This window comes from Triticum urartu, chromosome 4 (assembly GCF_003073215.2).
Source record: "Triticum urartu cultivar G1812 chromosome 4, Tu2.1, whole genome shotgun sequence".
NCBI classification, from domain to species: Eukaryota; Viridiplantae; Streptophyta; class Magnoliopsida; order Poales; family Poaceae; genus Triticum; species Triticum urartu.
The window spans coordinates 274,932,780-275,076,958 of NC_053025.1; positions in this window are offsets into that span (position 1 = coordinate 274,932,780).

Genomic DNA, 144,179 nt, shown 5'->3' on the forward strand with positions numbered 1-144,179 from the left:
CCTATTTCAGTGTTTCGAAGAAAAGGAATATCAGACGGAGTCGAAACGGAACGAAATCAACTAGAGAAGTTATTTTTGGAACGAAAGCCACCCGATGGACTTGGACCCCACGTCAAGGAAGAAACGAGGTGCTCATGAGGGTGGCCCCCCCCCTAGGGCGCGTCCCCTGTCTCGTGGGACCCTCATGGCTCCCCTGACGTACCTCCTGCACCCATATATACCTACGTGACCTAAAACTTCCAGAACGAAACATAGATCGGGATTTCCGCCGCCAGAGGCCTCCGTAGCCACCAAAAACCAATCTAGACCCGTTCCGGCACCCTGCCGGAGGGGGAAATCCTTCTCCGGCGGCCATCTTCATCATCCCGGTTCTCTCCATGACGAGGAGGGAGTAGTTCTCCCTCGGGGCTGAGGGTATGTACCAGTAGCTATGTGTTTGATGTCTCTCTCTCTCGTGTTCTTGAGATGATACGATCTTGATGTATCGCGAGCTTTGCTATTATAGTTGGATCTTAGGTTTCTCCTCCCCCTCTTCTCTCTTGTAATGAATTGAGTTTCCCCTTTGAAGTAATCTTATCGGATTGAGTCTTTAAAGACTTGAGAACACTTGATGTATGTCTTGCCGTGGATATCTGTGGTGACAATGGGATACCACATGCCACTTGATGTATGTTTTGGTGACCAACTTGCGGGTTCCACCCATGAACCTATGCATAGGGGTTGGCACACGTTTTCGTCGTGATTCTCCGGTAGAACTTTGGGGCATTCTTTGAGGTTCTATGTGTTGGTTTGAATAGATGAATTGAGATTGTGTGATGCATATCGTACAATCATGACCACGGATACTTGAGGTGATAATGGAGTATCTAGGTGACATTAGGGTTTTGGTTGATTTGTATCTTAAGGTGTTATTCTAGTACGAACTCTAGGGCTGTTTGTGACACTTATAGGAATAGCCCAACGGATTGATTGGAAAGAATAACTTTTAGGTGGTTTCGTACCCTACCATAAGCTCTTCATTCGTTCTCCTCTATTAGTGACTTTGGAGTGACTCTTTGTTGCATGTTGAGGGATAGTTATGTGATCCAATTATGTTATCATTGTTGAGGGGACTTACACTAGCGAAAGTATGAACCCTACGCCTTGTTTACCATCATTGCAATACCGTTTACGCTCACTTTTATCACTTGCTACCTTGCTGTTTTTATTATTTCAGATTACAAAAACTATTATCTACTATCCATATACCACTTGTATCACCATCTCTTCGCCGAACTAGTGCACCTATACAATTTACCATTGTATTGGGTGTGTTGGGGACACAAGAGACTCCTTGTTATTTGGTTGCAGGTTTGCTTGAGAGAGACCATCTTCATCCTACGCCTCCTATAGATTGATAAACCTTAGGTCATCCACTTGAGGGAAATTTGCTACTGTCCTACAAACCTCTGCACTTGGAGGCCCAACAACGTCTACAAGAAGAAGGTTGTGTAGTAGACATCAAGCTCTTTTCTGGCGCCGTTGCCGGAGAGGTTAGCGCTTGAAGGTATATCTTTAGATCTTGCAATCGAGTCTTTTAGTTTCTTGTTTTATCACTAGTTTAGTTTATAAAAGAAAATTACAAAAAAATGGAATTAAGTTTGTCTCATACGCTTCACCTTTTTAATATCTTTCGTGAGTATGATGGAAAGGATAATTGTGCTCAAGTGCTAGAAGAAGAAATCTATAAAATGTTTGGCACTAAATATTTGAATGATGAGCATGATTGCAATGTTTTTAGTATGAATTCCTTGAATATCCATGATGCTAATGATATGCAAAGCCACAAGCTTGGGGAAGCTATGTTTGATGAAGATGATATTTTTTGTCCCCCAAGTTTTGATGAGCAAATTTATTATGATGAAAGCATGCCTCCTATCTATGATGATTATTGTGATGACCCGTATGCTTTAAAGAATAATAATAACAATGAAACTTGTCATCTTGATTTCAATTTTCAATCCCATGATAGTTACTCTGTTGAGGTTGCTCCCACTACTATTAATGAGAAGAATTTTGCTTGTGTGGAGAGTAATAAAATTTCTATGCTTGTAGATCATGAAAAGAATGCTTTAGGTGCTGGTTATATTGTTGAATTCATTCATGATGCTACTGAAAATTATTATGAGGGAGGAATATATGCTTGTAGGAATTGCAATAATATCAAGTTTCCTCTCTATGTGCTTAAAATTTTGAAGTTATGCTTGTTTTACCTTCCTATGCAAGTTGATTCTTGTTTCCATAAGTTGTTTGCTCACAAAATCCCTATGCATAGGAAGTGGGTTAGACTTAAATGTGCTAGTCATATTCTTCATGATGCTCTCTTTATGTTACAATTCTTATCCTTCATGTGAGTATCATTGAAATCATCATGCCTAGCTAGGGGCGTTAAACGATAGCGCTTGTTGGGAGGCAAACCAACTTTATTTTTGTTCCTTGCTTTTTGTTCCTGTTTAGTAATAAATAATTCATCTATCCTCTGTTTAGATGTGGTTTCATGTGTTTAATTAGTGTTTGTGCCAAGTAGAACCGTTGGGAAGACATGGGGAAAGTCTTGTTGATCTTGCTGTAAAAGACAGAAACTTTAGCGCTCACGAGAATTGCTTCCATTTTTATTTGGAGAGTGCTATTTAGTTAATTATTTTTTCAGATGATTAATAGATAAATTCCTCAGTTCCAGAAATTTATTTGAGAATTTTATGAGTTCCAGAAGTATACGTTTGATCCAGATTACTACAGACTGTTCTGTTTTTGACAGATTCTGTTTTCGATGTGTTGTTTGCTTATTTTGATGAATCTATGAGTAGTATCAGAGAGTATGAACCATAGATAAGTTGGAATACAGTAGATATTACACCAATATGAATTTAGAACGAGTTAATTACAGTACCTTATGATGGTGATTTGCTTTCTTATACTAACGGAGCTTACGAGTTTTCTACTTTAAGTTTTGTGTTGTGAAGTTTTCAAGTTTTGGGTAAGGATTTGATGGACTATAGAATAAGGAGTGGAAAGAGCCTAAGCTTGGGTATTCCCAAGGCACCCCAAGGTAATATTCAAGGACAACCAAGAGCCTAAGCTTGGGGATGCCCTGGAAGGCATCCCCTCTTTCGTCTTCGTTCATCGGTAACTTTACTTGGAGCTATATTTTTATTCGCCACATGATATGTGTTTTTCTTGGAGCGTCAATTTATTTTGTTAGGATTTGCTTTATGTTATTTAGAATAATGTTTTGCATCTTTTATTTCAATAAAAGTGGCATTGATAGCCTTTACTATGCCTATTTTAGAAGTCCACATGTTGCTGTTTGAAAACAGAAAGTTTACCGCTGTTGCAATAATTCCCTAGAAAAGTCAGAATGTGATAAAATGTTGAAACCTTTTGCATATTAAGATCTGGTAAATTTAATACAGTGGGAATTTTATTTCATAATTTTTGGAGCTAGGGAAGTATGGATGTTGCAGCATTCGTTACAGACTATCCTGTTTAGGCAGATTGCTGTTATGTTTGCATTGTTTGCATATGTTTGCTTCTTTAATGATTCTATTTGAGGATAGGACTATTAAATATGCAGAGGCATTTAGTATTAAATGTTGAATAATAATTTTAGTAATTTTCTACATAGAGTATGATAAGGTTTTGGCAATGGTTTATACTAACTTATCTCACGAGTCCTTGTTGAGTTTTGTGTGGATGAAGCTGTTGAGATTTAGGGAGACCGTGATATGAGAGGAATTAAGGAGACACAAAAGCTCAAGCTTGGGGATGCCCAAGGCACCCCAAGATAATATTTCAAGAAGTCTCAAGCATCTAAGCTTGGGGATGCCCCGGTTGGCATCCCACCTTTCTTCTTCAACAATTATTGGTTAGTATCGGTTGATCCTAAGTTTTTGCTTCTTCACATGATGTTTGCTATTCTTAGATGTCATATTTTTTTGCTCTGCTTGCTGTTTGAATAGAATACCAAGATCTAAAATTATTAAATGTTAGAGAGTCTTCACATACTTGCATAATTGTTCGACTACTCATTGATCTTCACTTATATCTTTCGGAGTAGTTTGTCATTTGCTCTAGTGCTTCACTTATATCTTTTAGAGCATGGTGGTAGTTTTATTTTATAGAAATAGATGAACTCTCATGATTCACTTAGATTATTTTGTGAGTCTTAAATAGCATGGTAATTTTCTTAAAATCCTAATATGCTAGGTATTCAAGAATAGTAAAATTCTCTTATGAGTGTGTTGAATACTAAGAGAAGTTTGATACTTGATAATTGTTTGGAGATATGGAGATGGTGATATTAGAGTCATGCTAGTTGAGTAGTTGTGAATTTGATAAATACTTGTGTTGAAGTTTTTGATTCCCGTAGCATGCACGTATGGTGAACCGTTATGTGATGAAGTCGAAGCATGATTTATTTATTGATTGTCCTCCTTATGAGTGGCGGTCGGGGACGAGCGATGGTCTTTTCCTACCAATCTATCCCCCTAGGAGCATGCGCGTAATACTTTGCTTTGATAACTTCTATATTTTTGCAATAAGTATATGAGTTCTTTATGACTAATGTTGAGTCCATGGATTATACGCACTCTCACCCTTCCACCTTTGCTAGCCTCTCTAATACCGCGCACCTTTCGCCGGTATCATACACCCACCATATACCTTCCTCAAAACAACCACCTACCTATTATGGCATTTCCATAGCCATTCCGAGATATATTGCCATGCAACTTTCCACCGTTCCGTTATTATGACACACTTCATCATTATCATATTGCTTGCATGATCATGTAGTTGACATTGTATTTGTGGCAAAGCCACCGTTCATAATTCTTTCATACATGTCACTCATGCATCATTGCACATCCCGATACACCACTGGAGGCATTCATATAGAGTCATATCTTGTTCTAAGTATCGAGTTGTAATTCTTGAGTTGTAAGTAAATAAAAGTGTGATGATCATCATTATTAGAGCATTGTCCCAGTGAGGAAAGGATGATGGAGACTATGATTCCCCCATAAGTCGGGATGATACTCCGGACGAAAATAAATTAAAGAGGCCAAAGAAGCCCAAATAAAAAAGAGAAAAGAGGCCATAAAAAGGAGAAAAGGCCCAAATAAAAAAATAAAAATAGAAAAAATGAGAGAAAAAGAGAGAAGGGACAATGTTACTATCCTTTTACCACACTTGTGCTTCAAAGTAGCACCATGATCTTCATGATAGAGAGTTTCCTATGTTGTCACTTTCATATACTAGTGGGAATCTTTCATTATAGAACTTGGCTTGTATATTCCAATGATGGGCTTCCTCAAAATGCCCTAGGTCTTCGTAAGCAAGCGAGTTGGATGCACACCCACTAGTTTCTTTTGTTGAGCTTTCGTACATTTATAGCTCTAGTGCATCCGTTGCATGGCAGTCCCTACTCTCTCACATTGATATCTATTGATGGGCATCTCCATAGCCCATTGATATGCCTAGTTGATGTGAGACTATCTTCTCCCTTTTTGTCTTTTCCACAACCACCATTCTATTCCACCTTTAGTTCTATGTTCATGGCTCACGGTCATGTATTGCGTGAAGATTGAAAAAGTTTGAGAACATCAAAAGTAAGAAACAATTGCTTGGCTTATCATCGGGGTTGTGCATGATTTAAATATTTTGTGTGGTGAATATGGAGCATAGCCAGACTATATGATTTTGTAGGGATAGCTTTCTTTGGCCATGTTATTTTGAGAAGACATAATTGCTTTGTTAGTATGCTTGAAGTATTATTATTTTTATGTCAATATGAACTTTTGTCTTGAATCTTAAGGATCTGAATATTCATGCCACAATTAAGAAGAATTACATTAAAATAATGCCAAGTAGCACTCCGCATCAAAAATTCTTTTTTATCATTTACCTACTCGAGGACGAGCAGGAATTAAGCTTGGGGATGCTTGATACGTCTCCAACGTATCTATAATTTTTGATTGCTCCATGCTATATTATCTACTGTTTTGGGCAATATTTGGCTTTATTATCCACTTTTATATTACTTTTGGGACTAACCTATTAACTGGAGGCCCAGCCCACATTTGTTGTTTTATGCCTATTTCAGTGTTTCGAAGAAAAGGAATATCAGACGGAGTCGAAACGGAACGAAATCAACTAGAGAAGTTATTTTTGGAACGAAAGCCACCCGATGGACTTGGACCCCGCATCAAGGAAGAAACGAGGTGCTCACGAGGGTGGGGGGCGCCCCCCCTAGGGTGCGCCCCCTGTCTCGTGGGACCCTCGTGGCTCCCGTGACGTACCTCCTGCACCCATATATACCTACATGACCTAAAACTTCCAGAACGCAACATAGATCGGGAGTTCCGCCGCCAGAAGCCTCCGTAGCCACCAAAAACCAATCTAGACCTATTCTGGCACCCTGCCGGAGGGGGAAATCCTTCTCCGGCAGCCATCTTCATCATCCCGGTTCTCTCCATGACGAGGAGGGAGTAGTTCTCCCTCGGGGCTGAGGGTATGTACCAGTAGCTATGTGTTTGATCTCTCTCTCTCGTCTTCTTGAGATGATACGATCTTGATGTATCGCGAGCTTAGCTATTATAGTTGGATCTTATGTTTCTCCCCCCCTCTTCTCTCTTGTAATGAATCGAGTTTCCCCTTTGAAGTAATCTTATCGGATTGAGTCTTTAAAGACTTGAGAACACTTGATGTATGTCTTGCCGTGGATATCCGTGGTGACAATGGAATACCACGTGCCACTTGATGTATGTTTTGGTGACCAACTTGTGGTTTCCGCCCATGAACCTATGCACAGGGGTTGGCACACGTTTTCGTCATTATTCTCCGGTAGAACTTTGGGGCACTCTTTGAGGTTCTATGTGTTGGTTTGAATAGATGAATTGAGATTGTGTGATGCATATCGTATAATCATGCCCCCGGATACTTGACGTGACAATGGAGTATCTAGGTGACATTAGGGTTTTGGTTGATTTGTATCTTAAGGTGTTATTCTAGTATGAATTCTAGGGATTTTTGTGACACTTATAGGAATAGCCCAACGGATTGATTGGAAAGAATAACTTTGAGGTGGTTTCGTACCCTACCATAATCTCTGCATTCGTTCTCCGCTATTAGTGACTTTGGAGTGACTCTTTGTGTAACATCCCAAATTTCCAATTTGGAATGTTATACATTAGATCATCATTGCATATCATATTTTATTTTTGCATTTTGGTGGATCCTAGAAATTCTACGCAACTCAATGACCCACGGAGAGAGTTGGGGATTTCGTTATTTTCATCTTTGAGTTTTCTCAAATTTTAAGAATAGGATCATTTGATTTTATTTATTTTATCATCAATTATTTCTATTACAAAAATATGAGAGAGGGAATAAAATGAATTTCCCAAAATAAAGAATATTGAGGTTCAAATAATAAAATAAAATAAGATTTTCTTTCGGAGTTTTTCGGTGTTTTATTTGAATTTAGGAAAAGTGTGCGTTTTTCAAAATTGCAATTAGGTCCCAAATAAATGTTCACCTTGTGCGGCTTGATTTTAGAAGCCCGTGAAAATTTATTTCGGAATTTTTGGAGTCCGTTTAGTATTTCTTTTTATTTTTTTTCTTCTGCACGTAATAAAAAAAACGGGCACCGACCTAACCGGGCCGTGTCCGCCTGGGACTCTGGCCCGGCAGGCTTTATAAGCCGGGGCAGCCCACCCGGGGCAAACCCTAGCCCCCAGCCCCGCCTCAAGCCCCGTGCCCCGCCACCACCCGCGCCGCCGCCGCCACGCCGCCTCGCCGCCCGCAGCCGCCCGAGGTTCGCCGCCGCCTCGAAATCCGCGCTGTTTTATTTATTTATTTTTTCAAAAAACAGTTCGTTTTTTCAGTCGGTTTTTCCGTCATTTTTTTAGATTCGGTTTTTTTAAATAGATCGGTTTTTCCGGTTTATTTAAATAGTGAGCGTTCGTCCGTTCGTTTGTTCTAGCGAACGTTCGTCGTTTTTCTTTTTCTCGGATTAAATCCGCGATTTTTCTGATCGCGATTCCTGATCCGATTTTCGTTTTAGTTTAACTTTTCGCTCATTTATCGGAATCAGGCGATTCAAGCACCTGGAATTTCGTCTCGAAACCCTCTATCCGTTTAACCAACTTAAACAAGATTTTGCTACTGTAAAATCTTCCCTAGATCCAGATTAGTAGAACGAAGTTATTTTCTTTCGCTGTTTGACTTTCGTTGCTTCGTTCGATTTGATTCTTTTTGCCAACCGGAGTTCTTAAGTTGAACCTTCTAGTTAGATCTCTTATTTGCGTTTTACCCGTGCATTAGATGAGTACTTATTGTATGCGTGTTTGTTTGTCTGCGATAGAATACCTGGAGTGCGCCGCTTTTTACTTCGAATCTCTAGGTTTCGCGAATCATCAGCAAGGCAAGTAACACTTTGATCATACCTCCTACTACCTAGTTTTATTGCATTAGATCAATCCTCACACATGGCATGAATAGGATCTAATTAAATTGTGGGATGGGAAGTAGTTGAGGTAGTACCTATTACCTGTTTATTATCAAACCTTTGGGAGTTACTTCTACATTTGCTTATTATGCCATGCTATGCTAGTAGACGTGGATTGGGTGAGTGATATCCATGACAGATGTGATTTTGTTAATTAATGGTTTATCTAAGGTGGCAACTTAAACACACATCTGGGTGGATTGAGGCACCTGGGTATTCCAGGACTTGCCTGTTTACTTTTGGACCGCCACCCAGGCTCAAAGGGATCATGAGACTATTCATACTAGAAACTTCCGTGTGCAGCCACAAGCTATTATGGGCTCTAGCATAGTTGACTAAGTCGTGCAAACTCTTACAGTGGTAGACTAGCAGATGTAGGGGATGTAGGTGGTATGGTCTACCCGATCATAAGGTGCTAGCGCTTCTGAAAGACTATGTCTCGGTCATCCGTCTTCTCAAACACCTTGTAGTGCGAGAAACCAAACGGAGGCGATCGAGTCTTGTGGGGAAAAGTGCGCAAACCTCTACAGAGTGTAATAAACTAATCATGGTTAGCCGTGTCCCCGGTTATGGACATCTTGAGTATCTAGTACCTGGATTATCATGTGAATCTCAACATGTTACTCTAAATTAATTTTGTTGGGTTATGTTTAATGAAGATGTTTAATTGGGATTGAGAATGCTGTCAACCATTATCAATGTTTTACAACTACCATGATAGTTAAATAAATTTATTCCTTTGAAGTAGGGAAAAATTGGCTCTACGCAAAACTGTAACCATAGAGCTTACCACCAGCCAAATATGCATATAGTATAGCTGTTTCATTCCATTACTCTCTATGTGTTACCTTGCCAGCATATTCCATGTGCTAACCCATTTCGGACTGCAACGTTAATGTTGCAGACTTTTCAGACGATGATTAAGGAGTTTTTAGGTCGTGGTTCTATACTCAGTGATGCCGTTGGAGTTGATGGACTCACTTTCTTCCAAGCCTTCCGCTGTTATCGTTGTTAGATGGCCTTAAGCCATATTTATTGTAATATGTTCTCTTATGAGACACTCGATGTAATAAGTGTGTGATTGCTACTCTGCTATAAATCCTCCGAGTACTGTGTGGTGTCAGCATTACTGATCCAGGGATGACACCGGAGCACAGAGATCAGACTATTTGAGGTCTGGTCGCTACACTTTGTTGCATGTTGAGGGATAGGCATGTGATCCAATTATGTTATCATTGTTGAGGGGACTTACACTAGCGAAAGTATGAACCCTAGGCCTTGTTTACCATCATTGCAATACCGTCTATGCTCACTTTTATCACTTGCTACCTTGCTGTTTTTATTATTTCAGATTACAAAAACTATTATCTACTATCCATATACCACTTGTATCACCATCTCTTCGCCGAACTAGTGCACCTATACAATTTACCATTGTATTGGGTGTGTTGGGGACACAAGAGACTCTTTGTTATTTGGTTGCAGGGTTGCTTGAGAGAGACCATCTTCATCCTACGCCTCCTACAGATTAATAAACCTTAGGTCATCCACTTGAGGGAAATTTGCTACTGTCCTACAAACCTCTGCACTTAGAGGCCCAACAACATCTACAAGAAGAAGGTTGTGTAGTAGACATCAATAGACTGCAATAAGGATATTGTTTCTGTTGGTTTAGGGGATATGTCTCATGAGTTTAATTTTGCTAAATTTCATAGACAACCCCATGATAAAGGATTGCCTAGTAAAGATGAAATTATTGGTCTTGCTTCTATTGCCGTGCCTCCTACTGATCCATTAGAACAATATTTTCTAGACCATGAAAATGATATGTTCATGAATGAAAGAAGGGAAATAGATGAAGTATTCTTTAAATAGGGACCTATTCTGAAACACAATTTGCCTATTGAAATCCTAGGGGATCCTCCTCCACCCAAGGGTGATCCCGTGTTTGAGCTTAAACCATTACCTGATACTCTTAAATATGCTTAGCTTGATGAAAAGAAAATATATCCTGTTATTATTACTGCTAACCTTTCAGAGAAGGGGCAAGAGAAATTATTGAAAACTCCTAAGAAGCACTGTCGGTGTCAAAACCGGCGGATCTCGAGTAGGGGGTCCCGAACTGTGCGTCAAGGCCGGATGGTAACAGGAGACAAGGGACACGATGTTTTTTACCCAGGTTCGGGCCCTCTCGATGGAGGTAATACCCTACTCCTGCTATTAATATTGATGATATGGATAGTACAAGAGTAGATCTATCATGAGATCAAGGAGGCTAAACCCTAGAAGCTAGCCTATGGTATGATTGTTGTGTATGGAGTTGATTGCCTACGGACTACAACCCTCCGGTTTATATAGACACCTGATAGGGTTAGGGTTACATAAAGTCGGTTACAATGGTAGGAGATCTTGAATATCCGCATCGCCAAGCTTGCCTTCCACGCCAAGGAAAGTCCCATCCGGACACGGGACGAAGTCTTCAATCTTGTATCTTCATAGTCCAGGAGTCCGGCTGAAGGTATAGTCCGGCTACCCGAACACCCCCTAATCCAGGACTCCCTCAGTAGCCCCCGAACCAGGCTTCAATGACGACGAGTCCGGCGCGCAGATTGTTCGGCATTGCAAGGCGGGTTCTTCTCCAAATCTTGTGTACCTATAGGAATAATGTCCGATTTTTGTAATGTAGTGCTCCTTGGCTTCCACGCCCAATAATGGCCGTCTTTCACGTGTCAAACGAATGCGAAAAGCCGGGGTATTTTTACACCCCTAGCAGTATAAACGAGCCGCCTATTTAACGGGATGGGGATTTAGGTCCAAACCACATCTTCTCCTTTCCGCGAGTTATCATCAGAGCGCTTCCGGCAAAGGTCCTTTCCAACATGACCAGCCGTCGCAGCTCCTCCCCTCGCCCCTCCGGTCCCAAACCCGGGGACTGGGATAGTTGCACCATCCCGCATAGCGAGTTAGCGTCACTTTAGGCCAAGGGATTTCTCCCTCAGGCATACATGGTCCCGGTCCGAGCCGGTCTCGCCACCTATAATGGCGGAAAACAAGCGGAGAGCACCCCCAATCCTTCTAAAGGAGAGCGGGTGTGCCTCGTCCCCTATCTAATAAGGGGACTAGGATTTCCAATTCACCCATTTCTCCGTGAGCTTCTGGAGTTCTACGGCCTCCAGCTGCACAACCTCACGCATGCCTCCGTATTGCATATTGCGGGTTTCGTCGCCCTTTGCGAGCTATTTTTAGGTGTTGAGGCTCATTTCGCACTGTGGAAGAGGTTATTCTGCCTGGTGCCCCGTTCTAAAGAGGGGTCTATATACCAAGTGGGCGGAGCCGAAGTATGGCGCATCGCCGGGACCGGATACCTATCCGGAACCCCAAAGAAGGCATCCGAGGACTGGCCTTTGGAATGGTTTTATATAGATGACGTCCCGCTACCGGACCCTATCCGGGTCGGTCTCCCTGATTTCAACAGTGCTCCATTGAAGAAACGCTTGAGCTGGCGTCCGCGGAGCTCTCAGAGAGAAAGCGACAGAGACGTCCTTTACCTGATGGGCCAGATAAGACTGTTGGCTCATTCCGGACTAACCATGATTGGAGTCATGGCCGCATGCATTATGCGGGGGGTGCAACCGCTTCAATATAGAGGCCACCCCATGTGGGATTTCAACGGGGAGGATGACGCCACCCGTTACGGTCATAAGGGGCCGGCCTCAGCTGCCGCTCTAGTAAAGATCTTGTCCTCTTTGTACAAGGGAGAAAAGGAGGAATTCCTCCGCGTCAACCCGCAGGCCGGATTTACTATGTACGATCCTCCAAGTTGGGTAAGTGAACAACTGCGCTTGCCCGTTTGTTTTATACTCCCATGGTTAGATATGTAGTCTAACGACTTCAATGCAGGAACTGCGATAGGTGGTAAAGGATATAAACAGCCGCCCTCCACAGCCCGAGGACCCAGAACGGTCCCTCGATCCGGACTCCAAAGAGGATCCGGACATATCGGTGGAGCTTATCGACGGGGTGTTCCATCAGCTAAGCAAGGACAATACCTTGGTAGCCATCACGGCTGATTACCCAGGGTTAATTCCGGCCTCCCAGGTGACAGAAACCGGAGTCTCATTCCCTTGAGAGAGATTCCACTCTCACGTATTCCGGTGTTTCTAACGACAACCATGTTTTGCAGGGGAGATTTCCGAGGCAGGAGGCCGAACCTGCGGCGGCTAGCCAATGAGGGGCCGCAGGGCCCCGTGGGGCAAAAAGGAATGTAGTACGGACTAAGACACCGGCGCAAAGGTATAGCGCACCCTCTGTTTCCTTGGTGTTATTCTATCAGGGCATATTAACGTCCGTGCTATCTTCAGAATGAAGAGACCTCGCCGGACTACATCCGGAGAGGTTGCCAATCGCGCCTCCACCAGCCAGGCTCCAATGTCTGGCCAGGAAGCGGAGGCGAGCACAAAGCGCGCACCGGACGCTCCTCTGACAGAGGATGCGGACAGGCTGTCTGCCACAAATTCTGAAGTGGAGAGTGCCATGAACCACAGGCGTCGCCGGACAGTTCTACGCGACGCTTGTTTCTCCCAAGAGGCTTTAGATGCCTTTAATTCAGGAGATGCGTACCTCCGTGCCGCTCAAAATGGTTTAGCCAGAGCCACGGAGCAGTATGTAAAAGACATACGGGTAAGAAAATTTTGGTCAAATATATATATACCAGTAGCCCCCGAGACTTGAAACAGTTAGAGCAACTGATTTAAGGATCATTTAATATGCAGGTTCTTACAGAGAAGAATACTGTACTGTCCCAGGAGCTAGAAAAGTGCAAGGCCTAACTAGAGGCTGCACTAGCCGCAACAGGGGAGCCCAAAGAGACCCCCTCAGGTAAGATACACTTCGAAAGATTAGTATTGTGCGGCGTGGGTGCAAATCTGACAAATCATGTTGCAGATGGTGCAGGACTCGATCCGGAAAAGCAACAACTCTTATGCCGGCTAAAGGCCGGTGAGAGTACGTTGACAAAGGTGAGGCGAGAGAAGAATGATCTTCTGGATGCTAACACCAGGCTGGACGTTGAACTTAAAGATGTTCGTGGCTAGCTGTCAGACTCCACGAAGGAGAATCAGCGGCTTCGACGCGGCATATTTAGTAAGTGCTTGAACGAACTTTGAAAAAAGAGTTCGGCGAGGAAGTTGACTAACAGAGTAATGTCTGTAGGTATGCTCACAGGTCGTCCTGTAGAGGAGATGCCCGGTTCTACGGGTGACCTTCTTCCCGAACTCATGCAACTGCACGAGCGAATTCGGCAGGCGATGCGAGGCGTTGCCCAAGCCTTATGGCCTGCCCACTCCATGCCCAAGGGCCTTGGAGAGCTTGCGGAGAAGCTGAAGGGAGCTCGGCGGCGCTTCCGGTTGTGGAAGATATCGGCCTGCCGACAAGGCGCTAGGGAAGCTTGGGCCATGGTGAAGACCCGTTTTACGAAGTCTGACCCAAACCACATGGCCGAGGTCGGACCAATGGGGCCTGACGGGAAGGAGATCCCTGTGAGCTTAGTATATGGCCAAGTAGAGTTAGCCGCGAAGTATTCCCAGCAGGACTGTAAATTAGACAGCCTGTTAGATGGTATAGAAGAGGAATACAATCAGTCAGAATGACTATGTAATTTTGAATTGACATGTGTAATGCCTTCTAGCTGGATTGTAGATCGTTTGTCGTTGCCGACCTTTTCGCTTCAACCTTGGGACCTGACGGTCCGGAGTGTGTCCGAATACCATAGCGGTTATATAAGAACCGTGGTATGCGTGGAGACCAGCCGTAGGGGTCATTAGTGCTTTATCAGACAAGTGCCCAACTAGTTATGTTATCTTACATGGTTAGTAAGAAACATCTTCCAAAGAGAATAGTTCCGTTAGGGGTTCCTTTCGCTGGGAGGCATGCCCTAAAGTGCATGTCCGGACTGCGTAAAAAGACGTAGAAAAAAGCATCTGGGGGCGCATAAAATGAGTAAAAAGACCATCTTTTATCTCATTGACCGAATATTCCCTTAAGAACGCTAGCTTTCGGCTTCACCCAGTCTGAGGTACACATCCGGCTGACCCGACAGTAACAATCGCAGAGGTGCTCCCTTTACCGCCTAGCCGAACAATCGGGAACGTAGGGGTAAGCATAGGAGCCAGGCAACCCAGCTTGGCCAAAACTTAAGTCATATCGATGCATATAATGGTGAAGAAAAAGGTACATGCGGAAGTTTGACGCATGTGTTCGGCGTGAAGCCCGTATAAATAAGCTTCTATTAAAGAAGCCCCCAGGTTTAATGAGCGCGAGTGGCGCGTCACTAGATGAGCCTTTAAGGGCTATAAAAGAAAAGAGGGGAAGGAGAGAAATGTAAGACAGAAAAATGCAAAAAATGGACGGGGGAAGGAGACGAACACAGATTCCGGCGCTACGCATAGAATCTTCGGAGACGGGTGGCGTTCCATGGGTTCGGCTCGAGTCGGTTATCCGACGCATCTCGCAGGCGGTACGCCCCGCCAGTCAGGAATTGGTCGATTATGAATGGACCTTCCCACTTGGGCTTGAGTTTGTCCTTTTTCTTATCCGGCAGGCGTAGAACTAGTTCGCCAACATTGTAACTTTTGGCCCATACTTCTCTGCTTTGATATCTTCGGGCCTGCTGTTGATAAAATGCGGAACGGGCTTTTGCCACGTCATGCTCCTCCTCCAGGGCGTCCAAGTTGTCCTGCCGATTGAGCTCGGCTTCTCTTTCTTCGTACATGCACACTCTAGGTGAGTCATGAATTATGTCGCAGGGCAGAACTGCCTCTGCGCCGTACACCATAAAAAATGGTGTGTATCCGGTGGTGCGATTTGGCATGGTCCGCAGCCCCCATAGCACAGAGTCGAGCTCCTCTACCCAGTGCGTGTTAGATTCCTTGAGGGACCGCACCAGTCTGGGTTTAATGCCGCTCATGATAAGACCATTTGCACGTTCGACCTGGCCGTTGGTTTGTGGGTGATAGACGGAAGCATAATCGAGCTTGATGCCCATGTTTTTGCACCAGAGTTTTACCTCGTCGGCGGTAAAGTTTGTGCCGTTATCGGTTATGATGTTGTGGGGGACGCCATAACGGTGTACAACCCCGGATATGAAGTCTATCACAGGTCCGGATTCGACCGTTTTAACAGGCTTGGCTTCTATCCATTTGGTGAATTTATCCACCATGACCAGTAAGTATTTTTTCCTATCGGTCCCACCTTTAAGGGGTCCGACCATGTCAAGCCCCCAGACCGCAAAAGGCCAGGTGATGGGTATAGTTTGGAGTGCGGTGGGTGGCATATGGCTTTGGTTGGCAAAAAGTTGGAAACCAGCGCATCGTTGGACTAGGTCCTGAGCGTCTGCCCGGGCCGTCGGCCAATAAAAGCCTGTACGGAAAGCCTTGCTAACAAGGGACCGAGCAGCGGCGTGGTGACCATTATTACGTGGGCTCAAGGTGTAATTTCATTGTCAGAGCCTCCAATTGTGTCAGATTATTCGGCGTCGAGTTGTGCGGCTGGGTCCGGGCTGTTATTTGCGGGTTCCCCCTCCCATGCTACGGATGGCTTGAACAATCTTTCCAAAAAGATGTTGGGGGGGACTGCATCGCGTTTTGCTCCGATGCGTGCCAGGACGTCCGCTGCTTGATTGTTTTCTCGGGCTATATGGTGAAACTCCAGCCCTTCGAACCGAGCTGACATTTTTAGGACGGCGTTGCGGTAAGCTGCCATTTTTGGGTCCTTGGCATCGAAGTCTCCATTTATTTGGGATATCACGAGGTTTGAATCCCCGCGTACCTCTAGGCGCTGGATACCCATGGATACTGCTATCCGGAGACCATGTAGGAGGGCCTCATATTCGGCTGCATTGTTGGAATCCGTGTACATGATCTGGAGCACATATTGGACTGTGTCTCCTGTGGGGGACGTCAGGACGACGCCAGCCCCCAGTCCGGCCAACATTTTGGAGCCGTCGAAATGCATAATCCAGTTTGAATATGTGTCGTACTCTTTAGGGAGCTCGGCCTCCGTCCATTCTACGACGAAGTCGGCCAAAACTTGCGATTTAATAGCTCGCCGTGGCTTATAGGTTATATCGAATGGGAGAAGCTCGATGGCCCATTTTGCAATCCGGCCCGTTGCATCGCGGTTGTTGATAATATCGTTTAGTGGCACTTCCGAGGCTACTGTTATGGAACACTCTTGAAAGTAGTGTCGTAGCTTCCGGGATGCCATGAATACCGCGTATGCAATCTTTTGATAATGCGAGTACCGTGATTTGCATGGAGTGAGGATAGTGGACACGTAGTAGACCGGACTTTGAAGGGGGAATTTGTGTCTGTCCGTTTCCCACTCGACAACGAGCACTGCGCTGACAACTTGGTGTGTTGCTGCAATGTACAATAACATTGGTTCGCCGGTGATTGGCGCGGCCAAGACTGGGTTTGTTGCCAATATGGCTTTTATTTCATCAAGTCCGGCCGTGGCGGCATTCGTCCACTCGAAGTGTTCGGTGCGCCAAAGGAGGCGATAAAGGGGTAGTGCCTTTTCTCCCAAGCGGGAGATGAAGCGGCTTAAAGCCGCCACGCACCCGGTTAATTTTTGTATTTGTTTAAGGTCCTTTGGGACATCCAATTGTGACAAAGCTCGGATCTTGGCTGGGTTTGCTTCAATTTCTCTACTGGATACAATGAAGCCCAAGTGCTTTCCGGCTGGAACACCGAAGACGCATTTTTCTGGGTTGAGCTTGATGTCATATTGTCGGAGGTTATCGAATGTAAGCCTCAAGTCGTTTACTAGGGATTCAACATGTCTTGATTTGACTACCACATCATCCACATACGCCTCCACTGTTTTGCTGATCTGGTTTGCCAGACATGTCTGGATCATGCGCTGATATGTTGCGCCGGTGTTTTTAGCCCGAAGGGCATTGTGTTGAAGCAGAATGGGCTGTATGGTGTGATGAATGCTGTTGCAGCTTGGTCTGATTCTGCCATCTTGATTTGATGGTAACCGGAGTATGCGTCGAGGAAACACAACAAATCGTGTCCTGCGGTGGCATCGATAATTTGATCGATGCGGGGGAGGGGGAGGGGATCCTTTGGGCAAGCCTTGTTAAGGTCTTTAAAATCGACACACAGGCGCCAGGATTTGTCCTTCTTTGGTACCATCACCAGGTTTGCTAGCCAGTCCGGATGTTTTATGTCTCTGATGAATTCGACCTCTAATAGCTTGGCGAGCTCCTCTCCCATAGCCTGTCTCTTGGGTTCGGAAAAGCGCCGAAGGGCTTGTTTGACAGGTTTAAATCCTTTTAGGATATTTAAGCTGTGTTCGACCAGCCTGCGTGGGATCCCTGGCACGTCTGAAGGGTGCCAGGCAAAGATGTCCCAGTTTTCTCGTAGGAACTCTCGCAGTGCAGCGTCTGCATCACGGTTCAGTCATGCCCCGATTGAAGTTGTTTTGTTGGGGTCCGTTGGATGGACCTGGAATTTGACTATTTCGTCGGCTGGCTTGAAGGATGTGGATTTGGATCTCTGATCGAGTATCACATCATCCCTGTTAACCGTGGAGCGCAGTGCAGTCAGTTCCTCGGCCACTAAGGCTTCGGATAGTGCCTCAAGGGCTAATGCGGCCGTCTTGTTTTCGGCGCGGAGTGCTATGTCCGGATCACTAGCTAGAGTGATAATTCCATTCGGCCCGGGCATCTTAAGCTTCATGTACCCGTAATGGGGTATTTCTTGGAAGATTGTGAATGCTTCCCGCCCTAGTAAAGCGTGATGTCTGCTCTTAAACGGGGCCACCTGAAACGTGACTTCTTCGGACCTATAATTATCCGGCATGCCGAACACCACATCTAGCATGATTTTTCCTGTGCAGCGCGCTTCCCGACTGGGGATTATTCCTCTAAAGGTTGTTCTGCTTCGCTCGATGCGGTTCCAGTCTATTTCCATTTTTTGAAGGGTTTCCTCATAAATGAGGTTCAGTCCGCTGCCTCCATCCATGAGCACCTTGGTGAGGCGAAAGCCGTCCACTATGGGACTGAGGACCAATGCGGCTGGTGCTCGGGCTGTTCGGAATCTAGGTTCATCACTTGCGTTGAAGGTAATAGCAGTGTCGCTCCATGGATTTATTGTTGCAACTTGATAGACTTCGGCGAGGCTGCAGAGTGTTCTTTTTCGCATATTGTTTGATGCGAAAGTCTCGAAGACTGTGAGAATGGTACTGGTGTCCTCGGGCTGGCTTTCTGCGGCCTCCAGGATTAAGAGGTCCTCGCCAATTTTGGCCACCTGCCGGAGTATCCAACATGCTCTAAGGCTATGAGTTGGTGTGGCGTCCTCTATACTGTGAATTCTACAGGGTCCATCAAGCCACCTTTCCAGTACGGTTCCATGCCCTGTAGAGGGTTTTGGTTTTTGGTGTTTATCCCGGGTGTCCTATGATGATGCACCCTCTTAGTTCGGACGGGATTACTATTCAAGGCCGGATTATCCCAAAATTTTATTTCGGTTTTCCAGGCGCTTTCCATCGCACAGTATTTTTGTACTATGGACGCCAAGTCAGCAAAGCGTCTAATATCACGACGACTTACGGCGTTAAGGATTCCCTCGTCCGTGCAATTACTGCAGAAAATAGAGATTGCGTCTCCCTCGCGGCAATCCTTTATCCTGTTCATAACCAGGAGGAATCTGGCCCAGTAATGATGTACTGTTTCCTCGGGCCTCTGCCTGATTTGGGAGAGATCGCTTATGTTCGGGTGGGCGGGTGTCGTTGAATCTGAAACCTCACCCAATCCAAGATTCGGAGGCCGAAGGGTTTCCGAACTCTGAAGTTCGGATTCTTGGATGTTGTCCAACGAATCTAGCCCGTTGCCTGATCCTAAGCTCAGGTCTTGAGTTACATCCTCCTCTCCGCGGGTATCCGGCTTGGAGGAGTTGGGAATTCGGACGTAGCTAGTCCTTAAAATAGATGAAGGGTCGCCGCACTGCGCCTCTACCACAGCAACGTGGTGGGTGACTTGGGGAGAGTTAATTTCTCTTAGATCGGGTTTAAGCCCAACCTGGTTGTAATCCGTAGCGACCCCCAGGGCGGCGATGCGATCCAAGAGCTCGTTTACGAAAGAGAGCTCCATTGGATCTAGCTGCTCGACGAGCTCCAAGCTGTCGTGTAGGTTGCTTTTGATGACCCGAGAGGTCACCGTCGGCGCAACAGCCGAACAGGCGGTCATGAGAAAACCACCTAGCCGGAGGGTTTGGCCGACAGCCAAGGCTCCCTTAGCAACGGCGCCGTCTTTAAAGACGGGAGGAGGCATCCTTCCTGATTTTGACGGCACAGAGGAACTCTCAATGAAAGCACCAATGTAGGTGTCAAAACCGGCGGATCTTGGGTAGGGGGTCCCGAACTGTGCGTCAAGGCCGGATGGTAACAGGAGACAAGGGACACGATGTTTTTTACCCAGGTTCGGGCCCTCTCGATGGAGGTAATACCCTACTCCTGCTTGATTAATATTGATGATATGGGTAGTACAAGAGTAGATCTACCACGAGATCAAGGAGGCTAAACCCTAGAAGCTAGCCTATGGTATGATTGTTGTGTATGGAGTTGATTGCCTATGGACTACAACCCTTCGGTTTATATAGACACCGTATAGGGTTAGGGTTACATAAAGTCGGTTACAATGGTAGGAGATCTTGAATATCCGCATCGCCAAGCTTGCCTTCCACACCAAGGAAAGTCCCATCCGGACACGGGACGAAGTCTTCAATCTTGTATCTTCATAGTCCAGGAGTCCGGCTGAAGGTATAGTCCGGCTACCCGAACACCCCCTAATCCAGGACTCCCTCAAGCACCGTGCTGCTATTGGATATACTCTTGATGATCTTAAGGGCAATAGTCCCACTCTATGTCAACACATAATAAATTTGGAAGAAGACGCCAAACCAGTTATTGATCATCAACGACGGCTGAATCCTAAGATGAAAGAAGTGGTAAGAAAATAAATATTAAAGCTCCTTGAGGCATGTACAATTTACCCCGTTGCTGATAGTCAGTGGGTAAGTCATGTTTATTGTTTCCCTAAGAAGGGAGGTATTACTATTGTTCCTAATGATAAAGATGAATTGATTCCGCAAAGAATTATTATGGGTTATAGGATGGTAATTGATTTCGGCAAATTAAATAAGGCTACTAAAAACGATCATTACCCCTTACCTTTGATTGATCAAATGCTAGAAAGATTATCCAAACATACACATTTTTGTTTTCTAGATGGTTACTCTGGCTTCTCTCAAATACCTGTGTCAGCTGATGATCAATCAAAGACCACTTTTACTTGCCCTTTCAGTACTTTTGCTTATAGACGTATGCCTTCTGGTTTATGTAATGCACCTGCTACCTTTCAAAGATGCATGATGGCTATATTTTCCGACTTTTGTGAAAAGATATGTGAGATTTTCATGGACGATTTCTCCGTTTATGGATCCTCTTTTGATGATTGCTTAAGCAACCTTGATCGAGTTTTGCAGAGATGTGAAGAAACTAATCTTGTTCTGAATTGGGAGAAATGCCACTTTATAGTTAATGAAGGTATTGTCTTGGGGCATAAAATTTCTGAAAGAGGCATTGAAGTTGATAAAGCTAAAGTTGATGCTATTGAAAGATGCGATGTCCCAAGGACATTAAAGGTATAAGAAGCTTCCTCGGTCACGCTGGTTTTTATAGGAGGTTCATTAAGGACTTCTCAAAAATTCCTCGGCCTCTGACTAACCTATTACAAAAAGATATTCCTTTTGTCTTTGATTATGATTGCGTAGAAGCATTTGAAATACTTAAGAAAGCATTGATTTCTGCACCTATTGTTCAGCCACCTAATTGGAATTTACCCTTTGAAATTATGTGCGATGCTAGTGGTTATGTTGTAGGTGCTGTTTTAGGGAAAAGAGTTGATAAGAAATTAAATGTTATTCAATATGCTAGTAAAACTCTAGACAATGCCCAGAAAAATGATGCTACTATTGAAAAAGAATTCTTAGCAGTTGTATTTTCTTGTGATAAGTTCAGACCTTATATTGTTGATTCTAAAGTAACTATTCACACTGATCATGGTGCCATTAAATACCTTACGGAAAAGAAAGATGCTAAACCTAGACTTATTAGATGGGTTCTCCTGCTACAAGAATTCGATTTGCATATTACTGATAGAAAGGGAGCTGAGAATTCCGTTGCAGACAACCTGTCTAGGTTAGAAAATGTTATTGATGACACACTACCTATTGATGGTAGCTTTCCTGATGAACAATTAAATGTCATAAATGCTTCCTGTACTGCTCCATGGTATGCTGATTATGCTAATTATATTGTTGCTAAATTTATACCACCTAGTTTCACATACCAGCAAAAGAAAAAGTTCTTTTTATGATTTGAGACAATACTTTTGGGATGACCCTCATATTTACAAAGAAGGAGTAGATGGTATTATTAGATGTTGTGTACCTGAGCATGAACAGGAACAGATCCTACGCAAGTGTCACTCTAAGGCTTATGGAGGACACCATGCTGGAGATAGAACTACACACAAGGTATTGCAATCCAGTTTTTATTGGCCTACTCTCTTCAAGGATGCCCGTAAGTTTGTCTTGTCTTGTGATGAATTTCAAAGAATTGGTAGTATTAGTAGACGTCAAGAAATGCCTATGAATTATTCACTTGTTATTGAACCATTTGATGTTTGGGGCTTTGATTATATGGGACCCTTTCCTCCTCTAATGGGTATACACATATTTTAGTTGTTGTTGATTACGTTACTAAGTGAGTAGAAGCTATTCCAACTAGTAGTGTTGATCATAACACCTCTATTAAGATGCTTAAAGAAGTTACTTTCCTGAGGTTTGGAGTCCCTAGATATTTAATGACTGATGGTGGTTCACATTTTATTCATGGTGCCTTTCGTAAAATGCTTGCTAAGTATGACGTTAATCATAGAATTGCATCTCTTTATCACCCACAGTCTAGTGGTCAAGTAGAATTGAGTAACAGAGAGCTCAAATTAATTTTGCAAAAGACTGTTAATAGATCTAGAAAGAATTGGTCCTAGAAACTTGATGATGCATTATGGGCCTATAGAACTGCATACAAAAATCCTATGGGTATGTCTTCGTATAAAATGGTTTATGGTAAAGCATGTCACTTACCTCTTGAATTAGAACATAAGTCATATTGGGCTATTAAAGAGCTCAACTATGACTTCAAACTTGCCGGTGAGAAGAGGTTATTTGACATTAGCTCACTTGATGAATGGAGAACCCAGGCTTATGAAAATGCCAAGTTGTTTAAAGAAAAACTTAAAAGATGGCATGATAAAAGGATACAAAAGAGTGAGTTTAATGTAGGTGCTTATGTATTTCTATACAACTCTCGTTTAAGATTTTTTGCAGGAAAACTTCTCTCTAAATGGGAAGGTCCTTACGATATCGAGGAGGTCTATCGTTCTGGTGCCATAAAAATCAACAACTTCGAAGGCACAAATCCGAGGGTGGTAAACGGTCAAAGAATCAATCATTATATCTCAGGTAATCCCATAAATGTTGAAACTAATATTATTGAAACCTTAACCCAGGAGGAATACAAAAGGGACACTTTCCGGAACGTTTCAGACTCCGAAAATGAATAGGTATGTGGTACGGTAAGTAAACCAACTCCAAAACAGTTCTAATGGCAATTTTTCTCTGTTTTGGAATATTTAGAAAAATTAGAAAATAAGAAGCAGACCGGAAAGGAGACGAGGCTCCCACGAGGGTGGGAGGCGTGCCCTACCCCCTGGGCGTGCCCCCTGCCTCGTGGGCATCTCGTGCGCTCTCCGGACTCCGTTTTCTTGCACGATACTTCTTTTGGTCGGTAAAAATTCATAATATAATCTCCCGAAGGTTTTGACCACTGTATCACGCAAATATCTCTTGTCCTTGTTTCAAGCTGTTTTTCTGATAGATCCGGGTCGTCATGTCATCTTCAAGTGCCCCCAAGGACCAGTTCTTCGAGAAGGTCATGAACCCCTACCTCGCGGAGGTGCTGCAACACCCTCAAACCATTGAGATACGTGAGGGGTTGTTGCACATCCGCGATGTTGAGGGACCAAGGAGGACCGGAAGCACGGAGGGAAGGCTTGAGGCATTGGAGCAACAAGTTTTCAAGTGTCAGGAGATGGTGGAGCGTGGAATCGACTCCAATCACATCATGATCGCAGAGTTCACCAACAAGCACGAGCTGGACGTCAAGGACATTGCGGAGGCCATCTTCAAGCTTCATGAGAAAATCGAGCACCTCCAAGCCCAGATCTATGACCTCCAAAATCAAAACTGTGAGTATGAATATAGATTCAAGAGGATGAGTTTGGATGCAGATTTGAGGATTTAGGAGACTCAGTCATCCTTCTATGATGGTGAGCCAATGCCTAGGAAGAGGGATGACAAGCCTACATCATCAACAACTCCACCCTCTCCACCAACAAAGAAGAACTGATTACCTGGTATGGGCACTCCCCTTGGCAACTGCCAAGCTTGGGGGAGTGCCCGGTATCGTATCACCATCACTTTTATTTTTACCGTTTTTCTTAGTTTGATCCTTTTGATAATATCTTGATCTAGTAGAATAAAGCTTTAGAATGATATAGTTGTGAGTTTCGCTTTATGATCCTTCTATGTAATCGAGTCCGTGAGCTATATATAATAAAGAATAGTGTTGAGTCAAGGGCTTGATTATTTTGCTATGATCTTGAGGGAATAAAAATAAAAGAGAAATAATAAAATGAAACAAAGAGATCATATGGATCTTATGGAGGGTAATGACTTCACATATAAAGAGTATGATGAATAAAAGTTGTTGAGAGTTGAAAAACATAGTTTTAGTCATCGTTGCAATTAATAGGAAGTAATAAAGAAAGAGAGGATCACATATAAATATACTATCTTGGACGTCTTTTATGATTGTGAGCACTCATTAAAGTATGATATACTAAAGGGTTGACGTTGGACAAGGAAGACAACGTAATGGGTTATGTTTTCTTTCATCCAAGATGAATTATATTGTCATGGATCATCCAACATGTTAAGCTTGCCTTTCCCTCTCACGCTAGCCAATTTCTTTGCACCAAGTAGAGATACTACTTGTGCTTCCAAATATCCCTAAACCCAGTTTTGCCATGAGATTCCACCATATCTACCTATGGATTGAGTAAGATCCTTCAAGTAAGTTGTCATCGGTGCAAGCAATAAAAATTTGCTCTCTAAATATGTATGACTTATTAGTGTGGGAGAAAATAAGATTTATACGATCTTGTGATGTGGAAGAAATAAAAGCGACGGACTGCACAATAAAGGTCCATATCACAAGTGGCAATATAAAGTGATGTTCTTTCGCATTAAGATTTTGTGCATCCAACTATAAAAGCGCATGACAACCTCTGCTTCCCTCTACGAAGGGCATATCTTTCACTTTTATCTTCTACCTTATATAAGAGTCATGGTGATCTTCACCTTTCCTTTTTACATTTTATCCTTTGGCAAGCACAATGTGTTGGAAAGATCCTGATATATATAACTAATTGGATGTGATTCTTCATGAACTATTATTGTTGACATTACCCTTGAGGTAAAACGTTGGGAGGCAAAACGATAAGCCCCTATCTTTCTCTGTGTCCGATTAAAACTTCATACCCATAAATATTGCGTGGGTGTTAGCAATTGTGAAAGACTAAAAGATGGTTGAGTGTGTGGACTTGCTGAAAAGCTCTTATATTGACTCTTTCCTATGTTATGATAAATTGCAATTGCCTCAATGACTAAGAATAGATTTTGTTGGCGCTCAATGAAGTTTACGATTCATACTTGAAATTGTGATTGCATTGTTACTTTAGCATAAGAGATCATATGACAATATATATATATATATATTGCTGTTCTAAGAATGATCATGATGCCCTCATGTCCGTACTTTATTTTTATCGACACCTCTATCTCTAAACATGTGGACATATTTTTTGATTTTAGCTTTCACTTGAGGACAAGCGAGGTCTAAGCTTGGGGGAGTTGATACATCCATTTTGCATCATGCTTTTATATCGATATTTCTTGCATTATGGGCTGTTATTACACATTATGTCACAATACTTATGCCTATTCTCTCTTATTTTACTAGGTTTACATGAAGAGGGAGAATGCCGGCAGCTTGGATTCTGGGCTGGAAAAGGAGCAAATATTAGAGACCTATTCAACATAGCTCCAACAGTCCTGAAACTTCACGGAAGCTATTTCCAAAAAATATAAAAAGTACTGAGCGCGAGAAGTTCCATAGGAGGGGGCCACACCCTGGCCACGAGGGTGGGGGGCGCGGCCCCTGCCTTGTGGGCCCCCTGGTGGCCCTCCGATGCCCATCTTGTGCTATATGGAGTCTTTCATTGAGGAAAAAATCATAAGCAAGCTTTCGGGACGAGACTCCGCCGCCACCAGGCGGAACCTTGGCGGAACCAATCTAGGGCTCCGACGGAGCTGTTCTGCCGGGCAAACTTCCCTCCGGGAGGGGGAAATCATCACCATCATCATCACCAACGATCCTCTCATCGGGAGGGGGTCAATCTCCATCAACATCTTCACCAGCACCATCTCATCTCAAACCCTAGTTCATCTCTTGTATCCAATCTTTGTATCCAAACCTCAGATTGGTACTTGTGGGTTGCTAGTAGTGTTGATTACTCCTTGTAGTTCATGCTAGTTGGTTTACTTGGTGCAAGATCATATGTTCAGATCCATTATGCATATTAATACCCCTCTGATTATGAACATGAATTTGCTTTGTGAGTAGTTACGTTTGTTCCTGAGGACATGGGAGAAGTCTTGCTATTAGTAGTCATGTGAATTTGGTATTCGTTCGATATTTTGATGAGATATATGTTGTTATCCCTCTAGTGATGTCAAGTGAACGTCGACTACATGACACTTCACCATTGTTCGGTCCTAGAGGGAGGCATTGTTAAGTCATAAGTAGATGATGGGTTGCTAGAGTGACAAAATCTTAAACCCTAGTTTATGCGTTGCTTCGTAAGGGGCTGATTTGGATCCATATGTTTCATGCTATGGTTAGGTTTACCTTAATACTTCTGTTGTAGTTGCGGATGCTTGCAACAGGGGTTAATCATAAGTGGGATGTTTGTCCAAGTAAGGACAGCAACCAAGCACCGGTCCACCCACATATCAAATTATCAAAGTACCGAACGCGAATCATATGATCGTGATGAAAACTAGCTTGACTATAATTCCCATGTGTCCTCGGAAGCGCTTTCCTTCATATAAGAGTTTGTCCAGGCTTGTCCTTTGCTAAAAAAAGGATTGGGCCATCTTGCTGCACCTTATTTACTTTTATTACTTGCTACTCGTTACCAATTACCTTATCAAAAAACTATCTGTTACCGATAATTTCAGTGCTTGCAGAGAATACCTTGCTGAAAACCGCTTATCATTTCCTTCTGCTCCTCGTTGGGTTCGACACTCTTACTTATCGAAAGGACTACGATAGATCCCTTATACTTGTGGGTCATAAGTAAGGCTCTGATACCAACTTGTAGCACCCAAGATGCGATTCTATCTCAGTCACATGATGAACTCATGATTGGGGCACAACCACATTTCGAGCGCATAGCATGGTGGATATCATTATAACATACCCTATACTGAATAGATGAGGATACAAGATAAAGGCTTACACTCGCCACAAGTTACAACATTCATAAAACAACACATCAATACATAGCAACTATCATACAGAAGAGCAGGCTTCACTACAGATGAAATCAAAACAAAAAATAAGAACGACATCCACCCTCTAATCTCAGGCTCCCTGACCCGGAACCTATCCCTTGATCCTAAACTAATTACGTTCAAACATAAGAGACAGTCACGGTTACGCACGCGGTTGGTGTATATTAATTGAGTTTACTTCAAGTACACTACAACTGGATATTAGTAAATTCCCATCTGCCACATAACTGCGGACATGGCTCTAGAAAGTTTAATTCCTGTAGGGGTGTCCCAACTTAGCCCTTGACAAGCTCACGATCCGCAGAGACAATCCTCCATCGCGGAACCCTCCGATCATACTCGAAATCCCGGTGCACAAGACATTTCAACAATGGTAAAACAAAACCAGCAAGACCACCCGGTGTGTTGATACCCCGATAGGAGACGTGCCTATCTCGTTCTCAGGACAACACCGTCTATGGAAAGTGGATGATAGCCAAATACCTCGAGTTACCCCGAGGCGGCACCGCTGACTGCTAGGCAGGTGGACCAACACTCATGGGGAGCACTAGCCCGGGGGGTTGATTAAGTCCACAGGGTCCGGAAAGTCCCTATGCAAGTTTTAGTTGTTATTAGGCAAATGGTAAAACCAATGTTGGGCTTTGCTGGAAGAGTTTTATTCAAAGCGAACTATCAAGAGGGGCCTATAAACCCTCACCGTGTTTGGAACGCAAAATCAAGGAACATAACATCGGTATGACGGAAACTAAGGCGACAAGAGTGGAACGAAACACCAGGAAAAAGGCTGAGCCTTCAACTATTTACCAAGTATATAGATGCATTAATTAAATAAGAGGTATTGTGTAGTGCCCAAGATGCGATTCTATCCCAATCACATGATGAATTCATGATTGGGGCACAACCGCATTTCGAGCGCATAGCAAGGTGGATATCATTACAACATACCATGTACTGAATAGATGAGAATACAAGATAAAGGCTGACACTTGCCACAAGCTACATCATGAGTACAAGAATACATCAATACATAGCAATCATCATACAGAAGAGCAGGATCCAGTTACGGATGAACATAAACGAAAAATAAGAACGACATCCACCCTACTAATCCCAGGCTTCCCGACCCGGAACCTGATCCCTTGATCAAAGAAGAAGAAGAACTCCAAAAGCAATCAAGCATCGCTCTCACGTCAAAGCTTTGCATAACCTGCACCTACAACTGTTGTTGTAGTAATCTGTGAGCCACGAGGACTCAGCAATCCCATTACCATGCATATCAGGACTAGCAAAGCTTAATTGGTATGGATTGGATAAATGGTAAGGTTGCAGCAAGCGACTAAGCATTGTATGGTGGCTAACTTACGAATACAAGAGTAAGGTGAGAAACTAGGCAAACGATCGCAAACTAATAATGATCAAGAAGTGATCCTAAACTACTTACGTTCAAACATAACCCCACCGTGTTCTCTTCTCGCACTCCTTCGAAAAGAGACCGTCACAGTTACGCACATGGTTGGTGTATCTTAATTTGAATCTGGTGTCAAGTTCTCTACAAGCAGACATTAAAAATTCCCATCTGCAACATAATCGTCGGCACAGCTCTCGAAAGTTTAAACCCTGCAGGGGTGTCCCAACTTAGCCCATGACAAGCTCATGATCTGCGGAGACAATCCTTAATCTCAGGACCCTCCGATCAGGCTTGGAATCCCGGCGCACAAGACATTTCGACAATGGTAAAACAAGTCCAGCAAGACCTCCCGGCATGCCGACACCCTGATTGTAGCTGTGCATATCTCGTCTCAGGACACGTCCGGATGGGAAAGCCTACGAGTAAAATCAGATCCTCGGGTTGCCCCGTGGTGGCCCCGCAGTCTGCCCGTTTGGGACCAACACCATCAGCACTGGCCCCACCTTTATTATCTTGAAAAGAATCCCCGAGGACGCGACCCCCTATGCTAATTAATTAATTATCAGGTTTAGTTATTATGTTGGGAAAATGGTAAAACCAATGTTGGGCCTTGCTGCAAGATTTTTATTCAAAGCGAACTATCAAGAGGGCCCCATAAACCCTCATCGTGTTAGGGACGCAAAATCAAGGAACATAACATCGGTATGACGGAAACTGAGGCGGCAAGAGTGGAACAAAACACCAGGCAAAAGGCCAAGCCTTCCACCCTTTACCAAGTATATAGATGCATTAATTAAATAAGAGATATTGTGATATCCCATGAAATCCATGTCCCAACATGGAACAACCTGCAACTGCACCTGCAACTAGCAACGCTATAAGAGGTGCTGAGCAAAGCGGTAACATAGGAAAACAACGGTTTGCAAGGATGGTGGAAAAGGTTAGAGGCTGTTTCATGGCATATTGGGAGGATTGAGAAACAATTGGTAGGTAGCACGACATAGCGATAGCATCGAGACAACTAGCATAGCAAAGATAGTAGTGAGATCCAAGGTGACGGTCATCTTGCCTGAAATCCCGCTAGGAAGAAGACCGAATCCATGAAGAAGACGAACGGGCGTAGTTGAATGGATCCTCACAATTGATACGTCTCCAACGTATCTATAATTTTTGATTGCTCCATGCTATATTATTTACTGTTTTGAATGTTTATAGGCTTTATTATACACTATTATATCATTTTTGGGACTAACCTATTAACCCAGAGCCCGGTGCCAGTTTCTGTTTTTACCTTGCTTTAGGGTTTCGAAGAAAAGGAAAATCAAACGGAGTCCAATTGACCTGAAACTTAACGGAACTCATTTTTGGAAGGAAAGAAGCCCAGAAGACTTGGAGTGCACGTCGGGGGATCTGCAAGGAGGTCACGAGGCAGGGGGCGCTCCCACCCCCCTGGGCGCGCCCTCCACCCTCGTGAGCCCCTCGTGGCCCCACTGACGTACTTCTTCCGCCTATATATCTCCATATACCCTAAAACATCCGGGAGCACAATAGATCGGGAGTTCAGCCGCCAGAAGCCTCCGTAGCCACCGAAAGCCAATCTATACCCGTTCTGGCACCCTGCCGGAGGGGGAAATCCTTCTCCGGTGTCCATCTTCATCATCCCGGCGCTCTCCATGACGAGGAGGGAGTAGTTCTCCCTCGGGGCTAAGGGTATGTACCAGTAGCTATGTGTTTGAACTCTCTCTCTATCGTGTTCTTGAGGTGATACAATCTTTATGTATCGCGAGCTTTGCTATTATACTTGGATCCTATGATGTTTCTTCCCCCCTCTACTCTCTTGTAATGAATTAAGTTTTCCCCTTGAAGTAATCTTATCGGATTGAGTCTTTAAAGATTTGAGAACACTTGATGTATGTCCTTCCGTGTGTATCTGTGGTGACAATGGGATACCATGTGATTCACTTGATGTATGTTTTGGTGATCAACTTGCGGGTTCCGCCCATGAACCTATGCATAGGGGTTGGCACACGTTTTCGTCGTGATTCTCCGGTAGAAACTTTGGGGCACTCTTTGAGGTCCTTTGTGTTGGTTGAATAGATGAATCTGAGATTGTGTGATGCATATCGTCTAATCATGCCCACGGATACTTGAGGTGACATTGGAGTATCTAGGTGACATTAGGGTTTTGGTTGATTTGTGTCTTAAGGTGTTATTCTAGTATGAACTCTAGGGCTGTTTGTGACACTTATAGGAATAGCCCAACGGATTGATTGGAAAGAATAACTTTGAGATGGTTTCGTACCCTACCATAATATCTTCGTTCGTTCTCCGCTATTAGTGACTGTGGAGTGACTCTTTGTTGCATGTTGAGGGATAGTTATGTGAGCCAATTATGTTAGTATTTTGAGGGAACTTACACTAGCGAAAGTATGAACCCTAGGCCTTATTTCCTAGCATTGCAATACCGTTTGTGCTCACTTTTATCATTAGTTACCTTGCTGTTTTTATAATTTCAGATTACAAATACCTTTATCTACTATCCATATACCACTTGTATCACCATCTCTTCGCCGAACTAGTGCACCTATACAATTTACCATTGTATTGGGTGTGTTGGGGACACAAGAGACTCTTTGTCATTTGGTTGCAGGGTTGCTTGAGATAGACCATCTTCATCCTACGCCTCCTATGGATTGATAAACCTTAGGTCATCCACTTGAGGGAAATTTTCTACTGTCCTACAAACCTCTGCACTTGAAGGCCCAACAACGTCTACAAGAAGAAGGTTGTGTAGTAGACATCAAGGTCTTTTCTGGCGCCGTTGCCGGGGAGGTTAGCGCTTGAAGGTATATCATTAGATCTTGCGATCGAGTCTTTTAGTTTCTTCTTTTATCACTAGTTTAGTCTATAAAAGAAAATTACAAAAAAATGTAATTAAGTTTGCCTCATACGTTTCATCTTTTTAATATCTTTCGTGAGTATGATGGAAAGGAAAATTGTGCTCAAGTGCTAGAAGAAGAATGCATTAGAATGTTTGGAACTAAATATTTGAATGATGAGCATGATTGCAATGTTGTTCGCACAAATTCTTTGAATATCCATGACACTAATGATGATTGCACTAGTTACGATGAAAATGTCTCCTATAAACATGTCAATTTTTGTGGAGTGCATTGGGTTTGTAAGTAGACACCAAATAGAGAAGATAGATATTGCAAGAAGCATAAGTACTTAGAAACTAAATTGTTGCAAGAAGAGCTAGATGATTGTGCTGAAAATTTAAATTTTCTTGGCCATACTTGTGAGCTTTGTAATGAACGTGGTCATTTAATTATGCGATGAAAATTGTTTCATGACCTAATCGTGTCCAAAAATTGTGATGACTTGATTTCCCTTGCACATTATAATGAACTTAGTGTTCTTATGGGCTACGAAGAAATGAACCGTATAACTAAGGATATTCCAAAATTTGCCCTTGATAAAGTTCTTCATTTTGATCTAGAGAAAATTTATATGTATTGTGCGGTGAATTGTATTGAAAATCCTTATATTGCCAATTATATAAATAAAAGAAAACAAATAGAAGATGAAGAGAATACTAATGAAAGGGAAGAGACTTCCCAATATCCTCCTATTATTTCTTATGATGAATCAGGTAACGAGGAGGAGCCTCCTATTCAACCAATCTCATTAATAAGGGGCTCCAAAAAGAGGATTGAACCCACACATGATGTGGTGAAGAAGAAGAAAAGAAAAAGGAAGAGAGGTAAAAAGATATCTCTCCCAAATAATGGTGCTCCTATTACTATTCTGCCTCATGAAAATATAATTGTGGAAGATAATGATACTTCTTATGATCTTGAAAATCTATTTGGCACTTGCTTGGAAGAATATGATAATTGCTATACTATTGGTGCTATCTATACTATTAATGATGAGAGTGATTATGCTTATGTTTGATGAAGATGGTGTTTTTGAGAATATATTTGCTGCAATTAATGTTTGTCCCAAGCTTGGGGATGCTACCTTTAATGAAGATGATATTTTTAGTCTCCCAAGTTTTAATATGCAAATTTATAATGATGATAGCATGCCTCCTACTTATGATAATTATTGTGATGATACAAATGCTATAAAAAGTATTGATGATTATATTTATAAAACTTGTCATGATCATGATTACCCTTTTTCTGAACATTACTCTTTTAATGTGGAAACAATTTATAGTATTCAAGTCTCTTATGATACTCCCACTATTCCGATTAAGAAGAAATTTGCTTATGTGGAGAGTAATAAAATTTCTATGCTTATAGATCATGAAAAGAATGCTTTAGGTGCTGGTTATATTGTTGAATTCATTCATTATGCTACTGAAAATTATTATGAGGGAGGAACATATGCTTGTAGGAATTGCAATAATATCAAGTTTCCTCTCTATGTGCTTAAAATTTTGAAGTTATGCTTGTTTTGCCCTCCTATGCTAGTTGATTATTGTTCCCATAAGTTGTTTGCTCACAAAATCCCTATGCATAGGAAGTATGTTAGCCTTAAATGTGCTAGTCATATTCTTCATGATGCTCTCTTTATGCTACAATTCTTATCATTTATGTGAGCATCATTGAAATCATCATGCCTAGCTAGGGGCGTTAAACGATAGCGCTTGTTGGGAAGCAACCCAATTTTATTTTTGTTCCTTTATTTTTGTTCCTTTATTTTTTTTACTTTTTAGTAATAAATAATTCATCTAGCCTCTGTTTAGATGTGGTTATATGCTTTTAATTGGTGTTTGTACCAAGTAGAACCTTTGGGAAGACTTGGGGAAAGTCTTTGCGATCATGCTGCAAAAAACAGAAACTTTAGCGCTCACGAGAATTGCTGCCATTTTTATTTGGAGAGTTCTATTTAGTTAATTCTTTTTTAAGATGATTAATAGATAAATTACTCCGGTCCAGAAATTTATTTTAGAATTTTTGGGGTTCCAGAAGTATACGTTTGATCCAGATTACTACAGACTGTTCTGTTTTTGACAGATTCTGTTTTCGATGTGTTGTTTGCTTATTTTGATGAATCTATGTGTAGTATCGGAGGGTATGAACCATAGATAAGTTGGAATACAGTAGATATTACACCAATATGAATTTAGAATGATTTCACAACAGTACCTAAGTGGTGATTTATTTTCTTATACTAACGGAGCTTACGAGTTTTCTACTTTATGTTTTGTGTTGTGAAGTTTTCATGTTTTGGGTAAAGATTCGATGGACTATGGAATAACGAGTGGCAGGAGCGTAAGCTTGGGGATGCCCAAGGCACCCCAAGGTAATATTCAAGGACAACCAAAATCCTAAGCTTGGGGATGCCCCAGAAGGCATCCCCTCTTTCGTCTTTGTTCATCGGTAACTTTACTTGGAGCTATATTTTTATTCACCACATGATATGTGTTTTGCTTGGAGCGTTATTTTATTTCATTATGTTCTACTTGCTGTTTGAATAAAGTATCAAGATCTGAAATTATTAAGTGTTAGAGAGTCTTTACATAGTTGCATAATTATTCAACTACTCATTGATCTTCACTTATATCTTTCGGAGTAGTTTGTCGATGCTCTAGTGCTTCACTTATATCTTTTAGAGCATTGTGGTAGTCTTATTTTGAAGAAATAGATGAACTCTCATGCTTCACTTAGATTATTTTGAGAGTCTTAAATAGCATGGTAATTTTCTTAAAATCCTAATATGCTAGGTATTTAAGATTAGTTAAAACTTTCATATAGAGTATTGAATACTAAGAGAAGTTTGATGCTTGATGATTGTTTTGAGATATGGAGGTAATAATATCAAAGTCGTGCTAGTTGAGTAGTTGTGAATTTGAGGAATACTTGTGTTGAAGTTTGCAAGTCCCGTAGCATGCACGTATGGTAAACGTTGTGTAACAAATTTGAAACATGAGGTGTTATTTGATTGTCCTCCTTATGAGTGGTGGTCGGGGACGAGCGATGCTCTTTTCCTACCAATCTATCCCCCTAGGAGCATGCGTGTAGTGCCGAGGTTTTTGATGACTTGTAGATTTTTGCAATAAGTATGTGAGTTCTTTATGACTAATGTTGAGTCCATGGATTATACGCACTCTCACCCTTCCATCCTTGCTAGCGTCTTCGGTACCGTGCATTGCCCTTTCTCACATTGAGAGTTGGCGCAAACTTCGCCGGTGCATCCAAACCCCGTGATATGATACGCTCTGTCACACATAAACCTCCTTATATCTTCCTCAAAATAGCCACCATACCTACTTATTATGGCATTTCCATAGCCATTCCGAGATATATTGCCATGCAACTTTCCACCGTTCCGTTTATCATGACACATTCATCATTGTCATATTGCTTAGCATGATCATGTAGTTGACATAGTATTTGTGGCAAAGCCACCGTTCATAATTCTTTCATACATGTCACTCTTGGTTCATTGCATATCCCGGCACACCGCCAGAGGCATTCGTATAGAGTCATCTTTGTTCTAGTATCGAGTTGTAATAATTGAGTTGTAAATAAATAGAAGTGTGATTATCATCATTATTAGAGCATTGTCCCAAGTGAGGAATAAAAAAAGAGAGAAAGGCCATAAAAAAGAGAAGGCCAAAAAAAGAAAAGAATGGCCATCCAAAAAGAAAGGCCAAATAAAAAAATGAATGAGAGAAAAAGAGAGAAGGGACAATGCTACTATCCTCTGCCACACTTGTGCATCAAAGTAGCACCAAGATCTTCATGATAGAGAGTCTCTTATGTTGTCACTTTCATATACTAGTGGGAATCTTTCATTATAGAACATGGATTGTATATTCCAACAAGGGGCCTCCTCAAGTGCCCTAGGTCTTCATGAGCAAGCAAGTTGGATGGACACCCACTTAGTTTCTTTTGTTGAGCTTTCATACATTTATAGCTCTAGTGCATCCTTGCATGGCAATCCCTACTCCTTGCATTAACATCAATCAGTGGGCATCTCCATAGCCCATTGATTAGCCTCATTGATGTGAGACTTTCTCCTTTTTGTCTTCTCCACATAACCCCCCTCATTATATTCTATTCCACCCATAGTGCTATATCCATGGCTCGCGCTCATGTATTGCGTGAAAGTTTATAGGTTTGAGATTATTAAAGTATGAAACAATTGCTTGGCTTGTCATCAGGGTTGTGCATGATGAGAGCATTCTTGTGTGGTGAAAATGAAACATGACTAAACTATATGATTTTGTAGGGATGAACTTTCTTTGGCCATGTTATTTTGAGAAGACATAATTGCTTTGTTAGTATGATTGAAGTATTATCATTTTTATGTCAATATGAACTTTTGTCTTGAATCTTATGGATCTGAATATTCATACCACAATTAAGAAGAATCACATTGAAATTATGCCAAGTAGGACTCCACATCAAAAATTCCGTTTTTATCATTTACCTACTCGAGGACCAGCAGGAATTAAGCTTGGGGATGCTGATACGTCTCCAGCATATCTATAATTTTTGATTGCTCCATGCTATATTATTTACTGTTTTTAATGTTTATGGGCTTTATTATACACTTTTATATCATTTTTTGGACTAACCTATTAACCCAGAGCCCAGTGCCAGTTTCTGTTTTTACCCTGTTTTAGGGTTTCGAAGAAAAGGAAAATCAAACGGAGTTCAATTGACCTGAAACTTCACGGAACTCATTTTTGGAAGGAAAGAAGCCCAGAAGACTTGGAGTGCACGTCGGGGGATCTGCAAGGAGGTCATGAGGCAGGGGGCGTGCCCACCCCTCCTGGGCGCGCCCTCCACCCTCGTGAGCCCCTCGTGGCCCCCCTGACGTACTTCTTCCACCTATATATCTCCATATACCCTAAAACATTCGGGAGCACAATAGATCGGGAGTTCCGCCGCCAGAAGCCTCCGTAGCCACCGAAAGCCAATCTAGACCCGTTCCGGCACCCTGCCGGAGGGAGCAATCCTTCTCCGGTGGCCATCTTCATCATCCCGGTGCTCTCCATGACGAGGAGGGAGTAGTTCTTCCTCGGGGCTGAGGGTATGTACCAGTAGCTATGTGTTTGAACTCTCTCTCTATCGTGTTCTTGAGGTTATACGATCTTGATGTATCGCGAGCTTTGCTATTATATTTGGATCCTATGATGTTTCTTCCCCCCTCTACTCTCTTGTAATGAATTGAGTTTTCCCCTTGAAGTAATCTTATCGGATTGAGTCTTTAAAGATTTGAGAACACTTGATGTATGTCTTGCCATGCGTATCTGTGGTGACAATGGGATACCACGTGATTCACTTGATGTATGTTTTGGTGATTAACTTGCGGGTTCCGCCCATGAACCTATGCATAGGGGTTGGCACATGTTTTCATCGTGATTCTCTGGTAGAAACTTTGGGGCACTCTTTGAGGTCCTTTGTGTTGGTTGAATAGATGAATCTGAGATTGTGTGATGCAAATCGTATAATCATGCCCACGGATACTTGAGGTGACATTGGAGTATCTAGGTGACATTAGGGTTTTGGTTGATTTGTGTCTTAAGGTGTTATTCTAGTACGAACTCTAGGGCTGTTTGTGACACTTATAGGAATAGCCCAACGGATTGATTGGAAAGAATAACTTTGAGTTGGTTTCGTACCCTACCATAATATCTTCGTTCGTTCTCCGCTATTAGTGACTATGGAGTGACTCTTTGTTGCATGTTGAGGGATAGTTGTGTGATCCAATTATGTTAGTATTGTTGAGGGAACTTACACTAGTGAAAGTATGAACCCTAGGCCTTATTTCCTGGCATTGCAATACCGTTTGTGCTCACTTTTATCATTAGTTACCTTGCTGTTTTTACAATTTCAGATTACAAATACCTTTATCTAATATCCATATACCACTTGTATCACCATCTCTTCGCCGAACTAGTGCACCTATACAATTTACCATTGTATTGGGTGTGTTGGGGAGACAAGAGACTCTTTGTTATTTGGTTGCAGTGTTGCTTGAGATAGACCATCTACATCCGACACCTCCTATAGATTGATAAACCTTAGGTCTTCCACTTGAGTGAAATTTGCTACTGTCCTACAAACCTTTGCAGTTGGAGGCCCAACAACGTCTACAAGAAGAAGGTTGTGTAGTAGACATCAACAATCGCAACGTAACCGGAACTATCAAGGAGAAGCGCAACTTGAAAGAAGCAAACATCATGGTAAACAACCAAGAATAAACATGACATGATGCATAACCAAGTATGATGCATGTCCGGTTTAATGAGGCATGGCACGACAAAGTGGAACAAACAATACTACAAATTAAGTGGAGCTCAATATGCAGTGAGTTGCATATTGACAAAACGCCACGTTCAATTATTTAGTTCGCTCTTGTTTATGAACAAGACAAGATTAAATGTTAGTTAACACGGCAAGAGGTGAAACATAAGTAAACTACACATTTAGGCATTTTAAATGAGGCTGGAAACAACAACAATAATTCTGGAAAATCCCCATATGCGTATTTAGCAATTTAATGCAAACAACAATTTTAAACATTTTAAATGGTCTTAACATGATGCGGATGACATATAGAAGTTTTTATGCAATTTTATGGAAATGTTGATAAGAGCAAGTTATGAAGCATTTGGTCACCATGGAGGAACGAAAAAGGGTTCCACGGCAACATTCCGATGATGCAACAACTCATCGAGATGTCAGTGGAAAAAAAGTGTGGATGAACGAAACATGCAAAAGATGGTGGGGTGATCCCGATTACCGGGTTCCCATGGGTCGACGGCATGACAAACAAGGAGGAACGTGCAATGACAACTTGGACACGGTGCAAACACGAGCATCTCATACAACACACATGGATTCGTTCACGGGCGTCGTCTCGGGGTTATACCTTCGAAGCGTGCATTTTCGGAATAGATCAAGTTCATTGAGGGAAGTAGATGTTCTCGCAATGGTAGTGCAAGTAGTGGTACACATTCGTTTCGGAGAGGTACTTGACAAATCCAAGGTTTTCGGGGGCGACGCTAGTGGAACTTAGCGAATCCGAGTTCTTCGGAGGTCGTCATCGAACTTGGTCAAATACACAGCGTGGGTAGTCGTTCACTCGACCTTCGACGACGGTAGGCGTACACCTTTCGTAGACGTTCGAGTCACCAGTAAAGGAACTTGGACGTCCATGTAGTAGAACTTGGCACATCCGAAGGGTGCATGGTGAATCCCCATAGTCGTACATGGGTCGTAGGGGAACTTGGCATCCCCGAGTCGAGGGTAGTGGTTCCCTTGAAAGCTATAGTCGTCATGGTGATGAACATCGGGGTACTTGATGGTCTCAGTCTCCAAAGTGGTACAATGAGAGATGCACGGTCGTGGTCATCTTCGGACCTGGGGCTCCATGATGGTGTCGTGGTGGTCTTGCAGCAACAACATCAGCAAGGGCGCCGGGGAGGATATGGTCGCGGCAAAGGATGAAGCAGAGGAGCAGCAGTGCGAGGTCGGGCTTGAGGGAGGGCGGAGCGACGGGAACAACGGTGGACGAAGTGGAGGCGCTCGGTCCTCGGGCATGAGCGGGGGACAGGTAGCTGTGGACAAGGATGGTTGTTGGAAGTCGAGGTTGGCGGCTTGGGCCTCCAAGGTGGTGCGGCGCGAGGAAGGAGAGGCCGAGGAGTCGGGGCCAAGCGGCGGCAGGATTGGCGAAGAGGATCCAGGCGAGGACATCAAGGAAGGCAGCAGAGACGTGGCGCTGGTCGCGGGGGAAGGAGAGGCGAGTGAGTGGACTGGGTGCATTGATGTTATCAATTATTCTTTCAATCTGCACTTCATTGGCAACGCGAGGATGCACAGGGCGAAGATTTTGCTCTTGCTGATCATTGTCGTTGTTAGAAGGAATTTCTTCAGGCTGAGCATTGTCTTCATGTTGATCAGGTGCTGAGATGATAAGTTCTTCTTCAGGATGAGCTTCAGAAGGTATAATTTCTCCAGTTCCCATTAGCTTGATTGATTCACTGGATGGAACTTCATCTAGCACATTTGGCAGTTGCTCTCTTTGTGAACCGTTGGTCTCATCGAACCGCACATCCACTGTTTCAACCACTTTGTAATGAAAGAGATTGAAGACTCTGTAGGAGTGCGAATCCTTTCCATATCCAAGCATAAAACCCTCATGTGCTTTTGGTGCGAACTTTGAGGTGTGATGTGGGTCCTTGATCCAGCACCTGGCGCCAAATACTCTGAAGTAGCAGACATTTGGCTTCTTGCCAGTAAGGTGCTCATAAGATGTCTTGTTCAGAAGCTTGTGAAGATAAACACGATTGATTGTATGGCATGCAGTATCAATGGCTTCAGGCCAGAATTTTCTTGGGGTCTTGTATTCATCTATCATCGTTCTGGCCATCTCAATGAGTGTTCTGTTCTTGCGTTCGACGATGCCATTCTGCTGTGGCGTGTACGGGGCTGAGAATTCATGTGTGATGCCCAAGGTATCAAGATATGTATCAAGGCCACTGTTCTTGAATTCAGTGCCATTGTCACTTCTGATATGCTTTATCTTGGCGCCATAGTTGTTCATTGCTCAGTTGGCGAAGCGTCTGAAGACATCCTGCACTTCATTCTTGTAAAGGATTATGTGCACCCAAGTATATCTAGAATAATCATCAACAATGGCAAAGCCATAGAGACAAGCAGTAGTAGTAAGAGTTGAGTAATGAGTGGGACCGAAAAGATCCATGTGAAGCAGTTCGAAGGGTCGAGTAGTGGTCATGATTGTCTTCGAGGGATGTTTGGACCTCGTCATCTTTCCTGCCTCACAGGCACTGCATAAGTGATCTTTCTTGAACTTGACGCCCTCGATGCCTATGACATGGTTCTTCTTTTCCAGGGTGTGGAGGTTCCTCATGCCAGCATGCCCAAGCCTCCGATGCCAGAGCCAGCATTCTGAAGCTTTTGCTAGAAGACATACGGCAAGCTATGGTCCTGCTGAGAAATCTACCACGTACAAATCATATTTTCGATACCCTTCAAATACTAGAGACTTGTCAGATTCCATTAGAACAAGGCAACAATATTTTCCAAATATTACGATCATGTTTAAATCGCAAAGCATTGAGACAGACATTAAGTTGAAGCCAAGGGATTCAACAAGCATGACTTTATCCATGTGTTGATCCCTTGAGATTGCAACTCTACCTAGACCCAATACCTTACTTTTACCAGTGTCAGCAAATGTGATGTGGCTCTTGTCAGATGGACGTAAGGTTGAGTCCATAAGAAGGCTTGTTTTGCCAGTCATGTGATTTGTACACCCACTGTCAATAATCCATTCTGAAGACGCTGGTGTCGTACCCTACAGTGCAGTTAGGGGGATAGGCTTCACGAAGAGCATTGTGAAGCAAAAACATTTGACGAACCAGTGGGTTATGAAAGCTTAGATCCAGATCAGGACTAATAGGGAGAGTTGCAAGCGATTCAGGAACGAAGTACATAGTAAGACCATTAGGGCATTTGATCTTGCGCCCTACAAGATGTTTAAGGTCCCCAGCAATAGCGTTAGATGATTTTGGTTTTCTGCTGGAGACCTTTCCCTTGGCACCGCGTGCCATGAAGCAGTAGGTAGAAGCGGAGTAGTCCTTGTCACTTGCATCGGTGTCGGTGATGAAGTCATTGTCTTCAGTGTTGAAGATGGACTTGGCAACGTATGCTGTAGCCAGACTTGCAACGCCTGAATCAGACTCCTCCTCAGACTCCACCTCCACCTCCTCAGAAGCGGACTCCTCCTCTGAATCCATTTCCTTGCCAACAAATGCACGTGCCTTGCCAGATGAGCTCTTCTTGTGTGATGAAGACTTTGAGGAAGACTTGGAAGAAGACTTTGAGTATTTCTTCTTCTTCTTGTCGTCAGAGTCATATTCCTTGCTCTTCTTCTTCTTTTTGTTCTCATTGTCCCACTGTGGACACTCAGAGATGAAGTGGCCAGGTTTCTTGCACTTGTGACATGTTTTCTTCTTGTAGTCATGAGCAGAAGCTTCATCATTCCTTGAGATTGATCGGGAAGACTTTCTGTAGCCTTTCTTCTTGGTGAATTTTTGGAACTTCTTGACAAGCATAGCAAGTTCCCTTCCAATGTCTTCAGGATCATCAGAACTGCTGTCAGATTCTTCTTCAGATGAGGAGACAGCTTTTGCCTTCAAGGCACGAGTTCGCCCATAGTTTGGACCGTAGATATCTCTTTTCTCAGAAAGCTGAAATTCATGTGTGTTGAGCCTCTCAAGTATGTCAGACGGCTCGAGTGTCTTGAAATCAGGACGTTCTTGAATCATCAGGGCTAGGGTGTCAATCTGTCAAGTGATCTCAGTAGTGTCTTGACGACTTCATGCTTGGTGATCTCAGTAGCGCCGAGGGCTTGAAGCTCATTTGTGATGTCAGTGAGTCGGTCAAATGTGAGCTGGACATTCTCATTGTCATTTCGCTTGAAGTGGTTGAAGAGGTTGCGAAGGACACTGATTCTCTGATCTCTCTGGGTTGAAACGACTTCATTGACCTCGGAGAGCCAGTCCCAGACCATCTTAGATGTTTCCAAAGCACTCACACGGCCATACTGTCCTTTGGTCAGATGACCACAGATGATATTCTTGGCAGTAGAGTCCAGTTGAATGAACTTCTTAACATCAGCAGCAGTGACACCTTCTCCAGCCTTGGGAATGCCGTTCTTGACCACATACCATAGGTCGATGTCAATGGCTTCAAGATTCATGCGCATCTTATTCTTCCAGTAGGGATATTCAGTTCCATCAAAGACGGGGCACGCAGCGGAGACTTTAATTATCCCTGCAGTCGACATAGCTAAAACTCCAGGTGGTTAAACCGAATCACACAAAACAAGGGAGAACCTTGCTCTGATACCAATTGAAAGTGCGTTATATCGACTAGAGGGGGGGCGAATAGGCGATTTTTATGAAAGTCTTCAAAATGTGGAAGTTATGAAGACAAACGATAGAAATAAACCTATTACCCTGCAGCGGAAGGTAGACTACACTAGGCAAGCCATAGTCAAGTATTCAATAGAGTGAAAGCACAATGACTAATAGCAGCAATGTAGTAAGGATCAGGTAGGAAGATATTGTGAAGCCACACAGAACATGCAGTCACTCAGTGAAGGCAAAAGATAGTGCGAACATACAATGACTTCACAAGGAGTAACAGTAAGTAAAGGGAAGGGAAGATGAAACCAGTGACTCGCTGAAGACAATGATTTGTTGGACCAGTTCTAGTTACTGTGACAACTGTACTTCTGGTTAGGGCGGCTAGGTATTTAAACCTGAGGACACATAGTCCCGGACACCCAGTCCTGAACACGCAGCTCAGGACACCCAGTCCTCACCGTATTCCCCTTGAGCTAAGGTCACACAGACCTCGCCCAATCACTATGGTAAGTCTTCAAGGTAGACTCCCAAACCTTCACAGACTTCGTTCACCGGCAATCCACAATGTCTCTTGGATGCTCAGAACACGACGCCTAATCGGCTGGGGGATGCACAGTCCTCAAGTGTAATATGTCTTCAGATCACACAGACAAGAAGACTTAAGTGATGCCTAATTCTCTTTGGCTCTGGGTGGTTAGGGCTTTATCCTCGCAAGGAATTCTCTCTTAAAGGCTTCGAGGTGGGTTGCTCTCAAACGACAAGAGCCGTACTCTGAATCTGAGCAGCCAACCGTTTATGGTTGTAGGGGGTGGGCTATTTATAGCCACTTGGCAACCCGACCTGATTTGTTCGAAATGACCCTGGGTCACTAAGGAACTGACACGTGTTCCAACGGTCAGATTTCAAACTCACACGACAACTTTACTTGGGCTACAAGCAAAGCTGACTTGTCCGACTCTGGACAAGATTTGCTCTCATAGTCTTCACTCGAAGACATAGGTTTTGTTTAACAGTACGGTGGTTCCTATGACTCAACACAGAAGAAAGAGAACTACAAAAGATCTGAGTCCTCGAGCTCCATAGGCTTCATGTGGTGTCTTCTCTTGTCATAGTCTTCAATGTGAATATCTTCATATACCACCTTTGACTTCAATGTCTTCATACATTTGTAGGGGTCATCTCTGGTAGGAAAACCGAATCAATGAGGGACTTCTACCTGTGTTATCCTGCAATTCTCACAAACACATTAGTCCCTCAACTAGGTTTGTCGTCAATACTCCAAAACCAACTAGGGGTGGCACTAGATGCACTTACAGACGCATAAAAACAACAACATAAAAAACTATCACTGCTCGCTGAACGGGACGGCCTCGTCGTATTTGTCTACCGGCGCGAACCAGCCATAGATGCCGGCGTGTGTCTCCGCACCGTGGTTGTCCTCAGCCTCCAGCTACTCGTTCACGCGGAGCATGTGGGCGCTCTGCACGGATGAGAGCACCGCCTGGTTCAAGTCTAGGACGTCCGGTTCTGCCTTTAGGAGGGCCTCGATGGCAGTGGCATCCGCGCGCTCCGCGCCAAGTCGAGCCTCTGCCGCCCGGTTCAAGTCCAGGACGTCCAGTTCCGCCTGCAGGAGAGCCTCTATGAGAGCGGCATCCGTGCGCTCCGCTTCGATTTGAGCCTCTGCTGCCCGGTTCAAGTCCAGCACGTCCGGTTCCGCCTGCAGGGGGCCTCGATGGCAGCGGCATCCGCGCGCTCCGCCTCAAGTTGAGCCTCTGCCGCCCGGTTCACATCCACGACATCTGGTTATGCCTGCAAGAGAGCCTCGATGGCAGCGGCATGGCGCTCCACGTGAAGTTGAGCCTGTGCCTCCCGGTCCTCCTTTAGTATCGCCAGGTTGAACCGCTGGTCCGCCTGCACCATGGGGGACTAAGACACCGGCACGGAGTCGACGTCCATCATCTCATACCCATCGGGGGCCTTCTGCGCCACGACCTCCGCCATGAACATTGGACCGGCTTCCTCCTCCATGTAGCTTGGCTCTAGAGAACTCAAGGATTGGCCCGCCGCAAAGCGAGCTTGGGAACGGGGGTCTATGGAGCCGACCGCCACCACGATTTCTTCACGGCGCTCCGGCATCAGCATCTTGTAGTACGTGATCTTGCGACGCACCATGGCTTTCCAGTGAACTAGGGGACGCTTGATGCGGCCTAGGGGATCGAAAGGTGGGGGAAGGGGATGGATATTAGTTCTGGTTTAAGGGCAGTGGCTGGCGTAGGCCGAGCAGCGAAGGTTCTGGTGTGAATAGTGGTTCCGGTGACGACCGGTTAATCGGTTTTGACTGTACATCGCTCTTGTCGTGTTCGCGTTTCAGCCTGGCACACTGGACCCTCCACGCCGCTCACAGAATGGAACACGCTTCGTCTTGCGTTTTCGCTCGCTTGTGGGACCTCAGTTGAGAGCAAACCGACGTCCCTCCCCCTCCCCCGCCCGCGTCAATTATACTACCACTCCCTCCGTTTTATGCGGAGTAAATAAAAAGAGAGGGAGTATACTACGGATGAGGATCCCCTGACGTGGCCGAACCCATTAAGTAACTGACATGCGGGGCCTAGCAAGCATGGTGTCCACCAGTAAGTGACCGAAAGGGAGGTAAGGTAGGGATACCTATGTCAGAGGATCCACTTCCACTACTACTCCCTCCTTCCATTAACTATACAGGGCCTAATGCATTTTGCGAGGCTAGCTTTGACCAAATGTTAGAGTAATAATATATGACATGCAACTTACACAAAGCATACGGGCAAATTCGTATGTGAAAGGAGCTTCCAATGATATAATTTTTCACAAATATACATCTCATGTACTATTAATCTTGTCAATAGTCAAATGCAGTTATGGAAATCGCATTAGAGCCTGGTTAATAATATAGCCAGTCGATGTCTATAAGGAACTTCCATGTCATCTATAGCCATCATCTATTATATGCACTCATACATTAGTGTGGGCTATAAGGTTGGCTATTTCCCAGAAAAAAATATAAGGTTGGCTATTGGATTAGTACTTTTTTCCATCTCCTCTCCATCTCTTTCTTTATATTTATTGTATTTAACTAGGAATGTGTATATAGCTAGGCTCTTGCATGAGAGCTCACTCCCCTTACTTTTTCACATCTCTCTCCTCCACATAGGCCCTATATAAATGGAAGGAGGGAGTACTACTATGAGCACTGCATACTCTAGTACAAATGTTGTCAGTACTCCACTAGTACTATTGGACAGGGAGCTTAAATAAAGTTACTATTGGATTGGCTATACGTGAAGAAATCCTAGTAGGAAGAGCATGCGCGAGAACAAGCACATTCACGTGGTTGAAAACAAATTGGAAACCATCTCGAGTACAAATCTAGGAGTACGTACGAATCTAACAATATTGATTGGGCTTTGTTGAATGTTGATACTTTTTTGATCAAAGTAGAGAACTTTGACTACACATAAAACTTATATGTAAACTAGAAAGGATAGGAGGGAGTATATTGTACGTTCAAAAACGAAACGAACATTGAATACCCTTTATATATGATTTGCGGATGCTATGATCACCGGTTCAAAATTTTGAATCCGCCTTAGGTATCACACATGCCCCCACTCGTTCTCTCTCGATTACATCTCGGGGTCCGGAGATCAATTGAAACAGGACTAGGGTGGGTACAATACGTTCATTTCGCTTATGAACATACAATATACTCCCTCTGATCCCCACAGACCCCCCGCGGGTTATTTCTATCATAGAAATAGACCAAACCTTTATCTCCTTGCATGACACGCAATTCATCTCTAAACATCAATCGATCTCGCCAATAGTTGTCGGGGCACGAACCAAATGGGATGTCAAAACTAAAACGCGAAGCGACACGTAGTGGAGGCAAAGTGAAACTTTAAAGGAACCGTTTTCTTGTATGCATGTCAGAAAAATTACAAAACATTGGAAATACAAGCATGGTCTAGGCCCACATGCGAATGATACTCGGCGGGATGTTCAAATGAGGCATGCGGGAGGATGGACTCGACCGGAGGGCGACATGATCGATGGAGAGGAGGGTTGGAGAGGAATGAGAAATAAGCAAACGCCACATGATTATACTTGAACGGTTCAAATAAACAATAAGTTGTCTCACTTGGCCTACATAGTGAAAGGCCTAATGCACAACGTGGATCATAGATGCTCGAATATGGCCAGGAAAACAGGGAAACCGACATGTGGGGCACACCTGTCGGGACGACGTAGTGCAGACTAGTCCAATGGAGGAGCTGGCCCATGACCTCCTCGTCAGCGGCAACCATTCATGTGGGTCGTGGGGGCCAACAACGTGGCGCAGCTCCAGCACCGCCTCTGGACACGGCGACCGCGGTGAGCGACACGCTCATCGTCGCTAGACACGGGCGGTTTCAGTGTGCCGAGGGTGGCGTTAGTGCTATGGCACGACCAACAGTATGTTTGGTTTGTGCCCAAGGTTGCCCCATCAAATCATTGGGTAGCCAAAATTTTGGTTGAGGTCTTGGTTGCCCATTATTTGGCCGACATTGGCAAGAAAAATGAAGTAGAGTTGACTAGAGTTCATTGGCATGTCAAAAAATGGCAACCATCCAAACAAAGACCAATCTTTGGGTCATGAACAAAATTTTGGTAAGGTGGACTTTGGCCAAAATCGAAACACATCCCAACACCTGGCTTGTCGAGGATGCACGGGGTGCCGGGACACGTCCGTGCAGTGGTGTAGCGCGGCCAACTTCATCCTTGGGACCTGAGACCATGCCGGGTCGTCTTGCTCTTTCAATGACATGCGTTGATCGCATGTGAGCAAAGGGCATCTCCAATGTTGCCATCACCGCAACTGACTACCCTGGCACACCAAAAACCCTAGTCCCTCATGCCATTGCGCGGTGCGTTCCCAGCCGGCGCCAGCTGCCTGCATTCATGTCATCCATTCATATGCCGTCGTTAATAGGCTCGGTGCCCGAGGAACCAACTCCGGCAACTTAATGACGCACCAGGACGCTTGGCCTCACCGGGATGCCCTACTTAAAGCGGCAACGCCCAGCTAACCTCCACACCATAGCGTATCGTTCTCCTACCTGGCACCACATCCGGCAAGACCGCAAGCGTGAACGCTCAGCAGGAGAGCTTGTCTTCGGGGATGAAGCTCGAGGTCGCCGCCCTCGCTCAAGTCACCTCTCGCGACACAATAGCGGCGTAGCCGGACGTGGACGCAACCGCACAAGCGGTGACCACGCTGGCAGCTGACGACGGGAGCACTGTCAGCCACACATCCTACTTGCTGCCGTCCAATGTCCTGCACCGCCGAGGTTGGGGACTCCTCCGAGGATGAGTAGGGCATAGGAGACGGCAGGGCATGGTGTGCCAACTGGCCGATCCGTATCCCGTGTTCTACTCTTCCTCGTCGGAGACCACACCTTCACTTCACGGGTCTTGAACCCCGCCCCGGTAGATAGAGATCACAGATGGAGGACGTTGGTCGCCGCCGTAGAATAGTTTTAGGGTCGGGTTTCTTTTATTTTTCTTTCCTATAAAAGTTTGAAATGTAATGAAAATCGTCCGTGTTTTCATTAATCTCGGCCGGTGTATATGAACTTTCATAATAATATAGTATATTGTAGGAGCACTAGCAAGATGCCCGTGCGTTGCACGGAAGATCAAGATCTTGTGGGAGAAAAGGATGAATGACGGAAAGCCTTATCTGCAAATGTGGAGAGGAGTGCGGGTAATTTGTCATAGTTTCCTTCCTATCCATTAGATATAGATCGGACGGCCTATATTGCAGGATGACAGGCACACCATCATCACCAACTCTGCTTTTTATTGAACCGAGACAAAGCTAACATGCGAAGTAAAATAAACACATAGGGTCTATACATACACAGTTTATCTTAGGCACACCAATAGTACGTCCACTACACATTCACGCATTTCACACCTTTCTACATCTACGGGAACCTACAAAAGGGTTAACGTAAATTGCCTCTCTCTCTCCTCCCAGGATTTTCATGGTGGTGGGACCCTCCCTCCCCCAATCTACAATCAACAGCTCACATGTTTCACATTACGTTAATTATGTAACTGGTATTACGTAGGTGTAGGATTACTCATCCTAAAAATCCAACTAAGCCAACCTCACAGCATATTGCGCGGGAAAAGACCCTACCGCGCCGTTTTAGTCGGGATTACCGGATTACTAGTAGTAGTATCGATGGATCACGTGAAGCAACAAGTTTTTTTTGAGGGGTCGAAGCACCTAGTTTAAAAGGAAAAAAGTCGGTACACTCATAGCACCCCTGTCGCGGTCGCATTGCACGTCACACACGTTCGGTCCTGCACACGTGTCACGCAAACGGAACACGCTTCGGCTTGCCCTCTTCACTGACACGTGGGACTGCACTTGGAGAAACCGACCATGCGCCAAACTCCCCCCGCCCACCGTGTGAAAATCCTTCCCCACCCAAAAATTCCCCCCAAATCCTAGATTCAACCGCCCTTCGGCAAACTAGCCAATAATATTCCCCAAACCCCCTCCCCCCGTCCCCCTCCACTCCATTCGCTCCGCCAAAGGCGCCCTCCCCGCCGCGCCGATCCGTCGGCGCTGCGATTTGTCGAGGGGGATGCATGGTGATCCTCTCGCTCCCATAGTACGCTCTTGTAGACTGTCGTCCTCTAGCCGTGCCGCCACCGCTGTCGACGTTCTTGTGGAGGCGCACGGCGGGCAGCGCCGCCACCGCTGGCGACATTTGTGCAAGTCGGTGTAGCGATGAATGTTAGCTGATAGACGCTGTTAATCTCACTGTTTGCCGAAGTAGTTTGCAGTAAATATGCTTTGCTTAAGAAGCTTCCTTGCCCTGTTCTGCACTCAATATGCTTAGCTGAGATGGCATGCCCAGTCCGATTAGTTGCTAAAATATCCTGCCATATATTTATTGTGATGTAGATTGCCATGGTTTAGTAGCCAATCTGTTAGGTGAAATAGCTCTACATCATTTTATACTCAATCTTTGTTGCTGTGATGGCCTTCGATAGTTCGATGGCTATGTGCTAGGCCTCATTGACTACTGAAACAGCCTACCGTAATTTAACACTCAAATATGTTTGCTGAATTAGCTTTACATATATTTCATTTCTTAGATCTGCTCGTCCAAATATCTTTCCATAGCTTTAGACATCGACATAGGTATTTTTTTCTGTACTTCATAAAAAAGCATATATGTTTTTCCTGTAATATCTAGTAGAAGAACTAATTTGTATGTCTAACAGATGGACAGGACTTGGATAACTTCTTCTCGAAGATTCTCCGCTACATATGTCGAGGGGGTTGAAAACTTCATGAACTTTATCAGAGCAGAGTACGGTGGTCCGAAATCAGATGTGCTCTACCCGTGTAGCAGTTGTATGCATTCAGTTACAAGACCCCTGTCAACTGTGCAAAATCATCTACACTTGTATGGGATGTCGGTCACATATACTTGGTGGGTTCATCATGGTGAAGCTGTGAACGTCAATGTTATTGACTACGTGGAAGCGGAAGATCACCATCTTGACCTGCCTGATACTCAGGTGGAAGAGGAGGAGGAGGTGGTGGCGGCGGAGCCAGTGAGTTTGACTAATATTAAAACAATTCTACGAAATACTCGTGCATTCCGTGTACTTTCACCTGCGGAAGAAAAATGGTGGGCCCGCATGTTGGAACAATGCAACGTGGCTGTCACCCCAGGAAATAAGCTGTCAGTATTCTCAGCTATGGTCACCTTTCTTCAGGTGAATACATCTGAGCGGATGACCAACAAATCATTCGATGCGATGTTGGCTGCTTTCTGCAAAGCTTTCGCGATGCGTCTGAGCTGCCACACAGCTACAGTAAAATGAAGAATTTCCTTCGTGCAGTTGGAATTGGATATGATATGATCCATGTTTGTAAGAATAATTGTGTTCTATTCCAGAAGGATTATGCCAACTTAAGTGAATGCCCGGAATGCAAATCATCAAGATGGAAAGATGGCGATGTTGTGAAGACGATTCCTCATAATGTTCTGAGACATTTTCCAATTACACCAAGATTGCCGAGGTTGTTTCATGATGCTGAAACAAGAGAGGATGTACTGTGGCATTCTAGGAACCAGGAGTACAGAGATCAAAATGTAATGAGCCATCCATCACATGGTAGTGAGGGGAAAAGCTTCAATCAGAAACACGAAAGGTTTGCAGCTTACCCGAGAAACATTAGACTTGGCTTAGCTTCAGATGGATTTAACCCATTTGGCCACCAGAGCGCCACATATAGCATGTGGCCAATGCTTGTTATCCCCTACAACATGCCTCCAAATGTCTGCACCAAAGAATCAAACTACATGATGGCCTTGCTCATTGCTACCTCTTGAGCACCGAGTTGGTTTTCCCTTGAAGAGGAAAGGGTGATGCAGTATAGCAGCATAAGTATTTCCCTCAGTTTTTGAGAACCAAGTTATCAATCCAGTAGGAGATCACGCTCAAGTCCCACGCACCTACACAAACAAATAAGAACCTCGTAACCAACGCGATAAAGGGGTTGTCAAGCCCTTCTTGTTCACTTACAAGAGTGAGATCTGATAGATATGATAAGATAATATTTTTGGTATTTTTATGATAAAGAGAAACAAAGATGCAAAGTAAAATAAAAGGAAAAAGAAATAACTAAGTATTGGAAGATTAATATGATGGAAGATAGACCCGGGGGCCATAGGTTTCACTAGTGGCTTCTCTTCAAGAGCATAAGTATTACAGTGGGTAAACGAATTACTGTCGAGCAATTGATAGAATTGAGCATAGTTATGAGAATATCTAGGTATGATCATGTATATAGGCATCACATCCGAGACAAGTATACCGACTCCTGCCTGCATCTACTACTATTCCTCCACACATCGACCGCTATCCAGCATGCATCTAGAGTATTAAGTTCAAGAGAATAGAGTAATGCTTTAAGGAAGATGACATGATGTAGAGGGATAAACTCATGCAATATGATATAAACCCCATCTTTTTATCCTTGATGGCAACAATACAATACGTATCGGTTCCCTTTCTGTCACTGGGATCGAACACCGCAAGATTGAACCCAAAGCTAAGCACTTCTCCCATTGTAAGAAAGATCAATATAGTAGGCCAAACCAAACTGATAATTCGAAGATACTTGCAAAGATAAACCAATCATACATAAAAGAATTCAGAGGAGAATCAAATATTGTTCATAGATAATTTGGATCATGAACCCACAATTCATCGGATCTCGACAAACACACCACAAAAGAAGATTACATCGAATAGATCTCCGAGAAAATCGAGGAGAACTTTGTATTGAGATCCAAAGGGAGAGAATAAGCCATCTAGCTAATAACTATGGACCCGTAGGTTTGAAGTAAACTACTCACACATCACCGGAGAGGCCATGGAGTTGATGTAGAGGCCCTCCGTGATCAATGCCCCCTCCGGTGGAGCTCCAGAAAATCTCTCGAGATGGGATCTCTGGAGTATAGAAGGTTGCGGTGGTGGAATTAGTTTTTCATGGTGCTCCTGGATGTTTGGGGGGTACGTTGACTTATATAGGAGGAAGAAGTACGTCGATGGAGCAACGGAGGGCCCACGAGGGTAGAGGGCACGCCCGGGGGGGCTAGGCGCGCCCCTGCCTCATGCCTTCCTCCCTTGTTTCTTGACGGCCACTCCAAGTCTCCTGGATCACGTTTGTTGAGAAAATCACGTTCCCGAAGGTTTCATTCCGTTTGGACTCCGTTTGATATTCCTTTTCTTCGAAACCCTAAAATAGGAAAAAAAAACAGCAATTTGGGCTGGGCCTCCGATTAGTAGGTTAGTCCCAAAAATGATATAAAAGTGTAAAATAAAGCCCATTAACATCCAAAATACATAATATAAGCATGGAGCAATCAAAAATTATAGATACGTTGGAGACGTATCAAGCATCCCCAAGCTTAATTCCTGCTCGTCCTCGAGTAGGTAAATGATAAAATAAGAATTTTTGATGTGGAATGCTTTCTAACATATTTCTCAATGTAAATTTTCTTTATTGTGGCATGAATGTTCAGATCCATAAGATTCAAGATAAAAGTTTAATATTAACATAAAAATAATAATACTTCAAGCATACTAACTGAGCAATCATGTCTTCTCAAAATAACATGGCCAAAGAAAGTTATCCTTACAAAATCATATAGTCTGGCTATGCTCTATCTTCACCACACAAAATATTTAAATCATGCACAACCCCGATGACAAGCCAAGCAACTGTTTCATACTTTTGATGTTCTCAAACTTTTTCAATCTTCACGCAAAATATGAGCGTGAGCCATGGATATAGGACTATGGTGGAATATAATGGTGGTTGTGGAGAAGACAAAAAGGAGAAGATAGTCTCACATCGACTAGGCGTATCAACGAGCTATGGATATGCCCATCAATAGATATCAATGTGAGTGAGTAGGGATTGCCATGCAACGGATGCACTAGAGCTATATGTATATGAAAGATCAACAAAACAAACTAAGTGGGTGTGCATCCAACTTGCTTGGTCACGAAGACCTTGGGCATTTTTGAGGAATCCCATCATTGGAATATACTAGCCAAGTTCTATAATGAAAAATTCCGACTAGTATATGAAAATGATATCATAGCAGACTCTCTATATGAAGAACATGTGCTACTTTGAAGCACAAGTGTGGAAAAAAGGATAGTAACATTGTCCCTTCTCTCTTTTTCTCTCATTTTTTATTTGGGCCTTCTTCTTTTTTCTTCTTTTTGGCCTCTTTTTTTTATTTTTCGTCCAGAGTCTCATCCCGACTTGTGGGGCAATCATAGTCTCCACCATCCATTCCTCACTTGGGACAATGCTCTAATAATGATTATCATCACACTTTAATTACTTACAACTCAATACTTAGAACAAAATATGACTCTATGTGAATGCCTCCGGCGGTGTACCGGGATGTGCAATGATGCATGAGTGACATGTATGAAAGAATTATGGACGGTGGCTTTGCCACAAATATGATGTCAACTACATGATCATACAAGCAATATGACAATGATGAAGCGTGTCATAATAACGGTACGGTGGAAAGATGCGATATATCTCGGAATGGCTATGGAAATGCCATAATAGGTAGGTATGGTGGCTGTTTTGAGGAAGGTATATGGTGGGTTTATGGTACCGGCGAAAGTTGCGCGATACTAGAGAGGCTAGCAATGGTGGAAGGGTGAGAGTGCGTATAATCCATGGACTCAACATTAGTCATAAATAACTCACATACTTATTGCAAAAATCTACAAGTTATCGAAGCAAAGTATTACGCGCATGCTCCTAGGGGGATAGATTGGTAGGAAAAGACCATCGCTTGTCCCCGACCGCCACTCATAAGGAAGACAATAAATAAATAAATCATGCTCCAACTTCATCACATAATGGTTCACCATACATGCATGCTACGGGAATCAGAAACTTCAACACAATTATTTCTCAAATTCACAACTACTCAACTAGCATGACTCGAATATCACCATCTCTATATCTCAAAACAATTATCAAGTATCAAACTTCTCATAGTATTCAATGTACTTATATGAAAGTTTTTATTATTGCCATGTGGTTCTAAAGGACTCTCAAAATAATATAAGTGAAGCATGAGAGAACATTAGTTTCTATAAAACAAATCCACCGCCGTGCTCTAAAAGATATAAGTGAAGCACTAGAGCAAAAACTATATAGCTCAAAAGATATAAGTGAAGCACATAGAGTATTCTAATAAATTTAAAATCATGTGAGTCTCCCTCAAAAGGTGTGTACAGAAAGCATGATTGTGGTAAAATAAAAATAAAAAACTCAAATCATACAAGATGCTCCAAGCAAAACACATATCATGTGGTGAATAAAAATATAGCTCCAAGTAAAGTTACCGATAAACAAAGACGAAAGAGGGGATGCCTTCCAGGGCATACCCAAGCTTAGGATTTTTGGTGTCCTTGAATTTTACCTTGGGGTGCCATGGGCATCCCAAAGCTTAGGTTCTTGCCACTCTTTGTTCCATAATCCATCAAATCATTACCCAAAACATGAAAACTTCACAACACAAAACTCAAAATAGAAAATCTCGTGAGCTCCGTTAGCGAAAGAAAACAAAACACCACTTCAAGGTACTGTAATGAACTCATTATTTATTTATATTGGTGTTAAACCTAATGTATTCCAACTTCTCCATGGTTTATAAACTCTTTTACTAGCCATAGATTCCTTAAAATAAGCAAACAACACAAGAAAAACATAATCTGTCAAAAACAGAACAGTCTGTAGTAATCTGTAGCTAACGCAAGTTCTGGAACCCCAAAAATTATACAATAAATTGTTGGAAATGAGGAATTTATCTATTAATCATCTGAAAAAATAATTAACTAAATAGCACCTTCCAAATAAAAATGGAAGCGATTCTCGTGAGCACTAAAGTTTCTCTTTTCTACAGCAAGATCAAAAAGACTTTCCCCAAGTCTTCCCAACGGTTCTACTTGGCACAAACACTAATTAAACACAAAAAACACAACCAAAACATAGGCTAGGTAAATTATTTATTACTAAACAGTATAAAAAATCAAGGAATAAAAGTAAAATTGGGTTGCCTCCCAACAAGCGCTATCGTTTAACGCCCCTAGCTAGGCATAAAGGCGAAGATAGATCTAGGTATTGCCATCTTTGGTAGGAAATTCATAGGTGGCTCTCATAATAGATTCATATGGTAATTTAATTTTCTTTCTAGGGAAGTGTTCCATGCCTTTCTTTAACAGAAATTGGAATCTAATATTCCCTTCCTTCATATCAATAATTGCACCAATCGTTCTAAGGAAAGGTCTACCAAGAATAATAGGACATGAAGGATTGCAATCTATATCAAGAACAATGAAATCTATGGGCACATAGTTCCTATTTTCAACAATAAGAACATCATTATTTCTTCCCATAGGTTTCTTAATAGTGTAATCCGCAAGGTGCAAGTTTAAATAATAATCATCAAAATCATGGAAACCTAGCAAATCACACAAAGTTTTTGGAATCGTGGAAACACTAGCACCGAGATCACACAAAGCATAGCACTCATGATCTTTAATTTTAATTTTTTTTTGTAGGTTCCCACTCATCATAATGTTCTCTAGGGATAGAAACCTCCTACTCAAGTTTTTTTTCATAAGATTGCATCAAAGCATCAACGATATGTTTAGTAAAAGCTTTATTTTGACTATAAGCATGAGGAGAATTTAGCACAGATTGCCACAAGGAAATACAATCTATCAAAGACTACTTATCATAATTAAATCCCTGGAAATCCAATATAGTGGGTTCATTACTATTAAAAGTTTTGACCTCTTCAATCCCACTTTTAACAGTTTTAGCGTCATGATCTAAAGACTCCGAATTTTTGGAAAGCCTTCTAGGTAAAGGTTTCTCATCTTCAGCCCCATCATTATCAAGATTCATATTGGAAAACAAAGATTTAATAGGGGACACATCAATAACTTTTCGATCTTCATTCTTATTATCATGAAAACTAGAAGATCATGCTTTTATAAAGCAATCTTTCTTAGCACGCATCCTAGCGGTTCTTCCTTTGCACTCATCAATGGAAATTCTCATGACCTTGAGAGACTCATTGATACCATGCTTAGGTGGAATAGATCTAAGTTTCAAATAATCAACATCAAGAGAAATTCTATCAACGTTCCTAGCCAACTCATCAATCTCAAGCAATTTTTCTTCAATCAAAGCATTGAAACTCTTTTCTGAAGTGATAAATTCTTTAATATTAGATTCAAAATCATAGGGCATCTTATTATAATTTCCATAGGGACTGTTGTAGGAATTACCATAATTATTAGGGGAATTACTAGGAAACGGCCTAGAATTAAAATTACCTCTATACGCGTTATTACCAAAATTGTTCCTACCAACAAAATTCACATCCATAGATTCATTATTATTCTCAATCAAGGTAGACAAAGGCATATAATTAGTATCAGTAGGAGCACTCTTATTAGCAAAACATTAATCTCTTCAATTGCATGCACTTTTTTATTAGTAGATCTTTTGGTGTGCCATTGAGAATAATTAACCATAATATTATCTAGGAGTATGGTAGCTTCTCCTAAAGTGATTTCCATAAAAGTTCCTCCTGCGGCCGAATCTAAAAGATTTCTAGAAGCAAAATTCAATCTGGCATAAAAGTTTTGTATAATCATCCAAAGATTCAAACCATGTGATGGGCAATTACGTATCATTGATATCATCCTCTCCCAAGATCGTGCAACATGTTCATGATCAAGTTGCTTAAAATTCATAATATCGTTTCTAAGAGAGATGATCTTAGTGGGAGGAAAATACTTAGAGATAAATGCATCTTTGCACTTATTCCATGAATCAATACTATTTTTAGGCAAAGACGAAAACCAAGCTTTAGCACTATCTCTAAGCAAAAACGGAAATAGCTTCAATTTAACAATATCATTATCCACATCTTTCTTCTTTTGCATATCACACAAATCAACAAAGTTGTTTAGATGGGTAGTGGCATCTTCACTAGGAAGGCCAAAAAAAGGATCTTTCATGACAAGATTCAGCAAAGCAGTATTAATTTCACAAGATTCAACATCGGTAAGAGGAGCAATCAGAATGCTAATAAAATCATTATTGTTGGTATTGGCAAAGTCACACAATTTAGTATTATCTTGAGCCATCGTGAAAAGCAAGCAATCCAACACACAAGCAAACTAGAAATGGACAAAAAGGCAAAAAGGCAAATAGGGATGGAGAAGGGCAAAAAGGCAAATAGAGAGGAAGAGAGGGCGAACAAAATGACAAGGGTGAAGTGGGGGAGAGGAAACGAGAGGCAAATGGCAAATAATGTAATGCGAGGGATAAGAGTTTGTGATGGGTACTTGGTAATGGCGGCAGAAATGACTCGTTGTGGGAGTCAAATCTTGACTTGGCGCGAATCTCCCGGGCAACGGCGCCAGAAATCCTTCTTGCTACCTCTTGAGCACTGCGTTGGTTTTCCCTTGAAGAGGAAAGGGTGATGCAGTAAAGCAGCATAAGTATTTCCCTCAGTTTTTGAGAACCAAGGTATCAATCCAGTAGGAGATCACGCTCAAGTCCCACGCACCTACACAAACAAATAAAAACCTGGCAACCAACGCGATAAAGGGGTTGTCAAGCCCTTCTCGGTCACTTACGAGAGTGAGATCTGATAGATATGATAAGATAATATTTTTGGTATTTTTATGATAAAGAGTAATAAAGATGCAAAGTAAAATAAAAGGCAAAAGAAATAACTAAGTATTGGAAGATTAATACGATGGAATATAGACCCAGGGGCCATAGGTTTCACTAGTGGCTTCTCTTCAAGATCATAAGTATTATGGTGGGTAAACGAATTACTGTCGAGCAAATGATAGAATTGAGCATAGTTATGAGAATATCTAGGTATGATCATGTATATAGGCATCACGTCCGAGACAAGTAGACCGACTCCTGTCTGCATCTACTACTGTTACTCCACACATCGACCGCTATCCAGCATGCATCTAGAGTATTAAGTTCAAGAGAATAGAGTAATGCTTTAAGGAAGATGATGTGACGTAGTGGGATAAACTCATGCAATATGATATAAACCCCATCTTTTTATCCTCGATGGCAACAATACAATACGTATCGGTTCACTTTCTGTCAATGGGATTGAACACCGCAAGATTGAACCCAAAGCTAAGCACTTCTCCCATTGCAAGAAAGATCAATCTAGTAGGCCAAACCAAACTGATAATTCTAAGAGACTTGGAAAGATGAACCAATCATACATAATAGAATTCAGAGGAGAATCAAATATTGTTCATAGATAATCTGGATCATAAACCCACAATTCATCGGATCTCGACAAACACACCGCAAAAGAAGATTACATCGAATAGATCTCCAAGAAAATCGAGGAGAACTTTGTATTGAGATCCAAAGAGAGAGAAGAAGCCATCTAGCAAATAACTATGGACTCATAGTTCTGAAGTAAACTACTCACACATCACCAGAGAGGCCATGGAGTTGATGTAGAGGCCCTCCGTGATCAATGCCCCTTCCGGTGGAGCTCCGAAAAAGGCCCCGAGATGGGATCTCTCGAGTACAGAAGGATGCGGTGGTGGAATTAGGTTTTCGTGGTGCTCCTGGATGTTTGGGGAGTACGTGGACTTATATAGGAGGAGGAAGTACGTCGGTGGAGCAACGGAGGGCCCACTAGGGTGGAGGGCACGCCCAGGGGGGTAGGCGTGCCCCCTACCTCGTGCCTTCCTCCCTCGTTTCTCGACGGCCACTCCAAGTGTCCTGGATCACGTTTGTTGAGAAAATCACGTCCCGGAAGGTTTCATTCCGTTTGGACTCCGTCTGATATTCCTTTTCATCGAAACCCTAAAGTAGGCAAAAAAACAACAATTTGGGCTGGGTCTCCGATTAGTAGGTTAGTCCCGAAAATGATATAAAAGTGTAAAATGAAGCCCATTAACATCCAAAATAGATAATATAATAGCATGGAGCAATAAAAAATTATAGATACGTTGGAGACGTATCACTCATCCCAGGTCCAAAAAGTCCTGGAAAGGATTTTGATTTGTTCATGGAGCCTCTTGTGGAGGAACTTCAACATCTATGGAGGGGTGTTCTCACTCGAGACCTATATAGCAGCCCACTAGCTGATTTCTTTCTGCGTGGTGTTATAATTTGGTGCATCCATGATTATTCGGCTTTGGGCACTATGTCAGGGCGAACGACACATGGTTACAATGCATGTGTTCACTGTGTCAGGAATCCACTGTCATACGCAATACTTAGCAAGATCTGTTACATTGGACACCGCCGTTTCTTGCCAAGGACAAGCCGCATCCTAGAAAATATCGAAGACATGTGTTCAATGCAAAGCATGAAAACCGTGATGCGCGAAAGAGGCTCACAGCCCTTGAGTTGCAAATGGAATTAGAGAAGATCAGGCATATTCCACCAGGAAACCATCCTGGTAATGGTAGTGGGAAAAGGAAGCGTGGCAGGGCAGAAGAGAGATTCTTGTTTACCCACAGGTCCACTTTGTGGGACTTGGAGTATTGGAAAGATTTGGATCTATGGCATAATCTTGATGTGAAGCACATCGATAAAAATATATGTGACAGCATTATCGGCACACTTCTTAATATTGAAGGCAAGACGAAAGATACCTTAAAATCTAGGATTGATTTGACACACCTGGGTATCAGACAGGATTTGCAGGAGCAAGATGAAGGTAAACCACGGGATATGGCACCAGCTGTGTACGTCTTGGACAAGGTAAAAAGAAAAGAATTATGCAAGTTCCTGTCACATGTGAGATTCCCACATGGATTTGCTTCAAACCCTGAAAGGAGAGTTAGTGCAGATGGAAAAAATGTACAAGGGTTGAAAACTCATGACTGCCACGTCCTACTTCAAAGGGTTTTACCTGTTATTCTTACAGGATTAGGCCGCCCTGACTTATATAGAGCAGTTGGAGAGTTGGGACAATTATTCAGGGAACTCTGCAGTAGAAATATCAGGATAGATGCGTTGGAGCGTCTTAGAGACAAGATACCAACTATCCTATGCGACCTTGAGAAGATATATCCTCCATCGTTCTTTGATGTGATGGTGCATTTGGTTGTTCATCTACATGATGAGGCACTACTTAGAGGTCCAGTACAGTATGGCTGGATCTACCCTATTGAAAGGCGGCTAGGCACTTTCAAGGGCTATGTTAGGAACAGAGCTAGACCCGAGGGTTCCATTGCAGAGGCCTACATTGTTACAAAAGCGTTGACATTCTTCTCAAAAGACATTGAAACAACTGATCAGCTTAACAAAGAGGTGGATGAAGAAAATCCCGGGCTCAATGTTTTCGATTATTCTGTTCGAGTTACGGGGAAGAGTCGACAAGAGGACAAACCTAAAGATTTGGACAAAGTGGTTTGGTATGTGTTGAATAACTGTCTTGAGATACTACCTTCTATCAAGTAAGTGCTAAGTACTGCAACTTATACATTGTAATCTACTAAACTTGCAGCACATTCTTATATATTTAGATGTTTGACGCAATCACTATGTTGTGCAGCATCTACAAGAAGGAGTTACTCCCGCAAAATCCAGGAAACATTGACAAATTGGTTATGGCAGGATTTGCGAAATGGTTCAAGAGCCATGTAAGCTTTTGAATTGCACTATTAGTTTTTTTATATATTGAGTACATAAGATGATTGGCTTGTCTATTTTCTAACCATGGGTTAAGAAGATGCAGGAGGATGGGCAGGCAGTTGATGATGCCCTTTACTCGGGTAAGACATTATGAATCTTGCGTTGTTGGAGATATGCGCTACAACACCCTTGCACGAGATGAAGGCAGGAAGACACAAAACAGTGCCATCATGAGCACGGATATGTATGAAAAAGAGACAACTAAAATGTATGCTAACATAACAGACATTGTTTAGTTGCAGTATATCTCCTGTTTCGAGGATCATCGGTGTGTGGTTCTGTTGTGCTATTGTTGGTATAACCTGTTTTCCAAGATCACAAAACCTAGAGCTGATGATTATTTCAAATCCATCAATGTCAAGGCAGCATACCAGACCAACAAGCCTTTTATTATGGCAAATCAAGCAACATAGATATTTTTCTTGGAAGACACATTTGCACGTAGCGATGACTGGAGAGTATTGCAAAGGTTTGAGCAGAGGAATTCGTTTAATGAAGTTGCACAACTAGATATTTCTTACACTGCTCCTGATGTACAAGATAACACAGATCTTCCTAATATCTTTGAGAACCATCACGTCAATGATGCCGGCAAAAAGATTGCCTGTCGTGCTGTGGACATACAAGAGTTGATCAAGAAGAAGCCAACGTTTGACGACATTGAGGACGAAGAGTTGGGGAGTGCAACTGCAACGTCACCGGTCCAACATCTCAACGTTCTCAGCGTAGTTGCAATCCCCAACATCAGCAACTTCCCAGAAATACAAATGACACGAATCTTCCCTTTTCTGCACGAATCAAATTCGAAGATCATCAACCAAACTATTAAAAAATCAGCAACTGAAAGCAGCAGAACAACACTTAAACATATTATTACCCCATGATTCGGGCATTTGTAGAAGACTCGGCCAGGGTTCAGGATTGTGGTTGAGATGCGACAGATGACCCTACGTGATTTGCAGCAGTGGCAATACACCAACATCAGCGGGTTGCGATGATCAACCGGCTGCGGTGCGCGTGCCGGGCGGGGGTGTGATGAGACCCATAGGCGATGGTACGGGTGGTGACTTGGCGCATATTTGGTTGTTGCCTACTGAAGAGCAGGTGGATGAGCAGGCAGCGAACATGGTTGCTACGGTCAGAGCTTCTGATGCTAGGCATAGTAAGTAGTGAAGAGGAGAAGCGAACGTTGGGTATGTCAGTTTCATTACTTGTAGAGTAGCATAGCACCATATATAGTCATAGTCTAGGTTTGGATTCGAAGTAGCTACAGGAGCGCATCTCTCTTTTTTCTAAAACTCAACAATGTCTCTTTACTGGTACACTAGCTTGTTCTGTATGCCTTCTCAAGTCTTTGGTTCCTCCACGTGACATCTGGGACCCACCGGAAGGGCCTCTATATTTCGCAAAAAAAACATGCCCCCGGTTGACAGGTCGGACCCACCAGCTATCTTGCGAGCAAGGAAGTGCGTCCTTATTACACGCAAAAAAAGGAATACTCCCCATGCCAGCTGGAACCCAACATAGTGGGAGGCTGACTTGTGGGCCTAAGAAGTTGACGGGGACGGAGGGCTTTGTCAACTTAGTCAACATGAACGATTCTAGCTCTAGTTATCGTACGATGTTCATCCAACGGCCGTAGTGCTTCTTCAACCTCTGGTCTTCTTTCTCTAGTCACCCAAACCAACGTCGGTCATGCCCCATGCTCCTGCCTCCTGTGGCCGGCTGTGATGCCGCGGAGGCCTCACCGGTCCCTACTACTCCCACCGCTGGCCAAGGCATCCCTCTACTCACCCACACCCCCTATTATTCTGCGGCGAGATCAGCCGAACCAGTGAACCCTGGTACTCCTCTCCGCATGGGCATCCACTGCCATGTCTTCCCTAGCTCCGCGTCGTCCTCTTCCCAGGCCTCCCCGTCGTCCACCGCCTTAGTGCTCTCGGCGCGGCATGGTCAATATGGTGAACGACCGACTTCCATCGGAAGAGTACTGTACGTGGAGAGGCTGACAGCTGGGTCCACGGCCACAACCTATTTTTTTAGTGATTTGCCAAGTAAGTCGCTTTGTCAGGCCTGTTGGGCTGCAAATCTTTCAAGACGAGGAGAGCTTCATTCGGCTGGCCGAGAAAATGGCTTATCAGTAATGAGAAATGGGTTGTACATTTTTAAAACACATCAAACCGGCAATTAGTTTCAAATTTCATTTTATCAATTCGAGATTTTAAATTGCATTGATTTTTATGCGTGGAAAATTTGTTGGATTTCATATTGATATACATTTATTTTTAAAATCAGTTCGAATGTGACTCGAAATTTCGGGATTAAAAACAGTTCGGACCGCACTGAAATATGCAAAATTTCGTACAATTTTTTAACCGTGGCCACAATATGGGTTGTAATGCTAACAAAAAGAATATGTGCTCCAAAAAACCCTTAATAATTAGAAAATTGGCTGTAAATTATTAGAAATAATGGCAGATGGGTTGTATGATGTTTTTCATAGATTTGAGGCTTTACTAAAAAAAGGATGACGCATAAGCAGTGCCTATAGGATGTCCATCCAACGGTCGTCATGCTTCTTCAATCTCTGCTCTTCCTACTCTAGCCGCTCAAACAAGCGCCAGCGAGACTGCCTGCTCCCTCCTCCCCATGGCCGGCTGTGCTGCCGTGCAGGCCTCACCGCCCCACCATACTCCCATTGCTGGCCTAGCCATCCCTCTACTCACCCACACATGATGTTATTCTCCGGCGACGGTAGACGAACCAGTAAACCCTCGTACAGTCGTACTCCCCTCCGCGTGGGAAACAACTGACGAGTCTTCCCTACCTCCGTGTCATTCCCTTCCTAGGACTCGCCGTGGTCCATCGCCCTGCTGCTCTCGGCGCGGCCTGGTCAACATGGTCAATGACCCACACACATCTGAAGTGCACTGTACATGGAAAGGCTGATAGCTGGGTCCACGGCCGCACGCAAGGAAATGCCTCCTTATTACGCGCAAAATAATGATTCCTCCACCTGACATCTAGGACCCACCGAAAGGGCCTCTGTATTTCACGAAAACAACGTTACCGCCACTGACAGCTCGGACCCACCAGCTATATCTTTGCACGCAAGGAAGTGCCTCCTTATTACGCACAAAATAATGAATACTCCCCCTGCTATCTAGGACCTACAATAGTGGGAGGCTGACTTGTGGGCCAACTAAGTTGACGGCGATGGAGGGCTTTGTCAACTTGGTAAATATGAACGATTCTAGCTCTAGTGACCGTACAATGTCCATCCAACAGCTTTAGTGCTTCTTCAACTTCTGGTCTTCTTGATCTAGCCGCCCAAACCAGCGCCAGTCGTACCTCGTGGTCCTGCCTCCCATGGCCGGCTGTGATGCCGCGGAGGCCTCTCTGCCCCCTACTACTCCTACTGCTGGCTAGGCCATCCCTCTACTCACCCACACCCCCTGTTATTCTACGGCGACGGCAGCCTCACACCGCAGCGAACCAGTGAACACTCATACTTCTATACGCGTGGGCATCCACTGCCGCGTCTTCCCCGGCTCTACGTCGTCCCCTTCCTAGGCCTCGCCGTCGTCCACCGCCCTGGTGCTCTCGGCGTGGGGTGGTCAACATGGTCAAGGTACGACTTCCATCGGACGTGGATTGTACGTGGAGAGGCTGACAACTGGGTCCACGGCCGCAGCAAGGAAGTGCCTCCTTATTACGCGCAAAATAATTATTCCTCCACCTGATAGCGGGGACCCACCGGACGGGCCACCGTATTTCGCGAATAGAACGTTTGACCTTGACTGCTAGTAGCCACCAGCTACATCTTCGCATGCAAGGAAGTGTGTCCGGGCAAAAAAAATGATTCGCCCCCTAACTGCTAGGACCCACCAACTACGTCTTCGCACGCAAGGAAGTGCCTGAGAGTCAGGACCCACCTGGTCAAAGCGCAGGTAGCATTGTCATTCTTGTCGCGAACTTGTACGTACATATTGGTCGATGTAGAGGCGCGCATGTGTCATAGTAGAGGCGCACACGTAGCATGTACACGTACGTACATCGGCTAGTGTGCAAGAAAGAAAATACGGCCATGTACGTACATACGGGCGGGGTCTCGAATGCCTACTCACACATACGTACGACCAGGGCTCGTGTACATGATTGGGTCGGAATGGAGAAACTGCGTCGTCGTCTTATTCATGGGGATCCACCCGGCTAGGTCGGAACGAAATGCGTTGTCGTGTTCATCGGGAGGGCTTGGACGGAACAACCGATGGAAATGAGGCTTAGCGTACTGCAGTACAGAGGAAACGGCCTTGTGTTCGACCGGCCACGTTCGAAACGGGATCCTGTTCATCAGGAGGGGTCTTGCATACCGCAAAACGGAGGAAACTGACCTCCTATGGTCGAAACGGGGTCCTGTTAATTGGGAGGTGTGTGGCGTACCGCAAAACGGAGGAAACAGACTTGTGTTGGAGTGCTACGGTCAAAACGGGGGTCCTGTCATCGGGAGGGGTGTGGCGTACAGCAAAACGGGACTCCACGGGATACTGTTCATCTCCACTGTCGACCCCCTCCAGCCTCCACGGGCTACTGTTCATCCACTTTCGACCTCCTCCAGCCTCCACCTGCAACTGTGCATCCACGGGCTCTTGTTCGTCCAGTCTCCACCGCGCGCTACTCCACCGGCTATTATTCAACCAGCCCTCTCCACAGGCTCCTGTTCAACCACCCCTCCACAGGGTACTGTTCATCCAGCCCTCCACCATCTACTGTTCATCCAGCCCTCCACAGGGTGGTCCTGTTCATCCAGCCCTCCATGGGGTCCTGTCCATCCATCCCCAACCGGCTCAATCGATCGGAGTCCTATTTAGCCAGAGGCAACACCACGGGGTCCTCTTCATCCACCCCCACCGGGAACTGTTCATCCAACCCCCCCAGTAACACTCACTGTTCATCCAGAGGCAGCATCGATTGGCTTCAGTTAGCAGTAGTAGCGAAGGAATCGCTCGATCAGGTTCAATTAACAGCCATCGATCGATCGCTCGGGTTCAGTAACGTGTAGCCTGCAGCGCAATCACTCGGGTTCAGTAGGCGAACACCTCGCTTGGGTTCAGTTAGAGCCCAACTCCTCACACACACGCGCATGCGTGTACGAGGGAAATGCGCATCGCTCGGCCCCGACCACACCGTAACCAGGAACGCCCCGATATTTTCCTAGCCCTCGCTTCTACCATGGTTTTTTCCGTCATGGACGGCCCAAAGAATATCATGCAGCTGCGTCTCCGTCCCGCCAAGGACAAAAAGCCCATTTTCTGTCATGATTTTTTGTCATAGAAGTAGGATCCCACCACATCTATGATGATACCGGGTTTTTTCACAAGTACCGTCATAGAAGTGTCATAAGTATGACATAATTTTTTTTCATTCGGCCCAAAATGTCACGGATGTGTCTTTTTTTGTAGTGTCTTTGATGTTGATATACTACACAACTTCATTGGTGAGTGGTTCGACTACCAGAGTATCAGCATTGATGATCTTTAGCTTCTTGTGGACATCAGCGTCACATTCCATTGAGCCATTGCTAATGAGTTGGCCTTGGCTCAGAAGATTGTCGAGCTCAAGAACAAGATTGACTATGAGAAGGCTCACTTCAAGAAGAACATGGCCAAGCTCAGCGCGCAGATGTTCAAATCTTCAAGAAGATGTTGCATCATCTCAAGGAACAATTTCAGAAGAAGCGTGAAGAAGCGAAAGGCTCTTGAGAACGCATGAAGTACTTCAAGCAGAAATGTGTTCAAGCACACAATGAAGCTAAAAAGCGCAAAGCTCTTGGGCATCCTAGCATTGACCCCAGAATGGCTGCCAAGCCAACGAAGAAGTCTGTTGTGGCACAGAATGAAGCATCAAGAGAGGAAGAACCTCGCATTATCTTCCTTGCCACCATGACAAGCTCGAAGCCTAAGGTCCCCTCTTCAGCTTCTGAACTGAACAAGACAAGGGCAGCTGAAGCTGATGCCAGGAAACGCAAGCAAGAGAACACCTCTGATGAGGCCCCATCCAAGAAGAAGTTGAAGACAAAGTCTTCAAAGAAAGAGCGTGCTGTCACCTCTGAGCCCCTCAATGTTGAACCCATCTCTGTTGCTCTTCCAGCCTCATGGAATCAAGAGCGTCGTCTGGTAATCCATGAGTCTGCTTCCACAGAGGCTCCTGGAGATGAAGAAGTTCCAGCTGTTGACCCCACCACAGCTAAAGACATTGGTCATGATGACAATGTTGATCCCTGATCCCTGATCGCCCCAACTGGGCTCCTCTATTGATCATCCGAAAAAGAAACATAGTAACGACCCGAATCCTCGTCGAACTCCCACTTGAGTTCGGTAGCGTCCCCTGCACTGACATCATCGGCACCTGCATGTGTTTGGAAGTATCTGTGAGTCACGGCGACTCAGCAATCTCACACCCTCGCGATCAAGACTATTTAAGCTTAAGGGTAGGAAAGGTAGTGAGGTGGAGCTGCAGCAAGCACTAGCATATATGGTGGATAACTTAAGCAAAAGAGAGAGAGAAGAGAAGCAAAGCACGGTCGAGAAGTTACTAAGTGATCAAGAAGTGATCCTGAAGCTACTTACGTACAAGCATAACACGAGACTGTGTTCTCTTCCCGGACTCTGCCGAAAATAGACCATCACGGCTACACACGCGGTTGATTCATTTTAATTAAGTTAAGTGTGAGGTTTTCTACAACCGGAAATTAACAAATTCCCATCTGCCCATAATTGCAGGCACAGCTTTCGAAAGTTCAAAACCCTGCAGGGGTGTCCCAACTTAGCCCATCACAAGCTCTCACGGTCAACGAAGGATATTCCTTCTCCCAGGAAGACCCGATCAGTCTCGGAATCCCAGTTACAAGACATTTCAGGTAAAGATTACCCCTCTTGTGACATGCCTACCATGCAGTTATGCCTCTAAGTCATGCCCCGACACGTGTGAGATATAGCCACATCATGGGTGTTAAAAGTTGGTATCAGAGGCTTCCCCGACTTATGAGCCCCCTGCTTGATCGAATCGTTAACGTTGTTGAGTCTAGAACAAAATGTTTCGAGTCTTAGGATCGGAGAGTAGGATTCTGTTTACTCCTCAGTCCCACCGTCGCTCTGGTGAGGCCTCCTGACGTAGAGTTTCGACTGTTCTATCCTCAAATTTCACAAAAAAAATTAGTATCACGCGGGTATCTTGGAATTGTTCCGATGGTTTTGTGACGAGAACATTGTTCTTGATGCCTCCTGACATTTAGGGGTTGTGGCAGTGTCCCGGGGAGTTGAGCTCCGAGGTGTTGTCATCACAATTTTATCGTTGCAGTTCTGGAATACCTGAGTTCACCGACATAGAAAATCTCTTTTATGCAGTTGTTGGTGAGATAACGTTGACGCCACCTAGTACTGGGGCGGGAGTTCGGGAGTATTGCCATAACTCGTATAACGGATGCTTTTCGAAGGTTGAGGTAAATGATTTACAAAGGTTTCTTGGTTATGTGTTGAAGGATGGATACAGCTGGATGTACGATTTTCTAGTTTTGGTTGAGATATTATGCTCCCCCTGTATCCCCAACACCTGATTGCATAACCAGAAAGTTTCGGGAGTTTTATAGGTGGGAATTCATGTAGCTCTAGTATTTCTTCCCGCAGATATTTGGTTTGTGATTGGGTAATCCTTACCAATTATTTGTTCATATCCATACCTTGTTGCTTTATTCATCTACCTTTTATCTAAGTGGCTTCTCAAATTTATGGAAGTGTGATGATTTACTTTGGAATTCATTCGTTCATTCTTGTTCGAATGTTAAGTCTATATGAGGGAGTCCTGGATTAGGAGGTCTCCGGACAGCCGGACTATATCCTTTGGCCGAACTGTTGGACTATGAAGATACGAGATTGAAGACTTCGTCCCGTGTCCTGATGGGACTCTACTTGGCGTGGAAGGCAAGCTAGGCAATACGGATATGCATATCTCCTCCTTTGTAACCGACCTTGTGTAACCCTAGACTCCTCTGGTGTCTATATAAACCGGAGGGTTTTAGTCCGTAGGACAACATACAATCATACCATAGGCTAGCTTTTAGGGTTTATCCTCTCTGATCTCGTGGTAGATCAACTCTTGTACTACTCATATTATCAAGAATAATCAAGCAGGACGTAGGGTTTTACCTCCATCAAGAGGGCCCGAACCTGGGTAAACATCGTGTCCCCTGCCTCTTGTTACCATTCGCCTTAGACGCATAGTTCGGGACCCCCTACCCGAGATCCGCCGGTTTTGACACCAACATTGGTGCTTTCATTGAGAGTTCCTCTGTGTCGTCATCATTAGGCTTGATGGCTCCTTCGATCATTAATAGAGATGCGGTCCAAGGTGACACTTTTCTCCGAGGACAGATCTCTGTATTCGGCGGCTCCGCACTGCGGGCCAACTCGCTTAGCCATCTAGAGCAGATCGAGACCTACGCCCCTGGCTATTAGGTCAGATTTGGAAACTTGAACCACACAGCCGACATCCACGGAGACTTGATCTTCAACGGATTCGAGCCCTTCCCGAGTGCGCCGCACGATCACGATGAGCACGGCTTAGCTCTACCATCGGACAATGTTCGGGAGATCGCACCGGCGACCGCTCCGACCCTCAAATTGGAGCCAATTGCGCCATCCAGTGACGGGTGGATAGACCCCGCCGCGGAGGCCGCGTTTTCATCGGCGATCGAGCCGAGTATCGACCTTACCCTTCACGAGAGCCGTGACGCCAAACTGCCAGATTCTTCCCCGGCCACGGACTCTGAACCGCCTGCTCCCGTGCCTATCAAATCTGACTGGGCGCCGATCACGGAGTTCACCTCCGCGGATATCTTTCAGCACACGCCCTTCGGCGACATACTGAACTCATCAAGGTCTCTCTCCCTGTAAGGAGAGTCCTGGCCGAACTATGTCCGGCAGCATTGGGATGCGGATGGCGAAGAAATTCGCCGCCCACCCACCACCTACTTAGTAGCCATTGTCGACGATTTGACCGACATGCTCAACTTCGACTCCGAAGACATCGATGGCATGGACGACGATGCAGGAAATGAACAGGAACCACTGCCCACAGGGCACTGGACGCCCACTTCATCACATGATGTATACCTGGTGGACACACCCAAAGAAAACGACGACGAGGAACAGAAGGACGCAGCGAAGGGTTGTTCCCTCGAGAAGCAGTCAAAGCGGCGGCGTAAGCACCGCTCCAAATCCCGTCTCGGCAAAAACAACAATCATATAGACCCAGCGATAGAGCAGGGTGAACCATCGTCCGACCATGGTAACACAGAGAATCAAACTGAACAACACGACTCCGTCGAAGATAACAGTCCGGACGACATCGCACCGGACAGACACCCGGAGCAACAGAATACCCATCAAAGGCTTGTTGCCACTGCGAGGAGTCTGAAAAAGGAGAAGCAAAGGCTCAGGGCTGCACAAGACACACTCAGAATCAGATGGAGTGAAGTACTCAACACTGCAGCGAAGTACAGCGGTAATCACCACACCAAGAGCTACCCGAAGTGAAAATTGCTACCTGAATTCGATGAGGAGGCCTTAGATCCCCCGCAATCAAAAAACAATATGGCCATCCAGTCGGATAGACGACCTCGTGGCCAACATAGAGCGGCAAACAACGCCGAACATAAGCTAGTTCGCGATCCACATGAGGACTCGCATCAAAAGGACGGCGCAACCAGATCCATCTACGGGCCACGGAAGCACGCTCCAGCATGCAATGCAACACAACAAACATCCCAACACCACGGTACACCCAAATACAGGGGTGCCGCACAATCCCTATGTTTCACCGATGAGGTGCTGGACCATGAATTTCCAGAGGGATTCAAACCCATAAACATAGAGGCATACGACGAAACAACAGACGTTGGGGTCTGGATTGAGGACTACATCCTCCATATCCATATGGCTTGAGGAGACGATCTCCACGCCATCAAGTACTTACCCCTCAAGCTCAAAGGGCCAGCTCGGCACTTACTTAAAAGCCTCCCCGAAAACTCCATTGGAAGCTGGGAAGAGCTCGAAGACGCTTTTCGGGCAAATTTTCCAGGGACCTATGTCCGACCACCGGATGCAGACGATTTGAGTCATATAACTCAACAGCCCGGAGAGTTAGCCCGAAATCTTTGGAACAGGTTCCTCACTAAAAAGAACCAAATAGTCGACTGCCCGGACGCCGAAGCCTTAGCAGGTTTTAAGCACAGCATTCGAGACAAATGTCTTGCCAGACACCTCGGCCAAGAAAAGCCGAGAACAATGGCAGCATTAACAAGCCTCTTGACCCCCTTTTGCGCGGGTGAGGATAGCTGGTTAGCCCGATGCAGCACCAGCGACCCAAGTACATCCGAAGTCAGGGACGAAAACGAGAAACCACGACGCAACAAAAACAAGCGCCGGAATAAAGAAGACAACCCAAAGATCACGGCGGTAAACGCCGGATTCAGAAGCTCTCGGCCAGGTCAGCAAAAGTCACCCTCCAAAGGCAACAGAGACAAACTGTCCAGCCTAAACAAGATTCTGGACAAAATATGTCAGATCCACAGCACCCCCGATAAACCTGCAAATCATACCCATAGAGAATGTTGGATTTTCAAGCAGTCCGGCAAGCTCAACGCCGAACACAAGGGGCAGGATACACCAAGTGAAGACGAGGACGAGCCTCGCAAGCAAAGCACTGGGGAACAGAAGAAATTCCCACTAGAAAGTCAAAACAGTAAATGTGTTACACGTAACAAAGGGGAGAAACAAAGCGGCACTCCTAGTGACACATGCCCCAGGGCCTATCACCGCGGAGTTCTACCACTGGTCATCCCAACCGATCACCTTTGATCATCAGGATTACTCGGCAAGTATCCGGCGTGGAGGATGGGCTGCCTTGGTATTAGACCCAATAATTGACGGATACCACTTCACACGAGTCCTGATGGACGGCGGCCGCAGTTTAATCCTGATATATCAGGACACAGTCCGCAAAATGGGGATAGTCCCAACAAAAATTAGCCGCACCAATACTACCTTTAAAGGAGTAACGCCAGGCCCAGAGGCCCATTGCACGGGCTCCCTGCTACTAGAGGTTATATTCGGCTTTCCCGATAACTTCCGCAGCGAAAATTTAACATTCCATATCGCTCTGTTCCAAAGTGGCTATCAAACACTACTCGGACGTGAAGCTTTCACTTGCTTTAATGCAATACCGCATTACGCTTCTCTCAGGCTTAAGATGCCCGGTCCATGTGGCATCATTACAGTAAATGGAAATATTGAGCGCTCCTTGTGCGTGGAAGACCGTGCGGCTGCCTTGGCAGCCGCACACTAAACGGCCTCACCAACTAAAGCATCTGGCAGGTCGTTAAGACCATAGACGCGGTTGGACGAGTCTAGCGCAACTATATGTAATTAATACAGGTTTGATGGCTATACCCCTATTACAATACAAGGGGCTCAATGTGCACAAACAAGTGACAATTAGGCTCAACTTTACTCATTTTGAACTGTACTTGGTTTATTTAGTATAACCTACCTTTTTGCACGACAACTTTTCAACTAAGTTCCTCTCTTTTACAGATGACCATCGTGCTCCACCCGTCCAGGATACGGCACAACGGAGACACAGGCGCAGACGTGCAACAGGGACCCGTTCCAAGGATTCTTTTTAGATTAAGACCCTGCGTAAACCTTTTTTACTGTCTCTTGTTGATACACATCCCCCGGATTCTTAGTACAATTGAGAAGGATGCTGACGTATTGGCATGTGGCCACGTCAGAATATTGCACGTACCAGGACACTAGGGGCTTATTACAAAGGGCACTGCTTAAGCCCGGTTTACAACATAAAGACCGAATACCCTAGGGAGTGTTCGGTGTCGCGAGTTTGGTCTTATATGCATCAGCTCCGAATCATGTCTTTGGTCAAATGTTGGGTTTGCCCAGCTCCTGTGTTTTGCTGCTTTACGTTCCGCTCTATCGGCTAAAGCGGCACCAGGAGAACTACTGTGATTGTGCCCTGGTTCATCCGGACGAGCACCTCAGTAGAGAAAGCCGAAAACTGACTGTCATGATATAGCGTGAGACTGGTCAACCACTCGATGACCTAGCGGAATCTTTGGGATTCCTCTACCTTAACGAAGGTCCGTTTCCTGGCCAGGCATGTACGCGCCCCAAATCCGGACGAGCGTGGAGCCACCAGGCGCTATATAGTAGCCCCACTGTCAAACTCCTCTGGCTAAGTGAAAGTGTTAAAGCATTATAGTCTGGTTGCCCAGTTCGGTGCGCTATCACCTCCTTAATGGACCAAGATGTTAGATCAAGTGTGAACATGCATCTTCTGCGAACACCCCAGCATTATATGCATGGGGGCTGAAGCCGACGACTGCCATATTTCAAGTTATATACATATATACATAAACAGCCGCACAGGAGGCATCATAGCACTTTTGGGCAAAAGTATAAATACAGCCTTGATAAATTCAATAAAACATTGTTTGGACAATGGGACTACATGTCACTAGAAAATAATATTCTTCGAGCACTGAGCCTCTATCGAACGAGCGCCTTCAAGGACTTCTTCAAAGTAGTGCTTGGCAGCCACTCGGCTTATGGACGAACCCTGTGCCGCAATAGTGGTGGCCTCCATCTCCGCCCAGTATGTTTTGACAGGGCAAGGGCCATCCGCACACCTTCTATGCACACTGATCTCTTTACAGCATCGATGTGTGGCACAACTTCAAGGAATTTTTGCACTAAGCTAAAGTAGCTACTCGGCCATGGCCCTCCCGGCCACAGGTAATCCACAATAGACCTCATGGCAAGTCCGGACAACCTATGGAGCTCAGTCCAACTGGTCAATCGCTCATTCAGCAGCAGCAGACGGACTGGAGCGTGAAACTGTGACTAGAACAACTTTTCCACTTCGGGACCTTTCTGATCCTTCAAGTACTCAGCTGCATCAGCAGCACTTGCAGCCAAATCCATGTACACGTCCGCAGAACTCCATAGCCGATCCAGAGATGCATACTTCGAATCTCCGAACTTAGTCCGCAACAAGAAGGGCTTCCCAAACACGATATATGCAGCTTGATTCAGCTCCTCCTTCGTCGCTCTAATTTTGGAGCGGGCTTCCTTGGTAGCCACCCGGGCCTTCTCCAGGTCCGTCGCCTTCGCCCGGTTTTCCTCTTGAGGAAGCCGGTAACGGTCAACGGCATCTTTTAATGCCACGGCCATCCCTCACTTCCCTGTACTTTACAGTTTGTCTTTGTGAATTCATTGCTTGCTTGTATGATCTGATTGACTTCACTGAGTGAAGACTGTTTACCGTTTGGCTTCATACTATGTTCCATCCTGATCCATACTACCTCGCTGCTGATAGTCTTCGTGCTTTCACTTCATTGCTTACTTGACTATGGCTTGCCTAGTGTAGTCTATCTTCCACTTCATACTTATAGGATCATTTTTACTATCTGTCTTCAAAGCGCCCGTGTTTTGAAGACTTTCATAAAAATCACCTATTCACCCCCCTCTAGTCGATAACTAGCACTTTAGTAGCATTTACTGCATTTTGTCCTAAGTGCCAGATTTAGGTATGATAGCACTGTTGGCTATCTAATCACAAGATAATCTTTGTTTTGCCGATGTGGTTCCCCTTGAGCTGTAAAAGGAGGTCCAAGGCAACCTAGACTAGGATTTAGATATTCTGACACTTGTACTCACGTAGCAGCTCTCGTCGAAGGCCATCTTGCCGGGTTTGAGCTCTGCGTGTCATCATGTTCCTCTATCCAATCCATCAAAGCAGGATTAGGGTTTTACGCTTCTCAGCGGCCCAAACCTGGGTAAAATCACCTGAGTCTTGTCGTCGTGTTGCTTCGTGGCCTTCGCTCTTTGTGTAACATGATCTCCCCTCTGTCGAACCACAAGGGGCCCGTGGCCCATTTGGTGATCGTGTCCACCCATGATAGTGTTGATGTTTGAATACCCAATGGAACAAAACTTTGATGTGGCACCGTGCTTTGGAACCAAAAATCCCCAAACAAAGCGAGGGTTAGTTGATGACGCGTATATGTATGTCACACCACACTTCGAGCTGATTACATGGATTCATGGCTGCGTATGTACGTATGCACTCAAACTTAGGTTTGGAACCTCACCATGACCTACTACGTCAACACAAACCAAAGAAGAAGAATCCACCAGGGTAACCTATCTCGTTGTCGGTAAAAGTTATCATGCATGTCCACGCAGGCCAATATATTATAGGCTTGCTACTGATAACCACGTGAGGTAGAGTAATGTTCGAAGACAACAACTGCATGTATATGTATGTATGGAGTTGATGCGTGCATGTTTGAATACCGTGCACATCATTGATGTGGCACATAGCATAGAAAATCATACAATCCCCACACAAAGCAAGATCGAATGATAACGTGTCATGCTGCACTGCCCCTCCGTCTGTTGCCCACTTCGACTTCTTGGGAGGGATTCATGTGTACACATGCATGTGCTCAAACTATATCATGCCATCCTATCTCAAATTAATGTAAACCAAAAAATAATCCCCTCCTATCTCAAATTAACCTCTCTTGCTGTCGACCAAAGCAGTAATGGACCAAGTGGGCCCATAGATGGAAAGCATTGATACCACTAATAACCGCGTGAGTGGGTGCTAGGGGACAACCGCCATCGCTTTGCATGTTGGCCAACACATATGCATGGAGGTGTGTATGGCTGTGATGTTTGAATACCCAAAATGCACAACTTTGATGTGGCAGATCCCTCGAAAACCGTAAAGCTCCGACATAGAGCGAGCTAGGTTCATGAAGCATAGTATATATGTTGGTCCCCTCCCCCTCTTTGATGCATACTATATGCTCCTACCATAATACAAACCAAAAAGAACCCTCCTTGATGGTGAAACTAATTAACCTCTCCGATATAGGTCAAAGTGATGCATCACACGTGATTGTCCTACGATAACTACTGCCATCATGCATGTGGCCCAAAAAGGTGTTGTGTGATGTTTGAATAGCTAATGCACAACTTTGATGTGGCACATGCCTCAGAAACCGACAAGTCCCCACACTGAGTGAGGTGTGTTCATGGAGGCCTATTTGTAGTATATATATGCTCGTTCCCTTCCACCTATTCGAAGTGTAGTATATATTCACAGCGTAATAAAAACAAAAAAGAATCAAACTTGCTAGTCAAATTAACCTCTCTGCGGTTGTAGGTCAAAGTGATGGACGACAAACTCGCGGGCCAATAGAAAGTCTCACACGGGAGTGAGTGTCGTGTAGGACAACCACCGACTGCATGTAGCCCAAACATGTATGTATGAAAGGGTCGTGTAATGTTTAAATAACAATTTCACGTATTTGAAGTCGGGGGGATGGCCCCCCGACCAGGCAACGGAACCCGGATCCCATTAAAAAACAATAGGGCTGGCAAAGCCCCTCAGTCTGACTCTCCCCTCGCGGGATCCCCAGCATGAGCCGGCCGGGTGCCGCGACCCGGCCGGCCGGATACCACAAGTCGGCCATCCCAAGAAGTCAACCCCCAGAGGTAGGAAGGCATGGCTACAGTGCGCCTCCCTTATGCCGACCCCGACAGGCACGGCAACGGCGCATCCCACATCCCTCGCCCAGGGAGGGCGGTGTATCCGTAGCACTACCTTGTAGGTAGGCGGCGCATGTCGTCCCCTGAGGCCTGGCGTGGTGTGCCATAGTAAGCAGCTGGTCGAACCCACGCCCGGCGGACCGGCAGACCCGGCGGACCGGCAGACCCGATGGTCCCCACTACCGGCTCCTGGACGCTAACACTAGGGCCCCGTGGCTATGTAATGTTACCTTTGTAACCTCGGGGAGACAGCCTATTAGACCCCTCGGTGCCCTTTCGTGCAAAGGGTCGATCCATAGAACACACTCCCTCAGACACACACCCACATCGGGAGGCAGTGCATGTACTGGCATGTCTTCCTTCCCCCCTCAAACAGCTCCAGGAGCAAACATGTAACCACTTCATATAAACCACATTCGGTAGGAGTAGGGATGTTATCTCGCCAGAGAGCCCCGAACCTGGGTAGGTATCGTGTCACACACTTGCGCGTGCCAACCTTACCTCTGGAACCCACCAGTGCCCTTGCGTCTATCCCCACCTTTGGCCTTCCCATGGGATCTGCTATGAGGTCACCACGATAGTTGGTGCCCACCGTGGGGCAGCTCACGGTGCCGACTGGAGTCAAGTTCTAGACGAGACCCTTCACATGCTCCAATGAGTGCATCATGCACGGCGTGGTCCCTGCATCCGGCGCGGGCACTGCCGACTTCGCCGCAGGCTCCATCGTCCCCCTTGGCGCGTTCCGCGTCTCCGTCGCTCTCGTGCCCAAAGAGTACGCTGGTGAGGCGCTCAACACTAACTCCCCCGTCCTTGTCGAGTGTTGTGGCGGATCTCTGCACCCGCGTGGAGGTGCTCGCAACCGACTCGACCTCCTTTTCGGCTAGCACTGTGGCTAAGGCCGTCGTGGCCATTGCCGATCTACTGCGTGCTACATTGCAGAAGCTCAGCATCCCCATCACCATCAACGTCGATGCAACCTAAGCCAGGGCCAGCTTGATGAGGAGCACGTGCACCTGCTGGACGAGGCCACGGCACTTGCTGCTATGTAGCGCCAGCTGGAGTTTTCCCAGCGGAAGCGCGACTCCGCGTACAGCTTCACGTTGGCCACGGTTGAGCCTAGCCGGGTCGTCGTAGTGCGCACCCGAGAAGGAGCCCTCGGTCGCGCGCTGGGCATGGTCCCACACGTCTATGACTCCCGTGTCAAGCACATGTGAGCCGCGGAGCCGGCCGCAGTAGGCCTGGAGCTCTTGCAGGGTGAGGAACTGCAACAACGGCTACAGTGCATGCGTGAGCTACCCTTCACTACAAACACGCAGCAGAAGCGCCTCGACGCTCCTGCGGAGTCTGGCTCGCGCCGCAATAAAGACCCCGATCCCTGGGACACCCAGCAGGCATTTTCTTCACGCCCCAGCAAGGCCCAGTCTGGGAGCCCCCGAAGCGGCCGAACCCGGCATGACCGTGCCATGACGGTCGGCGATGGCCTAGCCAACGAGCTGACTCTAGAAGGTCGGTGCCGCCAAGATTTCCCCCGCCATCCGGCCGGTGTGACCGGACGGCTTCAGCCTTGCCGGCTCCCCATGGCCCAGGATGGGTCCACTCGACATCGACAATAAAGATGATCGCCGCCGCATCAAGCAGCTCGCCCTTTCCCTCGAGCTAGAGGAGGACGACGCGGTTTGCCCGACTTGCTTTAGCCAACACATCTGAGATGAGCCCTTCGCCAAGGGGTTTGTGCTCCCCACGACACCCCCAAGTATAATAGGACCACCAAGCCAGAGGACTAGCTCACTGACTACACCATCGCCATCAGCATCACAGGCGGCAACAAGTGCCTGGCCATGTGCTATGCCCTCCTCATGTTGCAGGGCTCGGCCCAGACGTGGCTGAACAACCTGCCGGCCGACAGCGTCAACTCCTGGCTCTATTTCGAGCAAGCATTCATGCACAACTTCACGGGCACCTACAAGCAGCTCGGTCGGCCCAGCTTACTCGCCATGTGTGTCCAGGGGCTGGATGAGATGGGCCGCCAGTACCTTGTGTGCTGGACCGATCTCGGAACAGCTGCGAGGGAGTCAATGAGGTCCAGGCCATCCAGTACTTCGTGAGCGGCTGCCGAGAGGGCACCCTACTCAAGCACAAGCTTCTGCGCTCCAAGCCGACCACCATGGCCGCACTGATGGTGACGGCAGACAAGTATGCCATGGACGACTCCGCCATGAAGGTTCAAGTTGGCAAGAGTAGCCGCCAGCAGAATAATCAGCAGCACAACAAGTGTAAGGGCCAGCAGCCGGCTCCGCGTTATGACAACCGCCTCGTCGCTGCCGCCGAACAAGTGCCCCAGCCGAACCAGCCAGCAACCGGCTTCAGTGCACTGGCAAGACCGCCTAGAAACCCGCCATGAGCTTCGAGGAGATGCTCGATGCCCCTTGCAAGCACCACAGTGGCATGAAGCCATCCACGCACATGCTCCAGCAGTGCGCTATCACCAAGCGCCTAATGAGGGGCGACATCCATCCACCTCCTCCGACATCGGGTGCAGGGCAGCTGCCTCCGCCACCGCCTCCGTCGGCTGGCGCCATGTGCGATGAAGCGTTCCCCAACCCAAACGCTTGCTACGTCGTCTTCACCAGCATAGGAGGCGACAAGCATAGCGAGCACGTGCTACGGCAGGAGGTGAACACCGTCATCTCGGTCGTGCCCAAGTACATGCACTGGTTGGCTCGCCCGGTCAACTTGGCCTGGGAGGACCACCCGGGCGTCAGGCCTATGTCGGGTGGCTATGCCCTCGACCTCAACCCCACCATAGTCGTTGAAAAGCACACCTGCAAGTTCTCGCTAATCCTCATCGATGGCGGCAGCAGCATCAACATCCTCTACCGTGGCAAGGCAGCTGGAGCCGACCCAGAAGGTGTTCCATGACATTGTGCCGGGCATCTCCTGCTCCCAGATCGGCCAGATCCAGCTTGACGTCTTATTCGCACTAGCAAAAAATACACTTCCGTGATGATACATTTTGTTGTAGTAGGTCAGGTTTTCTGTCATGCATGTACATCCATGATGATTTTATGACAGAATCCAGATAGTCATACATGTGCTATTGTAGAAGTGTTCCATGACATTACCAAAATTATCATCACGGAAGTGTCCACTTCCATGATGATAAATCGCGCATCATAGAAGTGCTTTCGTCAAGGGTGACCGACATGTGGCATCCACCGTAACGGGTCGTCGTTAAGCTATCGGGTTCCGGTTTGGATCCGATAACCCGTTAATAGCCTGGACCAATGGGGATTTTCCACGTGTAAAATTCTCAATGGCCAGAGGAACCACGTGTCGGCTCACCGTTCGGATAGATGTCGTCCACTCCATGGACCAAAGGCGCCTATGATACGTCGACACGTGGGACGGCTCAACAGAGGCCCATTCTAGTGAAAAGGCCGGTTCGTTTGACTTGGTCAAAAGGTAGCGGGCCGGCCCATGGAAAGCCTGTTAACGACCTATTCACATATAGCCCATTTACAGCCCACTAACTCATGGCCCGTTACGTCCTACCGGAGTTTGGCCCAGTAGCCCATTAAAGGCCTCAGATGATACTAGCCCATAATGTATAGTGTATCACTTTATACCCATTAATGGCCCATTATTCCGTTGGCCGTTTCCAGCCTGTGTTAACTTTCGGCCTTTGAAGGGCCGATTTATTCTTGGGCTTTCTAGAATTCAATTAGTTATGGTCTGTTACTGGCCTGTTCCACCTGTGGACCAAATTCAGCCTGTGGTTACAGTCGGCCCATATATTGCACGTTACCCCGTTGGGATGCTTTCATAGCGTCATCAAATGCAGCCTATTAACGGCCCATTATGGTCGAGCCATAAACAGACGATTTCCACTCTAGACCGTTTAAGGTCCATTTTGCGGACCGTTATTGGTCCACAAATAGTACGGCCCATGTTTGGCAAAATGATTATACAGCCCGTAGAAGGCCCATTGATTAGACGGCCCGTAGAAGGCACATGGATCCTATGGCCTGTAGATGGCCAATGGATCATACGGCCCATACAAGGCCCATGGATCCTACGGACCGTACAAGGCCCATGGATCCAACGCCCATAGGAGGCCCATGGTCACAATAGCAGGTAGCAGGACCATGGTTACAATAGTCCGTGTGTTGCCATGGTTGTTGTGGCCTAGTTATAAAAATAGGTTATTGTGGCCACTAGAGAAATGTGGAAAAAGAACTGCAGTGACTACAAAAAAACAACTAAACAAAACCATAAGGAAATAAAATCAACTAATGCTAGGCTATTACGGCTATTACACATATTACATCCACCGGGCATCAAAGTTCGCCACCAGTGCAAATATAGGGAACAAAGCAGCATCTTACATACACTGGCCATCTAAATTGGCCACCAGTGCAAATAAACACGGCAGCAAAACAAGTCCATAACTAAAACAACTTTAGAAGAGCTCAAGAAATGTTATCATGGGTATCCACCATGCTGGCCATAAGCTTAGCAAGCTTATTAGCTTTGTCCTATTTGACGCTGAAATCTACCAACGCTTGTTGTTGCACTAGAAAGTATGCATCTGAATGCTCCAGGGACTTCCCAGTGCTTCCGCTTCTTGTCGCAGCACAGCTGATTGATGTCTTTCAGCTTGGAGACTCAAGCAACCGAACTGATTCAGAAAGTGAGTATGAATAGCTTGTGCCAGCCGTAGTGGCCAGTAACTTGAACAATAAACCAACATAGGACTTTGGGGTTGTCTCACTGTCTTCAAGATAATTTTCTTTAGCTGTTTTGTCAGCTTTGTTGGAGACCAACAAGGATGTCTCGCTATCCTAAGCTGTATCTGCATTACTTCCTTTACCATTGCTTAATAAGGCACTCCTCCCCAATATTCTGACAGCATTCTAAACGAAGAAACAAGCAGACCCATAACAGGTTTAGCATGTACTAGTATATGAAACTCATTTCGGTGAACCAGTTCATTAGTAAGGTGGACAGGATTAAACTACCAAGTCTTCTATTGCCAAGTACTAGTACATAATAAAAGCATCAAACAAACAAACATATATCTATGACCTATGGTCATTGCATTGTCTTGCCAAATCAAAATAGAGACACGGTTCAAATCATATCAGTTCAAGACAAAGTAGCACTGAAAGAATACAAAGCGTGAGAAACTACACGACACAAAAAAGATTTCAGATGGGTACCAGAGGTCTACATGTACAACAACACTATTGGTTGTATTGTGATGCTAGTAATGTGCATGATGTGAGAAGTCAAATGGCTGATAGACAGGAAACATAGTTGAATGTACATACATTGTACGAGAGATAGATGCAATAGATAGTGTGGAAAGAGGGCATGAAATAGTTGACGTGTATATTGCTTAACTGAAAAGGATATCATGAAATAATTTCACATATATGATGTCTATCTAAACTGGATAGCATAGCATGACATAATTGAAAGATATGATGACTAACTAAACAGGATCAACAGGTTTGCATGACATAATTCATATACATGTTATCTAAGTAATCAGGATCGAATGATTTAATTCACATATGTGATTTATGATAGCAGAGGGCATTCACATATATGATGTCTGAACTAAGAACATGGTGTTGAATATTGTGTATATGATGTCTAACCTATGAAATGCAAGACACTATATGCATGATATGAGCAGTATAACCATGCCAAGTTAGACCATACACCTTGCTAGGGGAATAGGACTGGTCATGTGTCTCTGAATCCATCTCTAAGGAGCTATCGGGACCCTCTCTATAGAGAAATATGGGAAAATTTGTTGTATTATAACCATCATGGAGATAGAATGTATGGGACAAATCAAAGTAATTTCCATGAATAACATTAATTACACATAACTCCTAGACAAACACCTGCAACTGGCATTTTCCTTCATCTTCTGTATAATATTTCCATGATGGGAAGATACGCACATAGGATTTAACAACATCAAATGTGATAGATGTTAAACTATGAATGGCTGCTTGTGCTTCCTCCATAGGAATAGGTGTACTAAGTGGTGGAGTTGGGGTTCACGTGGTAGTACTAGCGCTTTGGGAACTGGAGCTGCCTTACTAAATGCTCTTGTTTGGGAGCTATGTGGTGGAGATGTTGTTGTGTCAATATGAACTGGGCTACTATCTGTTGTGGTTCGGGTTAGATTGGGTGAAGCTGGTTCCTGATCCATCGCAGTAGGGGTACAAACTACATGTACAACCGGGGTAGGGCTGGTTTGCGTGCATGTACAACCGAGGTGCTATCTCCACCAATAGGTAGCATTGTTTTATTTGAGGACCGTGTTTTTACTCTGCTAGATACTGCCATCACCTGCTCCAATTCAAATGGCTGATAGACAGGAAACATAGTTGAATGTACATACATTGTACGAGAGACAGATGCAATAGATAGTGTGGAAAAAGAGGGCATGAAATAGTTGACGTGTATATTGCTTAACTGAAAAGGATATCATGAAATAATTTCACATATATGATGTCTATCTAAACTGGATAGCATAGCATGACATAATTGAAAGATATGATGACTAACTAAACAGGATCAACAGGTTTGCATGACATAATTCATATACATGTTATCTAAGTAATCAGGATCGAATGATTTAATTCACATATGTGATTTATGATAAGCAGAGGGCATTCACATATATGATGTCTAAACTAAGAACATGGTGTTGAATATTGTGTATATGATGTCTAACCTATGAAATGCAAGACACTATATGCATGATATGAGCAGTATAACCATGCCAAGTTAGACCATACACCTTGCTAGGGGAATAGGACTGGTCATGTGTCTCTGAATCCATCTCTAAGGAGCTATCGGGACCCAGCAAGGGATCTGCTTCGGCAAGTAGCACTATCTGCTCTGAAGATCTTGTTTTCACTCCAGATTTTTCCATCACCCACTCAAATGGATGATTGACAGGAATAGTAGTTTAATGTACAAACATTATCGACAAATGGAATTGTAATGAAGAAAAGGATGGGAAAGATATCATTCAAATATATGATGCCTGGTTAAACAGGATGACATTGCATATTTCACATATATTATGGCTGGCTAAAAGAGATGAGACTGCATAATTCCCATATATGATATAGAAACTAAAGGGTGGCACTAAAGAAGATGTTTAAACTAAGCAGATGACATATATGATGTCGAAAGTAGGCACTACAAGGCAACATGTGCATGATATGACTAACATCAACATGCCAAGTTAGAGCAAACACCTTAGGAGTAAATAGGAGTGGTCAGCTATATCTGAATCTGCCTCAGAACATATATCTTCCACTCGATTATAATCTAGAGAGGGGGAGGGTTTTCCATTGAACGCACCATGGAGCGATGTTTGCATGACATTGTATTGTCGTGCAGAACTCTTCTCTTTTCTCTCAACATGTCTAGCATGACTGTGTACAATATCTGACATGCATGCGAAAAAATATAGTGAGATTATGTAAGGAGAGCATGCAGAAATCTAGAGTGATGGTAACAACCATTGGATAGATCCAAAAATAATGATAGTAGGTTGATGATAGCTTTAATTTAATAAAAATACAGATGATGATTGCTTTGCTATTTGTTTCCTACCAAGATGAGCAACATAGGCATACCCTAGGTGAACCAGATAATAGATAGAGATACTATTCATTACTGCCTCGATATGTGCCATACAACTAATTTTAAAACTCAAGTTTGAACATTAATTTGCACTTGACTTGGAGTCTAAGAGGTGAATAAGATGATAAAGTAATAGGTAATACTGAGTAATGCATAACATAAGCAAAAACCAAAGAGTGAGACCTCTCTTGTGGACCCGTGTACTCCTCAGGTTCATCTGTTGTGTCGATGATGGTGATGCTATTGTGATGGGTGCCGACAGCAGGGAAGGAGATATGATGCGGCGAAAGATGGTCAGGAGTCGTGATGTGTAGTTTGGAGGATGCTTCTGTCGATGGAGCAGCTCAGGTGAGGTGGACAATGTCGTGGCAAGAGCAGGACAAACCACACATAGTTTTCTTCGACACCTACCTGTAACTGTAACACCCACGATGCGGCTATATCTCCCACGTGTCGGAGCACGACTTAGAAGCATAACCGCATTGTAGGCAATGTCACAAGAGGGGTAATATTTACACATCCCATGTACTGAATAAGAAAGAGGTACATAGTTGGATTGCAATCGCCACTTCAAACAATACATAAATATAGCATTACAATCATCCAGATAGAATCAAGGTCTGACTATGGAACCAAAATAAAGACAACCCCAAATGCATAAGATCCCCGATCGCCCCAACTGGGCTCCACTACTGATCATCTGGAAAGGAAACGTAGTATCGTCCTGATTCCTCATCGAACTCCCACTTGAGCTCAATCGTATCTCCTGGCACGGTATCATCGGCACCTGCATCTGGTTTTGGAAGTAATCTGTGAGTCATGGGGACACAGCAATCTCACACCCTTGCGATCAAGACTATTTAAGCTTATGGGTAGGTAAAAGGTATGAGGTGGAGCTGCAGCAAGCACTAGCACATATGGTGGCTAACATACGCAAAAGAGAGCGAGAAGAGAAGGCAAGGCACGGACGAGAAACTATGATCCAGAAGTGATCCTATAAATACTTACGTTCAAGCATAACCCGAGACCGTGTTCTCTTCCCAGACTCCGCCGAAAAGAGACCATCACGGCTAAACATGCTGTTGATCCATTTTAAATAAGTTAAGTTTTAGGTTTTCTACAACCGGACATTAACAAATTTCCATCTGCCCATAACCGCGGGCACGGCTTTCGAAAGTTCAAATCCCTGCAGGGGTGTCCCAACTTAGCCCATCATAAGCTCTCACGGTCAACGAAGGATATTCCTTCTCCTAGGACGACCCGATCAGACTCGGAATCCCGGTTACAAGACATCTCGACAATGGTAAAACTAAACCAGCAAAGCCACCCGATGTGCCGACAAATCCCGATAGGAGTCGCACCTATCTCGTTCTCAGGGCAACACCGGATGAGACTAGCTACGAGTAAAACCAACCCTCAAGTTTCCCCGAGGTGGCCCCGTAGGCAGCTCAGTTCGAACCAACACCTAGAGGAGCACTGGACCAGGGGGGTTTAAAATAAAGATGACCCTTGAGTCCACGGAACCCAAGGGAAAATGCAAGGTGGCAAATGGTAAAACCAAGGTTGGGCCTTGCTGGAGGAGTTTTATTCAAGGCGAACTGTCAAGGGGTTCCCATTATAACCCAACCGCGTAAGGAACGCAAAATCAAGGAACATAACACCGGTATGACAGAAACTAGGGCGGCAAGCGTGGAACAAAACACCAGGCATAAGGCCGAGCCTTCCACCCTTTACCAAGTATATAGGTGCATTAAAGTAAACAAGATATAGTAATGATATCCCAACACTAATCATGTTCCAACAAGGAACAAACTCCAATTTTCACCTGCAACTAGCAACGCTATAAGAGGGGCTGAGCAAAATGGTAACATAGCCAAACAACGGTTTGCTAGGACGAGGTGGTTTAGAGGTTTGACATGGCAATATGGGAGGCATGATAAAGCATGTGGTAGGTATCGTAGCATAGGCATAGAAAATAGAGCGAGCAACTAGCAAGGAAAGATAGAAGTGATTTCGAGGGTATGGTCATCTTGCCTACAAAGTTCTCCGAGTTGACGTAAGCTTGATCCTCGTAAACATACTCAGCGGGTTCCTCGATCACGTACTCACCTCCCGGCTCTACCCAAAGCAAGAACACAAGCAAAGGGAGACACAATCAACCACGGTGCAATGCGTAAGCAACAGGATGCAAAACATGGCATGATATGCGGGATGTGATATGCAATGCATATGCGTGCTTCAGAAAGGAAAGATTGAACCAGGCCTCAACATGGAAAACCAAGAGTGCCGCTGGAAAGATGAGTTGATTTCGGTTGAAATCGATATAAAGATCACCGGAATCGGATGCATGGTTTGCAAATGGCAAGCAAAACAATAATGGCACAAAACTGCGATTAACAGCACGATGCCATCTAGAATGCAACAAGAAACTAAGCTACTGCACTCTAACATAGAAATAAAGCACATGGAAGTGATCCACTGAAGACGCTTTACAAAAGATGAACACTGAGCTACGGCTAAATCAATCAATAGCAGGTTCAAACAAGCATGGCAAAAGTGCAAAAGATATCAGGTTCACAGACTTAGTGAAAATAACATGTCAGGATTTAACATCAGGAAGCAATGTTTAGAGCAAGATAACAACATGCTACAGGAACATATCATGGCAAAGAAAGGCATGGCATGAAACTACTCAAAGCATATAACAAAAGTCCCTTACTGACCATAAGCCAAAAGGGATCAGAAGATACAATGGGAACCATGTAAACATAGCAAGTTTCGTTAACAGATCCAGACTTAACAGAAAACTGGACATGTCAAAAACAGGGTTACATAGGCATGTTTACGAGCTCGATGCACTCACCACAAGGCATTGCATGAAAAACTAAGCACACACCCAGCAAGAAGACATGTTCAACAAGCTAACCAATGAAAGAACAACCTCATAGCATTCAAGGATAAACTACAACAACCTCGGCAAAATTGCTTAACACGTAAACAATCCGCCAGCAACATTTTATAGCAAAAGTAGAGCAAGATTGAGTCATTCTAGGCTGCTCCATAATTGCAAACAAAGACATTCATGGATAGAGCATAACAATATCTCAAAATCATCCTTACTGAACATGGTCAAAAGATGCATGGATCACTTTGTAGCAACAAGAATACATGGTATAAAAATATCATCAGGGAAATGACTTAGAATATGGAAAAAATACATGGAATATACCTCTGTAAAGATGGCATGGCATAGCACAAAACACATGTAGGGCTCAAGTTCATAGGAGGCACACATTAAACATGGCAGAAATGACAAATGTCCATAATCTGTTAAGAATCAGAACCTAAAATTACATAGAACTCTTGCAACAGCATTTAGGGCATCAAGATGAACTAAAATGAACATGGTGCAATGGAATGAAATGACGTGCACATCTAGACAAACAATTTGATATGCTACAAGCCCAAAATGGAGCTACGGGTGCAGAGATATGAAGCGATGAACATGAGCTAAAAATATTGCAACTGAGGACTTAGTGGAAAAAACAACCTCGAGATCTAGGGTTGTTGTAGCAGATCTCGCGCACGTGAACTGAGGTGGGCTCGAGCTCGCTGGAGAAGAACAGTGGCCGCCGGAGAAGAGGGGGGCCGGCGAGGGGGCGCCGGATCTGGCCTTGCCGCGGCCGGATCTGGCCGGGGCGGCGCGGTGGTGGTTGAACGGCGGCGGAGGATGGCGCGGAAGGCGGAGCAGCGCGCGCCGGCGAGGTCGGAGGGGAGGCGCTGGGGCGCGGTGGCCGGCGGCGGCGAGTTGCGCGGCGGGGCGGCGAAAGGCGGACGGCGGCGGAGGCTCGCAGGCGCGCGAGGAAGGCGACGTCTTCGGGGGCCGACCACGGGCCAGGCAGGCCGGCGGGTGCGCCACGTGGTGGCTTGTGATTGGATGCGGGCGGCGGCGCGGCATGTCCGGCGGCGGACGGACACGTCCGACGCGGGGAGGGCAAGGTTAGGGTAGGGTTTGATCCGGGATTTTTGGGGGAGGCACCTATTTGTACACAGAAGGAGCTTGGAGACTCCAAATTGAGCACGGTTTTCGGCCAAACGATCGTGATCGAACGGCCGAGATGATGGAGGGTGTTTAGGTGGGATTTGGGCCACTTTGGAGAGGTGTTGGGCTGCAACACACACGAGGCCTTTACGGCTCCTCAGTTAACCGTTGGAGTATCAGACGAAGTCCAAATGGCACGAAATTTGACAGGCGGTCTACCAGTAGTGAACCAAGGCCTCTTGCAAGTCTCGGTCCAATCTGAGAATGTTTAACACCCACACACGAAAAGAGGAAAAAGGGGACGCCGGAGGACATAGGAGTGCCGGAATGCAAAACGGACAACGGGGAAAATGCTCGGATGCATGAGACGAACACGTATGCAAATGCGATGCACATGATGACATGATATGAGATGCATGACAAGGACAAAAGCAAAAACGAAAACAAAACCAAACCACGAGGGAATATCATAACTTAGTGCCGAAAATGGCAAGAGTTGGAATACAAATATGGCAAGTTACATATGGGGCGTTACAGTAACTCAAGTAATTTTGAAAGGGCTCCTTTGGCTTGCAGGATTCTAGAAACGCAGGGATAGCGAAAACACCGGAATGGGATAGGAATGCTCGTGGGAAACAGAGCATTTATAAACACAGGATTTCTGTCAACTTGGGTGTTTGGTTCACAGGAATTGGAAGAGCAGAGGAATGCAAAGAAACATGTCCAAATTAAAGTAAAACCATATGGAAGTGTGTACATTTAGAATGTTATTCTGCCACTAATGCACTTGGTCTTGTTTTCATGCATAGGATATTGAAAATTAGGTCCAGGTGGATGTTTTTCTCCATTCCTTTCAACGAAATGCATGAAAAGTTGAATAGTAGAGTGCCATAGGAAAATTTCCTATTGCTATGATTTTCCTTTAGTTTTTCCTTTGAACCAAAAAAGCCCTAATGGATCGACATGAATGTAGAGTAATAAGTGATCCAAAAAGTGCACAACCTCTTTGTCGTAGCCGTGTCGACCTCAGCATCATTGGGTCGGTCCCTGAAGAAGTTGAGGCAGAGGTGGTTGTCGGAGGTGTGGAGGAAGATCTAAGGAATCTATAGAGGGTGTCCAGGGCAATGCTCTGTTGTGATGGATGGTTCCGTCATTGGAGCAGCTCCAGCGAGCCGTAAGACATTGATACTGAAGCATTACAAGACAGACATCATTGTCAGATTTCGGGTTCCGCAGACCCTAGAGAGGTTCAAACTCTGGGGTGCATGCGAAGAACTCAACCTCCCTAGTTGGCCTACTCGCTAACCTCTCGACGTAGCTCGATGAACAGGAAAGAAACGAGACACAACAGTTTACCCAGGTTCGGGCAACCTTGAGGTGTAAATCGCTACTCCTTCTTTGTGGTGGATTGGCCTCAAGGTGGTGAGGATAAACTAGTACAGTGGGAGAACAACATCAAGAGGAGGCATGTTCTTGTGCTCAAGTGAGCTAGCCGGAGAAAGCATGATCTCTCGTGTCCTCTTCCCAAAGTGAAGGCAGGAAGGGTTCCCACAACTGCCAAATTTGAAGGGAGAAAACTAGTACATGCTATCCTGACAAAAGTAGTCTTCGCCAGCAAAAGCCTCTGGTCATGACGCCGCGGTGGGCTTGGCGATGACCTCCGTCCTGCTGCCCTGGCGGTCTTGGTCTTGCTGCACCGGAAGGAAACCTTTGGCCGATTCTTCGGGACTCCACGCCTGTGCTTGCCTCCTTATCACCAAAGAGGAAACTAGTACACTGCGCCGACTGGCGCCCGCCTGGCCTTGGTTGTCATGGCTCACGTCATCCGAACCTCATGAGGTGAGGCTTGCATAAAAATCTCCGCTCCTCGGGAGTCAGCCTGAGGACGCCGCTCCTCGTGGAGGTCTTTGTGTCGTCCGCCTCGTGAGGCTCGGCCCCTCGCGAGGGTCTTGAGTTGTTGACGCTGAAGGTGGGCTGTACCAGGCCGTCGATGAAACCACGCCGTGGGAGGGAGGCAGGCAAGTCTGAACATCGACAGTAGCCCCCGGGCCCAAGGCGCGGTCGAACTTGTCTTCGAGGTGAAGCAAAAGGTCAAGTGCAAAGCACCACTGGCCCTAACCGTCTGCGGCCTTGTTCGATGTGTGGCGCTTGATGGGACGTGGGCGTCTCCACTTCCCCACGCCACCTTGATAACTGCCAGGCATGGCGGCTGCCAATTGCTAGCGCAGCTCTGCCTTCCTTACTCACCCTGCCTGCCCTTGGCTCCTCCTCTCTTCTGCGAACCTGCTTCTCTCCTCCCAGATCTAACGCCGGCGCCAACCCTCTCCTGCCGCCATGGCCCCGCGGTCGAAGAAGAAGCAAAAAACATGTGCCATCCCCGGATCTCGGCCAGCCTTGGAGCCTGCTCTTAAGCGGTCGACAATGATAACCTGCGAGGGGCTGGACAACGTCCGGCCGGCCCTGGCTGCCGATTCCATCGAGTGGAAGGCGACGACGGTCTGGCCCGCTTCCCCGGCCATGGATGACATGGAAGCCACCGAGGTCCCCATTCATCTTCATGATCTCTTGGCTGGCTTGATTCCTCCTTTTTCTGATATCTTCAATGTCGTGATCTCACACTACCAGATTCAGGCGCTGCATATGGACAGCCTCCTTCAGCCCTCGTCCTGGCTATGATTCGTATGTGGTATATATAATATTTTTATAACTATTTGGTTCATTTATTGTTTATGACAATTATGCTGACCAACGTGACATAGATTTTATTTATGTAGGAGGTAGTTGAACCAGAAATTCCAACAGACCCTATTGTCGAGAGGTTAAATTTAGTTGAAGAAGAAAACAATTACTTGAAGGAAAAAATAAAAAAAATTGAGGTGGAGAAGATGATATTGGAGTTGCATGTTGCGGATGTCGTCGATGATCACAAGATCAAGATGGATGCAATGCGGTTGAAGATGAGAAAGATTAGAAAATATGACATTCACACCGAGGCTTGGTATCATTATGCCGTTGGATCAATTGTTACCTTGGTTGTGATTATGATCGCATTTGTTTTCGCATTGAAATGTTTTACATAGTTTCAATGTATGGTTCAATTAATTAGATGCTCTGGAGAGCTATATGTTGTTAGATGAGAACTATGTATGTACTTTGGTTTTAATGTGATGATGAACTTCTATTAATTTGCTCACTTAATTAACTATTCATGATGTTCTGTAATGGTTTTTGACACACTTAATAATATATAATGCATGCAGATGAAACGGCAATGGATGTACGGTGACAGACACACCTCCGAGTACATTAAGGGCGTGCATGATTTTCTCAAAGTGGCTGAGGCAAACAAGCAGAATGGTTTTATGTGTTGTCCATGCCCTAAATGTGGTCACACCCACCTACTTTACAATGGTTTCATGCCACACTATAATGTTTGGACGAGGGACAGAGAAATAGGGGTTATGATGGAAGACGGCGAAGAAGAAGAGGATGATGACAACTATGTGCCCCCTGAATACGTTGATGCTGCAATGGGGGAAGCTGCTGAAGATCAAGAGGAACCAGATGATATGCCCAATGATGCTGCAACGGGGGAAGCTGTTGAAGATCAAGAGGAACCAGACGATGTGCCCGATGATGATGATCTCCGCCGGGTCATTGTCGATGCAAGGACGCAATGCGAAAGTCAAAAGTAGAAGCTGAAGTTCGATCGCATGTTAGAGGATCACAGAAAAGGGTTGTACCCTAGTTGTGAAGATGGAAACACAAAGCTCGGTACCATACTGGAATTGTTGTAGTGGAAGGAAGAGAATGTTGTGCCTGGCAAAGGATTTGAGAAGCTACAGAAAATATTGAAGAAGAAGCTTCCAAAGGACAATGAATTGCCCGACAGTACATACGCAGAAAAGAAGGTCATATGCCCTCTAGGATCAGAGGTGCAGAAGATACATGCATGCCCTAATGACTGCATCCTCTACCGCGGTGCGTACAAGGATCTGAACACATGCCCGCTATGCGGTGCATTGCAGTATAAAATCAGATGAGATGACCCTGGTGATGTTGACGGCGAGCCCCCCAGGAAGAGGGTTCCTACGAAGGTGATGTGGTATGCTCCTATAATACCATGGTTGAAACGTCTGTTCAGAAACGAAGAGCATGCCAAGTTGATGCGATGGCACAGTGAGGACCGTAAGAAAGATGGGAAGTTGAGAGCACCCGCTGACGGGTCGCAGTGGAGAAAAATCGAGAGAAAGTACTAGCCTGAGTTTGCAAGTGACCCAAGGAACGTATGGTTTGGTTTATGCGCGGATGGCATTAATCCTTTCGGGGAGCAGAGGAGCAATCACAGCACCTGGCCCGTGACTCTATGTATGTATAACCTTCCTCCTTGGATGTGCATGAAGCAGAAGTTCATTATGATGCCAGTTCTCATCCAAGGCCCTAAGCAACCCGGGAACGACATTGATGCGTTCCTAAGGCCATTAGTTGAAGAACTTTTACAGCTGTGGAATGGAAACGATGTACGTACGTGGGATGAGCACAAACAGGAGGAATTTAACCTGCACGCATTGTTGTTTGTAACCATCAACGATTGGCCCGCTCTCAGTAACATTTCAGGACACACAAACATGGGATACCACGCATGCACGCACTGTTTAGATGATACTGAAAGTATATACCTGGACAAATGCAGGAAGAATGTGTACCTGGGCCATCATCGATTTCTTCCGACCAACCATCATTGTCGAAAGAAAGGCAAGCATTTCAAAGGCGAGGCAGATCACCGAAAGAAGGCCGCCATGCGTACCGGTGATCACGTACTTGCTATGGTCAATGATTTACACGTAATCTTTGGAAAGGGTCCCCGCGGACTAGCTGTTCCGAATGACACTGAGGGACACACACCCATGTGGAAGAAGAAATCTATATTTTGGGACCTACCCTACTGGAAAGACCTAGATCTTTGCACATCTTGTGGTTGCGCACGTTCTGATGGAACGTGCTAATGACGACGGCGGGATGAACATCAGGGATGTTGTACTATACCCGGCTGAATCTCTGGATGTACTTACGTAGGGTTTCCCCTTCCTTCTGGGGAAGGATCTGCAAATCACTGTCCTGGCCATGAGCTTGGTGGCCTCTGGTGAAGGCACCAACAAACTCATGGCACAGATCCGACAAAGAAGAAACGGAATCCCCCGGCAAGTGCATCAACCAAGACATGACGTTGGGCTTTAGTGCCAACGGGAAGTAATTGGCAAGGACCTTATCGTCGCGAGCTCCGACAGCTTGCATCGCGATGGTGTAGATGCTGAGGAACTCTGACGGGTGGGTCTTGCCGTTGTATTTCTCGCCGACGTCGGGCTTGAACGTGCGGTGGGACGGCCACTGGAACGGCCGTAGCTCACGGCTAAAGGCTGGGCAACGCACCTCGTAATGTAGGCCGCTGGAGCCCCCCGGTGCTGGGTGATCCATAGAGGGTCCCTCTCGCTTATCCGACTTGTGGCGTGTATCGCGCCGGCGCTCGATAGTGGTTCGAGCGTCTTTGTGGACTTGCTCCCAAAGAACTTGGCGTTGATCGCGGTGGGTCCGGGGGTCGGACGATGCTATGGAAATGTTACCTCCAGCATCGTTATGATGGATCAGCACCGGCGGTGGCTGGCGCGGGGGAGGAGAGTGCAGTGTGGCTGGAGCTCCACCGGTCCTTCCAACGCTGGCGTGTGGTGGATCGACATAGCGCCGGCCCAAGGGCCCAGCCAGCCGTGGCTCGTCTTTGTTGGCGACGGTGACGAGGCTCCGGATGGTGGCTCTCCACTCATCTAGCTTCTCCGTAGCAGGAGGGAAGTCGAGGAGTAGCTGCGCGCGCACCAAAGCTTCTGCTGGCGCGGGTGGTGGCGAAAGCATCATGGACCTTGGGGCGCTTCAACTTCTAACCATGTTAGAGGGATCTCTATCACGGCCCTGCTGCTGCATGGCATTGTCGCCAGCACTTCGGCGGGCAGGCTGGCCTCCTTCGTCCCGCAGATGATGCACATGGCTCTTCCCATGGCGACGTCCATTGTTGCCGGCGTGGTGACAATTCTCGTCGCACACACCATGTAAAGAGCGCGCTGTGGGAGCCGGGGTGGGCGTCCTGGAGGTCATCACGCCGCCCGTGGATGGCACGGTGGCGATTCCGGAGGGCCCCGCGCCGCCCGCAGGGGGCTAGCTCCTTCTTTGGATTTTGTGGCGTGTGGCCCGCTGTCTTGCACACGAACGATGCCGCTCGGTAGGCTCTGACTGCCAGAGCGATGTTGGTGTTCACGGGCCGCGCCTTGGGTCCTGTCCGCGACTGGCCCGCTACTCGCCCTCATCGGTACGGGCCGTCTGCCCTCAACAAACTGACCGCCGTGGCTGCCCTCTTCTTGGGAGCCATGGCGACAAAGAACTGCTAGGCTAACTGCTAGAACAGATTCTCACAACTGCGCCCCCCAACCTGGCGCGCCAAAGATGTCTGTGGGAACGACACCTATGGGATCACTTGGATCCCTTCTACGGTCGGCTGGTGAGGGGTCGTGAGGAGAGCAGGCTTAGGAGTTAGCACACGGATCGGTTACCCTGGTTCGGGTCGTTTGGATGCGTAAAACCCTAGTCCTGCTTTGGTGGATGTATTGAGTGTTCTTGAGTTTTTTGAACTAGCTACGGTGGCTGTGCCGTTCCAAAAAGCCGAATCCCTCTCCTCGTCGCCTCGGGCCTCCTTTTATATTAAAAAGGGCTTGCCACAGTGGCACACAAGAGGTGGAAAGGCCTACAATGCGCGAGCTTATCGCATGGCATTATTGGACAAAGTGCATTAAATGCACCACGTAGGTGTCCATTAGCTTTATCGGGGACAGGAACGAGGCCCGTCCCGTCTGTCGACGCTCCGCCTTGCTTCGACACACGCCCAGGCTAGCGATGCATGCAGCGCCATGTAGGCAGGGAAGTAGCTGAGGTGGGGCGGTGGTAGGGCCTTCATGAAGATCTGCATGCCGCCACACAGGTGCTTGCTAATTTGGCCTGGAAGCTGCATGTTTCTACGCAGGTGCCTGCCCAGCTAGTTGGGCTGGTAGCTGCATGCGATCGGCGGTAGAGTCTCGGCTGGTGCGGGCCTGGCAGTGGCCCTGCTGGCGTCCCCTGCAAGGGCCTTGCCGTGGGCCCGGCAAGGGTCTTGCCGTTGTGTCGCAGTCGTCCCCGGCAAGACGCTTGTCGGGGGTCTTTTGGATTTCCCTAGCGAGGTTCCCGCTGAGGGTCGTCGTCTTCTAATCCTCATCTGATCTTCTGTGTTTATGATCTTGACAAAGATGTGCATGCCACCATGGAGGTGCCTCCTGAGCCTTGGTCCCAATGTAGTTGATTGGGTTAGAGCCTGTGGGCTCAAGGGTGGCTCGCTCTGGTGGTGTTGGGCGAGTTGCCCCGACAAGGCTCTTGCCGGGGCTGCGGTGGGCCGCCTCGGCAAGGATCTTGCAGAGGAAGTCCACCTTGCCCTCTTGCGCTCCTGCGCTTCTGGTCTTGGCGTCGCCTTGGTTGTCTTGTGCTTCGGCTTCTCTCCGGCTTCCATCCTCTGCCCTGCTAAGCGTGGCCGCGGCGCGTGGCTCTGACTGCTCGTGCACAAGTAAAGGGGTCAAAAGGAGAGCCCCTACTTTTGTACACCGATAATAGACGTGTTCTTGTGGCCGACTAGCTAGCTTGCTAGTGGCTCAATGTGTGTGTGCGTGAGTCCATCCCCTGATGGATGGATGGAGCTAGCTTATATATAGTGTGTAGCTAGCTTAGAGAGTAAGCTAGGTAGGCATGGGCATGGTGGCATTGGTTGTAAGCTACCTTGGGTAGCTTACAAACCATGCCATGTGTGAGGCATGGTGCATGCTATGCTTATCCCCTAGGGTACTTTATAAATCAGTGCCCAGGGGACACGGTACACTGTAGATGACGTCGTGGTATGGCCGTCTCGTCGGTGTCTTGTCGGTGTCAGGGCGGGCTCCAGCCGGCAGCCCTCTGGTTGGCGCAGTCGACAGCCGGCTGGGTAGTGGCCCGTGTGACGAGTCGGCCCGGGCAGTCGGACAGGGGGGCTTTGCTAGCCCCGATGTCTTGAAATATCGTCCTGCCGTCTTCGGGGTACCCATCGCCAATAACTCCGACACATTACTCCCTCCGTTGCCTTGCTTTGCCATTTCTTCTCGCTCCCCCTAGTCGACACTCGCCAGTGCACGGGATGCGTGGCCTTCCAGGCCGTGGTAGTGACGGCTGGCTCAGGCATCGACTTCACACTCTGCCAAGACATGAAGGGGTTCCGGAAGCGATAGTGTACATGGACGCCGGCACGCTCAACCCCCTCCTCCTGCTCCCGCTAGCGCCGGCGGCACCCAGCTCCGGCTGGGGACACGAGAAGCTTGTCGACCGCTGGCTCGCCTATGTCTGGTCCAGGCTGGCCAGATTGAAGAAGGTCCGAGCGACGGTGCCGATGGTTGTGAAGGAGTTCATCCGGTGGCGTATCGCTCCACTCCAGCGCCATTCTCACCCAATGTGGGCCTTTACTGGCAGCACGGACCCCATGATGCTCCGGGTGCCTGCGCTTCCTTCCAAGACACTGTGCGCGATGCTCGAGCTTCTGATGGCTGACCCAGCGCTAGCCGCGCTTGTTGGATTCGGGGTTCTCCAGACCCTTGAGAGGTTCGAACACTAGGGTGCATGCGAAGAACTCCATCTTTCCAACCTGCCGGCTCAACGATTCCATAGCCTAGATCGATGAACCCAAGGGACAAGAGACACAACAGAGTTTGAACCTCGAGGGTTTTGTCGAAACCCAAAATCCGACATTTGGTGCACCCCAGAGTTCGAACCTCAAGGGTTTTGCCGAAACCTGAAATCCGACATATGGCGCACCAGGTAGGATGTGCGCTGAAGCTTTCCTTCCGTTGATCCACGCTCCGCCACCTCCGCGCCTTGTCCCCATGGCCGGCGTTGCTCCCCCGACTGGGATGATGGACGCCCACGACAGCGCCAGGGGGCTCAGGGCCTTTGCCCCCGCCTTGCGACAGGTACAATGGCCGCCCAAGTTCAAGACGGAGATGCCGCCGCGCTACGATGGTGCGGCAGACCCATCAGGCTTGGCATATGAAGAGGTCGTCCTGAAGGCTGGGGGTGATGACAAGGTCATGGCCAACTGGCTTCCCATGGCCCCCACTGGTGCGCCATGTGCCTGGCTGCTCGCCCTCCTAGGATCCTCAGTGGCATCTTGGGAGGAGCTGTGTGGCCTCTTCGTCGCGCGCTTTGCGGCACCGGGGCCCCTCGCTGTCGCGGCCCTCCTTGGCGGCTCGCGAGAACCGCCCTCCGACCGTCACACCAAGCCGTTCTTCTGCCAGATTGGTGCCGCTTTCGCGCGGCAAGGAGTTCCCCTAGGCTGGGCGGAGCCCAAGGCCGACGTCGCCTTTGACTCGGGGGATCACCCCGTCACCACCATCGACTCGGGCGTGCTTCCAATGCTTTGCACACCCACCATCTGCTGCGTAGCCGTCACCAAGACCCTCATCGACGGTGGCACGGCCTCAACATGCTCTCTATGGAGGCTTTTATCCATCTTCATGTACCACTTGAACGGCTCCGCCCCAGCAAGCCCTTCTCCGGGGTCGGCGGTGGCTCCACCAGCACCCTGGGGCAGATCTTCCTTCTCATGACCTTCGGCACTCACGACAACTACCGCACCGAGCCGATCGACTTCGACATCGCCTGCATCGGCCTCCCATATAATGCCATCCTCAGATACCCGGCTCTGTCTCAGTTTATGGCAGAGACACATCCGGCCTACAACCTCATGAAAATGCCCGGGAGCAAGGACGTCCTCACCATAGTAGGAGACACCAAGGAAGCCTTGGCGGCGCTCAAGTGTGCCCTCAAAACCACCGCGGCAGTGTGACCGGCCAAAGAGGCGACCCCAGGGGTTAAGGAGGCCACGCCAGCAAAGAAGTAGTTGTTCACTCAAGATTGGGCCAAAACCAATTAGGTGCTAGTCGAGGAAGATGGTTCCTCAGGCTCCACCTTCACCATAGGCGCCAACCTGCCAACCTCGACCCGGATCAAGAGGAGGCATTGGTGAGGTTCTTGCGCGCGAACAAGGATGTATTCTCCTGGGAACCAAAGCAGCTAGTAGGCGTCCCTAGAGGGGTGATCGAGCATCACTTGAGGGTGTGCCCCAATATGCGCCCTGTGAAGCAGAAGGCGCAGCGACAGTCCACAGAGAAGCAGTCCTTCATCGTCCAGGAAAACCGCAAGCTGGAGGCAGCAGGTGTCATTCACGAGGTTTGGTATCCTGAGTGGCTGGCGAACCCCGTCGTCATACCAAAGAAAGATGGGAAGGAGCGCATGTGTGTTGACTTCACCAACCTTAACAGGGCCTGTGCCGAAGACCCATTCCCGCTCCCTCGCATCGACCAGATTGTCGACTCCACCACCGAATGCGACCTGCTGTGCTTCCTAGACGCATTTTTAGGCTATCACTAGATCAAGATGGAAGTGGAGGATGTGGAGAAGACGGCCTTCCTGACCCCGAGTGGGGTGTACTTCTACACTTGCATGCCATTCGGGCTGTGCAACGCAGGCGCGACCTTCCAACGGCTGATGCACATCGTCCTGGGTCAGCAGCTCGGGAGGAACACTTAGGCTTACGTCAACAACATTGTGGTAAATTCTCGGGAGGCAAGAACTTTTATTCAAGACCTGGAGGAGACCTTCGCAAGCCTGCGCCAGGTAGACCTGCGGCTCAACCCAGAGAAGTGCATGTTCGGTGTCCCCTCTGGCAAGCTGCTGGGCTTCCTCGTGTCCCATAGGAGATAGAAGAGATGAGCCCACCACAAACTCTCAAAGAGATGCAGAAGCTTGCAGGCTACGTGACCTCGCCGGGGCACTTCATCTCCAAGCTGGGAGAGCACGCCCTGCCATTCTTAAAGTTGGTGAAGAAGAAGAGCCTGTCCGAGTGGACCCTGAAGGCTGACCAAGCATTTCAAGACCACAAGAGATACCTGACCAGCCCTCCGGTGATGGTGGCGCATCACCCTCTCGAGCCCCTAGTGCTTTACCTTGCCGCCACTCCCTACTCCGCTAGCGCAGCTCTAGTGGCGGTTCGGGAAGAGTGCCGGGCCAAAGGGTCTGCTGCGGCATGGCGCGCCCCCAGACGGGGCAACAGGACCGAGAGGGCACCGCTAAGGCTGCAGCAACGCCAATGATTGACCAGGCCCAACAAGGCGGTGTTCGCGGGCCAGCAGAGGCCCCGGTGGGCGGCCAAGCTCTTGGGGTCCCGTCACCTCAGGAGATGCCCCAACTTCCGGTAGGCACAAGTTCTGTCGATGCTCCAGCCCTCGTCGAGCACCCAGTGTACTTCGTCAGCACGGTAATGCGGTATGCAAGGGCACGGTACCCTATGCCTCAGAAGCTCTTGCTCGCGGTCTTGGTGGCCTCACTTAAACTGCAACACTTCTTCCAAGGTCGCCCATTCAAGGTCGTCTCGGCCTAGCCGCTGGAGAGGGTACTTGAGGGAGTCCTGGATTAGGGGGTCTCCGGACAGCCGGACTATATCCTTTGGCCGGACTGTTGGACTATGAAGATACAAGATTGAAGACTTCATCCCGTGTCCGGATGTGAGGTTCCTTGGCGTTGAAGGCAAGCTTGGCAATACGGATATGTAGATCTCCTCCATGGTAACCGACTCGGCGTAACCCTAGCGCCCTCCGGTGTCTTTATAAACCGGAGGGTTTAGTCCATAGGACAAAAACAATTATACCATAGGCTAGCTTCTAGGGTTTAGCCTCTACGATCTCGTGGTAGATCAACTCTTGTAATACTCATATCATCAAGATAAATCAGGCAGGAAGTAGGGTACTACCTCCATCGAGAGGGCCCGAACCTGGGTAAACATCGTGTCCCCCGCCTCCTGTTACCATCTGCCTTAGACACAAAGTTCGGGACCCCCTACCCGAGATCCGCCGGTTTTGACACCGACATTGGTGCTTTCATTGAGAGTTCCACTGTGCCGTCACTGTAAGGCTTGATGGCTCCTTCATTCATCAGTAACGATGTGGTCCTGGGTGAGGTTTTCCTCCCCGGACCGTATTCGGTGGCTTCGCACTGCGGGCCAACTCGCTTGGCCATCTAGAGCAGATCGAGAGCTACGCCCCTGGCCATCAGGTCAGGTTCGGAAACTTAAACTACACTACCAACATCCGCGGAGACTTGTTGTTCGACGGATTCGTGCCCATGTCAGGTGCGCCGCACAATCAGGACGAGCATGACGTAATTGTGCCGTCAAATAGTGTTCGAGAGATAACACCTGCAACTACTCCCACCCTCAATCTGGAGCAAATTGGGCCATCCGAGGACGGGTGGATAGACCCCGCTATGGAGGCCATACTCTCAGTGGCGATGAAGTCGGATACTGACTTCACACCTTACGCGAGCCGTGTAGCCGAACCACTTGATTCGTCTCTGGCCATGGACTTCGAGCCGCCTCCGTCCGTTCCAATCAAATCCGATTGGGCGCCAATCACGGAGTTCACCTCCGCGGATATCTTTCAGCACTCACCTTTCGGCAACGTGCTAAATTCATTAAGGTCTCTCTCCTTGTCAGGAGATCCTTGGCCGAACTATGTCCGGCTAGAATGGGCTGCGGACGACAAAGAAATTCGCTGCCCACCCACCACCCACTTAGTACCCTCTGTCGACGATTTAACCGACATGCTCGATTTCGACTCTGAAGACATCGACGGCATGGACGACGATGCAAGAGAGAAACAGGAACCAGTGCCCACAGGGCGCTGGACATCCACTTCTCCACATGACATATACATGGTGGATACACACAAAGAAAACAATGATGAAGAACGGCAGGATGCAGCGAAGAATAGTTCCCTAGTGAAGCATGCAAAGCGTCGGCATAGGCGCCGCTCAAAATCCTGTCTTGGCAAAAACAGTGATAACAGCGCAAGAGAAAATAACACTCCAGTCGACTCCAGAGGAAACGACGACCACATTGACCCAGCGGCAGAGCATGATGAAACTGCAAACGGCGAACATAGTACGGATCCGATGTCCGAACACGGCGCCGCCGAGGGTAAACCTCATCAACCCCCCTTGGGGGAGGAAAACAGTCCAGACGAAGATGCACACATCATCCCAGAAAGGCACTTGGAACAAGAGAACCTCCGCAGAAGGCTTATTGCCACATCGAGGAGTCTGAAGAAGCAGAAGTAAAGGCTTAAGGCCACACAAAATACGCTCAACAGCAGGTGGAACAAAGTGCTCGACAACGAAGAAAAGTATGGTGGAAGTTACCACACAAAGAGCTATCCAAAGCGCAAGCTATTACCTGAATTCGACAATGAGGCCTTAGAGCCCACACAGCCGAAAAATAAAATGGCCAACCGACGGGATCAACCACCTTGTGGCCGTGATAGAGCAGCTAACAAGGCTGCACATAAGTCAACAAACGATCTACATGAGGACTTACGCCAAAAATCCAGCATGACCAGATCCATCTATGGATCTAGGAAGCGCGCTCCGACACAAAATCAAAATCGAATACTACAACCGTCCGAACGCCATGATACATCCAAATACAGGGGTGCCGCACACCACCTATGTTTCACCAATGAGGTGCTGGACCACGAATTTCCAGAAGGATTCAAACCAGTGAACATAGAGGCGTACGACGGGACCACAAACCCTGGGGTCTGGATTGAGGACTTTATCCTCCATGTCCATATGGCTCGCGGAGACGATCTCCACGCCATCAAGTACTTGCCCCCTCAAGCTTAAAGGACCAGCTCGGCACTGGCTGAAAAGCCTCCCTGAAAACTCAATTGGAAGTTGGGAGGAGCTCGAGGATGCTTTTAGGGCTAATTTTCAAGAGACCTATGTCCGACCTCCGGATGCAGACGATTTAAGTCATATAATTCAACAACTCGAAAGCCTTGGAATAGGTTTCTCACTAAGAAGAACCAAATCATCGACTGCCCGGACGCCGAAGCCTTAGTAGCTTTCAAGCACAGCGTCCGAGACGAATGGCTCGCCACACACCTCGGCCAAGAAAAATCGAGAACAATGGCATCCCTGACAAGCCTCATGACCAGATTTTGCGCGGGCGAAGATAGCTGGTTAGCCCGCAGTAGCACCAGCGACCCAAGCACATCCGAAGTCAGGGATGGCAATGGAAAACCACTACGCAGCAAAAGCAAGCGTCAAAATAAAGAAGACAATCCAGATAATACGGCGGTAAACTCCGGATTCAGGGGCTCTCGACCAGGTCAGCAGAAAAAGCCTTTCAAAGGCAGCACAGATGGACCGTCCAGCCTAAACAAGATTCTAGACAAACTATGTCAGATTCATGGCACCCCCGATAAACCTGCAAATCACACCCACAGAGAATGTTGGGTCTTCAAGCAGGCCGGTAAGCTAATCGCCGAACACAAGGGGAGGGAGACACCAAACGAAGAGGAGGACGAACCTCGCCATGAAAGCATTGGAGGACAAAAAAAATTCCCACCAGAGGTTAAAATAGTAAACATGATCCACGTGACGAAGAGGAGAAGCAAACATGCACTCCAAGACATACGCGCCGTAGAGCCTGTCACCCCTAAGTTCAACCCCTGGTTGGCCTGCCCGATCACTTTTTATCATAGGGATCAGCCCACAAGAATCTGGCATGAAGGATTGGCTGCCTTGGTGTTAGACCCAATAATAAACGGATACCATCTCACACGAGTCCTTATGGATGGCGGCAGTGGTCTAAATCTGATATATCAGGACACAGTCCGCAAAATGGGGATAGACCCAACAAAAATCAGCCACAGTAATACTACCTTCAAGGGAGTAGTACCAGGCCCAGAGGCCCGCTGCACGGGCTCTCTAATACTAGAGGTTGTATTCGGTTCACCTGACAACTACCGAAGTGAGAAGTTAGACTTCGACATTGATCCATTCCCAAGCGGCTATCAAGCACTACTCGGAAGAACAACTTTCGCTCATTTTAATGCGGTACCACATTAAGCTTCTCTTAAGCTTAAGATGTCGGGTCCACTTGGCACCATCACAGTTAGTGGAAACATTGAGTGTTCTCTACGCGCGAAAGAATGTGCGACGACTTTAACACCGAGCACTAGACGGCCTCACCAACCAGAATAAATGACAGGTCGTCAAGACCGCGGACACGGTTAGACAAGTCCGGCGCATCACTACATATACCTGAGATTGTTCTTATGGTTAAAATCTCATAGATGGTACCAGGGGCTTCCCGCGTGTAATCTGGGCTAGTTCGGGTCAACTTGACTTATCTTGAATTTTAATGGTTTATTGAGAATAACCAATTTTTTTGGCACGACAACTTTCACCTAAGTTCTTCTCTTTTACAGATGACAATCGTGCTACACCCATCCAGGACACGACACAACGGAGACATAGGCGCACACGTGCAACAGGGACCTGCTCAAAGGTTTCTTTTCAGATTAAGACCCTACGTAATCCTTTTTTACTATCTCTTGTTGTTCACATCCTCGGGATACTCAATACAACCAAGAAGGATGCTGACATTATTGGCATTTCACCACGTCAGAATATTGCACGTACCTGGACACTCGGGGTTTATTAAGGGCATTGTTCAGCCCGGCATATGTTATAAAGACTGAATACCTTAGGGAGTTTTCGGCGTCGCGAGTTTGGCCTTGTATGCATCACCTCTGAATCATGTCTTTGGTCAAATGTTGGGTTTGCCCAGCTCCCGTGTTTTGCTACCTTACGTTCCGCTCTATCGGCTAAGGCGGCACCGGGAGAACTACTGCGATTGTGCCCTGGTTCATCCGGATGAGCACCTTAGTAGAGAAAGCCGAAAACTGACTATCACGATAAAGCGTGAGACTGGTCAACCACTCAATGACTTAGCGGAATCTTCGGGATACCTCCACATTAAAGAAGGGCCGTTTCCCGGCCATGTACATACGTGCACCGTATTCGGACGAGCCCGGAGGTAGCAGGGGCTATATTATAGTCCCACCGTCAAACTCCTATGGCTAAGTGAAAGTGTTAAAGCAATATAGTCCGATTGCCTCGTTCGCTGTGCTACCACCTCCGTAATGGACCAAGACGTTGGATCAAGTGTGAATACACGTTTTTTGCGAACACCCCCACATTATATGCGTGGGGGTTGAAGCCGACGACTGCAAACTTTCAGGTTATATACATATATACATAAACGGCCACACAGGAGGCATCATAATACTTTCAGGAAAAAGTATAAACACAACTTTTCAGGTAAAACATTGTTTTTACGATGGGAATACATGTCACTAGAACATAATATTCTTCGAGCACTGAGCCTCTATTAAACGAGCTCCTTCAAGGACTTCTTCAAAGTAGTGCTCGACGGATACTCGGCCTACGGCCGAACTCTGGGTTGCAATAGTGGTGGCCTCCATCTCTGCCCAGTATGTCTTGACACGGGCAAGTGCCATACGCGCACCCTCTATGCACGCCGACCTCTTCATAGCGTCGATGTGCAGCACCGCACCAAGGAACTGTTGCACTAAACTCAAATAATTGTTCGGCCTTGGCCCTTCAGGCCACAGATGATCCACAACAGACGTCATGGCAAGCCCGTACAACCTATGGAGATAGGCCCATTCGTCCATTCGCTCATTCAACAGCAGTGGACGCACTGGAACATGGAACTGTGACCAAAATAGCCTTTCCACTACACGATCTTTTTGATCCTTGAAGTACTCGGCCGCATCAGCAGCAATGGCTGCCAAATCCATGTATGCGTCTGCAGAACTACATAGTTGATCAAGAGGGGCATACTTTGGATCTCCGAACTTCGTCCGCAACAAAAAGGGCTTCCCGGCCACGATATCTCCAGCTTGACGCAGCTCCTCCTTCGCCGCTCTGATTTTAGAGCGGGCTTCCTTGGCTGCTACCATGGCCTTCTCCATGTTCGTTGCTTTCGCTCGGCTTTCTTTTTCAAGAAGCTGGTAACGGCCGGCGGCATCGTTCAACTCAACGGCTATCTTGGCTATTTTTTCTTTGCTTTGGAAATGCGCAGCCTGTTCGACCCTTAGCTCTTCGATCACCTTTAGAGCGGTCAGATCACTATTCCTAGCTTGTGCCTTGGCTCGGGTAATTTCCGCCCGAAGGGTCTCCACGGCGGCAGCTCCATCAACAGTAACAACATATTAAAGATACTAGCATCATGCTCCTCTTACTATGTGTCGATCACCAGAGAAATCACATACCCTGTGCCTCGTCGAGCCGCTTGTTGACAAGCATGATGTCGGCATCTGTCGCATCAAGTTGCCACTTCAGCTCGGCAAACTCACCAGTCCGGCTAGCCACCGGACCTTCAGCCACCTGCACATGAAGGCGGCGTGATTATTATCTGGGACTATGATCCTCTGTTTGCCGCCGTCCTTGAAGGCAACCAGAGTCTTAGGGGCTACTATCTGCATAGGGCACACCTAACGTGTGCGGTACTGTCAAAAACATACACTATTTCACGTACCTCAAAGCCTTTCAGCAGACTCATAAAAGCTTCATGCAACCCGCTTTCGGCGGATGAAATCCTCTCAATCACCATACCCATTAGTGTACGATGCGCTTCTGAGATGGCCGCTTGCTCTAGAATATCCTTCAGTGTGTCCGATCGCACACCGGACGGTTCCAGACTCTTTCTGTTGATCTCTTTAGGAGCCGAATACTGAGGACTTCGGGTGGCCGAAGGATTACCCTCTAGCCTTGGAAGATCAGGAGAAACTGAAAGTGCGTTATATCGACTAGAGGGGGGTGAATAGCCGATTTTTATGAAAGTCTTCAAAACATGGAAGTTATGAAGACAAACGATAGAAATAAACCTATTACCATGCGGCGGAAGGTAGACTACACTAGACAAGCCATAGTCAAGTATTCAATGAAGTGAAAGCACAATGACTTAATAGCAGAAATGTAGTAAGGATCAGGTAGGAAGATATTATGAAGCCATACAGAACATGCAGTCACTCAGTGAAGACAAAAGATAGTGCAATCATACAATGACTTCACAAGGAGCAACAGTAAGTAAAGGGGAGGGAAGATAAAACCAGTGACTCGTTGAAGACAATGATTTGTTGGACCAGTTCCAGTTGCTGTGACAACTGTACATCTGGTTGGGGCGGCTAGGTATTTAAACCTTAGGACACACAGTCCCGGACACCCAGTCCTGAACACGCAGCTCAGGACACCCAGTCCTCACCATATTCCCCTTGAGCTAAGGTCACACAGACCTTGCCCAATCACTCTGGTAAGTCTTCAAGGTAGACTCCCAAACCTTCACAGACTTTGTTCACCGGCAATCCACAATGTCTCTTGGATGCTCAGAACGCGACGCCTAACCGGCTGGAGGATGCACAGTCCTTAAGTGTAATAAGTCTTCAGATCACACAGACAAGAAGACTTAAGTGATGCCCAATTCTCTCTGGCTCTGGGTGGTTAGGGCTTTATCCTCGCAAGGAATTCTCTCTCAAAGGATTCGAGGTGGGTTGCTCTCAAACGACAAAAGCCGTACTCTCAATCTGAGCAGCCAACCGTTTATGGTTGTGGGGGTGGGCTATTTATGGCCACTTGGCAAACCGACCTGATTTGTCCGAAATGACCCTGGGTCACTAAGGAACTGACACGTGTTCCAACGGTCAGATTTCAAACTCACACGGCAACTTTACTTGGGCTACAAGCAAAGCTGACTTGTCCGACTCTGGACAAGATTCGCTCTCATAGTCTTCACTCGAAGACATAGGTTTTTGGTTAGGCATCACTTCAGTCAGTCTGACTGGTTCTCTTGGACCCCACTTAACAGTACGGTGGTTCCTATGACCCAACACAAAAGAAAAAAAACTACGAAAGATCTAAGTCTTCGAGCTCCATAGGCTTCATGTGGTGTCTTCTCTTGTCATAGTCTTCAAATGTGAATATCTTCATATACCACCTTTGACTTCAATGTCTTCATACATTTTTAGGGGTCATCTCTGGTAGGAAAACCGAATCAATGAGGGACTTCTACCTGTGTTATCCTGCAATTCTCACAAACACATTAGTCCCTCAACTAGGTTTGTCGTCAATACTCCAAAACCAACTAGGGGTGGCACTAGATGCACTTACAATCTCCCCCTTTTTGGTGATTGATGACAAACTAGTTGATGTTTTCAACGGGGAATATAATCTGTGAAATTGTAAAGGATAAGGAATTGTCTTCATAAGTTGCAAGGGCTCCCCCTGAAGATGTGCATATAGGTACTTTGCTTTTGGAATGCAAATGCACATGGCAGGTTGTACTTGTGGAGATCCACTTCAACTTATGATGACAATCCACTATGCATGTGAAAGTATATGAAGATAATGACATGCATAATGGAAAATGGACGTCTGCAGAATGATCTACGTGCGGAATTTGTCGTCGCACATGCGGAATTTATCATCGCAAAACAATGTGGCACATAAGTAGCAGACGACCATCGAGTTTAAGTGTTACAACTCAAAGAACCAAATGTAGCAAAACGAGAGTTGTAAGCACGAAGCAAAATATAAAGCACCCGCCCATATGGACCCGCTTTAGGACTATCAACCTCATATTCTTCTCCCCCTTTTGTCAGTAAGGACCAAAAAGGTTTGAAGACATAGAGCATCTACTCGTTCCCATGCGGAGTAGGTGAAGTAGCAGGATCGTTGGTGGTGTTTGGCGGTGCTGAAGAGCTTGGAGCAGAGTTGACGCGTGCTGAAGGAGGTGGTGGTGAAGTAGCATCATCTTCATCCTCGATAACTCTGGCAGTCACTGTTGCAGTAGATGAAGAGAACTCAGAGTCTTCAAGGGGTGGAGTTCCTAGCAGCACAGCTCTTCGAGGAGGTGTGGAGTCAAACTTGAATCGCTCAGTGAAGCCATCCTCTTGGAGATCATCTTCAGAACACATCATCGTTAGCCCTTTCCATGTACGGCGACAGGTTTCATGGGCAACGAAAGCATTCTTGGTGGCAAGATTGCGAATGCGATTAACTTCCACCAAGAGGCTTTTCATGTGACGCTTCAGCCAGTCATGATGCCTATCCTGTTTCTGATGAAGAGCCACAAGAAGCTCTCGGTCGTTGAGAACACGAGTGCGCTTCTTGGGTCTTGGAGCAATTGTACTATCAGTGGCTTCAGTAGACGCAGGGTGTGGTGCACGTGTAGTGCCAGCCAAAGGATACACCCGAGTGACTGCTTCAACTCCTTCAATGTTCTATGAGAAACTCTGATGCTCTGCATTCTGAAGACTTAGAGGTTCCTTTGCAGGCTCAGGATAGATGGCTTCAGTAGAGATATCCACATCGGGCAGAAAAATCCTATGATTGCAAGCAGATGGCTGATATGACATATCGGAGTGAAGTTTAATTATCCGCATTAACCATGGGGCGTAGAACTTCAAGCCAAACACATCAGAGCCCGATGCAACAAGTTGGCGGATGAATAAGTCCTGTGCATTGAAGCATTTTCCATGAAGAATATAGAAGACCAAAGTCTTCATTGCACCCTCAAGCTTGGCATTTGGAGAGTCCCCTTTGATGGGCCAGAGAGTTCGCCTGACGATGTGATAGATGGTTCGTGGCAGATACTCAAGGTCTTCAACGATGAACTCTGTTGTATAAGCAGCATCTTGGGGCAATGGCTTCATCATGCTGAGCATGTGACTCATATCAGGTTCCGGCCTCTTAAAGATGCTCTCAATAGCTTCACTATGCAGCTGACAGCCATGCTCGTAGAGATCGCCAGGAGTGGGCAAACCAGTAAGCTCAATGATGTCAAATGCATTGGCTTCGTGATGAACATTTCCGGTCATCCACTCTAGGACCCAAGTCTTCGGATCTCTATTGTACCCACGGATGTGAAGTGTGGCATAGAATTGGAGCAGCAGCTCTTCATTCCAATGCTCTTGGTCAGTAACGAACGGCAGCAGTCCAACTTCCTTGAAGCAATCCAAAGCTTCTTCCAGACAGGGCAGACCAGCTATGGCTTCAATGTCAAGGCGCTTGTGTGGGAAGATGCGACCTTGGTTGTAAAGAATGCATGAGTAATAGCTTCGCTGAGGATATCTCCAGAACCGATCAAATGATATCCTTTCCCTTGAGTAGGGGTTCCTGGAGCTATCGAAGAATGTGTTGTCTGCCCTGAAGCCATTGATATTGAAGGAGCCAGGTGCTGATGCAGGACCTGGGAACCTTGGCAATCTTGGGATTGGCTTTTGTACCTGAGGCTTGTGCTCAACATGATAGTCGAACTGTGGACCAGCAGCAGACTCAGGAACAGAAGTGATGGGATCAGTGGCTTCATTGTCTTCTTTTTCCGTTGGGGAGGGCTCCACATTAGCTTCATTGGTGGTTGTGGCAGCCGCAAGATTTTCAAGCACGTTCTCCTTGAGAACTGCTTCTTGGTGGGACAGTGGAGTGGCAACTTGTGGGACTTCATCTTCCGCGGCTGATGCAGCCGGATTGTCTTCAGCAGAGACTTGAGGCCTTGGACCTTTGCAAAGCCTGCGCAACGCGGGCGACGCCTGTGGAGTTGGAGTGGGTTGGGCCTCATAGTCTTCTTCCTCTTGTGGGCGATCTGCCCATGAAGCATCCTGTGCAATTGGCGTCAGTGGACGACCAATGCTGATGAGTTCGCTGTTCTGGGGAAGGACTGCACCATCTTCTACATTGTCATGTTGACCAATGTCTTCAGCAGCAATGGGATCAGCTGCTGGAAAGTCTTCAGCTTCATGAGCCTCTGTGGAAGCAGGCTCATGGATAGTCAGTTGGCGTTCATGGCGTTCAGCTTCAGGATAGACCATAGAAATGGGTTCAACTATCAAGGGCTCTGTGGGAGCTGCCCGATCTTTCTTGGTCTTCCTCTTCTTCTTGGAGGGGTAGTTGGAGAGGCTTCAGAATGTTTCCTCTTCCTGGCTTCAGCCTCAGCAGTCCTTGTCTTCTTGAGCTCTGAAGCTATTGACCGGCTTTTTGGCTTCGAGCCAGTCATTTTAGTTGTGAAGACAATAGGAACTGCTTCCTGCCTTGGTGCGTCAGGTTCAGCCGTAGCAGGCTTCTTCTTCTTCTTTGCGGCCATCCTGGGGTCGATGCCAGGACGCCCAAGGGCCTTGCGCTTCTCAGCCTCATTGTAGGCTTGCACACATCTGTCAGCCAGAGTCTTCATGCGCTCACGCGAACCCTGAGCTTCTGCACGTTTCTTTACAAAGGCTTCCTTGAGCTCGTGCATCATACTCTTGAAGTTCTTCACTTCCTGCACGCTGAGCTTGGCCATATGCTTCTTGAACTGAGCCTTTTCATAGTCAATCTTTTGCTTCAGTTCAACAATGCGCTGGGCAATAGCGAGTTCTGAAGCAATGGCGCCTTGGAAGGCGACACCGAGGCCAATTGGTAGCTGCAGATCCTCAAAGCTGATGTTTGGCGTGTCAAACCACTCGTCAATGAAGTTGTGGATGATGGTCACATCAAAGAGAGGCAAATCATTGAAGATTTCTGCTTCTTCTTTGCTCTTGATGAGTTGCTCAAGAGCGTCATCTGCTAGATCTTCATCACTTGACAGATTAATGTCATCATTGCGCAGAATGGCAGTAGCAGTTAGCTCTTGTCCGGTGTGAGGCAGAGGCATATTGACTTTCTGGGGTTTGGAGATGCGAGATAAGTCTTCAGACTGCACACTGTCTTCAGGAGGTGCAGTTGCCAGTGGCTTTGCCCTTGAGATTTTTTGTGAGGGGCAAGCTTTGAAGCTTTAGGCTTCTTCATCTTCTTTGTCTTCGGTGCTGCAGGAGCTTCTTCTGATTCAGCGTCAGCTGCAGGCTCATTCGTTGCAGTCCCTTGAACTAAGATGCGGGTGATGAGGCCTTCAAGGTTGTGGAAAGGACCGATGACATTGGGTTCTGCATCTCGTGTGCCATCTGCCCTTGGTGCTGAGGGACCAGGGTTGAAGTCTAACCCCAAAGTCTTCTTGTTCTGCTTCGCTGAGTTCTGGGAAAACTGGAAGTTGCGCTTGAACAGATTGTCGTCACGACACCATAGTAGTGACGATGGGTGTGCACCAGCTGGCTGTGGCCCACGGACCATGCAGGGATAGAAGACTTGAGCAATGGCTTCATCTCTGGACCTGGGTAGAAGATTCTTGTATTGGATGTCTCCCCACGGTCTCTTGATGGCATTTTTCTCAGCATATTCTTGGGTTACAAATCGGTATTTGAACCATTATTCTGCCCAATATCTTCGAATCCATTAGATTCGGGTCTTGCGCTGATTGTAATCCTCTTCAGGATCTGTCTTGTACAGTTCTGAGAGTTCATCTGGTAGATCTCTAGATGTTTCTCCATGATGCTTTCTGCCACCCTTCCTTGCTGCTTTCTCTGAAGCCATAAACTTTAACCTGAAAGGCTTCAACACGTTCAAAGGCTTCAAAGATTTTCGCTTGCTGGACCAACAGGAACTGGCTTCGGGAGAATTAATGTGATGTTGTAAGAATTCTGCAAATGAATGCAGACTATGAGAACCAAAGGATTCTCCCACGGACATGTACCTGTGACAGCATTAAGGTGCGAGGGAAGGGGAAGAGGTCATATGCATTCTCAGAAGATTTTGAAGATAAATCAGTTTAGAAGACATTGACCTCATTTTGCGAAGACATTCACTCATAGATAAGGAGTTGGTTCTAGATTTGTACGAATCCACAGATCAGTACAAGTGAGGAATCTAACTACTTTGTGAAGCATAAGTGAATATACTAGGCATGTTATGAGATGCAGTATGAGAGAGATCTAACTTGTGTGAATAGAAACTGCTTGTGGTAGAAAGTGACAAATCCATAGGATCAACGGTGCTGTAAAAAGGAAGTTTTATTTACCACACTAAGAACTGCTAGACTAAGTGGAAGATGAGGCCGAGCAGTTCGATCTTCCGTGCCCTAACTTGGCGACGGAGGACACCTACGGCGACGGCGGAGAGGACGATGTCCGCGCTCGGCGTGAAGACGGCGTCGGAGAGGTTGCGGCAGCGAAGCGCTTCTTCGCCGGCATCGTCGAGGGCTAGCGGTGGCGCTAGGGTTCGTGCGAGAGTGGAAGAAGATATAATGACCGCTGTGAAGTGTGTATTTATAGGTACATCGGCGGCACTGCACTATTACACAGGTGCCCCTGGTGATTCGCATCTGAGGAACACGTGGCCATTATGCGGAATTTTGGGGTTTGTTCCACGTCCCACGCACGCCTTGATTGTCGGGTGGTCGTTCCTACTTCTCCGGGTTTCATGTGGAAGAATGAGCATTGAAAATGGACTTAATGGTTGTCTCTGTATCTTCTGCTGACAAGGACGCAGAGAAGACATTCGACAGTTTCAATAGAATGCATATGATTTGGAGAGATAGAATTTAAGATAGAAAGCATAGAGAGGTTAGGGTCCGATCACATTCACTTAGTTCAAAAGATTCAACAATGAAGACATAGCTATAAGTGAATGCTGTAGAGGACAGAACACTAATATATATATATATAATCAACATAGTGAAGATAATCATGAAGATATGTTGAGATCGAAGCCAAACCAATTGTGAAGACATTGCAAGGTAACTCCATGAGTGAAACACTTCAAAATAGAACATTTGGTGGTGGCGTTACCCACCGTATAGGAAGTATTAGACCCAGACACAACGCACAATTATCGTGGCGCTCCGAAGTCAAATTCCACATTAATGTATTCACACTTAGAATGTATGTCTTCATTGATTGAAGATATACTTTACTTCGTGTGTTGCACATCTAAGTCATCAATATGCATAAGGGTTAGGATGTGTCCCTGATCACAGGACATTTGAGGATTCCAGGATATTTAGCTCACACCGTAACTTGCAAAACCTCTTCTCATCCAAGGGCTTGGTGAAGATATCTGCCAATTGCTCTTCAGTGTTGACATGTATGATATCAATATCTTCCTTCACAACATGATCTCTGAGAAAGGACGAATTTCAATGTGCTTTGTCTTCGAGTGCTGAACTGGGTTGTTGGCGATCTTGATGGCGCTTTTGTTGTTGCAGTAAAGTGGCACTTGCTTCAGATGAATGCTATAGTCCTTGAGTGTTTGCTTCATCCACAGAAGCTGAGCGCAGCAAGATCCAGCAGCAATGTATTCAGATTCAGCAGTGGAGAGAGATACACAGTTCTGCTTCTTTGAAGACCAACATACAAGTGATCGTCCTAGAAAGTGACATGTGCCTGATGTAGACTTTCGATCAACTTTGTCACCAGCATAATCAGCATCTGAGAATCCAACCAGATCAAACTCTGAGCCCTTTGGATACCATAATCCTAGAGTTGGGGTGTGAGCCAAATATCGAAGAATTTGCTTCAAAGCTAAGTGATGCGACTCCTTTGGTGCCGCTTGAAATCAAGCACACATTCAAACACTAAGCATAATATCTGGCCTAGATGCACATAGATAAAGTAAAGAACCAATCATGGAGCGGTATACCTTTTGATCAAACTCTTTACCATTGTTGTCGGGACCCAGATGATGTTTGGCTAGCATTGGTGTTATGAAGCCTTTGCAGTCTTGCATACCGAACTTCTTCAGGCAATCTTTGAGATACTTCTCTTGAGATATGAAGATGCCGTTGCGTTGTTGTCGTATTTGAAGACCGAGGAAGAACTTCAGCTCTCCCATCATGGACATCTGATATTGCTCTTGCATCATATATCCAAACTCTTCACTGTACTTCTGATTGGTGCAGCCGAAGATAATGTCATCCACATATATTTGGCACACAAACAGTTCACCATCATATGTCTTCGTGAAGAGAGTGGGGTCTAGGGAACCAGGTATGAGCCTTTTCTCTTCAGGAAGTATTGGAGTGTGTCATACCAGGCCCGAGGGGCTTGTTTGAGGCCATACAGTGCCTTGTTGAGCTTGTATACCATGTCAGGATGTTTTGGATCTTCAAAGCCAGGCGGTTGTGCAACATACACTTCTTCTTCAATCTTGCCATTGAGAAAAGCACTCTTCACATCCATTTGATATAGAAGTATGTTGTGATGATTTGCATAGGCCAGCAGTATGCGTATGGCTTCAAGTCTAGCCACAGGAGCAAATGTTTCATCGAAGTCAATGCCTTCCACTTGAGTATATCCTTGAGCAACGAGACGAGCTTTGTTTCTGACAACTTGACCATGCTCATCTTGCTTGTTGCGGTATATCCATTTGGTGCCTATTATATTGTGCTTCCATGGATCAGGACGCTTAACTAGTTCCCATACATTATTCAGCCCAAACTGTTGAAGCTCTTCTTGCATAGCTTGAATCCATTCAGGTTCCATGAAGGCTTCTTCAACTTTCTTTGGTTCTGTTATTGAGACAAATGCGAAGTGCCCACAAAAATTTGCTAGCTGAGTTGCCCTTGAACGAGTGAGTGGACCGGGTGCATTGAAGCTATCAATTATTCTTTCAATCTGCACTTCATTGGCAATGCGAGGATGTACAGGGCGAAGACTTTGCTCTTGCTGATCATTGTCGTTGTTAGAAGGAATGTCTTCAGGCTGAGCATTGTCTTCATGTTGATCAGGTGCTGAGATGATAAGTTCTTCTTCAGGATGAGCTTCAGAAGGTATAATTTTTCCAGTTCCCATTAGCTTGATTGATTCACTGGATGGAACTTCATCTAGCACATTTGGCAGTTGCTCTCTTTGTGAACCATTGGTCTCATCGAACCGCACATCCACTGTTTCAACCACTTTGTAATGAAAGAGATTGAAGACTCTATAGGAGTGCGAATCCTTTCCATATCCAAGCATAAAACCCTCATGTGCTTTTGGTGCAAACTTTGAGGTGTGATGTGGGTCCTTGATCCAGCACCTTGCGCCAAATACTCTGAAGTAACTGACATTTGGCTTCTTGCCAATAAGGAGCTCATAAGATGTCTTGTTCAGAAGCTTGTGAAGATAAACACGATTGATTGTATGGCATGCAGTATCAATGGCTTCAGGCCAGAATTTTCTTGGGGTCTTGTATTCATCTATCATCGTTCTGGCCATCTCAATGAGTGTTCTGTTCTTGCGTTCGACGATGCCATTCTGCTGTGGCGTGTACGGGGTTGAGAATTCATGTGTGATGCCCAAGGTATCAAGATATGTATCAAGGCCAGTGTTCTTGAATTCAGTGCCATTGTCACTTGTGATGTGCTTTATCTTGGCGCCATAATTGTTCATAGCTCGATTGGCAAAGCGTCTGAAGACATCCTGCACTTCAGTCTTGTAAAGGATTATGTGCACCCAAGTGTATCTAGAGTAATCATCAACAATAACGAAGCCATAGAGGCATGCAGTAGTAGTAAGAGTTGAGTAATGAGTGGGACCGAAAAGATCCATGTGGAGTAGTTCGAAGGGTCGAGTAGTGGTCATGATTGTCTTCGAAGGATGTTTGGCCCTCGTCATCTTCCCTGCTTCACAGGCACCGCATAAGTGGTCTTTCTTGAACTTGACGCCCTCGATGCCTATGACATGCTTCTTCTTCGCAAGGGTGTGGAGGTTCCTCATGCCAGCATGCCCAAGCCTCTGATGCCAGAGCCAGCATTCTGAAGCTTTTGCTAGAAGACATACGGCAAGCTGTGGTCCTGCTGAGAAATCTACTATGTACAGATCATCTTTTCGATACCCTTCAAACACTAGAGACTTGTCAGATTCCATTAGTACAAGGCAACGATATTTTCCAAATATTACGATCATGTTCAAATCGCAAAGCATTGAGACAGACATTAAGTTGAAGCCAAGGGATTCAACAAACATGACTTTGTCCATGTGTTGATCCGTTGAGATTGCAACTCTACCTAGACCCAATACCTTACTTTTACCAGTGTCAGAAAATGTGATGTGGCTCTTGTCGGATGGACGTAAGGTTGAGTCCATAAGAAGACTTCTTTTGCCAGTCATGTGATTTGTACACCCACTATCAATAATCCATTCTGAAGACGCTGCTGTCGTACCCTACAATGCAGTTAGGGGGATAGGCTTCACCAAGAGCATTGTGAAGCAAAAACATTTGACGAACCAATGGGTTATGAAAGCTTAGATCCAGATTAGGACTAATAGGGAGAGTAGCAAGAGATTCAGGAACGAAGTACATAGTAAGACCATTCGGGCATTTGATCTTGCGCCCTACAAGATGTTTAAGGTCCCCAGCAATGGTGTCAGACGATTTTGGTTTTCTGCTGGAGACCTTTCCCTGCAAAAGAGAGTTAAGCTTTCTTAGCCACCCACATCTTCAAGGGTGGCTGAGAAGCAATAAGTCTAAGTGCAGCATCTGAGAATTTTGGCTTTGGAGCCCTAGCAAACAGTCTTGCAGGCGGACAATAGTACTCATAAGAATAAGCAGAATAGTTCTTGGTCTTATGAACATGGCGGTTTGATGAACCGCTCTCATATTCATATGCCTGAGTATGGTTTCCCTGCAAAACATTTGCGTTAGTGCGACTCAGGTGAGTCCTCTGTCTGTATGAAGCCTTTGGATAGTATGAAGCCTTTGGTCTGATGTTTGTCTTCTTCACCTGAGGTGTCATGATGACATTCACAGGAAGATTCTCCAGACACCTTTTCAGAACCCAGATCTTCTTCATAGGCGGTCCATTCCTGCAGTTAGTACCAATGTACCTGGCAAACACTTCACCATTCTGATTCTTAAACAGTATATAGTTTGCATCAAAGGATTGATCAATGATAATGGGGTTAGCATAGGTGAAGCCAGATAGATTGGATGGGTCTGCTGAAGGTTCCTTTGCAGCAACCCACATGGTTTTGGGGTACTGCTCAGGTTTCCAGTAAGAGCCATCAGCATTCATTTTCCTTACGAACCCAACACCCTCTTTCCTCGGGTTTCGGTTCAGAATCTGCTTTTTGAGGACATCACATAGTGTCTGATGCCCTTTATGACTTTTGTACATCCCTGTTTCAAGCAATGTCTTCAACCTAGCATTCTCATCAGCAATAGCAGTGGTATCCTTAGCAGAGGGGTTAGTTACCACATCAACACTTGAAGATATTGCAACAGTAGTAGTAGTAGAACATTCAGCAACAGAAGTAGCATTATCACGCTCAATGCATTTAAGACATGGTGGTTCAAATCCTTCCTGAGTGGGACTGATCTGTTTGGAGTGAAGTGACTCGTTTTCCTTTTGAAGATATTCATGAACCGCTCTCAATTTCTCAAGATCTTGCTTCCTTTGAAGATAATCATAGGAAAGCTTTTCATGAGTTGTTGAGAGAGTTTCATGACGACTTTCAAGTTCCTGATACTTAACGTGAAGATTTTTTATGTCTTCAATTAAGGATTCAGATCGAATCATTTCAGCACCTAACAGATCATCGCTTCTGTCTAACAGTTTTTGAATATGTTCCATAGCTTTCTGCTGTTCGGTTGCAATTTTAGCAAGTGTTTTGTAGCTGGGTTTTGAATCACAATCAGAGTCATCGTCACTAGATGTTTGATAGTGAGTAGTGCGTGTGTTTACCTTGGCACCGCGTGCCATGAAGCAGTAGGTAGAAGCAGAGTAGTCCTTGTCAATTGCATCAGTGTCGGTGACGAGGTCATTGTGTTCAGTATTGAAGATGGACTTGGCAACGTATGCTGTAGCCAGACTTGCGACGCCTGAATCGGACTCCTCCTTAGACTCCACCTCCGCCTCCTCAGAAGCGGACTCCTCCTCTGAGTCCATTTCCTTGCCAACAAATGCACGTGCCTTGCGAGATGAGCTCTTCTTGTGTGATGAAGACTTTGAGGAAGACTTGGATGAAGACTTTGAGTATTTCTTCTTCTTCTTGTCATCAGAGTCATATTCCTTGCTCTTCTTCTTCTTTTTGTTCTCATTGTCCCACTGTGGACACTCAGAGATGAAGTGGCCAGGTTTCTTGCACTTGTGACATGTTTTCTTCTTGTAGTCGTGAGCAGAAGCTTCATCATTCCTTGAGCTTGATCGGGAAGACTTTCTGAAGCCTTTCTTCTTGGTGAATTTTTGGAACTTCTTCACAAGCATAGCAAGTTCTCTTCCAATGTCTTCAGGATCATCAGAACTGCTGTCCGATTCTTCTTCAGATGAGGAGACTGCTTTTGCCTTCAAGGCACGAGTTCGCCCATAGTTTGGACCGTAGATATCTCTTTTCTCAGAAAGCTGAAACTCATGTGTGTTGAGCCTCTCAAGTATGTCAGATGGATCGAGTGTCTTGAAATCAGGACGTTCTTGAATCATCAGGGCTAGGATGTCAAACGAACTATCAAGTGATCTCAGTAGTATCTTGACGACTTCATGTTTGGTGATCTCAGTAGCGCCGAGGGCTTGAAGCTCATTTGTGATGTCAGTGAGTCGGTCAAAAGTGTGCTGGACATTCTCATTGTCATTTCGCTTGAAGCGGTTGAAGAGGTTGCGAAGGACACTGATTCTCCGATCTCTCTGGGTTGAGATGCCTTCATTGACCTTGGAGAGCCAGTCCCAGACCAGCTTAGATGTCTTCAAAGCACTCACACGGCCATACTGTCCTTTGGTCAGGTGACCACAGATGATATTCTTGGAAGTAGAGTCCAGTTGAACAAATTTCTTGACGTCAGCAGCAGTGACACCTTCTCCAGCCTTGGGAACACTGTTTTCTACGACATACCATAGGACGACATCAATGGCTTCAAGATGCGTGCGCATCTTATTCTTCCAGTAGGGATATTCAGTTCCATCGAAGACGGGGCATGCAGCGGAGACTTTAATTATCCCTGCAGTCGACATAGCTAAAACTCCAGGTGGTTAAACCGAATCACACAGAAAAGGGGAGCACCTTGCTCTGATACCAATTGAAAGTGCGTTATATCGACTAGAGGGGGGGTGAATAGGCGATTTTTATGAAATTCTTCAAAACATGGAAGTTATGAAGACAAACGATAGAAATAAACCTATTACCATGCAGCAGAAGGTAGACTACACTAGACAAGCCATAGTCAAGTATTCAATGAAGTGAAAGCACAATGACTTAATAGCAGCAATGTAGTAAGGATCAGGTAGGAAGATATTATGAAGCCATACAGAACATGCAGTCACTCAGTGAAGACAAAAGATAGTGCAATCATACAATGACTTCACAAGGAGCAACAGTAAGTAAAGGGAAGGGAAGATGAAACCAGTGACTCGTTGAAGACAATGATTTGTTGGACCAGTTCCAGTTGCTGTGACAACTTTATGTCTGGTTGGGGCGTCTAGGTATTTAAACCTTAGGACACACAGTCCCGGGCAACCAGTCCTGAACACGCAGCTCAGGACACCCAGTCCTCACCATATTCCCCTTGAGCTAAGGTCACACAAACCTCGCCCAATCACTCTGGTAAGTCTTCAAGGTAGACTCCCAAATCTTCACAGACTTCATTCACCGGCAATCCACAATGTCTCTTGGATGCTAAGAACGCGACGCCTAACCGGCTGGAGGATGCATAGTCCTCAAGTGTAATAAGTCTTCAGATCACACAGACAAGAAGACTTAAGTGATGCCCAATTCTCTCTGGCTCTGGGTGGTTAGGGCTTTATCCTTGCAAGGAATTCTCACTCAAAGGCTTCGAGGTGGGTTGCTCTCAAACGACAAAAGCCATTCTCTCAATCTGAACAGCCAACCGTTTATGGTTGTGGGGGGTGGGCTATTTATAGTCACTTGGCAACCCGACCTGATTTGTCCGAAATGACCCTGGGTCACTGAGGAACTGACACGTGTTCCAACGGTCATATTTCAAACTCACACGGCAACTTTACTTGGGCTACAAGCAAAGCTGACTTGTCCGACTCTGGACAAGATTCGCTCTCATAGTCTTCACTCGAAGACATAGGTTTTTGGTTAGGCATCACTTCAGTCAGTCTGACTAGTTCTCTTGGACCCCACTTAAGAGTAAGGTGGTTCCTATGACTCAACACAAAAGAAAAAGAACTACGAAAGATCTAAGTCTTCGAGCTCCATAGGCTTCATGTGGTGTCTTCTCTTGTCATAGTGTTCAAATGTGAATATCTTCATATACCACCTTTGACTTCAATGTCTTCATACATTTTTAGGGGTCATCTCTGGTAGGAAAACCGAATCAATGAGGGACTTCTACCTGTGTTATCCTGCAATTCTCACAAACACATTAGTCCCTCAACTAGGTTTGTCGTCAATACTACAAAACCAACTAGGGGTGGCACTAGATGCACTTACAGAAACCCTCCACAACGACAGTTCAGGGTTGCCCGCCTCATGAGGCGGGGTGGCACGGGAAGGTGTTTCGCTCTCCATCCTCTCTGGAAGAAGATCCCCCGAAGACGAACTATATCGAGAAGGGCTACGATCCGAACTACAAGATATATGCTTCGGTTATTGTCTTCAGAAGTAATGTAGGATATTTTTACTATTAAGTACTTTTTGTTTACTTTCAGCTCGGTAGAGGGCTGATCCCCTTGCGGGCACTGTGCGGCAAGAATACCTCCGAGGCAGGACCCTCTGGCGAAGATTTCTTCCCCCGTTTGGAAACCTTTGTTTCCGGGTCTTCAGAGGTGGTCCTCTTCCTTCCTTGGGGAGAGGGAATTTCAGATTCTTCTCCCTGGTTATCCTCCTTCTCAGAGGCACTAATTCCCCCCCCCGGTTTGGATGAATAATGAGTGAGGCCTGCTTTCAGCCTCTTTCTTCCCCCTTTGTCTTCCGCTAAGGGCGCCTGATAAGGTGCCGGCTCGATCATTCGGGCTACTACTGGATCGGCCGAGCCTTCGGGAAGGGGGGCCGAACACCTGATCATCTTCGCCTTTGTTACCCAGTCCTGGTCAAAGAGCAACTTTTCAGAATGATGTTGTGATAAATAAAAAGACAACGTGTTCGGCCACGGGATTACTTACTTCGGTATCTGGGCGATTACAGCTCAGACCCGCATCCTCGGTGGTGTCCGGACACTTTATTTGTGGTCCGAAGAACAATTTCTACATGTCTTCGAGCGTCATGCCGAGGAAGTGCTGAATAGTTCGCGGTCCTTCCGGGTTGAATTCCCACATACGGAGTGGTAAACGTTTGCAAGGCAGGACTCGACGAACTAGCATGACTTGCATTACCGTGACAAGGCTGACATCTCTCTCATGGAGATCTTGGATGCGACTCTGCAATATCGGCACGTCGTTTACTGGCCCCCAGTCCAGCCCCTTGTTGATCCATGACGTCAGTTGTGGTGGGGGGCCCGAGCAAAAGGCAAGGGCAGCCACCCACATGGTACCCCGGGAAGCTGTGATATAAAACCACTCCCGTTGCCATAAACTGGACACCTCTGGGAAGGAACCCTCTGGCCATGGAACATCAACGCTTTTGCTTATTACAGCACCTCCACACTCTGCGTGTCGCCCCTCGATCATCTTCGGCTTCGCATTGAAAGTGTTGAGCCATAGGCCGAAGTGTGGGGTAATGCGGAGGAAGGCCTCACACACGACGATGAACGACGAGATGTGAAGGAGGGAATCTGGGTGTCGGTGTCAAAACCGACGGATCTCGGGTAGGGGGTCCCGAACTGTGCGTCTAAGGAAGACGGTAACAGGAGGCAGGGGACACGATGTTTTACCCACGTTCGGGCCCTCTTGATGGAGGTAAAACCCTACGTCCTGCTTGATTATTCTTGATAATATGAGTAGTACAAGAGTTGATCTACCACGAGATCAGAGAGGCTAAACCCTAAAAGCTAGCCTATGGTATGATTGTATGTTGTCCTACGGACTAAAACCCTCCGGTTTATATTGACACCGGAGGGGGCTAGGGTTACACAAGGTCGGTTACAAAGGAGGAGATATATATATCCGTATTGCCTAGCTTGCCTTCCACGCCATGTAGAGTCCCACCCGGACACAGGACGAAGTCTTCAATCTTGTGTCTTCATAGTCCAATAGTCCGGCCAAAGGATATAGTCCGGTTGTCCAGAGACCCCCTAATCCAGGACTCCCTCAGTAGCCCCCGAACCAGGCTTCAATGACGTCAAGCCTGACACACAGTATTGTCTTCGGCATTGCAAGGAGGGTTCTTCTCCAAATTTCGAATGTTTGTTAAGCAGTGTCCGGCCCCATAAATGTTGGACCTCTTGGCTTCTGCGCCCAATAAGGGCTATCTTCCACGCGTCGAATAAATACGAGGAGCCAGGGCATTTTTACAATCGCTCCCCTAGCCAGATAAATAAATTATCTATTAAAGGGATGGGGATTCTTAGATCCAATCCATCTCATCCTCCCCCAGCGAGAATCCATCGGAGCGCGCTTCGGAAAAATCCACTCCAGCATGGCCGACCTCCGTAGCTCCTCCTCCCGCCCCCGTAGCCCTAAGCCCGGTGATTGGGAGAGGTGTTCTGTCCCAGACAGTCGATTAGTCGAACTGCAGACCAAGGGATTTCTCCCTCCAGCATATATGGTTCCCGTCCGAGCTGAGCTCGCCACCTACAATGGCGGGGAGCAAGCGGAGAGCTTCCCCAGCCCCTCTACGGGGGAGCGGGTATGCCTTGTTCCATACTTATTAAGGGGACTCGGATTTCCAATTCATCCTTTCCTCCGTGGGCTCCTGGAGTTTTACGGCCTCCAACTGCATAATTTCACCCCTGCTTCCATATTACACATCGCCGGCTATGTTGCCCTCTGCGAGTTATTCCTGGGCTGCGAGGCTCATTTTGAGCTGTGGAAAAGGTTATTTTGCCTCGTCCCCCGCACACAGAAGGGGTCACTTTATCAAGAGGGCGAAGCCGAAATATGGCGCATCGACGAAACCGGATACTTGTCCGGTTCTCCAAAAAAGACGTCCGAAGACTGGCCTTCAGAATGGTTTTATATGGAGGACGTCCCCCTTCCGGACCTTGTTCGGCGGGGTCTTCCTGAGTTCAAAAATGCTCCTATGAAGAAACGCCGAAGTTTGCGCCCACGGAGCCCACAGGAGGAAGACAACGGAGAAGTTCTTTACCTGATGAACCGGATTAAAGCGCTCGCTCAATCAGGATTGACAGTAATCGAGGTTATGTCAATATGCATAATGAGGGGAGTGCAGCCACTTCAATATCGAGGTTACCCCTTGTGGTGTTTTAACGGGGAAGATGATGCCACCCGTTGCGGGCGTAAGGGTCCGGAAAACGCTGCTGCTTTAGCAAAAAATTTGTCCGAGTTGTTCAAGGAAGAGGAAGAGGAGTTCATCCGCATCAAGCCACGGGATGGATTCTCCATGTACAACCCTCCAAGCTGGGTAAGTTATATCTCCTTACTCCCATTCTTCCTGCATTCTTTGTCGTAGGAACTCACCTTGCCATTTTGCGGCAGGAACTACGAAAAGCCCATCTCCGCAACCAGAGGACCCTAACCGGGCCCTCGGTCCCGGACTCGAAGAAGATCCGGACATATTCGTGGAGCTGATAGACCAGCAGTTCTATCAATTAAGTTGTGATGACGCCAAGGTGGCCATTACGGCCGACTATCCCGGACTGCTTCCTGCGTCGCATGTAAGAAAAACCAAAAATCCCAACTCCAAAAACTAGGATCCCCTTTTAGACACTTCACCTACCATATACATATGGTGTTTTACAGGGAAGGCATTCGGGACACCGTGCCGAACCCGCAGCAACTCGCCAACAAGAGGCATCGAGGCCGGGCAGGCCAAAAAGGAAGGCGGTCAGGACGGAGACGCCGGTGCAGAGGTATGAAAAAAACCCCGCTCCGTGGTTGTCGTCTTTCTCAAAATGTAATGACTTCCATGTTTGTTTAGAAGAAAAAACGCTCGCAGGAATATGTTCGGTGAGGCTGCCGATCATGCTTCCACTAGTCGGGCTCTAGGACCGGACATAGAGGTGGAAGCCGACATGGGGCGGACGCCGGATACTCCCCCTACAGAGGATGCGGATAGACTATCCGCTACAAATTCAGAAGTGGAGGTCGCCATGAATCATAGGCGTCGCCGGGCCGTACTCCGTGACGCTTGCTTCTCACCCGAGGCATTTCATGCCTTCAATTCTGGACACGCGTACCTCCGTGCTGCTCAAAATGGTCTAGCCAGAGCCACGGACCAGTATGTAAGGGATGTACGGGTAAGCAAATCTGACGATTATATGTATCAGTAGCCCCTAAGACTTGAAACAGTTAGCAGAACTGATTTAAGGATCATCTATTGTGCAGGTTCTTACACAGAAGAGTACTCGACTATCATAGGAGCTAGAGGAATGCAAGACCCAACTTCGGGCCACCGCTGCCGCATTGAAGGAACCCAAAAAGTCCCCAGCTGGTAACATTTGTTTCAAAGAATGATAGGTACCATATAGCGTGCGGCGTGGCTGCAGATCTAAAAATAGATATTGCAGATGAATCCAGAGAGAATCCGGAGGACCAGCATGTCGCACGACAGCTAAAGGCTGGCGAACGCGTGCTGACTGAGGTCAGGCGGGAGAAAAACAATCTCCAAGATGCTAATACCAAGATGAGCATGGAAATGAAAGATGTTCGAGCCCAGCTTGCGGACTCCAAGAAGGAGAATAAGCGGCTTCAACGCAGAATTTATAGCAAGTGCTTGAACGAACCCTTAAAAAGGGGGTGGCGGAGAAGCCGGCTAACAGAGTTATGTCTGCAGGTATGCTGACGGGTCGTCCCGTGGAGGAGATGCCCGGGTCTGCGGGTGATCTTCTATCCGATCTCTCACAACTGCACGAACAAGTTCGGCAGGTGATGCATGGTATTGCCCAGGCCTTGTGGCCATCAGTCTCCCTGCCAGAAAGCATTGGAGAGCTTGCGGAGAAGCTCAAGGGAGCACGGCGGCGCTTCTGATTATAGAAGATATCGGCCTGCCATTAAGGTGCCAGGGAAGCCACATGGCCGAGGTCGGACCTGTGGGGCCCGATGGGAAAGAGATACCCGTTAGCTTAGTCTATGGGCAAGTAGAATTAGCCGCAAAGTATTCCCAACAGGATTGTAGGCTAGACCGCCTGTTGGATGGTATAGAAGAGGAATTTAGTCAGTCTACATGACTATGTAATTAAAGTGACATGTATAATGCCTTCTTGCCGGATTGTAAATCATTTGTCATGGCGGACCTTTTCGCTTCAACCTTGGGACCCGATAGTCCGGAGTGTGTCCAAATACCCGCTCAGTTATATAAGAACCGGTGTATGTGTGGAAACCAGGCGTAGGGGTCATTAGTGCTTGAACAAACAAGTACCCAACTAGTTCTGTTATCTTTCATGGGTAGTAAAAAACATCTTACAGGGAGAATAGTTCCGTTAGGGGTTCCTTTCTCTAGGTACACATGCCCTAAAGTGCATGTCCGGACTGCGAGCAGAGACGCAGGCAAAAACATCTGGGGGCATATATGGAAAATAAATAAAAATCATCTTTTGTTCGCCGACCGAATATTCCCTTAAGAACGCTAGCTTTCGGCTTCACCCAGTCTGAGGTACATATCAGGCTGACTCGGCAGTAACGATCGCAGAGGTGCTCCCCTTATGCCCTAGCCGAATTAACGGGAACGTAGGGGATAAATATAAGAGCCAGGCAACCCAGCTTGGCCAAAACTTAAGTCATATCGATGCATATAATGGCGAATAAAAGGTACATGCGGAAGAATAACACATGTGTGGGGCATGAAGCCCAGATAGATAATTAAGCTTCTGTGTAAGAAGCCCCGAGGTATAATGAGCGCGGTTAGCATGTCTATAGTGTGCAAGCGAGGCACAAGTTGGCCCTTGAAGGTCTTGAGAAAGAATAAAAGAAAGAAAGAGAAAAAAAGAAAGATAATGTATATGCAAAAAGTGGACAGAGGAAGGAGACGAACATAGAGTCCGGCGCTAGGCATAGAATCTTCAGAGCCTGGCTGCGTTCCATGGGTTCGGCTCAAGTCGATTATTCGATGCATCCTGCAGACGATATGCTCCACCGGTCAGAACTTGGTCAATAATGAAGGGACCTTCCCATTTGGGCTCGAGCTTGGTCTTTTTCTTCCCCGGCAGGCGTAGAACTAACTCGCCAACGTTATAAGTTTTGGCCCGTACTTCTCTGCTTTGGTATCTGCGAGCCTGTTGCTGATAGAATGCGGAACGGGCTTTTGCCACGTCGCGCTCCTCCTCCAGGGTGTCCAGACTGTCCTGCCGATCGAGCTCGGCTTCTCTTTCTTCGTACATGCGCACTCGAGGTGAGTCATTAATTATCTCGCAGGGCAGAACTGTCTCTGCGCCGTACACCATAAAGAAGGGTGTATATCCGGTAGTACGATTCGGCGTGGTCTACAGCCCCCAGAGTACAGAGTCGAGCTCCTCTACCCAGTGCATGTTAGACTCCTTTAAGGACCGCACTAATCTGGGTTTAATGCCGCTCATGATAAGACCATTTGCTCACTCAACTTGGTCCTTGGTTTGTGGGTGATAGACGAATGCATAATCGACCTTGATGCCCATGTTGTTGCACCAAAGTTATACCTCGTCGGACGTGAAGTTTGTGCCATTGTCAGTGATGATGCTGTGGGGGACGCCATAACGGTGTACAACCCCGGATATGAAGTCTATCACCGGTTCGGATTCAGCTGTTTTAACAGGTTTGGCTTCTATCCATTTGGTGAATTTATCCACCATGACCAGTAAGTATTTTTTCTTATGGGTTCCCCCTTTAAGGGGTCCAACCATGTCAAGCCCCCAGACCGTGAAGGGCCAAGTAATGGGGATTGTTTGGAGGGCGGTGGGTGGCATGTGGCTTTGGTTTGCAAAAAGCTGGCAACCGTAGCAGCGTTGGACCAAGTCATGTGCGTCTACCCTGGCCGTCGGCCAATAAAAACCTGTACGGAAGGCCTTGCTTACAAGGGCCCGGGCTGCAGCATGGTGGCCGCCGAGTCCGGCGTGAATTTCTGCTAAAAGCTTCCGCCCTTCCTCTTCGGCGATGCACCTTTGAAGGACTCCGGTAGTGCTTTTTTTATACATCTCTCTCTCGTGGACCCTGTAGGCTTTAGATCGCCGCACTATGCAATGTGCCTCATTTTGGTCCTCGGGAAGTTCCTGCCTAGTTAGGTAGGCCAGGAATGGTTCTGGCCACGGGGCAATGATGGCCATTATTACGTGGGCTGAAGGTGTTATTTCGGTGGCAGAGCCTCCGATTATGTCAGAGTGTTCGGTATCGGGCATTTTGGCCGGGTCCGGACTGTTGTTACCGGTGTCCCCTTCCCATACCACGGATGGCTTAAACAACCTCTCCAAAAAGTTGTTGGGGGGACCGCATCGCGTTTTGCACCGATGCGGGCGAGGATATCCGTCGTCTGATTGTTTTCCCGAGCCACATGGTGAAATTTGAGCCCCTCGAACCGAGCTGACATCTTTAGGATGACGTTTCGATAGGCCGCCATCTTCGGATCCTTGGCATCGAAGTCTCCATTTATTTGGGATATTGCGAGGTTCGAATCCCCACGCACCTCGAGGCGTTGAATGCCCATGGATACTGCCATCCGAAGACCATGTAACAGGGCTTCGTATTCGGCTGCGTTGTTGGAGTCTGTATACAGTATCTACAGTACATATTGAACTATATCTCCGGTTGGGGACGTGAGGACGACGCCAGCCCCCAGACCAGCCAGCATTTTGGAGCCGTCGAAGTGCATGATCCAATTGGAGTATGCGCCGTACTCTTTAGGTAGTTCGGCTTCTGTCCATTCGACGACGAAGTCGGCCAATACTTGCGATTTAATGGCTCGCCGAGGTTTGTATGTTATGTCGAACGGGAGGAGCTCAATGGCCCAATTGGCAATCCGGCCCGTGGCATCGCGGTTATTTATAATATCAATAAGTGGCACTTCCGAGGCTACTGTAATGAAACACTCTTGAAAGTAGTGTCGCAGCTTCCAAGATGCCATGAATACCGCATAGGCTATCTTTTGATAATGTGGGTACCGTGATTTGCATGGAGTGAGGATAGTGGATACATAATATACCGGCTTTTGAAGAGGGAATTTATGTCCGTCCGCTTCTCGTTCGACGACGAGCACTGCGATTACAACCTGATGAGTTGCCGATGTTTCGCACGGCCAGGATTTGGTTGGTTGCCAGTATGGCCTTTATTTCTTCCAATCCGGCTGTGGCAGTGTCCGTCCACTCGAAGTGTTTGGTGCGCTGAAGGAGGCGGTAAAGGGGTAATGCCTTTTCTCCTAAGCGGGAGATAAAGTGGCTTAGAGCCGCCACACATCCAGTTAATTTCTGGATTTGTTTAAGGTCTGTTGGGGTAGCCAACTGTGAAAGAGCTCGGATTTTGGCCGGATTAGCTTCAATTCTTCTACTGGAGACAATGAAGCCCAGGAGCTTTCCGGTCGGTACGCCAAAAACGCATTTTTCCAGATTGAGCTTGATGTCGTATTGTCAGAGGTTGTCGAATGTTAGCCTCAAGTCGTCTATTAGAGAGTCGACGTGTTTGGTTTTGACGACCACATCATCTACGTATGCCTCTACTGTTTTGTCGATCTGTTTCTCCAAACATGTCTGAATCATGCGCTGATATGTTGCACCAGCGTTTTTGAGCCCGAAAGGCATTGTGTTGAAACAGAAGGGGCTGTATGGTGTGATAAATGCCGTTGCGGCTTGGTCGGACTCCGCCATCTTGATTTGGTGGTAGCCGGAGTATGCCTCGAGGAAACACAATGACTCGTGTCCTACGGTAGCATCGATAATTTGATCAATGCGGGGGAAGGGAAGGGATCCTTTGGGCAGGCCTTGTTGAGGTCCTTAAAATCGACACATAGGCGCCAGGATTTGTCCTTCTTTGGTACCATCACTAGGTTTGCTAGCCAGTCCGGGTGTTTTATTTCTCTAGTGAAACCGGCCTCTAATAACTTGGCTAGTTCTTCTCCCATAGCTTGTCTCTTAGGTTCAGAGAAACGCCAAAGAGTCTGCTTGACCGGCTTGAATCACTTTAGAATATTGAGGCTGTGCTCAGCCAGCCTGCTGGGATTCCTCGCATGTCTGAGGGGTGCCAGGCGAATATGTCCCAATTCTCGCACAGGAACTCTCATAGTGCGGCGTCCATGGCGGGGTTTAACTGTGCCCCGATGGAGGCTGTTTTTGTAGGGTCCGTTGGGTGGACTTGGAATTTGACTATTTCATCCGCTGGTTTAAAAGAGGTGGACTTGGATCTCTTGTCAAGTATCACGTTGTCCCTGTTCAATGTGGAGCATAGCGCAGTTAATTCCTCAGCCGAAAGGGCTTCGGATAATGCCTCAAGGGCCAATGCGGCTGTTTTGTTTTCGGCGCGGAGTGATGTGTCCAGATGACTAGCGAGAGTGGTGATTCCGTTGGGCTCGGGCATTTTGAGCTTCATGTACCCATAATGGGGTATGGCTTGGAAGATCGTGAACGCCTCCCGCCCTAGAAGGGCGTGGTATCCACTACTGAATGGGGCCACTTGGAATGTAATTTCTTCGGACCTATAGTTCTCCGCCGTGCCGAATACCACATCTAGTTTGATTTTAACAGCATAGCGTGCTTTCCGACTGGGGATGATTCCTCTAAAGGTTGTGCTACTTTTCTCAATGCGGTTCCAGTCTATTTCCATTTTTTGAAGAGTTTCCTCATGGATGAGGTTTAATCCACTACCACCGTCCATGAGTACTTTGGTGAGTCGAAAGCCGTCCACAATTGGACTGAGGACCAGTGCAGCTGGTGCTCGGGATGTTCGGAATTTAGGTTGTCACTTGCATTGAAGGTAATAGCCATGTCGCTCCATGGATTTATTGCTGCCACGTGGCAGATTTCGGCAATGTTGCGGAGTGTTCACTTGCGCCTATTATTTGATGCGAAGGTCTCAGACTATTAATACCGTATTGTTATCCCTGGGATGGTGCTCTGTGGCATCTGGGATGAGAAGATCCTCGCCGCTTTTGGCCACCTGCCAAAGAATCCAACATGCTCTAAGGCTATGTGTTGGTATGGTATCCGCTATACTATGAATTTTGCAGGGTCCGTTGAGCCATCCCTCCAATATGGTTCCATGCCCTGTAAAGGGTTTTTGCTTCTTTGTAATTAACTCGGGTGTATTATGATAGTGCACCCTTTTACTTTGGACTGGGTGTATATTCGGAGCTGGATTATCCCAGGCACTTTCCATCGCATAGTACTTTCATACTATGGACGCCAAGTCGGTGAAGCGTGATATGTCACGCCGACTTATGGCGTTAAGGATTCCCTTGTCCGTGCAGTTATTGCCGAAAAGTGAGACTGCGTCTTCCTCGCGGCAGTCCTTAACCTTGTTCATCACAAGGAGGAATCTGGCCCAATAATGATGTATTGTTTCATGGGGCTCTTGCCTAATGTGGGAAAGATCATTTATGTCTGGGTGGGTGGGTGTATTTGAGTTCGAACCCTTACCCGATCTGAGACCCAGGGGCCGAGGTGTTTCCCATCTTGGAAGTTCGGATTCCGGGATGTTGCCCAATGAGTCTGGCCCGCTGCCTGACTCTAGGTTCAGGGCTTGGGTGATGTCCTCCCGTAAATGGGTATCTGGCTCGGAGAGCTCAGGAATCCGGACATAGTTAGTCCTCAAGATAGAGGAAGAATCACCGCATTGTTCCTCCACCACCGCAATATGATGGGTGACCGGTGGAGAGTTAATCTCCCTTTGATCGGGTTTAAGCCCAATCCGATCATAGTCCGTAGCGACTCCCAAGGCGGCAATCCGATCCAAGAGCTCGTTTAGGGAAGAGAGCTCCATTGGATCCATCTACTCGGCGAATTCCGAGCCGATGTGGAGGCTGTTTTCGATGACCCGAGAAGTCATCGTCGGTGCAACGGCCGAACGGGCGGTCATGATGAAACTGCCAAGCCGGAGAGTTTGGCCGACAGCCAGGGCTCCCCCGGCAGTAATGTTGTTTTTAACAACGAGATGAGGCATCCTTCCTTACGGCGACGACACGGTGGAACTCTCAATGAAAGCACCAATGTCGGTGTCAAAACCGGTGGATCTCGGGTAGGGGGTCCCGAACTGTGCGTCTAAGGCGGATGGTAATAGGAGGCACGGGACACGATGTTTTAGCCAGGTTTGGGCCCTCTTGATGGAGGTAAAACCCTACGTCCTTCTTGATTATTCTTGATAATATGAGTAGTACAAGAGTTTATCTACCACGAGATTAGAGAGGCTAAACCCTAAAACCTAGCCTATGGTATGATTGTATGTTGTCCTACGGACTAAAACCCTCTGGTTTATATAGACACCGGAGGGTGCTAGAGTTACACAAGGTCGGTTACAAAGGAGGAGATATACATATCCGTATTTCCTAGCTTGCCTTCCACGCCAAGTAGAGTCCCACTCGGACACGGGACGAAGTCTTCAATCTTGTGTCTTCATAGTCCAATAGTCCGGCCAAAGGATATAGTCCGGTTGTCTGAGACCCCCTAATCCAGGACTCCCTCACCGGGGCCAGGTCATGGAAATCCAGCCCATAGTAGAACATGAGCCCCCTAACAAAGGGATCCAGAGCGAGGCCTAGCCCTCAGAGGAAGTGAGAGATGAATACCACACTCTTGCTGGATTCGGGAGTGGGAATGACCTGCCCTCGAGCAGGTAGCCCGTGTGAGATTTTGCCGGTCAAATACCTGGCCTCTCTTAGCTTCTTGATGTCTTCTTCTGTGACAGAGGAAGGCATCCACTGACCTTGAAGGTTGGAATCCGGACATGGTTGAAGGTCCGAAGTGCCTGACCTGAGCCTTGGAAGTTGGAACTCGAGGCATGGGAAGGATTCGATTGAGTACGAGAGGGAAAAATGGACAGGCCTTGGCCTCTTTATAAAGAGGGTGAATATCAAGAGTCCTCCTCGGGGCCGTTTGGGACTTGCCTAAAATCAAGGAGTCATACCAATAGGCACGATTGGGTTACCCACGTCCATATTGATGAGAATCCCGATATGTGTAGTGCTGGTTGAGAAAAATGGTTCGAATAATGACTGGGCCATGACATGATGTCATGTTGCTAAACGTGTCTGCAGATTAGATTTGTGGAAATATTATTCTCTCTACGGTGGTATGTGGAACTTGTTTTGCAGAGCCGGACACTATCCTTGTGTTCAAAATCTTCTATGGAGTATCCGGAAGAAGAACCCGCCTTGCAATGCCAAAGACAAATCTGCGGGCCGGACTCATCGTCATTGAAGCCTGGTTCAGGGGCTACTGAGGGAGTCCTGGATTAGGGGGTCTTCGGACAGCCAGACTATATTCTTTGGTCGGACTGTTGGACTATGAAGATACAAGATTGAAGACTCCGTCCCGTTTCCGGATGGGACTTTTCTTGGCGTGGAAGGCAAGCTTCGCAATACGGATATGTAGATCTCCTCCCTTGTAACCAAATCTGCGTAACCCTAGCCCCCTCCGGTGTCTATATAAACCGGAGGGTTTCCACCGTAGGACAACAACAATTATACCATAGGCTAGCTTCTAGGGTTTAGCCTCTACGATCTCGTGGTAGATGAACTCTTGTAATACTCATATCATCAAGATCAATCAGCAGGAAGTAGTGTATTACCTCCATCGAGAGGGCCCGAACCGGGGTAAACATCGTGTCCCCCGCCTCCTGTTACCATCCGACTTAGACGCACAGTTCGAGACCCCCTACCCGAGATTCGCCGGTTTTGACACCGACAGTACTCAGGTACCCCAACGCTACTGGAAGAGTCACTGAATGGAACATCAAGCTGCAAGCATTCCAGCTGGAGTTCAGCACAACTAGGGGCATCAAGGGAGCTATGCTCGCCGACTTCGTGGCAGAATGGACTGACGCCCCGGGGTTTGAAGCAGGCGAGGACCAATCCCTCTAGCCAGGAACTGAAGCACCAGATGGCTGGGTCATGTATTTCAATGGTGCGTTTGCATGCCAGGGCGTGGGAGCTGGAGCAGTGCTCATCTCGCCCACTCAGGATAAGCTCTACCACACCGTGCAGCTCTGCTTCCAGCAAGGCGAGAAAGTCTTGATGTCTACTACACAACCTTCTTCTTGTAGACGTTGTTGGGCCTTCAAGTGCAGAGGTTTGTAGGACAATAGCAAATTTCCCTCAAGTGGATGACCTAAGGTTTATCAATCTGTAGGAGGCGTAGGATGAAGATGGTCTCTCTCAAGCAACCCTGCAACCAAATAACAAAGAGTCTCTTGTGTCCCCAACACACCCAATACAATGGTAAATTGTATAGGTGCACTAGTTTGGCGAAGAGATGGTGATACAAGTGGTATATGGATGGTAGATAATAGTTTTTGTAATCTGAAATTATAAAAACAGCAAGGTAACTAATGGTAAAAGTGAGCGTAAACGGTATTGCAATGCTAGGAAACAAGGCCTAGGGTTCATACTTTCACTAGTGTAAGTCCTCTCAATAATACTAACATAATTGGATCACATGCAACAAAGAGTCACTCCAAAGTCACTAATAGCAGAGAACGAACGAAGAGATTATGGTAGGGTAGGAAACCACCTCAAAGTTATTCTTTCCAATCAATCTGTTGGGCTATTCCTATAAGTGTCACAAACAGCCCTAGAGTTCGTACTAGAATAACACCTTAAGACACAAATCAACCAAAACCCTAATGTCACCTAGATACTCCAATGTCACCTCAAGTATCTGTGGGTATGATTATACGATATGTATCACACAATCTCAGATTCATCTATTCAACCAACACAAAGGACCTCAAAGAGTGCCCCAAAGTTCTACCGGAGAATCACGACGAAAACGTGTGCCAACACCTATGCATAGGTTCCCAATGTCACGAAACCCGCAAGTTGGTCACCTTAACATACATCAAGTGGCACGTGGTATCCCATTGTCACCACAGATATCCACGGCAAGACATACATCAAGTGTTCTCAAGTCTTTAGAGACTCAATCCGATAAGATTACTTCAAAGGGGAAACTCAATTCATTACAAGAGAGAAGAGGGGTGGAGAAACATAAGATCCAACTATAATAGCAAAGCTCGCGATACATCAAGATCGTATCATCTCAAGAACACGAGAGAGAGCGAGAGATCAAACACATAGCTACTGGTACATACCCTCAGCCCCGAGGGAGAACTACTCCCTCCTTTTCATGGAGAGCACCGGGATGATGAAGATGGCCACCGGTGAGGGTTACCCCCTCCGGCAGGGTGCCGGAATAGGGTCCCGATTGACTTTTGGTGGCTACAGAGGCTTCTGGCAGCGGAACTCCTGATCCATCTTGCGTTCTGGAAGTTTTAGGTCATGTAGGTATATATGGGTGCAGGAGGTACGTCAGGGGAGCCACGAGGGCCCCACGAGACAGGGGGCATGCCCTAGGGGGGTGCCCCCCACCCTTGTGAGCACCTCGTTCCTTCCTTGACGTGGGGTCCAAGTCCATCGGGTGTATTTCCTTCCAAAAATAACTTCTCCAGTTGATTTCGTTCCGTTCCGACTCCGTCTGATATTCCTTTTCTTCAAAACACTCAAATAGGCATAAAACAGCAAATCTGGGCTGGGCCTCCGGTTAATAGGTTAGTCCCAAAAGTAATATAAAATTGGATAACAAAGCCCAATATTGCCCAAAACAGTAGATAATATACCATGGAGCAATCAAAAATTATAGATACGTTGGAGACGTATCAAGCATCCCCAAGCTTATTTCCTGCTCGTCCTCGAGTAGGTAAATGAGAAAAAAAGATAATTTTTGATGTGGAATGCTAGTTGGCATAATTTCAATGTAATTCTTCTTAATTGTGGCATGAATATTCAGATCCATAAGATTCAAGACAAAAGTTTAATATTGACATAGAAACAATAATACTTCAAGCATACTAATAAAGCAATCATGTCTTCTCAAAATAACATGGCGAAAGAAATTTATCCCTACAAAATCATATAGTCTGGCTATGCTCCATCTTCACCACACAACATATTTAAATCATGCACAACCCCGATGACAAGACAAGCAATTGTTTCATACTTTTGATGTTCTCAAACTTTTTCAATCTTCACGCAATACATGAGCTTGATCCATGGATATAGCACTATAGGTGGAATAGAATGGTGGTTGTGGAGAAGAAAAAAAGGAGGGGAAGATAGTCTCACATCAACTAGGCGTATCGACGGGCTATGGAGATGCCCATCAATAGATATCAATGTGAGTGAGTAGGGATTGCCATGCAACGGATGCACTAGAGCTATAAATGTGTGAAAGCTCAACAAAAGAAACTAAGTGGGTGTGCATCCAACTTGCTTGCTCACGAAGACCTAGGGCACTTGAGGAGTCCCATTATTGGAATATACAAGCCAAGTTCTATATTGAAAGATTCCCACTAGTATATGAAAATGACAAAACAAGAGACTGTCTATATGAAGAACACGGTGCTACTTTGAAGCACAAGTGTGGAAAAAGGATAGTAGCATTGCCCCTTATTTTTTTTGGCCTTTCTTTTTTTTATTTGGCCTTTTTTGGCCTTTCTTTTTTTGGGGACAATGCTCTATTGAATGATGATCATAACACTTCTATTTATTTACAACTTGATGATACAACTCGATACTAGAACAAAGTATGACTCTATATGAATGCCTCTGGCGGTGTACCGGGATATGCAATGAATCAAGAGTGACAAGTATGAAAGAATTATGAATGGTGGCTTTGCCACAAATACAATGTCAACTACATGATCATGCTAAGCATTATGACAATGATGAATGTGTCATGATGAACTAGATGGTGGAAAGTTGCATGGCAATATATCTCGGAATGGCTATGGAGATGCCATAATACGTAGGTATGGTGGCTGTTTTGAGGAAGGTATATGGTGGGTTTATGGTACCGGCGAAAGGTGCGCGGTACTAGAGAGGCTAGCAAGGGTGGAAGAGTGAGAGTGCGTATAATCCATGGCTCAACATTAGTCATAAAGAACTCACAAACTTATTGCAAAAATCTATTAGTCATTGAAACAAAGTACTACACGCATGCTCCTAGGGGGATAGATTGGTAGGAAAAGACCATCGCTCGTCCCCGACCGCCACTCATAAGGAAGACAATCAATAAACACCTCATGCTCCAACTTCATTACATAACGGTTCACCATACGTGCATGCTACGGGAATCACAAACTTCAACACAAGTATTTCTCAAATTCACAACTACTCAACTAGCATGACTCTAATATCACCATCTCCATATCTCAAAACAATCATCAAGTATCAAACTTCTCTTAGTATTCAACACACTCATAAGAGAATTTTATTATTCTTGAACACCTAGCTAGGATTCTAAGAAAATTACCATGCTATTTAAGACTCTCAAAATAATCTAAGTGAAGCATGAGAGTTCATCTATTTCTATAATACCACCACCGTGCTCTAAAAAGATATAAGTGAAGCACTAGAGCAAACGACAAACCACTCCGAAAGATATAAGTGAAGATCAATGAGTAGTCGAATAATTATGCAACTACGTGAAGACTCTCTAACATTTAATAGTTTTAGATCTTGGTATTCTATTCAAACAGCAAGCAAAGCAAAATAAAGTGACATCTAACAATAGCAAACATCATGTGAAGAAGCAAAAACTTAGGATCAACCAATACTAACCGATAATTGTTGAATAAGAAGAAAGGTGGGATGCCAACCGGGGCATCCCCAAGCTTTGATGCTTGAGAATTCTTGAAATATTATGTAACGCCCTCGATGCGGCTATATCTCCCACGTGTCGAAGCATGACTTAGAGGCATAACCGCATTGAAAGCAATGTCGCAAGTGAGGTAATCTTCACACAGCCCATGTAATACATAAGGGAAAGAGATACATAGTTGGCTTACAATCGCCACTTCACACAATTACATGATTAAAGCATTACATCAACCAGATACAATCAAGGTCCGACTATGGAACCAAAATAAAAGAAGACTACCCCAATGCTACACAGATCCCCGATCGACCCCAACTGGGCTCCACTACTGATCAACTAGAACGAAACAACACAAAGGACAAGGTCTTCATTGCGCTCCTCCTTGAGCTTGGTTGCGTCATCTGCACGGTATCATCGGCACCTGCAAACTGGTTTTGGAAGTATCTGTGAGTCACGGGGACTCAGCAATCTCACCCCCTCGCGATCAAGACTATTTAAGATTATGGGTAAAGGTAAAGGTATGAGGTGGAGCTGCAGCAAGCGACTAGCATATATGGTGGCTAAACATACGCGAATGAGAGCAAGAAGAGAAGGCAAAAGCTCGGTCGAGAATTTATGATCAAGAAGTGATCCTAGAACAACCTACGTCAAGCATTACTCCAACACCGTGTTCACTTCCCGGACTCTGCCGGAAAGAGACCATCATGGTTACACACACGGTTGATGTATTTTAATTAAGATAAACTTCAGGTTTTCTACAGCCGGACATTGACAAATTCCCATCTGCACAAAACCGTGGGCACGCCTTTTGAAAGTTCAAATACCTGCAGGGGTGTCCCAACTTAGCCCATCACAAGCTCTCATGGTCAACGAAGGATATTCCTTCTAGCGGGAAGACCCGATCAGGCTCGGAATCCCGGTTACAAGACATCCTCGACAATGGTAAAACAAGTCCAGCAACACCGCCCGAATGTGCCGACAAATCCCGATAGGAGCTGCATATATCTTGTTCTCAGGGTACACTTATATGAGACTAGCTACGAGTAAAACCAACCCTCAAGTTTCCCCGAGTTTGCCCCGCAGGTAACACAGTTTGGACCAACACTCAGAGGAGCACTGGCCCAGGGGGGTTAAAATAAAGATGACCCTTGAGTCTGCAGAACCCAAGGGAAAAAGAGGCTAGGTGGCGAATGGTAAAACCAATGTTGGGCATTGCTGGAGGAGTTTTATTCAAGGCGAACTGTCAAGGGGTTCCCATTATAACCCAACTGCATAAGGAACGCAAAAATCCAAGAACATAACACCGAGATGACGGAAACTAGGGCGGCAAGAGTGGAACAAAACACCAGGCATAAGGCCGAGCCTTCCACCCTTTACCAAGTATATAGATGCATTAATTAAATCAGAGATATTGTGATATCCCAACAAGTAAACATGTTCCAACAAGGAACAACATAACCATGTACCAACAAGGTACAAACTTCATCTTCACCTGCAACAAACAACGCTATAAGAGGGGCTGAGCAAAGCGGTAACATAGCCAAACAATGGTTTGCTAGGACAAGGTGGGTTAGAGGCTTGGTTCACAATATGGGAGGCATGATAAGCAAGTGGTAGGTATCGCAGCATAGGCATAGCAAAAGAGCGAGCATCTATCAAGCAAAGATAGAAGTGATTTCGAGGGTATGGTCATCTTGCCTGAGATCCTGCAAGGAAGAAGAACGAGTCCATGAAGAAGACAAGCGGACGTAGATGAATGGGTCCTCACAAACACAATGTTATCGGAACCAACCCGGAGAAGCAAACACCGGAAAGAAGCACACAACATAGTAAACAACCAACACATGAACACGGTATGATATGCGGGATGCGGTATGCGATGCATATGCATGATTTGCAAGGGAATGAATGAACCTGGCCTCAACTTTGGAATACAAGAGTGCCACTGGAAAGGTGACATGATTTCGGTTGAAATCGATATAAAGATCACCGGAATCGGATGCACGGTTTGGAAATGGCAAGCAAAACAAATATGGCATCGGTCTGCGATAATCAGCAAGTAGCCATCTAAAAGCATCAAGATAAATATGCTACAGCACTCAAACATGACAACAAAATACATGGCAGGGAACCACTCATGATGCTTGACAAAATATGAACACTGATGTACGGCCAATTCATCCATTAACAGATTCAAACAAGCATGGCAAAAGTGCAAATGATAACAGGTTTCAGACTTAGTGAAATTAACACAAGTCTGGAATTTAACATCTGGTAGCACACTTTAGAGCATGCAAACTACATGCTACAGGTGCTTAACATGGCAAAGCAAGGCATGGCATGAAGCTACTCAAAGCACATAACAAAAGTCCCTTAGTGGCCTTGAGCCAAAAGGGATCAAAAAATACAATTGCAAGCATGTGAACATGGCAAAAACATGATCAGATTACAGACTTAGTGAAAAACTGGAGCATGCAAATCAGTTAACGAGTAGGCATGTTCACGAGCTCGATGCACTCACTACAGAGCATGGCATGACAAACTAAGCATACACCCATTAAGAATACATGCCCTGGAAGCTTGACATGGCAAGAACAACAACATAGCATGCACGGATCAATAGCAACAACCTCGGCGAAATCGCTAACAAGTCAACAATCTGCCAGGATTCACGAAATAGCAAAAGTAGAGCTCGATTGACTCAAGCTAGGTTGCTCCATAAATGCAAACAAAGACATGGATGGATAGAGCACCACAATGTTAACAAATCATCCTTACAGATCATCCTCAAAAGAGGCACGGGTCACTAGGAAACAACATGAACATATGGCATAACCGCATTGAAAGCAATATCGCAAGTGAGGTAATCTTCACACAACCCATGTAATACATAAGGGAAAGAGATACGTAGTTGGCTTACAATCGCCACTTCACACAATTACATGAATAAAGCATTACATCAACCAGATACAATCAAGGTCCGACTACAGAACCAAAATAAAAGAAGACTACCCCAATGCTACACAGATCCCCGATCGACCCCAACTGGGCTCCACTACTGATCAACTAGAACGAAACAACACAAAGGACAAGGTCTTCATCGTGCTCCTCCTTGAGCTTGGTTGCGTCATCTGCACGGTATCATCGGCACCTGCAAACTGGTTTTGGAAGTATCTGTGAGTCATGGGGACTCAGCAATCTCACCCCCTCGCGATCAAGACTTTTTAAGATTATGGGTAAAGGTAAAGGTATCAGGTGGAGTTGCAGCAAGCGACTAGCATATATGGTGGCTAAACATACGCAAATGAGAGCGAGAAGAGAAGGCAAAAGCATGGTCGAGAATTTATGATCAAGAAGTGATCCTAGAACAACCTACGTCAAGCATTACTCCAACACCGTGTTCACTTCCCGGACTCCGCCGGAAAGAGACCATCACGGTTACACACACGGTTGATGTATTTTAATTAAGATAAACTTCAGGTTTTCTAAAACCGGACATTGACAAATTCCCATCTGCCCATAACCGTGGGCATGACTTTCGAAAGTTCAAATACCTGCAGGGGTGTCCCAACTTAGCCCATCACAAGCTCTCACGGTCAACGAAGGATATTCCTTCTAGCGGGAAGACCCGATCAGGCTCGGAATCCCGGTTACAAGACATCCTCGACAATGGTAAAACAAGTCCAGCAACACCGCCCGAATGTGCCGACAAATCCCGATAGGAGCTGCACATATCTTGTTCTCAGGGTACACTTATATGAGACTAGCTACGAGTAAAACCAACCCTCAAGTTTCCCCGAGTTTGCCCCGCAGGCAGCTCAGTTTGGACCAACACTCAGAGGAGCACTGGCCCAGGGGGGTTCAAATAAAGATGACCCTTGAGTCTGTAGAACCCAAGGAAAAAAGAGGCTAGGTGGCGAATGGTAAAACCAATGTTGGGCTTTGCTGGAGGAGTTTTATTCAAGGCGAACTGTCAAGGGGTTCCCATTATAACCCAACCGCGTAAGGAACGCAAAAATCCGAGAACATAACACCGAGATGACAGAAACTAGGGCGGCAAGAGTGGAACAAAACACCAGGCATAAGGCCGAGCCTTCCACCCTTTACCAAGTATATAGATGCATTAATTAAATCATAGATATTGTGATATCCCAACAAGTAAACATGTTCCAACAAGGAACAACATAACCATGTACTAACAAGGTACAAACTTCATCTTCACCTGCAACTAACAACGCTATAAGAGGGGCTGAGCAAAGCCGTAACATAGCCAAACAACGGTTTGCTAGGACAAGGTGGGTTAGAGGCTTGGTTCACAATATGGGAGGCATGATAAGCAAGTGGTAGGTATCGCAGCCTAGGCATAGCAAAAGAGCGAGCATCTATCAAGCAAAGATAGAAGTGATTTCGAGGGTATGGTCATCTTGCCTGAGATCCCGCAAGGAAGAAGAACGAGTCCATGAAGAAGACAAGCGGACGTAGACGAACGGGTCCTCACAAACGCAACGTTATCAGAACCAACCCGGAGAAGCAAACACCGGAAAGAAGCACACAACATAGTAAACAACCAACACATGAACACGGTATGATATGCGGGATGCGGTATGCGATGCATATGCATGATTTGCAAGGGAATGAATGAACCTGGCCTCAACTTGGGAATCCAAGAATGCCACTGGAAAGGTGACATGATTTCGGTTGAAATCGATATAAAGATCACCGGAATCGGATGCACGGTTTGCAAATGGCAAGCAAAACAAATATGGCACCGGTCTGCGATAATCAGCAAGTAGCCATCTAAAAGCATCAAGATAAATATGCTACAGCACTCAAACATGACAACAAAATACATGGCAGGGAACCACTCATGATGCTTGACAAAAGATGAACACTGAGCTACGGCCAATTCATCAATTAACAGATTCAAACAAGCATGGCAAAAGTGCAAATGATAACAGGTTTCAGACTTAGTGAAATTAACACAAGTCTGGAATTTAACATTTGGTAGCACACTTTAGAGCATGCAAACTACATGCTACAGGAGCTTAACATGGCAAAGCAAGGCATGGCATGAAGCTACTCAAAGCACTTAACAAAAGTCCCTTAGTGGCCTTGAGCCAAAAGGGACCAAAAAATACAATTGCAAGCATGTGAACATGGCAAAAACATGATCAGATTACAGACTTAGTGAAAAACTGGAGCATGCAAATCAGTTAATGAGTAGGCATGTTCACGAGCTCGATGCACTCACTACAGAGCATGGCATGACAAACTAAGCATACACCCATTAAGAATACATGCCCTAGAAGCTTGACATGGCAAGAACAACAACATAGCATGCATGGATCAATAGCAACAACCTCGGCGAAATCGCTAACAAGTCAACAATCTGCCAGGATTCACGAAATAGCAAAAGTAGAGCTCGATTGACTCAAGCTAGGTTGCTCCATAAATGCAAACAAAGACAAGGATGGATAGAGCACCACAATGTTAACAAATCATCCTTACAGATCATCCTCAAAAGAGGCACGGATCACTAGGAAACAACATGTACATATGGCATAACCACATTGAAAGCAATGTCGCAAGTGAGGTAATCTTCACACAACCCATGTAATACATAAGGGAAAGAGATACATAGTTGGCTTACAATCGCCACTTCACACAATTACATGAATAAGGCATTACATCAACCAGATACAATCAAGGTCCGACTACGGAACCATAATAAAAGAAGACTACCCCAATGCTACACAGATCCCCGATCGACCCCAACTGGGATCCACTACTGATCAACTAGAACGAAACAACACAAAGGACAAGGTCTTCATCGCGCTCCTCCTTGAGCTTGGTTGCATCATCTGCACGGTATCATCGGCACCTGCAAACTGGTTTTGGAAGTATCTGTGAGTCACGGGGACTCAGCAATCTCACCCCCTCGCGATCAAGACTATTTAAGATTATGGGTAAAGGTAAAGGTATGAGGTGGAGCTGCAGCAAGCGACTAGCATATATGGTGGCTAAACATACGCAAATGAGAGCGAGAAGAGAAGGCAAAAGCACGGTCGAGAATTTATGATCAAGAAGTGATCCTAGAACAACCTACGTCAAGCATTACTCCAACACCGTGTTCAGTTCCCGAACTCCGTCGGAAAGAGACCATCACGGTTACACACGCGGTTGATGTATTTTAATTAAGATAAACTTCAGGTTTTCTACAACCGGACATTGACAAATTCCCATCTGCCCATAACCGTGGGCACGGCTTTTGAAAGTTCAAATACCTGCAGGGGTGTCCCAACTTAGCCCATCACAAGCTCTCACGGTCAACGAAGGATATTCCTTCTAGCGGGAAGACCCGATCAGGCTCGGAATCCCGGTTACAAGACATCCTCGACAATGGTAAAACAAGTCCAGCAACACCGCCCGAATGTGCCGACAAATCCCGATAGGAGCTGCACATATTTTGTTCTTAGGGTACACTTATATGAGACTAGCTATGAGTAAAACCAACCCTCAAGTTTCCCCGAGTTTGCCCCGCAGGCAGCTCAGTTTGGACCAACACTCAGAGGAGCACTGGCCCAGGGGGGGGGGGTTAAAATAAAGATGACCCTTGAGTCTGCAGAACCCAAGGGAAAAAGAGGCTAGGTGGTGAATGGTAAAACCAATGTTGGGAATAGCTGGAGGAGTTTTATTCAAGGCGAACTGTCAAGGGGTTCCCATTATAACCCAACCGCGTAAGGAACGCAAAAATCCGGGAACATAACACCGATATGACAGAAACTAGGGCGGCAAGAGTGGAACAAAACACCAGGCATAAGGCCGATCCTTCCACCCTTTACCAAGTATATAGATGCATTAATTAAATCAGAGATATTGTGATATCCCAACAAGTAAACATGTTCCAACAAGGAACAACATAACCATGTACCAACAAGGTACAAACTTCATCTTCACCTGCAACTAACAACACTATAAGAGGGGCTGAGCAAAGCGGTAACATAGCC